This window comes from Indicator indicator, chromosome 9 (assembly GCF_027791375.1).
Source record: "Indicator indicator isolate 239-I01 chromosome 9, UM_Iind_1.1, whole genome shotgun sequence".
Taxonomy (NCBI): domain Eukaryota; kingdom Metazoa; phylum Chordata; class Aves; order Piciformes; family Indicatoridae; genus Indicator; species Indicator indicator.
The window spans coordinates 29,143,105-29,285,556 of NC_072018.1; the positions used below are offsets into that span (position 1 = coordinate 29,143,105).

Sequence of the window (142,452 nt, forward strand, 5' to 3'; positions counted from 1 at the left end):
TACCTTCTGGGTGAGCTTAGTACCTACAGTTCGTAGTCTGAGAGCTGTTTTGATCTCAGTCGGCTCAGTTCTGGCCAGGCTTGAACTCCTCTCCTCTGAGGGCATCTTCTGCTAGGCCTGGAAGGGCTCATGTGGTTGTAAACTTGACTTGTCCTCCTCCTGCCTACCTATTTCACCTTGCTGTGCTGTGCTGAAGCAGTGGCTGAGGTGATGTGGAGGCTGCTTTAGGTAGGTGACGATGGGTGCTATGCTGCCTGCTTCTGGAGGTCATTGATGTTTGTAGAAGACCCTTTGGACCATCCAGGTGTGGTCAGGCCTGGTTTAAGAGGTCTCTAGGCTGGTCTCAGGGAGCTGCTTCTCCAGGAGTGGAGGTTCTTGGTGAAACTTAATACTCCAAAGGTGGCAGTCATCTCAGCCAGTGGCATCTGTGGTGGCCTTTTGGTGGGAGCTGGTGCTGTGCTTCAAGATTCATTGATCAACATCTTCCACTCTGCTGCCCTCAGTGGTGTCTCAGGCTGACACTCAAGCTTTCAGCTGAAGCAGGTGCTGGGTTTGGTGGTGGCCCATGTTGTATTTGATGCCAGCCCCTCTGGAAGAGGAGGGTGGTGACTCCCAGGCTGGTTTAGACCCTGGACTTCTGTGTGAGTGCTGAAACTCTTCTCCAGCTGTAACCTGCACCTGAAGGCAAAGCAAGGCAGAGCATCAAGCCCAACCGCAGAGGTAGGGTGAATTGGGGCATTTGAGACTCAACTTTGAGAGCTGAGTGGTTTTACAGAGTCCCTGCTCTTAGGGCTCCTCCCAGTGGGAGCACAGGGAACTTCTCTATAACTCTTCAGAACCTCTTTGTGTCTATGTGGCTGTTTAGTTCTTCTGGGCAGGTGGGGAAGGAGTTGGTGATGCTGCCTCATCCTTCTGGAAACAAGCTTGGAGGCACTAACTGGAATCTGCAGCCCAGTCATCTGCCACTGACCTCCTGAGCAGTGGGGCTGCAGAGCCAGTGCTCTCTGCTGGGCCTAGGGCTGTGGGGACTATGAAATGATGCAAGGAAAGACACATTTGGTGCTCATGGAGAGGGGGGAGTAAGCCTTTTTGAGGAGCCTGGCTCTCCTGGGGTTCAGGGTGCTCTGCTGGGCTCCCTACTGGAGCTGAGTGAGCTCAGACTCTCTGCACAAAGTTGCCTCTAACAAGGATCAGATGAAGCAGCTTGGCTGTGAGCAGCTGTCCCAGCACTGCCACGATCCCAGGGGTGGTCACTTCCCCAGAGCCCTGTGGCTGCGAGTTTCAGTACTGCAGGGGGTTTGAGTTCCAGGCTGAGAAATGCTATTGCTGAAAGGGGGTGTTTGGGTGTGGGTTTTGGTGGTTTTGTGTGTGTGTGTGTGTTAAAGTTCAGTGAAGAATAAATTTTTCCAAGACTTTTAATGGTGTTTGTCTTGGTTTTTTGCCTTCCTGCAGAGCTGAGAGCCCAGGGTAAGGATCCAGGTTGGGGCAGTGGTGGCACACGTGGTGGTGAAGAAGCAGCTCCCCTGCTGCTACTCCTGTGTGGGCTTGAAGGGAGTGTGCAGTGAGATGGCTTCCTCCTTGCTGGCTGTTCCTTGGCAGTGAGGTGGGTGGGAGGGGGTCAGCAGCAGTACTGGGAGGCTGTGGGTTACAGCTGTGGGGTGGGTAAGTGGCAGCAACTGTGTGGCCAGCAGGACTAGGGCAGGGGTCAGCCCCTTGTACTCAGCACTGGTGAGGCTGCACCTTGAACCCTGGGTTGAGTTTTGGGCCCCTCACTCCATCAAGGACATAGAGGTGCTGGAGCATGGCCAGAGAAGGGCAGCAAAGCTGGTGAAGGGTCTAGAGCACAAGTCTTGTGAGGAGCAGCTGAGAGACCTGGGGTTGTTGAGCCTGGGGAAAAGGAAGCTTAGGAGAGACCTTCTTGCTCCCTACAACTCACTGAAGGGAGGTGGGTGTCAGTCTGTTCTCCCAGACAAGAGACAATAGGACAAGAGGAAATGGCTGCAAATTGTGCCAGGTGAGGTTTAAGCTGGATGTGAGGAACAATTTCTTCCCCAAAAGGTTTGTCTTAAGACCTGGAAAAGGCTGCCAAGGGTAGTGCTGGAGTCCCCATCCCTGTGTAGATGTGGTGTTGAAGGACATGGCTTAGTGGTGACCTGGCAGTGCTGGGTTAAGGCTTGAACCATTCCATGATTGTAAATAAAGGTGTGGGGTGGATGGTGCTGCTGGAGCAGGAGCCTTGCTCTCCTCACTGTGAAACAGCCCCAGGAGCCAGTTCCCTCCCCAGGGGAAGGGGTTGCTTTGCCTCCTGCAGCGCCCTGGGGCACCGCCAGCCTCCCTGCCGTGGGACATCCCAGCAGACGTGGGCTCTGCCCTACTGCAGACCTACCTGAGCTGCTGCAGGGTGTCTGGAACCCTTGGGCTGTGCCACTGACCCAGCCCTCTCCAAATCTGTGGCAGCTTGGCTTTGGCCAGGCCACCTTTAGCCTACCACTGCAGGATGTGGGTGAGCAGCCAGCGTGGCAATGGGCAGGAGAACCTCAGGACAGTGTGTGGGACATGAAGGTAAGGTAGAGATGGAGCTTCCATGGCTGAAGCTGACATGGGAGCAGTGGAGAAGGCTGAAGGCTGGTAGCAAGGCCTTGAGGAGAGCCCCGAGAGCCCTGCAGCCTCTTCCCATGTCTCAGGGCAGACGCTTCCTCTGGGCTAAAGCCAAGGTGCATTTAAACGCTGCCTCGCCCTGCAGCAGCTGTCTGGATGGCATCTAAGAGGATTGTTGTGGTAGGTGTAATGGACTTAAGGGATTGTCATAACAATGGGGCCTGGGCAGCACACCGTGTGCCTGCCGAGGTCACTGCATCATCACTTAGCCGAGGGCAAGAGGGGCAAGAGCTGTACCTGCTGTGGGCACCACAGCTCCTTGCCACTCAGATCTGTCCAGCCATGGTCCCAGCTGCTCTCCCTGCAGTGGTGCCCTGATGCTGTGGGGAAGGCATAGTCCCACTCAGAAGCTCCTCACACATCCATGAGAGGGCATCATAGTTCAAAACCAGGGGAGGTCCCAGGCACCCTCCCAGGGTCTCTGCCAACACTATCCTCTGCCAGGGCATCCAAAAATCTGGGTGCTGCAATCTGGAGGTGCAGGAACCAGCCACATGGCACGTTGGCCCACCTTTGGACTTGCTGTACAGGACAGTGAGGCCAAGTGCTGATAAGACCTGGGGCTGCAAGAACTCTGAGTCCATCCTGCTGTGGGTGAGTGACCTACATGGACAGGGAAGGTAGATCTTGATGGTCCTGTCTCATGTCCAGATAGCTGCAGCTCTGGAGGAGACAGAAAGCAACCTTCTCAGGCTCTACAACTTCCTAAGAGGAGATTGGGTCAGGTGGGGATTGGTCTCTTTTCCCAAGGAACAAGCAACAGGACAACAGGAAGTGGCTTCAAGGAGTACCAGAGGAGGCTTAAGTTGGACATAAGGCTCAGTTTCTTCCCCAAAAGAGTTGACAAACCCTGCAACAAGCTGACCAGGGCAGTGGTGGAGTCCCCATCCCTGGAGGGATTTAAAAGCCCTGTTAGCTGTGGTGCTGAGGGAAGTGTTCAGTGGTGATCTATCAGGGCTGGGTTAATGGTTGGACTTGAATTTGAAGGTCTCTTCCAACCTCAATGACTCTGTGATTCTGATTCTATGATAGTGAGAGATGTGGTGACCTTCTGTTTTTTGTTTTGGCACAGAGGTGCTGGAATGCCCACATGCACCTGAGGGACATGGAAACTGGGAAGAGGCAGCACAAAAAGAGGCTGTGACTGGGAAGCAGCAGGGCAGGAGGAGGGAAGGAGGGAAGGGCTCATCTTGAATATCAGCCAGGGATGAGCAGACTCCTCACACTGGTGAGACCTTGGTGAAGAACCCAGAAGCGAAACCAATTTTTATTGATCGATGCAAACAGTAGCATCCTAAAAATGTCCCCCAGGAGCTCATTGGTCTGATGAGGATCTTGCACACTTGAAGCTGAGAAAGGTGTCCTCTTCACCAGCTGAGTGTTGCAGGGAGCTGAGAAAGACTTCAGCCACAAGTCATAGCAACCCAAACACAGTAAACCGAGAATGGAGAAGCCCCAGGGAGTTCACATTGTGCTGGTGAACCTGGCTCCCTGTCAGCCCCCAGCTATGAACAGCCACCACCACCTCTGGGTCAGTAACAGTAGGAAGGTGTTTGAGCTGATGGACATTACCCTGCCTCTGCCAGAGCCAGGGGGAGGGGAAGGGGAAGGGCAGGACCTGCCCATTGTGGCTGCTGGGGCACTTGGTGTCCTCGGTGGTGGGATGGGCCCCTGCACCAAGGGACAGTGGCCTCCAGAGCTGGGAGTGGAGCAAGGACAGTGCTGATAGTTGGGACAGATACTGGGTGCCAGTCCCACACTGGTGGGGCTGGTGTGTCCCCAGCTGACCCAGATCCCTGCTTTATCCTTGTTTCTGAATGTTCCTCCCGGGAGCCTGCTGTGGCTTCAGCGCTGCAGCCCCAGGTCTCCCTCCCCTTCCCCTGGGGCTGAGCTCCCTGGGAGAACATTGGCCACAGCCCCAGTGGGAAAAGGGCTCTGAGACCCCCAGCGTGGGTGGGATTGACACCATCCTCCAGACCCATTTCTCTGGGACTAAAAGCCATGAATTGGACCCACAGAGAAAGAATGCAGAAGAGGAGGTCCAGCAGCAGATGTCCCCTGAAACTTCTGAGAAGAGAGGAGAAGGGCATGGGGCTGGGGACAGAGAGGGAAGCTCCCATGGTTCATGCTCCCAGCAGCTTCTTGACCATGTAGCCTGGCATGCTGTAGAGGAAGAGGGCCACCATGATGAGGAGCAACAGGGCCAGCACGATTTTGATGATGAGCCACTTGTAGCGCGTGCAGATGAGGTACTTGATGGACTTGAGAGGGTTCAGGAACCAGATGAAGGACGTGTCCGGGCGGCTGCAGGGGAGGCAAATACCTGTTGTCAGTGCCATGGAGAAGAGCATGGCAGGCACTGAGCAGAAGGAGAGGCAGGATCTCCTTCCCTACAGCAATGCCTCATCATTCTCGAGAGCAGACAAGCACCTGACCCAGGGCTGAGATGCCAACTAAAGCCACAGAGAAAGGGCTTTCCACGAGGCACAGCCTGGGCTGGAGAGTCCTTTAGCTGCTGTGGGAAGTGGAGGGCAAAACAGCCAAAGGATGGTTTATGTCCTAATTTCCTTTGATTCAAACCTGTCAAGCCCTGGTCCCACACCCCACCTCCGTCCCCCTTCTGCAGGGGGATGCCTGCACAGAGTGAAAGGAGGACCACAGAGGAAGTGTGGACAAGAGGAGTCAGCATGATGTGTGCCAGACAGTACTGAGCAGGTTTAAGAGGGAGCATGAGGATTACAGCCAAAGCTGCAATTTCCCTCACAGGGAAGAAGCTTTTCCTCCTGTTCAGTTGGAAGCTCCTGTGCTCCAGCTTGTGCCAGTTGCCCCTTGTTTGTCATTTGGCACTGCTGAAAAGGGTCTGGCCCCACCCTCTTGCCCTCCACCCTTCAGCTGTTGGTCAGCATTTGGAAGATTCCTTCTCAGTCTGTTCCATGCTAAACAGACTCTGATCTCTCAGTCTTTCCCCCTCACAGAGATGTTCCAGTCCCCTCAGCATCTTTGTAGCCTCTGCTGGACTCTCTCCAGCAGCTCCCTGTCTCTCTTGAGCTGGGGAGCCCAGACCTGCACCTAGTATCCCAGATGTGTGCTCCCTAGGGCAGAGTAGAGAGGGAGAAGAACCTCCCTCAGCTTGCTGGCCACACACTTCTGAATGCACCCCAGGAGACTGTTGGCCTTCTTGGCCACAAGGCCACATTGCTGGCTTGTTGTGAACCTGTCCACCAGCACTCCCAGGCAGTTCCTTGGTCTCTCCCAGGGACAACCCCACAGCATCTCCTCGAAGCCCCAGTGCCTGCTGCAGTGTGAGGCTTTCTACTCACTTAGGTTTCTCCAGTGGGTCAGGCTCATTGCGAGCCAGCCCAGCAGGGGACTTCTCGGCCTCCTCTGCCGTCAGAAGGTGCAGTTCAGCCTCCACTTTCCCCTGCAGAGAGCAGAGTTGTGCTGAGATCAAGGCACTGCTCCCCACCTCAGCCCCCCAGGACATGGGGCAGAGGGGAGACCTGAGGGAACAGAGACAAGTGCAGGGGCTTGCAGTTCCCCTCACTTTCCCCCATGCTTACAGTGACCTCCAGCTCATCATTCTCATCTCTGGCCACAAATGGCCACCAGCCCTTGACTCGCTTCTGCTTGAAGATGGAGACCATGGGCAGCTCTGCTTCGTTGGTCACCATCTCCAGGGTGCACTGCTTCGACGTCTTGGCTCCCCGCGGGAAGCGGTTCAGGTCCAGCTCTATGGCTCCTGGCGGGAAAAAAGGCAGCATAGAATCATGGAATCAACCAGGTTGGAAGAGACCTCCAAGATCATCCACTCCAACCTATCACCCAGCCCTAAGCAATCAACCAGACCATGGCACCAAGTGCCTCATCCAGGCTTCCCTTGAACATCTCCAGGGACAGTGACTCCACCACCTCCCGGGCAGCCCATTCCAATGGGCAATCTCTCTCTCTGTGAAGAACTTCCTCCTAATATCCAGCCTATACCTCCCCTGGCACAACTTGAGACTGTGTCCTCTTGTTCTGCTGCTGGTTGCCTGGGAGAAGAGACCAACCCCCACCAGGGTTCAACCTCCCTTCAGGTAGTTGTAGACAGCAATGAGGTCACCCCTGAGCCTTCTCTTCTCCAGGCTAAACACCCCCAGCTCCCTCAGCTGCTCCTCATAGGGTTTGTGTTCCAGGTCCCTCACCAGCTTCGTTGCCCTTCTCTGGACACGTTCCAGTACCTCAACATCTCTCTTGAATTGAGGAGCCCAGAACTGGACACAGGACTCAAGGTGTGGCCTGACCAGTGCTGAGTGCAGGGGAAGAATAACCTCCCTTGTCCTGCTGGCTACACTATTCCTGACACAGGCCAGGATGCCATTGGCTCTCCTGGCCACCTGGGCACACTGCTGGCTCATGTTCAGCCTACTATCAACCATCACTCCCAGGTCCCTTTCTGCCTGGCTGCTCTCCAGCCACTCTGGATGTTGCCACCCTCTAGCTGCTGAGTCTTTGGCTGGAGGTGGGCTGGGCCAGCATCTCCTGCCCTGGAGAGCAGCTTTGAGCCAGTTCTAGGAACCAAAAAGCTGAGACCTTTGGTACAGGAGCAGCCTTTGAACAGCAGCAGTGGAGATAAGGGCTCTCCTCCTACCTGCTCTTACCAGCAGTATCTACAGGGAGTGTGTAGGATGTTATTGACTGGAGGAGCAGTGCTGCACTTTCAGGTTCTGGTCCTGTATAGGCTTTGTCTGATCCCACACTGCTCCTCCCTTCTCATCCAGCCATGGGCTCCCTCCCTGCTCACTGCCCCTCAGCTCTGTGGACCCTCCACTCACCGAGGAAATCATCAGCTGAGAAGTGGTCAGCATCCCACACCTGCAGCGTGAGACGAGCTGGGATCTTGTACTCTGTCTCATCCCAGGAGAACATGGACTCCTTCTTGGAGATGACAATCTTCTCCTCAGCCATCAGGTAGTCAAAGGGGAAGATGTAGCGCCAGTTGAAGTTGCCCTCACCAGTGAGTGAGTGGTAGTGGACATCTGTGTCTTGCTTGTCCTCCTGCTGACCCTTCAGCCACCTGCAGAGCCCAGAGAAGAGGGGTGGCACATGTCACAGGAGGGAGGAGGGGGCACAGGACAATCCTATCCCTGCAGCCAGTATCTCCAGGAGAGTCTGGAAAGACCTAAAAGGTGTGAGCATTGGGCTGGGGCTGCAGCAGCATCTTCAAGGGGAAGAAATGGCACAGAAGTAAGAAAGCCCTAGAAGGAACAGGGAGGTTTGAGAACAAGAAGTGCAAGAGGGTCTCCAGGGGTCTCTATCTGAGCAGGGAGGTGTTAAAGAGGTGGACAGGAGAAAGGAGCATTGCTAGGGAGGCTGAAGCAGAGCATGCTGGAAGGATGTCCCCATCCCACACTGGTGGTCCAGAGGAGGCTGTAGAGACCTTCTCACTCCACCATGGGGTAGTTAGGCCTGCTCTGATGGTAGCTGGCCTTGTGGAGTCTCCAGTGAAGGGACCTGAAGTGCCCAACTTAGCCAGGCACTGTAGGCACCATGTCACTGCAGGCAGTGGGATCCCAGTCCTGCCACCCTGGGAAATGCTAATCTAGACAGGAAAAGAGACATGGAGAGTTGTCTGCACCACCAAGGCCTGGGATTTGAGCTTGATTTTAAAGAGCATAAGCTTGGTGTTAAAGACCATGAGTGGCTTCCAGACCCTTTCTCTGATGAGCCAAGGCATCTCCAGTCCCCACTGTGCTCTCAGGTTTTTGTGAATCAGTCTTGAGGGGCTGCAACCAATAGAGATACAACTCCATGGATGGACACCCAATGCAAGGTTGTTCTTTTGGACTCTGAGCCTGCTGCTGCCCTGCTCAGCTCCTCAAAACACAGAGGTCTAGTGATCTCCCACCACACTGATGAGGAAGGGCTGGAACATCTTAAACTCAGAGTCATTTCAGGAAAGTCACTGGGCTGATGGGACCTGAGACACCAAAACTGACCCAGTTTTCTGGGGGCAGCACGAGGTATGAGCAGGGGAGACCTGGCCTGAGCTGGTGAGGCTGCAGAAGAAAGACTGAGGAGTTTGCCTGGTGGGCACTCATTGCACAGCCTGAAATGCTGCTGGGTTGATTTGAAGTTGTCTGAAGAATTGAGCTATGGGGGTGTGAGTCACATCACCTCTACACAGGGGAGTTTTGGAAGGAACTTTCCCCTGCTGCTGAGTGACAGCAAAGTGGATGTGGGAACTAACAGCAATTGGGCTCCAGATGTTGGTTGCAGGGCTGAAATGCCAAGTGGGGCATCAAGGCAAGGTCACAAAGGGGAAGGGGGCAGATGGGACCAAGTGGTGAGGCCTCAGCCATTAGCCCCTGACATAGATGTCAGACACCTTCTCTCCCAAACCCACCTCCTTGGTATTCCAGGTAATCACCTGCAGCTCAAAGCTGGGTGGCCAGGTTGTTGAGCAGCCAAGGAGAGAGAAATGGAGAGGCAAGAAATGCAGCGCAGAAGACAACGTCAGCGTTGGTGCTATCCAGCCTACACCACAGTCCATAACCTTCACTCCCTGCTCAAGAAACCACCCTGGGGACCCCAACAAGCACTAGCACACCCCACCCAGGGAGGAGAAGAGGAGGTGGCACTGGCATGCAGTGCTGTACCTACCCCCTGACAAAGATGTCACTGGATTTCTCGCCAGTGAAGTAGTCATCGTCCTCCAGGATGACCTCGTCTGTGTTCCACACTATCACTCTAAGCTCATACCTGGCAGGAGCAAGGGAGACAAGGAGGTGAGGACCAGGAAAAGGGGAAGAAGCAGGAGGAAACTGGGTTACACTGCCAGGAACCAGGGAGCAGCGCTGACATGACAAGGAACTGCTCACAGGGATCTTTTCCGAGGGAGCAGGAGGGCAAGAACAGGAAGGGGACCTCCACATGAGCTCAGATCATAAAATCACAGAATCACAGAATGATTTGGGTGGGAAGAGAGCTTTCAAGGTCATCTAGTCCAATCCTTCTGGGGGCAGCAGGGACATCTGCAACTAAATCAGGTTGCCCAGAGCCCTGTTCAACTTCACCTGGAATGGTTCAAGGGATGGCAACCTAACACCTCTCTGGGCAACCTGGGCCAGGGTCTCACCAGCCTCAGTGTGAACAATTCCTTCCTTCTCTCTAGTCTGAATCTCTCCTCTTTTAGTTTAAAACCATCACCCCTTGTTCTGTCACAACAGGCCCTGCTATAGAAGTCTGTCCCCACCTCTCTTGCAGGCCCCTTTAAGTACTGAAAGGCTCCAATAAGGTCTCCCTGGAGAGTTCTCTCTCCAGGCTGAACAACCCCAACTCTCTCAGCCTGTCCTCACAGCAGAGGGGTTCCAGCCCCCGGATTATTATTGTGGGCTGCAGGGTAAGGAACAGGGGGGACACCACCCTTCAGAAGCATCTCTGAAAAGGGAAGACATCTCTTGATGCCTCCAGGCTTGGGGTCTCTGTAAATGCCAGCATGGCTGAGGGTGGGCTGGGTCATGGAGCAGCAGCAAGAGAGGGGAGGTGCTGGGCTCTATCCCCAGCCTGGAGTTTTCCTGGGAGGTTTCTTACTTCTTTGGTTTCCTGGGAGAAATATCAATGGCAGGGCCAGGTGCTGGCATGTCCATGGGGAACATGTCCACCCACATCTCCAGGCGACCCTGCAAGGTTGGAGAGGTTCAAGTCAACTCCCCTGGTCCCTCCTTACTTCCCACCACCCAAGCAGTGTCCCCTCCCCAGTTACTCTTGCCCTTCAACATCAGTCCTGGTCATGTCAGATGTGGGGCAAGACCTGGAGGACTAAACCCTGCCAGGTGTGGAGCAGGGCATGATTCCCCCACACCATGAGTCCTTTCCCACCCCCTGCAGAAGTGCTTCATGGCATGGTGTGGTGCCAAGGTGCACAGCCCATGTCAGAGGACTTGGGGGTATGACAAGGATGGAGGCTGGAGCAGGGAAGGCAAGGAAGATTTAGTCTATTAGGGGTAACAGGTGACTGTGAAGTGTTGTGGATTCCCATTCTTTGCAGGAAGCCCCCACCCCATGTCCACTGCCCATGACAAGGTGGGTTACAGCTGGCCTGCCCAGCTGGGATCTCTACTCCATGCTCCTAGGCTGTGCAGACCCTGCCTCCACTGCTGCTCTGGGACTTTGAGGACCTGCTCAATGCCTGGCTTGTCAGGGTTCAGCAGTGGCCTCGTCTCCACGTGCTCAGGGACCAGCCTGCAGCCTGCTCGTGGGATGTCCTCCCAGTGGCGCAACACAGTCAGGGCCAGGTGCTCATCTGTCTGCTTCTTCTGACCTGCATGGGCAAAAGAAGGGCTGAGCTTGGAGAGCTGGGCAGGGATTCACCAGGGACAGCAAACAACCCTGCACCTCTCCCTCTACTCCAAGGGAGCAAACCTGCCTACTCTCTCCATTTCCTTGTGTCCTTCAGCCAACACTTCCTAACTTCTCTCTTTCTCCTCTGGTGATGTACAGAAGGTGCATACCACCCACCAGTGTGCATTTCCCCAGGCTGAACAAGCTCCACCTCCACTGGCCATGTTCTCCTCCTCTTCTGCACCCCTTCTGGCCTGCCTTCCTCTTTCTTGAGGACAGGAGTGCATTGGGACACCACCATTGTTTGGGGATACAGTTCCATGGAGAAGGGTTTCTTGAACCCTGGGAAGCCCAGACTAGGCTGTCTCCATTGCTCCTTGGGTATACTCTTCCAGAAGGAAGTTCTCAAAGGCAGCTTGGCCATGGGGGCCTATGAATGATTCTGAGAGCGACCCATGGGCTTGAGTAGCCTTTAAGACTCTGACTGATCACATACTGGAAAGTCCATTTGAGGTGGTAGATGGAGAGTGCTGCTTTAGGGTGGTGGGGCCACTACATCTATCTCCAGTCCTGGATGATGAGGGGACACCCCAGACCCCTGCTCCCCTCCACAACCTTCATCCCATGGTGGAGGTACCATTTTCATCCTCAATCTCTGTGGGGCCTGTAAAAATCCTGTTGGCTACTTTCACTCTTCCTCCTGGCCCAAAGTGTGGTCCATCCACCTTGCCCTCTTTGCACAGCTTGGAGAGGATTTGTGAAGGCTTCATGGGGTCACGCCAGGTGTTATAACCATGACTGTGAAGAGGAGGAGGGCAAGGTCAGTGAAGCAGCAGCAAGATTAATGGAGGAATAAAGTAGCTTTAGAATCATAGCATCATTCTGGTTGGAAGAGACCCTTAGGATCATCAAGTCCAACCATTAACCCAGCACTGCCAAGTCACCACTAAACCATGTCCCTCAGCTACACAGTTTTGCACATCCTGCCAGGGATGGGGAATCCACCATTACCCTGGGCAGCCTGTTCCCTGGCTTGACAACCCTTTCAGGGGAAGAAATTGTTCCTGATGCCCAACCTAAATCTTCCCTGGCACAACTTGAGGTCATTTCCTTTTGTCCTGCTTGTTCCTTGGAAGAAGAGATCAATGACCACCTTAGTTCAACCTCCTGTCAGGGCACTGCAGAGATTGCAAAGGCCTCCCTCTGCCAATGAAACAAATGCTGCTGCTATGAAGGACCCAGAATTCACAGGGGAAGAATCTGAGGCAGCAGATGTGAACCTTCAGAGAAGATTAGTTCCCTCTGTGTCCTCTTCTCCACACTTTCCACCTTTTACTCCACCCTTTACTCTGTGCTGACTCAGACCTGAAGTTCCCAGCACATCCCACTTGACTCCTGAAGCTCAGCATTGCTCCTTTGGCCTTGCTGCTATTTCATCATTGGCCTCATCACTCTCCTCAGCGTCACTCTGCCCTTTCCTTCACGCCATGGGCTCCTTCCAACCCACTCCACTGCTGCCCTGCTATGCTGGTCATAACACCTGTCCTAGGAGTGAGAATCACAGAATCAACCAGGTTGGAAGAGACCTCCAAGCTCATCAAGTCCAACTGATCCCCCAACCCTAACTAACTAATCAACCAGACCATGGCACTAAGTGCCTCATCCAGTGTCTTCTTAAACACTTCCAGGGATGTCAACCCCACCACCTCCCTGGGCAGCCCATTCCAATGGGCAATCTCTCTTTCTGGGAAGAACTTCTTTCTAAGATCAAGCCTAAACTTCCCCTTGCACGGCTTGAGACTGTGTCCTCTTGTTCTGTTGCTGGTTGCCTGGGAGAAAAGACCAACCCCCACCTGGCTACAACCTCCCTTCAGGTAGTTGTAGACAGCAGTAAGGTCTCCCCTGAGGGACTCCTCCATCAGCAGGCAATAAAGAAGGGAAATGCTCCCAAGAGATCTAGGCTTGGTGTGGAAGACGAGACAGGCATGGGTCAGGCAGAGGGCTGGGCAGAGAAGTTTTGTTCTTACATGGAGTAAGTCTGTGAGACGCCACAAGTGGCTCGGTGCTTGCTGTAGTAGCGATTCTCCAGGTCTATCTTGGTCTCTCCAATGAGGTCATCAGTCCCCACCAAGTCCCAGTCATACACTGCCACTGTCAGCATGGACTCCACGGGGAAGGTGGCCTCGATGTCAAAGGACCTAGGTCAGGGGAAAGAGAAGAGATGTTGAAGGGTCTGGCTGTTACGCAAGACAGAACTATGGGTCCAGTTGCTGGGCACCACTGGAAAGAGTCTGGCCCCATCCTCTTGGCTCCCCCCCTTTAAATACTGATGAGCATTAAGAAGATCCCCTCTCAGTCTGCTCTTCTCCAGGCTAAACAGTCCCAGGTGTCTCAGCTTCTCCTCTTCAGAAAGATGCTCCAGTCACCCCAGTATCTTTGTAGCCTCCCCTGAGCTCTCCAGTAGTTTGCTGTCTCTCTTGAGCTGGGGAGACCAAAACTGGTCCCAGGACTCCAGAGGTGGCCTCCCTAGGGCAGAGCAGGGGGCTAAGAGAACCTACCTTGACCTGCTTGCCACACTTTTCAGAATGCACCCCAGAAAACCACTGGCTGCCTTGGCCACGAGGTCACATTGCTGGCTCAAGAGGACATTTGAGGTAGGGGCTTAACTAAATCTCTTCATGGGGTCGTTCAGATCCAGCAGCCTTAGACAGGAGGTGGTACAGGGTGATTGTTTGACCTGGATGCCTTCATAGCCTTGAAAGTTTGTGTGTCCCTGAAGGACCAGGCCATATTCTCACTGTGGTTCAGGCCAAATGATTCCTACCTTAAAGGTAGGTACTTCTTAATCTTGATCACATATGGATGTCTCTTGAACACCCTTCACTATATCGACCATACAGCTGGTACAGAAGGACAGATGGCTGAAATGAGGATCACAGAATCATTTTGGATAAAAAGAGACCTTCAAGATCATCAAGTTCAATGGTTAACCTAGCACTAACAGGTCTCCACTAAACCATGTCCATCAGCACCACATCTCCATATCTTTTCAACCCCTCCAGAAATGATGACTCCACCACTTCCTTGGTCAGGCTGTTTCAGGCTTGGAAAACTCTTTCAGGAAAGAAATTCTTCTTCATATCCAACCTAAACCTCCTCTGGTGCAACCTGAGGCAATTTCCTCTTGTCCTATCACTTGCTCCTTGGGAGAAGAGACTGATCCCCTGTAGGATGCCCTACACTGTCTGCAAGAAATATTCTGTGTGATGAGCCCAAGCAGCAGCTGTGGGACAGCCAGGGTGCAGGTCCAAGGGCCTGGCAAGCTTGCCTCAGGCTTAGCTCACCACTTCCGAGTGCAGACAAGTGACAGGGCTGAGGCAACTCACTTTCCAAAGACAGGGTTCAGCTGCTTGGAGATGTAGTTCTCCTTGTCTTTGATGTCTGTCTTCCCCAGCTTGATAGCAATATAAGGGTCAGCTTTCCCATTGATGTCAGCTGGGTGAAGGTCTGTGGCCTGTAGAGAACCAGTGAGACACAGTGATGTCCACAGCAGGAAAGAATGGTGGTGCCATTCTCCATCCCTGCGACCATCTGGTCCTGCCTGGCCAAACTCTTTGGTCTTGCTAAATAGAGTGGCTTGGGTTAAACTGGGGTTAAGTCCTGCCTTGTGTTAATCCCTGTCTCAGTCTGGGGGGTGGTTGGGGCTGGTCATGTTCCTTCAGAGAGATGTAACCAGAGGCTCCTTTGGCATCTCTTTCATCAGTGGAAAGAAACAGGATCCTCTAAACAAAGACCTGGAGGAACAGACTGTCCAAGATGTCAAGAAGAATTCCCCCTTCCCCTCTTGTTCTCCTTACTCACTACATTAGATCCAAGAGCTTCTGGCTTCTCCTCATAAAGAGGATGAGTACCCCCAAACTCTCAAGTCCCAACCTCCATCATGGCATACAACAGCAGATGACCACACCAGGACACATCCAGCCACTCCTGGAAGGTGGTGGTGCTGGCCAGGCTAGGTGTCTACCATTGCAGCCTTCATCTATTGATGATGGAATGAGGACTCATTACCCCACTGGGGGCAATGAGATGCAGCTCTGGATGAAGAATTAGGCCAGTGGGAAAAGTAGCTAAAAGGAGGTTGCATTTGTAAAACACTGGGACAAGGTAGTGACAAAGAGCAGCCCAGGTGCTTCTAGCGGGACTGAGGTCCCTTTCAAGTGCCTGGCTGCAGTACCTCGCTCACATTCTTGGAGACACCAAGTTTAGGAGTCAGGAAAAGACTCTTTTTCCCAGAGTGCACACTTTATATAAAGAAGAGACTTTCATTAGCTGGATCAGAACAAAAATCACTCAGAGCATGTTCAAGGCGGTGTCCATGGCCTTTGCAACCAGGTCTGCCAGACCCTGCCATCTCCCTTTTGGCCCTCCATGTGCTACACTGAGTTGTCATGGCTCTGTAAAGAACCAGAGCCTCATATCCCAGGCTGATCCAGATGACTCATTTGAGTCAAGTACTGGGACAGACACACTGGTCCAGGCTACACACCAGAAGAAAGGTCTCAGGCTCTGACAGAAGCTTGGTTCTGGCTTGCCCTCAGTGATGGGAGCACAGAGCTATGGAGACACTATAGGAGTCCTCATCAATGAGCTGCTTCAATCACAGAATGCCAGAATCTCAGCAGAGTGGGACCTCTGGAGATGATGTGCCTGCTCAACGCTTGGATGTCTGTCCTTCAGCCAGTTCTCAACCCCCTTCACTGCCCAATCATCTAACCCACGCTTCCCAAGGAGAATGCTCTGGGACAGAATCACAGAAACATTCCGGTTGGAAAAGATCCTCAGGATCACCAAGCCCAACCAACAGTGTCCAAAGCCTCGCTGAAGCCTTGTCCACATGCTGCATCCTCGACGCTCTGAGAGCTTGAACCCAGCGTCCTTAGCGCTTTGGGAGCGGCTCCCGGCTGCGCGCCGCGGCAGGCAGAGCAGGATGAGCGCCCGGCGGGACTCACCCGCACGACGTAGACGCGCACCAGCACGTTGATGGGGTCGTTGCTGGGGATCCCCTGGAACATGCCGAGGTTGGGCTCGTATCCTGCCTCCTTGGCGATGTCATCGGGGAGCGGCACTTTGTAGACGCAAATGGAGCCCTAGAGCGAGGGAGTGCACAGCCTGGTGAGAGTCCTGCTGCCCATGGGCTCTGGGTGAGCCGACCCACCCCAAGCCATCCTTCCTGAGGATCCAGACAATATCCACGTTTCCAGCCACGTGATGGAGCAAGCTTCCCTATCTGGGAAGTCCCTCCACCGCACAAGCACCTCCTCAGGGGTTACAGACACGAGAAGAGAAACTGGACAAAAGCAAGGAGGTCTGGGGAGGAATCAGGCTGCCAAGTTCCTCACATGGAAAGGAGTTTCCAAGAGTAGAACTGGCAGAAGGAAAAGCAATGGAAATCACAGAATCATTTTGGTTGTATAAGCCCTTTAAGGTCATTGAATCTAACCATTAACCCAGCACTGCCAGGTCACCACTAGACCACGTCCCTCAGCACCACATCTGCATAGCTTTAAATCCATCCAGGGGTGGGGACTCCACTACTGCCCTGGGCAGCCTGTTCCAGGGCTTGACAACCCTTTTGGGGAAGAAATTGTTCCTCATGTCCACCCTAAACTTCCCCTGGTGCAAATTGAGGCTATTTCCTCTTGTCCTATCACTTAATCCTTGGGACAAGAGACCAACTCCCACCTCACTCTAGCCTCCCTTTCAGGAAGGATGGGCCAGAAAATCTGGGAACTATCACATGAAATACAGCTGATTTCTATGCTCCCTAAGCATCTGATCCCACCCAAGGTCAGCATCTGGCTGTTTATCTCCTTCGCTAAGAAAAAAAAGGGCAATAGTGGCATCAACAGGCTTCATCTGGCCAGGATCACATCCTCAAAGAGATTCTTGCCCAAGACTTTCATAGCTGATAGAGGTTGCCTGTGGCCTGACAATGATGCAGCATGGCCATGATCCCAGGTGGCTGGCCTGGGTGAAAAATGGTTCACAGAGAAAAGCCAGGGCACAACTTATTCCTGCAGAGGGCAAGAAAGAGGAGCTGGCTTTCCCTTGATCCATGCTTTCCCAAGGTGCTGCAGCTGAGTCAACACAAATTGATTTCCATTGCATCCAAGCCCTTCCTGCTGAACCAGCTTTAGCAGAGAAACTTCCCAAGCTGCCCCTTGCCTTGTCCTGGCTCAGTGACCAAACTCACTTTGAACCTCCCCACTATCCGCTCCTCTTCTGTGGCGTTGTCATCGTTGTCCCCAATCTTCCCACGGAGCAGGTTGAAGGTGTGCAGCCAGTCCTCAAAGTTATCAAACTCTGTTTCCAGCTCTTTATTGAAGACCTGAGATGGCAGAAGGTTAAAGGAAGAAGATCAGGTAAATAAAAAGAGTGAGGAAAAGATATGGAGACTACTTGAATCAACTCAGAGGGAGTCTGGACACTTCATCTCTCAGTGTCCAGTTCTCTAGCAAGGGAAAAGATCTCCAGGTCATTGGGTTGGACCTTGATGCCAGAAGAACCTCCCCAAACTGTGAATGTACAAGAGAGAAGCTCAGCTGAATGGGTGAGGTGGTTGTCCCCACTTTCTGCAACAGGATCAATTCCCTTCTACATCCCAGGCTACATGAAGCCCCATGGGCCAGCACATTGAACCAGAGCCCATCCCTTCCCCAGGTTCTGGCTCTTCTCTCTCAAGCTGCCCCAAGGATGATTCTATCCCAGGACAACCACTTTTCTCTAAAAGATGTTACCTCTGAGTCCTTCAAACTATGGAGAGAACCTGCTAGACCCCAGGCACATCTCATCTAGGGTTAGATACCCCTTAGACAGGCAAGGTGCCTCAGGCAGGGTTGATCCATCCTGCTCTGATCTCCACATGGCTGAAGACTGCCATCCTGACAGAGTTCCAGCCTGCCACTCAGCAGGCAGGGTCTGCTCCTCCCCTGCCAACACACTCACCTTCAGTTCATCAATCTTCTGCTTCTTGTTCTTCTCAGGAAGCTCAGGGGCTGGCTGTTGCTTCTTTTTCTTATCGTCTTTGGGTGCCTTGGACTTCTCTTTGTTCTTCACCTGACCCTTGGAGCCTTTCATGGGAGAGTCATCACGTTTGATTTGAGTCCAAGGGGAAGCAGTGGAGAGCATGGAGATGGAAATGAGGGTGAAGAGGGGTGGAGGAGATAGAGAAGGGTAGAAGGGGGTGTTGATAAAAGTTCTTCAAGCAGGAGAAGCATGAAAGCTGGCATCTGCTACTGCCTGCAACTCTCATCCCAGCCCTCTCCTGTCTTTCCTTGACTCTGGCTACTGTTGCAGGGCATCTTCCAGAGCTGACCTGAGCAGAAGTCAATTGGAGAAACATAAAACATGGACTGGGAGTTCATGGCTTGCTTCAAGAGCGGTGCGAAGACCTGATCCTGCCCATGACACCTCCTTGTCTTCCATCTACTGAAGTCTTTCCATAGAATCATAGAATTGTTAGGGCTGGAAGAGCCCTCAAGGATCATCCAGTTCCAACTCCCGTGCCATGGGCAGGGACACCTCACACTAGATCAGGTTGCTCACAGCCACATCCAGCCTGGCCTTAAAAGCCACCAGGGATGAGGCTTCTACCACATCCCTGGGCAACCTATTCCAGTGTCTCACCACCCTCACGGGGAAGAATTTTTTGATACTCAGCACCAGAGCACAGGCTGCTGCCCTTAAGGAGGTTGCCCATGACCAGCTGCAATGACATGTCATTAAGGTCTCTGTTCAGAAAAACCAGCAGTCAGGGACATCAACTACACTGGGAACAGGCTGCCTATAAAGGCACATTCAAAGACATCTCCCACCCCACCCCACAATCCCTGCCTCTCACTGTCTTGGCCAGCTTTCATCACTGCTGGGCAATGCAGGTGGGCTCAGAGAGCTCATAAAGACTTAGCGTGGAAGAGGAAAGAAGGAATGGATGGGTGGGAGTGCCAAGGGAAAATGGATCCTTCTCAGAAGACAGAAAGAAAACCATGAGGGACACAAGACCCTTCCCCCAGCAGCCCTGCCATGTGACCATGCCCCAGAAGCAGCTGCTGAGAGCTGTCTCCAAGCTCTGCAGGACCCAGCCTCACCTCTTGTCTCATATGAAGACTAATCTTCCACGGGAAACCAGGCTCTGGATTTTTCCCTGTCAATGGATTTTGCATTGCCAAAGCATGACAAGCAACTGGTTGTCATTTGGACATGGGACATGCAGAGAGCATGGGTGAGAGTCCTCAGGAAACCCATCCAAGTCCCCAGCCCCAACTCTCTCAGCCTGTCCTCACAGCAGAGAGGTTCCAACCCTCAGATAATTTTTATGGCCTCCTCTCACCTGCTCCTACAGATTCATGTCCTTCTTGTGCTGAGGATTGCAGAGATGGACACAGCACTTCAGGTGAGGTATCCTTGGATACTAACATGGATTCTGGTCACTAATCTGCATTACTTGCTCATGACCTTCCTCCTAGCAATCTAGATGGGTTGGAGGCTGCCACACCATGCTCTGATTTGGATTCACTTGACATGAGCATGTTAACCTGACACAGCTCACACCAGATCTGTGCAAAGGTCCCAGACAGGAGCATGCAGCACACCCTGAGCTTCTAGTTTAGCTGAGAAGCAGTGATGGACACCAAAAGGAGTCCTGGTCTAACCTTTCCTGGCCGTGCTCCCTCTGCCATTTGTGGCCTGCTTACCCTCTGCAATCTCCATGTCTTCTTTTTCCTCTGCTTCTGCTGCAGCTGCTTCCTGCTGCCGGAGTTGCTGGGGGAGAGATGAAGGGAACAGGGAATGGGCACTGCTGTTGAGGCCTCTGGAAATGCCTAACTCAAGGTCACAGCTCGCCCCTCCCATCAGGGCTGTGAGTGAAGCTCTGGCAGTGCTGGAGAAATCATAGAAGCATGGAATGGTTTGGACTGGAAGGGACATGTGGGGGTCATTCAGTCCAACCCCTGTGCAGTGAGCAGGAGTCTCACTTGAGCACTGATGCTGTTCACTGCCTATGCCTGGGTACAAACCAGTCACACAGTCCACCCAGAGTGGACCTCAAGGAAGAGGAATCCTGCTCAGCTCTGCCAGGCAAGGTTAGCACATCTCCAAGCCTTTGGAAGTAGCTGGAAACAGGTGAGACCACAGGGAGGAGATCTTTTCCTCTTCCTCCCCTGCATACAGCCCTCATCTGCTCTGCACCCACCTCCTTCATTGTCTCAATTGAAGCAAAATACTTGGACCACCAGTCCAGCATGCTCTCATCTGGCTCCTCTTCTTCTGCTTCCTCTCCTCCTCCTCCTTTTTTCTTCTTTTTCTTTTTCTCTTTCTCTTCCTCAGTCTGCAGCAACAAGGGGAGCAAAGACAGACAAGAGGGGTCAGATGAAAGCCAGATGTCTCCTAAAGTGCAAAGATGAAGCACCTGAGAAGGTAGAACCCTCCAGGCTGGTGGCCTCATTAGCACTTTCCCACATTCACAGCTGCAAACACTGAGGCACAAAGCACAAAGGAAGAGGCCTCTGGCAGTTCCAGGGACACATCCTCTCCTTTCCATCATGCCTTTCATCCATGAGTTTCCCAGGCTTCAGCACTTGGATCTGACATGGCAGCAGACCTCCCACTGCCCAGCAAAGTACCCTGAATCCACTCAGTGGGGCAATAGATAGCATTTGGAGATGGTTTCTATCTGTGGTGAAAATAACCAACACCTCTCCCACAGGGACTGGTTTGCCCTGCTTCTCCTGGGACAGCTGGGCTGAGAGGTGCTGGCCCAGAACAGCTTCCCCATCTGCAGTGAGCAGGACCCTGCCATGTCTAATGATGAGATAACACTGCTCTATCTCTGCCTTGAGATGAAGGGGTGACAGTCCCCACCTATCTTGGGTTTGGTAAGGATGCATGGTCCATTGAAAGTCCCACAGAAGGGCTGGATAAGGAGTGGAGGGTTGGGAGCAGGATTACAGAGTAGATCCATCACTTACCACATCCACCTTCACCACTGCATCAGAGTTCTGCCATCAGATTTGGAAGGGAAAAAGGAGAGGGAGAGCAGGTTAGCAAAGCAGCCTCAGCTGAATACAAATAAACACCAACAGCTCTCCACCCATGAAAGAACTGAAGCCTTGAATGAAGAACCAAGGCTAGGAAGGGGCTGGGGAGATGTCTGCTGGGACACACCAAACCCCTCTCCAGGGAGATGTGTCTCTTTCATCCTGCTAAGGGAGAAACACAGTCTGTGACTGGTTGGAAGGACACTTTGGCCTTCATCTGTTGCACCTCTCTGCTCTCTTGGAGCTTTTCTTGTCCATCTAGGAAGGTCTACAACCTACTGTGGAAGAACCTACTTCAAGAGGCATGTGGGATGCACACACATCCCGGAGGTTCTCTTGCATGAAGCTGTGTGAGTGGACATGCATGACACAGCTGCTTCTGCATGTACAAGGAACTCTGTGTATAGCTGAGCATGTGAACACCCCAGGAGCCCTATGGGGGGTGTGGATGTAGCTGCACATGTGTGCTTGTGTGGCTTTGTATGTGCCACATGTGATGGACCACATGGATTTGATAGGACAAGAGGAGATGGCCTCAGGCTGTGCCAGGGGAGGTTTTGGCTGGATAGACTTCCTTCCTGTGAGGGTGCCCAGAGCACTGGACCAGGCTGCCCAAAAAGGTTGTGAAGTCTCCTTCTCTGTAGGGATTCCAAACCCTTCTGGACATGATCCTGGGCAATCTGCTGTGGGTGACCCTGCTTTAGTAGGGAAAGTTGGGCTAGGTGATCTCCAAAGGTCCATTCCAATCCCCACCACAATGTGATTCTGTGAAAGATGATGCTGACTTGTGAATACTCACAGCTTCCAGCTTCACCATTGTCTCCATTTTCTTGATAGGAATCTCAGGTTCCATATTGACAACGATCTCCCCTGCAGGGAGAGAGCAATGGGCCCTGTTGGCCATTGCCAGATAGCCATCGAGGTGCTTAGCTGAACAGAGGACAGAGAAGGAGGGAAAAACAAGAGAGAAGTATGAAGGAGAAACCAAGAGCTCAGGTGAGATCATACAGGACTAATGCAGGAGTGATGTATGCCAGCCTTGTTACAGATTCACAGATTGCATGGGGTTGGAAGGGACCTTCAAATGTCATCTTGTCCAAACCCCCTGCAGTGAGCATTAAGAGGAGTGGAGGAAACAAACACAGAACCATGGAGTATGACTAAAAACCCCTTCCACTACCAAAGAAAGCAGATGATGAGAAAGGAATGGTTTTGTCTCCTGAATGAGTATCCAGAGAAGAGGCAGAGAAGAAGCTTGCTGGGAAGTATTATCTGGCATGGACACAACCACAGTTCCAGGAACCGGGGATGGTCCTTGGTAATTTCCCCCAAGACCTTTTTCTCTGCCTAGCCAAGAATGTCTCCACTTCCACTCAGGACAGGGAGGAGATGAGCAACTCTTGTGGCTCACCAAGCCCTCAGCTGATATGCTGGGCTGTAGGGAAAGTGAGTTTGTTATGGTTGTTGCTGTGGGTGCTGATAGCTAGGGTGGTGGTGGGGATTGAGATGGTGGCCTCAGTCGGTAGCTTTCTAGTCTCTACTCAGATATCTAACAGCAAGAGCAGGCCTGGAGCACGGCACAGTCACCTCCTGGTTTTGAAGAACATTTAGAGCCATAAGAGGTGTTAGAGGTGAAACTGACTTTCTTGCCTTGAACCCACAGATCAAAAATTCCAAGCGGAGTCATGGCCTCATACTTTGTGGCTTCTCATCCTCTCGACCCACCCACTGAAGAACTGCTTGCTTAATCAACAAGCAGACAACGTCCTATGGTTCTTACAACCCATCTTCCTCTTTTCATGCCCCTCACTTGAGCCATACCAGCCAGGTCCCCTTGGCCCAAGCCTTGTACCTGTCATATTCCAGTGCTGGGCTTTCTTATCTGGTGGGCGGTAGATGAACTTCCGGAGGGAGCTGACTGCGTGGGACCCCACCAAGGTGTAACGTCCAAAAGCCCTGCAGTCCACCACCCTGATGTTGAGAGGTGGATGGAGCAGCTCATTCTCTGGGAGGTCCTGGGAAGGAAAGGTGTGCTGGTTATCAAGGGCTGGGTGTGGGTTGTGGGATGTCTGCTTTGGTTGTTGGAAAGGCCAGCAGGCAGTAAACCAGGGATCAGGCTGGAGGAAGATAGGAATATAGGAAGGACATGGACCTGATGGAGAGGGCCCAGAGGAGGGCCACAAAAATGATCAGGGGGTTGGAACACCTCTGCTATGAGGACAGGCTGAGGGAGCTGGGGGTGTTCAGCCTGGAGAAGAGGAGGCTCCAGGGAGACCTAATAGCAGCCTGCCAGTACCTGAAGGGGGCTACAGGAAGGATGGAGACTGTTTACAAAGCCTGCAGTGACAGGACAAGGGGCAATGACTTCAGACTAGAGAGGAGCAAATTTAGATTGGGTATCAGGAAGAAGTTCTTCACTATGAGGGTGGTGGATCACTGGAACAGGTTGCCCAGGGAGGTGGTTGAGGTTCCTTCCCTGGAGATATTCAAGGTGAGGCTCAACGAGGCCCTGGGCAGCCTGATCTAGTTGGGGATGTCCCTGCTGCCTGCAGGGAGGTTGGGCTGGATGACCTTTGGAAGTCCCTTAAGGCCTGGACCATTCTGTGGTTCTAAGAGGTGTAGAGTAGTTCCACCAAAGCATAGTTTGAGAGCCCTCAGAGAGGGACCATCACTAATTGATGAAGCTCATGTTCTCAATAGCTCTGGGGAAACTGAAGCAAGGGACTGGGAGCCATGGTTTGGGTTTCAGCTGAGGGCTCAAGGGGAAGAGGAAACACTCACCACTTCAAACCACTTGACCAAAGTGCTGAAGTTGGGGTTTTTCTTGTAGTTCTGGATGAGTGCTGACTGGACTCCCCTCCCAGCACATTCTATGTCCACACGGGGCCGGTCTACCTGAGCCAGGTTCACTCTCTTCAGATCCCTCAGCCCCCAAAACAAGATCTAGGAGAGGAAGAGAAGGAAGAATATGAAAATGAGAGGTGTTGCCCCTGGCTGGAGCCAGGCTGGAGTCAAAGGTGCTGATTGTGTGTATCCCCCAGGAGAAGGGAACCTACTGCAAGTCTCACTGTCTGGGCAGTGGTGGATCCCTGAGGTATCTTCTCCTTTTCTATGTGGCTCAGGATTGCAGCAGAGTTTCTCTCTGAAACCTCACATAATCCACTCCATGCCTGATCTGCAGCAGCCTAAGATCTCCAGCCTGCTGCCCTTGGCAATCCCTTTCCTACCTTTCTCCCTTTCTAGCCTTTTTCTACCATGGGGCTCCACAGAGCAAGACCAGACCGACTTTGTTCATCCACAGTGGCTCTTGATTCACAGCTGGCATAATTTTGTCCAAGTGATGTCCCCAGCATTACTAGGGAGACTTGCCCCTCCTTTCTCAGAGTAACAGACCACCACCATGACCAGATACCCCCTAAACTGAGACTTCTCCACCTCTTGGTTCCCCATGGTTGTATTCACCTTGAACATCAGAGAAATACCCTTCATGTAGCCAGCTGGAAACGTCTGGAAGATCAGCAGCTAGGATCCCTGTAGAGATCTGGAGATATGGTCAGCAGCATCTCACCTGGGCAGATACCTACAGCCATGGGTGACTGATGCACTGAATGCCACTGGCTGTATTCCCTGGATCCCCACCAAGACAACCAGGGGAGAGGGACCCTGTTTGGATGCATCACCCTTTAGGTACAGAACCATGAGAGGCATGGTGGCTGAGACTGGTGGGATGTAGCTCCCCTGACTTTTGGATGGAGATGCATGGCATTGGAGGTGTATCTCCACTGTGCCCTGCAGTGCATCTCGACCCAAGGGCCATTTACTTGCTGTGGTGCCCATATTTAGGGCAACAAGGAATGATCCAGTTCTTTGTCCTTTTAGGGCTGCTGCAGCCTTGCTCCCTGACCATCCATCTAGTTTTGGTGCCTACCTGTCATCGGAGCTTCAAAGATCCCTCCAGGCCTTCAAACACCCATGGACAGGCTCTCCTGTCTGCACACAAGGCTGAACACTGACATTTGGAGCTCCAAGGCACTTACCTCCACTCTGTATTTACTCAGCACTGGCCGAATTCCCAGTGGCACTGGCAGGATGGGGCCCCGGTCCATGTCTGTGGGTCCGTCAATTGGGGGCAGGTCTGACTTGCCCCCAGGACCAATCTGGAAGAGGTGAAGTATGGATTAAGACCTGCTCCTCTGAGCTGGAGATCAGCTGTTGTGAAGCAGATTTTTGTCAGTCTCAGATGTAACTGTCACACCCTGGTCTTGTGTTGGGTCTGTGTTGTCTTAGAGGGTGCAGGAGCAAGGAAGGTTGTGGAGCATCCTGCTGAACATACATGACCAGAAGGTGCTGAAAAGAAGATGCTTCAACACAGCACAGCCAATTTCTCAGCCCACCAATGTTCTTCAACCCCAAGGATGTTCCTTTGCCTCCTACAAGTTGCATGAAGAATAGTGTGGCCAGCAGGTCAAGGGAGGTTTTCCTTTTCCTGCACTCTGCCCTAGTGAGGACACATCTGAAGTCCTGGGGCTGGTTCTAGGCTTCCCATTTCAAGAGAGATGTGGAGATAATCCAGCAGAAGCTGCAAAGATGCTGAGGAGACTGGAGCATCTTTGATGAGGAAAGATGAGAGACTTGGGGGTGTTAGGCCTGGAGAAGAGCAGGCTGAGAGGGGATCTTCTCGATGCTGATCAATATCTAAAGGGTGGGGGGCAAGAGGATGGGGCCAGACTCTTTTCAGCAATGCCCAGTGACAGGACAAGGATTAACAGGCCCTGGAATGCAGGATGTTCCAGCTGAACATGAGAAACACTTTGCTGTGAGGATGACAGAGTCCTGGACCAGGCTTCCCAGAGAGGTTATGGAGCGTCCTTCCCTGGAGAGATTCCAAACGTGACTGGATGTGATCCTGAGCAACCTGCTCTAGGTGACCCTGCTTTAGCAGCAGGAGTGGACTAGGTGATCCCCAGAGGATCCTGGCAGATAAAGGACATGGGAAAATCACCTTGGGTAGTGTGAAAGCAGGTTCAGCAGCAGCCATGGTCATAGAGCATATGAGGACATTACAGACAGAGGGGCCTGTAAAGAAAAGCCTCCTTTGAAATACAAGGGAGACCCAAAGGTGGAGGAATCACACAGTGCCCAAAGATCCACCCTCCAGGCACTGCCTGCTCCTCTCATGCACAGATTATGAGGCCACCCTTGGGACATCTGCCAGTGCTCAGCTGCATTGGAGGTGTCTGTGGCAGATTGGTCCTTATACATCTGAATCTACCAGCACTTTGCTGACTTTCCTGGGGCCTTTCTCCTGACTTCTCATGCTCCCTGCACACCATGAAGCTGCTGAGATGTGTCCATACAAATACAACAGGCTCAATGTATGGGAAAGAAGGCACAAAGTCAGGAGAGTTTAACTCTACTACCTCCACAGGCTATGAGGCTAAAATCATATAATCATGGCTTGCTTTGGATTGGAGGAGACCTTTGACATCAACTAGTCCAACCGTTAACCCAGCACTGCCAGGTTACCACTGAGCCATGTCCTTCAGGACCGCATCTACACAGCTTTTCAATCCCTCCAGAAACAGTGACTCCACCACTGCCCTGGACGTCCTGGGCAACCTTTTCAGGGAAGCCATTTTTCCTCATGTTCAACCTAAACCTCTACTGTCACAACTGAAAGCTGTTTCCTCTTCTCCTATCACTTGTTCCTCGGGAGAAGAGACCAACCTCCACTTTGCTTTGACCTCCCTTAAGGGAGTTGTAGACAGTGAGAAGCTCTCCCCTCAGATTCTTTTCTTCCAGGCTAAACAACCCCAGTTCCCTCAGCCATTTCTCACAAGACTTGTGCTCCAGACCCTTCACCAGCTTTGTTGCCCTTCTCTGAACATGCTCCAGCATCTCAATGTCCTTCTTAGAGCGAGGGACCCAAAACTGAACTCATTATTTGAGGTGTGGCCTCACTAATGTGCAGTGTAGGGGAACAATCTGTGCCCTAGTCCTGCTGGCCACACTATTGCTGCTGCTTCTGTTGGCCTTCTCGGCCACCTGGGCACATATTGGCTCATCTTCAGACAGATGTCTATTAACACCCTCAAGTCTTTTTCCACCAGGCAGTTTCCAGCCACCCTTCCCCAACATTGCAGGGGGTTGTTGTGACCCAAGCGCAGGTCTCAGCATTTGACCTTGTTGAATCTCATCCCATTTGCCTTGGCCCATCAATCCAGCCTGGCCATATCCCTCTGCAGAGCCTTCCTACCCTCTGGTAGATCAGCACTCCCACCCAGCCTGGTGCCATCTGTAAACTTGCTGAGGGTGCCCTTGATGTCATTGATAAAGATATTGAAGAGAACATTCCCCAGTACTGAGCCCTGGGGAACACCCATATGTCACTGAGTGGATGACATGAACTCACAGCCATTTTTCCTGAGTCTCTCAAACTGACATCTCCAAGAACAACAGGACTTTCATTGGCATCTCCTGTATCCCAGTGATGTTGCAGAGTTTGGGCTGCCAAGTCCAATACCAGTTTAGTTGGGTGTTCTGTCCAGCAGGGTGCCTGGGACTCACTGCACAGCACTTTCACCAGCATGACAGGGCAGGAGTTGTCCTCTCCTAGCTTTTCTAGGATGTGTGAACTCCCTGCTCTTTGTAGCACCTAAGGTTGCATGAGTTAAGCCCCGCTCCCTTGGAACCTTCCATTGCCTCCTTCCCCTCCCTTGGTGTGGGGTGGCTTTGGCCAGCTGGTACCTGGAGCAGCTCGAAGGCAGCCAGCAGGTCACCTGCCGTGGAGTTGCCGCGGTAGATCTGGTAGTACTCCAGCGGCGGGGGGAAGCGTGGGGGGCTGTAGTGCTCGTCTGACATCTTCACCACTGGCTTGGCAAAAGTGCGGCCCATGAAGTCAGCTTTGCCCTGCAGAGATGAAGAGAGCACCTGGGCTTGTTGACCAAACACTGGGGCTCCCACGTCAGCCCCACAGCTCTCCCTATCATGGTTAGGACAGAACCAGCCTGGGACACCAAAGCTCAGTGACAGCTTTCACTCCTGGCTTTTTCAAGTAAGGTGAAGGAGGTGGCCTAGGGCTGAGCCATCAAGGAGATCAGGACTGGGAAAAACTACAGGGAAAAACTCAGATGACATCTCCTAGCCTCCAGCCTCACAAAAGCTCTTGCTTCACTCTCCAAAAATGAGATATCATTAATCTGAATGTGAGGTCTAATGAGCAGCAGAGGCTGCTCATGCCATGGGAGATACAGAAGGGACCACCTTCCAGGCTCTTCAGGAGAAAAGCTTCTTCTCACATCCTCTGCACCATGTGCGTAGCCTCCAACTCAGGAGTGGTTGCAGCATCTCAGTAGTGAACATTTCCTTTTGCTGGGATTCATCTTACCACTGTGTCCTGGTCATAGATCTCAATGACAATTATGGGAGGGTCATCTCGCATCTCGTGGACTTCTCCATACAGCTCCACGTTGTCAAAGACCAGCAGCTGGTCCCAGGTCGGGCAAAGGGTCTCGTTGAGAACCTGGAAGAATGAGAGAGAGACTTACTGCTCCAGATGGAGGCTAAGGCCTTGTGCAAGGGCAGCAGAGGGGGGCATTGGATTCATCTGCCTGGCAGCACTAGAAGGCTCCTGCACATGTTTTTGGACCAGTTAGGAATGGAGTATCTCCCAAGGACTCTTCTGAGATAAACCCCTGACCCAACAACAGGCAAGCAGACACAAATTATGTCATAGGATGGTTTGGCTTGGAAGGAACCTTAAAGATCATCCAGTTCCAAATCCCTGCCATGGGCAGCCCAGGAAGACATAAGAATGACTTCATCATGCTCCACTTTCTCCTAACCAGTCATAGCCACAGGGTCATGGGATAGCTCTGTAGTGATGGACATGTCATGAAGGTGCTGCTGGAGAAGGAATTCCTGGAAGCAGTCAAGCCCAGGTGATGCGGCTGCTTTCCCCCCCAGGACCCTGTGATCAAGCCAATCCTTGGTTCAGTTGGTTCATGATACCTGTCACAGTGGAGCAGGATGGAGAGGTAATGGGACATGTAATACCAAAGCCCAGCCTTCCAGGTCAGGAGATGGTGTTTACCTCAGTGCATTGGCTCTGGGAGATGAAGAAGACTCGTGCAAAGGGGTCCGAGAGGCCACTACTGTCAGCTGCAAATAAACTCCTGGCCTGGTACATGTGGGCTCGTAGCTGGAAAACTTGTTTTTCTGTCAGAGAAGGAGTGAGATGGTTTGATAGACAACCCAAAGCCCAGCCACGGTCTCAGGAAAATGTTTTTGCCCATGGCCAGCACTGGTGAAGGATACGGGCTGAAGCATGAGTCCCAAACACATATGGATGTCCCTCAAACTGGGACAGCTGGCATCATTTCCCCATTACCTTCTGGAAGCCCTTGGTCCAAATGACAGAGCCAAGCTCCCTTCAGCCCTCCCTGTCTCCTGTCCCCAGACCCACCACAAGCAGGAAGCTCTTACTGGTGTAAAGGAGGCTGATGGGTGGGAAGGAAGGCAGGTTTTGGCCTCTGGCAGTCTTCTTCTCCTCAAAGCCACAGGGCAGGCCACTCAAGAAGTCTTTGCGCTGTTTATTGAGGCCCAGCCACAAGTACATCTCCATCTTGGCCTGAACTGTCCAGCCAGCAGGTCCAAAGCCCCTCTTCCCAGGTAGCTGGGCACAAAGAACAAAAGAGTTTGCATGGATATAGGGAAGGCCCCAGAGGTGGACAGACTACCTCGTGTAGCATTTAGCTCCTTCTGGTGCATCTCTTGTACCACTGCTCCTTTAAAACCAGGGACCCATTCCTCATCTTTTTGGATCATGACACTACTCTAGCTCATGCAGTATCTTCTTCCCACCACCTTGGCTTCCTCTGTCTAAGCCAGCATCCTCATTTATGGCCACCTGGATCAAACACTGGATTTCTCACTTACTGGGCAAAATCAATGTTCACACTTCTTAACAGCAGACTTCCACCCTGACCTGTAGAGTTTGGTCTCTTGCTCAGTATCCAAACCTCAACAAAACTGGATTCACATCTCTCCCATCTCCATCTCCCATCCTCCCAGCCTGTCTTTCCTCCATCTCCCTCCTCTTGGCTGCAATTCCCTCACAAAAGGCAGACTGGCACCTTGAGGAAGATGGTCTTCACTTTGGCACAGTCCTTGCCCATCTCCTCATCCACAATGGAGTAGAGGATGTCCTTGGAAGGGACGCGGGCATAGGCAATGCGCTTGTTGTTGCTCATCATCCAGATGAAGATGTCAGGAATGGTGTGCTGGGGCTGTGAACACCAGCAAAGACACCTCTCAGTGTCTCAGCACTCAGGCACCAGCAGGACTGGAGACCTTCTGAAGACAAATTCAACAGATGCCACAGGAAATGGATGTAGCTATTTGCCCATTAGGGTCATTGAAGTGGTTTTGAGGCAGTCAGTGCAGAAGCTTCTCTGCTTAAGAGAAGCTGCTTAGAGTTAAGTTCAGCAAGCTGAAGCCCACCAGGAAAGAAATTGGGATTTAATTTGTTGTAGGGTATTTTTTAATGTGATTTTGTATTAGAATAGTAGGCTTCTTTTGGTTAGAAAAGACATTTAAGATCATCAAGCCCAACCATTAACCCAGCACTGCCAGGTCACTACTAAACTATGTCCCTCAGCACCACGGGAATGTCCCCTCACGGCCAAGAAGGCCAATGGTCTCCTGGGGTGCATAAGGAAGATTGTGAACAGCAGGGAGATTCTCCTCCCCTTCTTCTGCACTAGAGAGGCCACGTCTACAGATGGAGCAACTCACCTCATCTGCCAAGAACCGGAGTTTCTGCAGGAAGTTCTGCACCAGCTTCAGCTTGTCCTTCATGGTGTTCTTCTTCACCTGTGACCTCAGAGTTGTGGCTTGCTGCCCCATGTTCTCCTGTGGTTAAATAGAGAGCACACAACATGATATGAGGAGGAGAATGAAGCATAGAGGAGGGAGCAGCACCAGACAGGTTCTTGATGTTTGGGAAGGGCTGGTGAATCGGCAGATGCCTCAATCCCACCACGTGCATCCTGGTCATGGTACTTCTGACACTTGTCCACCTTACTTTGCAGGATGCAAGGAAAGGTTTCTGACAGTGCAGAGACATCTGTCCAACTGTCCCAGTGGAAGGACTGCAAGACACAGAGGTGGCAGCTGTGCTTAGGGCATTTTGGGATAACTTCTAGCCTGGTGGGAGGCACTTTTGAATCTGCTGTAACTCAGCACCTGACCATTCAGAAAAGGGGATGGAGAGGCTTTCATTTGTTAAATTCATCCCTACTGAAGTTGATGTCTTTGTCCAGCTGGATAAGCCACCTGCTCTTTGTACACCAAACTCCTTTGCAAGGAAGCTGGGCTACCAGCCCCAAACACCCAGGCCATATCTGGAGCAATGATGCTTTGCAGAGTCCCCCTAAATTACTCCCTCCCAGTCTCCTCAGCTGTTTGTAGGTCCTTCTCTGTGCTCCAAGCCAAAGCAGTGTGGTGGAAGGGAGGCAACAGCATGGACCCAAGTGCCACCTTCATCCTCTGTAATGAAATAAACCCCAAGCTCTCAACCCACACAGACTGGAAATCATCTATGGACCAAAGATCTCCACTGCATTGAGAAGGTCCAATTCATGGTAATGAATCCTCCTCCCTGCTTGGCCGAATCCCACTTACCAGCTCCCGCATGCAGGATTTGAGCCTCTCCCTGTCCAGCCTTGTGCGGGAGGAGTGGTGCTGGTCCTTGTCCGCCAACGTCACGAAGTGCCTGGTGGGAAAGGTCAGCAGCATGAATCCTTTGGCTTCTTCTCAAAAAGCCATGGCCAGCTGGATCTCTGCCAGCAGGAGAGCACCTTAGTGGAGGAAAATTTCCTCATTCTCCCAAGCGGCCTGTTTGCACCCAGTGTTGAGTGTCATGCAGGGGAGAAGGTGCTGATCAGGTTCCAGCCTCTGGAGGCCACAAGTCTGAGGCTTTCGCCATTGCTTGGGATCTGAGGGTTATAGATGTGAACACCACCTCATCATGCTCCAAGCCAAAAGGCAGCTGACAGGGCATTGTGCCAATGTGTGCTGAAATTCTTGCCCATTATACAGGGGACAAGGGGTCTCTGGGGCATCAGAGGGGTCTACAATGTGCCACCATTGCCCATCCTTTACTTACAAGCACCCACTGCTCAGCTCCTCCAAGACCCCTCGGAGCCGCCGCTCTGGGTGTGGCTTCTCTGTCTTGATCATTTCCTGCACATCATTGAGACCTTCCTCCTGCAGCATCAAAAGGGAGAACTGGTGAGGTGGTGGTGGGGCAGAACCCTGTGGTGGGACAGGGTGCCCCCTGAGGCTCAAACCTGCATAAAACAGCCAGTGGGGAACATCTGCTGCTTCTCCAGACCTGCTGGCCTCAGGGCTCAGGTCTGGCACAAATTTAGCTGTGGGGAATGGCTTCACCACCCTCCATGAGAATACTTGCTCAATGTCCACACCATCATGGCTGGACCTGCCAGGCCCTCCCTTTGCAGATCCTGCAACAGGGAGTTGTCACAAAAGATCCTTGGGAGTTAACTGAGACTATCAAAGAGGTTCTGACACACAAGGAGTTTATCCATGTAGTTCAGGAGTACAAAACCTTCCTACCCCTGCTCCCTTTGGTGGGGACACCTGGGTTTGACCCACAGAAACATGGATGGGCTCCTAAGGTGTGGACATTTGAACTGTGGAGTGTTTAGCACCAGGAAACTTCTCCTCTCTGGCACAGGTCTGCTAGTGGGTCCTTGCATGGTTTGTCCCTGATTCAAGACAAGCTGTGCAGATGCAGAGGGAGCCTGGATGTGATTCATGCCAGCCTCAAGTTGCCTCCTTCTCTCCCTCCCCAGGACATGCTTACCAGCTTGTCTGCAATCTTGTCCATGATGTTGGCATTATACAATCTGCGGCGCTGGTCTTGCCACCAGCTCTTGATATAGATGCAGGGCTTCTTCTCAAAGTATGGCAGATGGAAGTAGTTCCTGCAGGAGAAGGCAAAAGAGATGCTCCATGGTGGTAATACTCAGGGCCAGGAGCAGCTCCTGTCCCACACCTCTGCCAGAGAGGCAATGCTATGGTGAGATAAGCATGGTATATAGGAGGTCAGGTGTGGGAGAGAGGTGGCTTGAGGTGAATTGCACCTTGAAGAACAGGCTCTAATAGAACCCTTCCCCACACCAGACCTGGAGTGGATGGGTGCAGTGCCCAAGGATTGCAAATTTACTGTCTCAGACCTGTTGGCCCATAGAGAAACCAGAGAAGTTCCTCCCACCTCACTCACAGCCCAGTAGAGAGCAAACATCTCCAGAATGGCAGCAGTGTGAGCAGGGGAACAAGGGCAACCAAAGCATTAACACCATTTTCTGAATGCTGGTGAGCATCTCCTCTAGCCCCCTGGCCTTCACAGCAGGAGCTCTGCCTTTTGCAGACCTGACAGGTTTCCATGTGCTGGTGAGACGGACTGGTAGATATAATTATGAAATTATTAATTATGAGGCAGAAAAAAGAAGATGCCCCATCCCTCTGAGAGCAGTCCAGGTCAGATTAGATGGGGCTCTGAGCAGCCTGAAGATGTCCCTGCTGATCCCTTCCAACCCAAACCACTCTGTGGTTCTGTGATAGCCTTGGTACAGTTAAAGGAAGGATGAAGCTGAAGAATGGGTTTGTGCTTCCTAGCTGCCTGAGCACTGGCCACTAGCTGGGATCCACCTGGTATGAAGGGCACTGCAGAGCCTGCTGCACCTGGGATCACTCTTAGTTCAAAATCAGCTTTGGCTGGTCCTTCTGAGGTCATCTGAGTATATCCAGCTAGAAGGTGTCATCAGAGCCTTATGGTTGAGTGTGAGGCTCCCAGTTCAAGAGACAGGAAATTACTGGAGGGAGTTCAGCAGAGGCTGAAGGGACTGGAGCCTCTCTGTAAGGACCTGGGGCTGTTTAGCCTGGAGAAGAGCAGACTAAGAGGGGATCTTCTCAATGCTGATCAGTAGCTAAAGGATGGGCCACAGGAGCATGGGGCCAGGCTCTTCAGTGGTGCCCAGTGACAGAACAAGAGGCAATGGGCACAACCTGGAAGCTAGGAGGTTCCATCTGAACATGAGGAGAAAAATCATTCTTGTGAGCATGCCAGATCCCAGGAAGAGGTTTCCCAGAGACATTGTAGAGTCTCCTTCTCTGGAGAGATTCCAAACCTACTTGTACATTGTGATCTTGGGCAAGCTGCTGTGGGTGACCCTGCTTTAGCAGAAGGTTTGACTGGATGATCCCCAGAGGTCTCTTCCAACCCCTCCCATTCTGTGATCTCTGGCCAGTGGCACCTGAGTGGCCAGGCAGACACTTACCTATCTGTGACCAGGGGCTTCATGGGCTGAGTTGAAGAAACAGAAACCAGCTCCCCACTCTCATCACCTTCATCCTCACTTGAGTTCTGGAGCAGCTCAGATTCCTCCTCATCCCCATCCCCTCCTTCTTTCTTCCTTCGTAGGATGGGTTTGGTCATACCATCAATCTGGTTCCCATAGTTACCTCAAAAAAACAAAAAAAAGAAGTGAAATCAGCTCACAGAGCTATCAGTCCAACCAGGCTCCTTCTCTTGGCTTTAGTTCAGGTCAGAGAGAAGTTTCCTCTGCAGGACCTATGGTTGGCAGTGGAGTTAAACTCTGCAACTATGCCCAGGAACCATAAATCAGTGACGAGTGTTCATCCCCTGCTCACATCCCCTCTCAAGCCAGTAGGAATACAAATCTTCCCTTTGTTGGTCAGTCTCAAGAGGCACAAAGCCAAGGTGAAAGAGTGAGTAGTTCCACTGGCTGTGGCACAGCTTGCACACAATAGATGGTTTGGGACTACTTGTGCTTGACAAGTAGTCATCACCTTCTTGCTGGAATGAGAGCCACGCATGCACTAGCATGGGCTGGTATGGAAAATGGGGAAGAACCCCTGCTCTCTGCCTTGGATTCCCACCAGGAATGCTTCAGAACCACCCTCCTTCCAAACCAGCCAACCTATTGTGACTTCAAAGTTGATGGGTTTGTCACCAATCTTCCTGTCGATCATGGTGGCTTCCAGGAAGGCTCCAAAGAGAAAGAACTCCTCCATCTTCCCTGTGCAGTTCTGCAGGAGAAATCATGGGGATCAGGGTTGAGACCAGGCAGAGGAACACCTAGGAGGGAGACACCTAGGAGGGAGACACCAGGCTGAACACCTTCATGGGCTTTTTGAAGATGAAATGTTACTACTCACACTTTCAAGAGGACCACAAGGGTTTTTTCTCCCCTAGGGTGAGCCATCTTTAGGCTCACCGCAGAGAGTTCAATTAGATGTTAATTTAAGATCAACATTATATGCTAACACTGAAATGTGTTGGGGTCAGTGACTCCTTGCAGGTGAGGGAACTGCCTGAGGGATGTTCAGGAATCACAAATGGGATGAACCAAACCACACTGAACCATCTTGTGTCAGGAAACAGCTGTTTAGTTTCTCTGCCCAGTTCCATCCTGCCAGAGTTTGTTGGGAAAGAAGCCACATTTGGGGCAAGACCAAACAAAATCCTCAGTCTGTGAGACCAAAGATGGTTAACTCAGAGGCCTGAGACCCAAGACTCACCATTGGCACCTGTAGGGTTAGGGGTGACTTACATCAGCAATTGATGTGGCCTGCTCAACTTGCACCTCGGTGGAGCTGTTGATCTCTGGGTTGGTGGTGTCCAAGATCTCCACAGCAAGACCCATCAAAAGCCTGGCCCGGAAGGAGACACCTTCACCCAGCCCCTCGTTCAGCTCTTGGTGCTCATCCATCAGGGTGTAGTTCCTAGTGGAGCCATACATGTTCACCCATGAGGGGCCAAAGGTGGGCAGGAAGCCTACAGCAGATCAGACATGCAGGTAAGGAAAGGGGATGAGCAAGGAGGAGGGGACATCTTTGCCTCTGGACACAAACCCTTATGGACTGACATCACTTTTCTGATCTGTGGGCAGTGATGCAGGCCTGGATATGTGTGTGTGTGGGCATGGAGATGATTGGTTGCCACCACACACTGGACAAGTTACTCAATGTGAGAGTCAAGAAGAAAGGACTCCACTATTAGTCCCCTTTCCAGAGGCATCTTTGGTTTCACACTGGTCTTAACAGAAGTTACTCAATGCAAGAGTCAAGAAGAAAGGACTCCCCTATTAGTCCCCTTTCCAGAGGCATCTTTGGTTTCACACTGGTCTTAACAGAAGTTACTCAATGTGAGAGTCAAGAAGAAAGGACTCCCCTATTAGTCCCCTTTCCAGAACCACCTTTGGTTTCACACTGGTCTTAACAGAAGTTACTCAATGTGAGAGTCAAGAAGAAAGGACTCCCCTATTAGTCCCCTTTCCAGAACCACCTTTGGCTTCACACTGGTCCTACCCTGTGTGTTCATGGGGGAGCCTGTTAGATATTCATCTTTTCATGCAAGGGTTTTTTTGTTCTGTGGTGTCTTTACTTTCAAGTGGTAGAATGGAGGCTTGTGACAGGGCTTGGTTTTCAAAGAGTGCATGTCCAATGACCTCAGAAGACCACTGCAGTGAATCGAAGTCTCTCCAGCTGCACACCAAGACGCAGCTATCTCCAGGTGTGGAGAAGAAGCCCAGGCTGTTGTGCTGTCTCTACTGTGAGGAAGGCAGCTCAGTCTGCCCCTCCCTCAGCTTTACCTTTGTCTCCTTCGTTAGAGATCTTCCGCAGGTCAATGAAATGAGTACCAATGGCCACATCGTTGACCTTGTCCGAGTCCCGGATCTGGATCTTTATCCGCTTGCACAGAGGGGGGAACATTTCTGTGAAGACTATTTGCTCATTCCAGAGAGGCTCATAGCTGCTCTTCTGCACAGAGGTCTTCCCCTGCCCAGTGGGAGGAGATAGATGTTAGACAAGGATTTGAGGTCCCAAGCCATCCCTCACGAGCTGGACTGCTCCCTTGCTAATGGCCACTGAACCACACATGCTGCTGTGGTAGTTTGAGGTCTTTAAGGGAAAAAAAAAGCAACATAGAGTTGAGTCCTACAGGAGGTCCAGTTCTAGGCCCCTCAATTCAAGAAAGATGTTGAGTTGCTCAAATGTGTCCAGAGACGGGCAACAAAGCTGGGGAGGGGTCTGGAGCACAGCCCTGTGAAGAGAGGCTGAGGGAGCTGGGGATGTTTAGCCTGGAGAAGAGGAGGTTCAGGGGAGACCTTATTGCTGTCTACAACTACCTGATGGAGGTTGTAGCCAGGTGGGGGTTGGTCTCTTCTCCCAGGCAACCACCGACAGAACAAGTGGACACAGTCTCAAGCTGTGCCAGGGGAAGTTTAGGCTTGAGCTTAGAAAGAAGTTCTTCCCAGAAAGAGAGATTGCCCATTGGAATGGGCTGCCCTGGGAGGTGGTGGGGTCGATGTCCCTGGAGGTGTTTAAAAAGAGACTGGATGAGGCACTTAGTGCCATGGTCTGGTTGATTAGTTAGGGTTGGGTGATCAGTTGGACTTGATGATCTTGGAGGTCTCTTCCAACCTAGCTGATTCTGTGACCAGAAAGGTCCAGGGATAGACTGGAAAACTGTAATTTTGTTATTCAATACCATAATCCTACTAGCTCTTTGTAAGCTGGCAGCAAGACCAACTTCTCTTTTCTCCCTCCTTTGGGCTTTCCAGAGGGAGTCCCTTATCTGATGGGAGCAGGGCCTAACTAATTCTCCCTGTGCAATCTTGGCCTGTTTACACCTATTGGAAGAGAGGCAACAGGAGCGGGGAGAAAATGAGCACTGGGATTTGTGGTTTAACCCAGCTGGGGGAAGATTTTTTGGGGTTTTCATGTATCCTGTATATGTATTAGGTGTTAAGGATTCATGTATTCTGTATTTTCCTGTATATTTTTGAATATGATTCTGTATTTCTCTCCAATTCAATGACAGCATCTTTATTGCACTTCTTTTGGGAGTAAAATTGTTTCTGTCCGCTCTTTAAGCTAAGGCAGCTGCCTTGTGACTCTCCTCTCCCAAGTAACAACCTCCTTCCTTCAGCTGGAGAGTCTGCACAATAAAGGGGGAGCACAGCAAACAAGGTGGCTTTGCTATGCAGCTCACCATCTACATACCAGCACAACTTAGATCATCCTCTGGTCCTCTGTGGAACAGCTGGTCCTGCTCACATTACCTCCCAGGGTCCCCCTGTTACTGCAAGCAGCTTGCTCACCTTCTGGCCTGCAAAGACCACCTGCACATAGGGGTCTACCAAGTCCTTGTTCTCCCCAATGAGAGCCTTCTTCACGTTGGCCATGATGCTGGTGTTCATGCGGGGCAGTCCCTCTGCCCGATAGATCTTGATGTAGAAGCGAGCCCATTGCCTCTCTGCAGGGACCCCATCCGGGAGCAGGAGGTTCCTGCAGGGTCAACAGATAGGTTTCAGGTCAGCCACTGGAGTCTGCAGGTTCATCAAGAGGAGCTTAGCAAGAAGGGAGAAGCTGCCCCACCTTCTGAGAACGAGCTCTGTGGCAGAGGAAAGATGACCATTTCTGCAGCCGTACAGTTTGCTGCTGCTCTGTTCCTGCCTGTCCTTTTCTGGGGTGTGAGGTGGTGGTTTGTAAGCGAAATCACAGAATCACAGAAACATTCAGGTTGGAAAAGACCCTCAGGATCACCAAGTCCAACTGATAACCCTACACAGTTTACCCCCTAAACCATATCCCCAAGCACCACATCCAAACCACCTTCAAACACATCCGAGCTTGGTGATTCAGCCACCTCCCTGGGCAGCCCATTCCAACGCCTGACCAATGTTACAGGAGATCCTTAAGGTGCCTCATGGTCAATGTGCATTCCACTAAAGGGATATAAAAAAAATTCTTCCCAAAATATTTGTCAAGGTCCGGAATAGGCTGCCCAGAGCTGGGGCTGAGTCACCATTCATGGAGGGATTTAAAAGCTATGTAGATGTGGTGCTGAGGGACATGATTTAGTGGTGACCTGGGGCTGGACTCAGTCACCTCAAAGGTATCTTTCAAACAAAACTATTCTCTGATTCTATAGTCACTGTTGTCAGGGGAGTCTACAGGATGATTAAATTCAGCCTAATTTAAACATTTAAAGCAGGCCAGATGAATGGGATGGTAAAAGAGCCTTTTCTCTTTATCAGGATGCAAGGACAGCTCCACCAAATCTGTTGTCTTGGCATATTTGGCTTTCCTCTTCTGAAGGAAGAAAAGAGAAGTGTGGGGGATGCTGTAAATAAACCAATTTCTAGAGGAATTGTTGGAACTGTCCTTGAAAAGGTGGGATAATATCACCAGTACAGCATGGACCCAGACCAGATCAGGTGGAGCCTCAAGCCCACTGGCATCCAGCAAGCCAAAAAAGCTGCTCTGGTATTTTACTGCTACTCTGGGTTTCTGACTATGTGTTGAGAGGTAGACTTGAAGGCCTGTGGTTGCACCTGGGAATATTTAATCATCCTGAAACCTTCTGAGGTTGAGACTACATTTTAAACTCATGACTTTTCTCCCACAACCTTTTAGGTATTTTGGGGAGTCACAGAGCCCTGCCCACCCACTCGGCCTTCGAAACCTCATGCAGACCTCCCTGCTCTGCCCTTGCAGTGAGTGATGATACCCCATCCCATCCAAGGGCCAACAGGAGCAGTAAGTGATGAGCAGGGACACCAGGTTGGTTAACAGGTGCTCTTGTGGCCAAGAAGGCCAGTATTGTCCCAGAGTGCATTAAGAAGAGAGCGTCCAGGAGGTTGAGGGAAGTTCTTCTCCCCCTCTACTCCACCCTAGGGAGGCCACATCTGGAGTCCTGGGGCCAATTGTGGGCTCCCCTCTTCAAGAGGGACAATAAAATACTGGAGAGAATCCAACAGAAGGTTACAAGGATGATTAAGGGACTGAAACATCTGGCTTATGAGGGAAGGCTGAGAGACCTGTGACTGGTTAGCCTGAAGAAGACTGAGAGGGGATCTTATTAATGTCCACAAATATCTGAAGGGTGGGTGTCAAGAAGAAGGGGGCAGTCTTTTTTTAGTGATGCCCTGTGTTAGGATGAGGGGCAATGGACACAAACTGGAACACATGAAGTTCCATCACAACATGAGGAAAAACTTCTTTACTGTGAGGGTGACAGCACTGGAAAAGGCTGCCCAGAGAGGTTGTGGACTCTCCTTCTCTAGATACTTTCAAAACTCACCTAGATGTGTTCCTGTGTAGCCTGCCCTAGTTGATCCTGCTTTGGCAGGAGGGTTGGACTCACTCTCCAGAGGTCCCTTCCAATCCCCTGCCATTTTATGATTCTGTGACATTAGGCTAGCATTATAGAGACCTCAACAACCAGCAGATGGTCTGAACTTATTATGACCTGGACTTACACATTCTGCATGTCTGCCACATTCTCTTTTTTTCAGCAGCTTTGGACCAGATGACCTCCAGAGGTCCATCCAACCCCTACCATTCTGTGAACTTTAGTCACTCTGATTTCACTGCACGTGGTAAGTATGGGTACTAGAAGGTCCATCAGCCTCATCCAGAAGGGATGCTGTGCCCATTGCACAATCCAAGGTGAAGAGGCATGAAAAGTAATTCACAAGCATGGCTATGTGAAGCTGGCTCTGGAGATCCTTACCCTTCAATATCCTCCTCCTCTGTCTCATTGGCCTTGTGTGGTGTCTTGATGTTGTCCCCTTTCCCTACCACGGCGATGTCACACTTCAGGTAACCTTTCAGCCCGGCGGTGAGATCCTCTGGGTCAGAAAGGATGGCCCACTTGTGGTAGAACTGGTGCTCTGGAAACCAGGGTACAGGACAGGCATTTATCAGAATGAGGCACAGCAATTACCTTGAGGGCTAGGAACATCTTTCCACTTGGCTGGGGTGACCTGCAGATACATGTACCAGACATCTCCATCATTAGGAAGATGTGTCTCGTGTTGAAGATAGAGAAGCAACACAATAAACTGCCTGAAGGAGTGTGGAAACTCCATCACTGGAAGTCACTATTCCTAGAAGTACTTAAAGGATGTGGCACTTGAGGGACTGCTAAAGTGGTGACCTGGCATTGATGGGTTAATAGTTGGACTTGATCTTTGAGGTCTCTTAAAAGCAAAATTATTCTGTGATTCTATGACAGTGAGAGTTCCCTCAGCCACTCCTCACAGAACTTGTGCTCTAGATCTTTCACCAGCTTTGTTCCCCTTCTGTGGACTCATTCTAGCCCCTCAATGTCCTTCTTGGAGTGAGGGCCCCAAAACTGAAGCCAGTATTAGAGGTGTGACCTTGGTGGTGCCCAAAACAGAGGTACATATCTTCCCTAAACATCACCTTGGGTTTTTTTTCCTCAACATGTCAGTAGGTAAAGCCCAGCATATCCAGAAGGTATTTCAGCCTCTGGCTGTAACCCTGTATTTCAGAATGGGATACACAACCTTCTCTGGAGGTACTGAGTGCTCTTTCTTGACCACAGAAGGTAGCCCAGGTGACTTGCTTATTATCTCAGATACTAAAACTAAGACAGAAAAGCATCACCTCTGAAAAGCTGCTTTCCAACAGGTTAACCTCTAACCTGTCCTCATGCAGGACATGCCCTCATGTCCCTCCACCCAACTATGGTCTAAACCATCACTGGACAGGCTGCAAACAACATTTCCATACCAGGTTGGGTATAGACTGTTCCAACGTCCATCTTGAAGGAGCCGACCAAAGTCCCACTGCGCAAGAGATTTTTTGAGTGGATCACCTGGAAAATGAGAGATGAAAAGAACTCAGAACTTTATTGGTGCCTGGAGCCATAAGGCTCTTCCTAGAGATGTTCAGTGTCAGAGGGGATAGGAGCTGATGCACTTTCCTTGGCCTGTGCAGTCTGAATCTCCCCTTGTCCTGTCCCAACAGTCCCTGATAAGAAGTCTGTCTCCATCTTTCTTCTTGGGGAGTAAAGACTCCCCAGAACCTTCTCTTCTCCAGCTGAATAGCCCTAACTCTCTCAGTCCTCACAGCAGAGGTGTTTCAGCCCTCAGATCATTTCTGGTCCTGCTTCATCAGGGCCATGTCTCTCCTGTGCTGAGGACTCTGAGCTGGACCTAGCACTGCAGCTGTGTTCTCACCAGACTGGAGGAGAGGAGCCGAATCCCCTCCCTGAACCTGCTGACCATATTGCTTTGGATGCAGCCCAGGATACAGTTTGATTCTGTGTTGTGATTGCACATTGCCATCTCCTGTCCAGCTTTTCATCCACCAGCAGCACCTCCCAGCCCTCCTCCACAGGGCTACTCTCCATCCCTTCATCCCCCAGCCTGGATTGATAGTGAGAATTGTCCCAAACCTGGAGCAGGGTCTTGCACTTGGCCTTGTTGAACCTTATAAAGTTCTCATAGTTCTACTTCTCCAACTTGTCCAGGTCCATCTGGATGGATCCCACCCCTCAGGTGTGTCAACCACACCACTCAGCTTGGTGTCACCTGCAAACTCACTGAGGGTGCACCCAATCCTACTGTCATTGATGAAGATATTAAACAACACTGGCATGCTTGGGAAGTCTTTCTTCTCCCCAAGCCTAAACATATCCCAAGACATGTTTAGTTCTACCTGGTTCTGAAATACCAGAGATTAACCACTGAAGGAGATAACGAGTGCAAGAGGGGAGCTCTGTGGCCTCAGCAATGAAGGTCAATGACAGAAAGAGAGACTGAGGGTCTGCAAAAGAGATGAGGCTCATAGGACCAAGCACCTTGGTTCGTTTTAGGGGGTCTCACATCAAGGATCTGACATCCATCCCCAGTGCATATGCAAAAGGGCCTGTTTCACTGAAAGCCCAGCAGAAAAGGCCAAGGCAGCCACCTTCACTTACGGACAGCTTGATGATCTTGTCGAACATGACATCTGGGGGGACGTGGAAGTCAAAGACGAAGTACTGAAAGGGAAAGAGCAGTCATGAAGGCAGGAGAGCTGGAGTGAGGTCATTCATTGAAATGCAGCATCAGGGTTCAAGCTCCAGCTGGAGAAGCTGTGACTGCCAGGAGGAGCAACCTGGAGTATCCATCATGGCAAGGACAGATCCGTGTGAGATGCAGTACTGAGGTACCTGAGGTACCACTCTGCAGTCTGGGCAACTAGAATCAAGCCCTAACTTCTCAGCAGGACTGAGAATAATTGAGCACAGATGAAGTGAGGGCACTTTTTACCATTTTGCAAAATACCAGAGGGCAAAGGCATGGTTTGAGATGCCATCTTCTTCCAACAAGCAGTGACAGAAGAAAAAGCCTCAAATGACAAGAAATTACATTTAATGGACTAAAAGCAATTTAGATCCTGAGCAAGCAACACTGGAGGGCAGACTCACCTCATTGTAATAAGGACAGTTGGTTGATTCCTTCATGGATGTGTACTTCTTCTCCTCTCCAACCTCCACGCAGACCACAGGGTCCATGTTGAGCCCAACCAGCTGCCGAGCCTCGATGATGGTGATGCTGACCTGTGGGGAAGGGATTCGTGCACCTTCACTTCCTGAAAACAGCATCAGATGCTGATGGCTGCCTTAACTCCTGCCTGCCCACCTCTCGTTTTGTGAGGCACCTTCAGTGCCACGCTGGCAGCTCTGGGGTGTCCTGGTCAGACAGAATCCCAGAATCCCAGCATGCTCGGGGCTGGAAGGGACCTCTGGAGATTACCTAGTCCTAACCCTTTGCTAAAGCAGGGTCACCTACAGCAGGTCGCCCAGGATTGCATCATGGAATTGTTTTGGTTGGAAAAGACCTCTAAGATCATCGAGTCCAACTGTTGACCTAATACCACCATGGCCATTAAACCATGTCCCTGAGTGCCACATCTACACTTTTTTTTTTTTTAACACCTCCAGTGACAGTGACTCCACCACCTCCCTAGGCAGCCTGTTCTAATGCCTGACCACTCTTTCAGGAAAGAAATTTTTCCAAATATCCAATCCAAACGTGCTCTGACACAGCCTGAGGCCGTTTCCACCTGTCCTATCACTTAATACTATGGAGAAAAGACCAACACCCACCTCTCTCCAAACTCCTTTCACGGAGTTGTAGAGAGCAACAAGGTCTCCCCTGAGCCTCTTCATTTCCAGGCTAAACAACTGTAGTTCCCTCAGCTGCTCCTCACAAGACTTGTGCTCTAGACCCTTCACCAGCTTCATTGCCCTTCTCTGAACATGCTCCATGTCCTTAATATCCTTCTCAGAGTGAGGGCCCCAAAACTGAACTCAAAATTTGAGGTGTGGCCTCAATAGTACCCAGGGCAGGGGGATGACCATTGCCCTAGTGAAAGCTCTTTGGGGAATAAGAGAAATGTGTTAGAGACAGCTTGTTTCAATCAAAGGTTAATCTGGGCTTCCTGAGCTTCACATGATGGAGAACAAAACCAACTAATTGCTTAATCTTGAACTTACTGCTTTATCATTTCAATGCTAGCTCTTGGGAAGTCATGCTTTGTGCCTGAAATGTATGGACATGGCAGTTTGGAATGTGGTTTAATGGCCAAGATGGTTGGACTCTATCATCATAGAAGACTTTTCCAACCAAAACAATTCTATGGTTCTATGAACTTGTTCCCTACAAAAAGGCCCTTCCATGCTCCAGTTTGTGACCCTTGTGAGCTGAGACTGGGGGCACAACTTTATCACCTACCTGGTAATCCATTGGCCTCCCAGCACTTGGCTCCATTTTGATGTCAGGCTTGGACCTTTGTCGGGGCAGAAGAAACCTTCAGTCAAACCACAGATGGACTTAGGAATCCTTGAATCATTGACTTTCAATCATTGAATCACAGACTGGTTTTGGTTGGAAGGACCCTTTCGAGGTCATCTAGTCCAACCTCCCTGTAGCCAGTGGGGACATCTTCAACTGGAGAAGGTTGCTCAGAGTCTTGTCCAACATGATCTAGGCAACCTGGGCCAGTGTCTCACCACCCTCAGTGTAAAAAAAAGTCTTCCTTCTATCTAATCTGAATCTCCTCTCTTTTAGTTTAAGATCATCACCCCTTGTCCTGTCACAGCAGGCCCTGTCCACATTTTTCTGATGGTTCACATGGTCCAACTTCCCCAGCTTGTCTGGGTCTCCCTCTGTATGGATCCTATCAACTACACTGCTCATCTTGGTGTCATCTTGCTGAGAGTGGACTTGAACCCACTGTCTGTGTCACTGATGATATTAAACAGCGCTGTTCCCAGTGTGGACCCTTGAAGGGCACTGCTACTGCTTGTCACTGATCTTCATCTGAACATTGAACTGCTGACCACTACCCTCTGGATGTGACCATCCAACCAGTTCCTCATCTACCAAAGATCACAGAACCACAGGATGTCAGGGGTTGGAAGGGACCTCCTGAGATCATCCAGTCCAACCTCCCTGCCAGAGCAGGACCATAGAATCCAGCACAGGTTGCACAGGAATGCATCCAGATGGGGCTTGAAAGCCTCCAGAGAAGGAGACTCCACAACCTCTCTGGGGAGCCTGTTCCAATGCTCTGTGACCCCCACAGTGAAGAAGTTCCTCCTCCTTGAGGTGGAACCTCCTGCACTGTAGTTTATATCCATTGCCCCTTGTCCTATCACAGGGTGCAAGTGAGCAGAGCCTGTCCCCTCCCTCTTGTCTCCCAGCCCTCAGATATTTATAAACATTTGTTAAATCCCCTCTCAGTCTTCTCTTCTCCAGACTGAACAGCCCCAGGGCTCTCAGCCTCTCCTCACAGGGCCGTGCTCCAGTCCTTTAATCATTCTGGTAGCCCTCTGTTGGACTCTGTCAAGTAGATCCCTGTCCCTCTTGAACTGAGGAGCCCACAACTGGACACAATATTCCAGGTGTGGCCTCACCAGGGCAGAGAAGATTCGACCCATCCAATCCATACCTTTCTGCAACCTTTATGAGCCGTGACACAGAATTTGCAGGGTCACCCCTCGAAGCTCCTGCCCTCTAGGAACCTGATGAATGTGAACCCTGAGGGTGTGTGAAACACTCATGATATTCTTTCATTCTTTCATTCATTGATATTCTTTGCAGGAGGTCAGGTGTTTCCAAAATCCCACCAGGTCCAGGGGGCAAAGTCATTTCCAACACACCCCATCTTGGGGAAACTGGTTGTGGGGTAGCTGCCAGTACACCTTCACCTCTTGGCTTGCACAAGCTCAAATCTGATCCTCACCTCTTATTTGAGACATTGGTGGTGACAGCAGTGACAGAGGCCAAGGAGATGGTGTCTGGCTCCAGTCCACCTCCATATCTCATGGCTTTTCTGTCCAGATCTTCTGTCTCCAAAACAGCAGGTTCATCTGCATAGAGGAGACAAAAGAATGTCTCTTTTTTTTTTCCACTCAGTGAATAATTAAAGGCAAAGAGAGAAAGGTAACCAATATGTCCTCTCCACCTCAGCTGATAGTAAAGAACAATGGTCACCAAGTCACAGACAACATGGTCTAACAAAGAACCAGAAGAAGAGGTCTCTGTTATGTGACACATTATCCCACCTGGGCAGGATGCCTGCATATGAGTTTGCAAATGCAAGAAGAGAGCAGAAATTGGCAAATACCCCAGAATTCAAGAGCTGAAAGAACATTTGAGCAAGTGTGGCAGCTCTGAGTTCCAAAGAGCAGTTGCAAAGACAATCAACCATCTGGCTTTGGGATAGAGAGATCTGGAAAATCACAGAATCACAGAATGTTAGTGGCTGGAAGGGACCTCAAAAGATCATCCAATCCAACCTCCCTGCCAGAGCAGGATCACCTATACCAGATCACACAGGAACACATCCAGGGAGGTTCTGAATATCTCCAGAGAGAGAGACTCCACAACCCCCCTGGGCAGCCTGTTCCTGTGTTCCATCACCCTCAGATTGAAAAATTTTTCCCTCATGTTTCCATGGAACTTCACCCATTGCCTCTTGTCCTGTCATTGGGCATCACTGAGCAGAGCCTGGCTCCATCCTCTTGGCACTCACCCTTCACATATTTATAAACATGAATGAGGTCACTCCTCAGTCTCCTCTTCTTCACGCTAAAAAGCCCCAGCTCCCTCAGTCTCTCCTTGCAAGGAGAAAACCAGAAAAAAAGGGGCATTTCCCAAGAAGAAAAGTTGCTGCAGGGAGAGTCAAGACCCCAGATCTCAGCACAGAATCCCAGCATAGGGGGGGTTGGAAGGGACCTTTGGAGTTCATCTATTCCAAACCCTCACTAAAGCAAAGTCACCCAGAGCAGGTTGCCCAGGATCATGTCCAGACAGGTCTGGAATCCCTGCAGAGAAGGAGACTCTACAGCCTCTCTGGGCAGCCTGCTCCAGTGCTCTGTCAGCCTGCTCCAGTGCTTTGTCACCTTCATAAGAAAGATGTTTGTCATCTTCAGATGGAACCTCCTGGGTTCCAGTTTGTGGCCACTGCTTCTTGTCCTGTCACTGGGCACCACTGAAAAGAGTCTGGCCCCAGCTTGACCCCTGTCCCTTAGATATTGATGTCTCCAAAGCAAGGGACATCCAAGCTGGGTGTTAAGCTGCCATAAAGGTGGGGAAAGACACATTGCTGCAGGTTGGGTGGAAAAAGGGCATCCTCAGCTCAACTGAGAGTATTTGGGATTGAGTCAGAGCCACTCCAGATGGGAAGGACCTAATCAGGTTTTATCCTGACACATGCAGGTGGGTGGACAGACTCACATCCTCCCACCTTGAATTTCAGGGATTCAGTGAGTCTGAGTGAGCTGAGGAGGACCAGCAGGACCAATCTATATGGGAGGAAAGCAGACCATGGCACAGGAGAGATGCTGGCTTGGCCAAAGGCCAGGGGGTGCAACATAAGCACCTTGTCCCATCACCAGCTGTCCAGACTAAGGGTAAGAATCACAACCAAGAAGCTGAGAGAGAAGGATGGTGTAAAGAGAGCAAAACCCTGGTGAGATGTGTGAAAGGCAGAGGTACCTGGGGAATTAATGCTGTTTAACACCTTCAGCAATGACGTAGTCAGTGGGGTCAAGTAACCTCAGTGACTTTGCAGATGCCACCAAGCTGAGTGGTGTGGTAGACATGCCTGAGGGATGGGATCCATCCAGATGGACTTGGACAAGCTGGAGTAGGGGATCATGTAAACCTTCCGAGGTTCAGCAAAGCCAAGTGGAAGGGCTCGCACCTGGGTTGGGGCAAGCCCTAGTATCAATCCAGGCTGGGGGATGAAGAGATGGAGAAGAGCCCTGTGGAGAAGGAGCTGGGGGTGCTAGTAGGTGAAAAGTGGGACATGACCCAGTAATGTGTGCTTGCAACCCAGAAGGCAACTCTCTCCTGGGCTGCATCCAAATCAGTGTGGCCAGCAGCTCAAGGGAGGGGATTCTGTCCCTCTCCTCCGGTCTGGTGAGACCCCACCTGCAATGCTGTGTCCAACTCTGGGGTCCTCAGCACAGGAGAGACATGGACCTCTTAGAGCAGGGCCAGAGGAGGCCACAGAAAGGATCAGAGGGCTGGAACCCCTCTGCTGTGAGGCCAGGCTGAGAGAGTTGGGGTTGCTCAGCCGTTACCCCATGGAGGCTCTTTCTCTGGTTCTTCTGAGCACCCAGTGCTCCTTGTCCAATGCTGTAGTTAATGAATGGCTGTGTTGTGACAAAGCAAGGGGTGATGGCTTTAAACTAAATGAGGGAAATTTATACTGGGTAGAAAGAAGAAATTGATAATGCTGAGAGTGGTCAGCCCAGGTTGCCTAGAGAGATGGTAGAAGTCTCATCCCTGGAAACGTGCCAGGTGAGGCTGGATGTGGCTCTGAGAAACCTGTTGTAGTTGATGTCCCTTGCTGACTGCAGGGGGATTGGACTAGATGAGTTTGAAAGGTCCCTCCCCACCAAAACCATTTGGTGATTTGACAGGGTCTCTCAGATGCTTTTCTGGGATGTGGAGGACAGCCAAAAAAGCATCACTGGAGCAGGGAACAACCTCCTCCAACGAGCAATGTACCTTGTTTCCTATGGTCATCCTTAGATGAGCGAGCCTTGCCGAGCTTCATGGCTGAAAAAACTCCTTTTCCAACTCTGGAAGAAGAGAAAAAGGGGTGGGGTGGGGTGGAAATCAGTTATTGTGTTTCCAGTGCCTAGGACTTGGGGCTGGGAACAGGAGAAGACTTCACAGCTCCAAAGTGAGAGAGGAAAGAACAGCTGAAAAACAAAGTAAGGGCTGCTGCAAACACAGCAGAGTCAAAATTGCAGCTAAATGTTTTTGAGTCTTGGGTCTTGTTTTTTCCTCAGGGAATACCTCTGAGGAATCTGGAGCCCTACACTCTGCAGTCTTCTCACCTCTCCTGACCCAGTTGTGCAATTGCTCCCCAGTTACCTAAAACTCTTTGCTGAAAATTAAAACATCCAACCACTTCCCTCAGCACTTGGTGGTGAAAAACTCACAAGCTAGATCCACAGCAAAGGTTTCCTAAGGTTTCACAGCATCCCACTGCAGCAAAGCAATTTTTGCACTTCCACTGTGGTAAACAATATAGAATCATAGAACAGTTTTGGTTGGAAAATACCTTTAAGATCATCATGTCCAACTATTAACCATTACATAGTATCTACACAGCTTTTCAATCCTTCCAGGGATGGCCACTCCACCCTGGGCAGTCTGTTCCAGGCCTTGACAACCCTTTCCATGAAAAAATGATTCCTCGTGTCTTACCAAAACCTCTCCTGAGGCCATTTCCTCCTGTTCTATTGTCTGTTCCTCAGGAGAAGAGACTACCTCCCACTTCTCTTCAACCTTCTTTCAGGCACGTGTAGAGAGTGAGAAGGTGTCCCTTGAACCTTTTCTCCAGGCTGAATAACCCAATTTCCCTCAGCTGTTCCTCATAGGAATACCAGTACCAGGTCTGTCGTAACTCTCTGTCTGCAGCCAAGGCTGGGGTCACATTCAGTCAGGGCACTTCGGGCTGGACTGACTGATTGGTGGTAGAACAAGGGAAAATAGCCTCAAGCTGTGACATTAGGTTGGACATTATGAACAATTTCTTTCTTGAAAGGATTGCCAAGCCCTGGAAAAGGCTGCCCAGAGCAGTGGTGGAGCCACTATCCCTGAAGGGGTTGAAAAGCTATTGCAGAAATGATGCTGAGGGTTTAGTGGTGACCTGGCAGTGCAGGGTTAATGATTGGCCTTGATGAACTTGAAGGTATTTTCCAATCAAAATGATTACATGATGTTATGAAATATTTTGATTTGATTTCAGTTGATTGATTGATTTCAGTTTTGATTGATTGTCAGTTGCTTTCTAACTTCTAGCTCCAAACGTGGAGCAAAGGACACTGCTCCAGCTCAGAAATCAGCCCACACTGCCCCAGGTGCAATGACAGTCTGGAATCTGGCCTCACTTGATGTGGGTTACATACAGGTACAGCAGATCTATGGGATCCAGTACAGGGCAGGATTCACAGGATCACAATGTTAGGGGTTGGCAGGGACCTCCAGAGATCATCCAGTCCAACCCCCCTGCCAGAGCAGGATCATAGAATCCAGCACAGGTTTCACAGGAACACATCCAGATGGGTCCTGAAAGCCTCCAGAGAAGGAGACTCCACAACCTTTCTGGGGAGCCTGTTCCAGTGCTCTGTGACCCTCACAGTGAAGAAGTTCCTCCTCACATTGAGGTGGAACCTCCTGTGCTGTAGTTTATATCCATTGCCCCTTGTCCTATCTCAGGGTGTAAGTGAGCAGAGCCTGTCCCCTGCCTCTTGACCCCCAGCCCTCAGATATTTATAAACATTGACTAAATCCCCTCTCAGTCTTCTCCTCTCCAGACTGAACAGCCCCAGGGCTCAGCCTCTCCTCATAGGGCAGTGCTCCAGTCCTTTAATCATCCTGGTAGCCCTCTGTTGGACTCACTCCAGTAGATCCCTGTCCCTCCTGAACTGAGGATTTGTGCACTGCAAACTGTAGGTCTAGCAACGGGGCAGAGGTTGTTAAAGAAGACAAAAGTATTGTAAATGTTTTCAGGAGATGGTTTTCTGTTCTTTGGAGGTAAGTCCATGGTGCTGTTGCAAAACGGTGGGAGGTTCTGAGTCATCCTGGTGGAAGCTATGGAGTCTGAGTGTAACACAGAGTTTTAGCCTGGAGGTTCAGCTGAAAACCTCAGGAAGAAAAAGCCTTCATAGTATTAAACCAGAAACAAGCAAGAAGCAGAACTCCTATCATGTAACAACTCTGTTCTAATCATAGAATTGCAGAATCATTTTGGTTGGAAGAGACCTTTGAGATCAAGTCCAACTATTAACCCAGCACTGCCAGCTCAGCACTAAACCATGTCCCTCAGCACCACATCTGTAATATTAAAGACCAAAGAGGTGCAGAGGAAGTCCTGAAGTTTGCAACTGTACCAAAAGGGGGAGAAGAGAAATCTGAAGGGGAACTTTTTGATTGGAAAATTCTCATTAGCTGAACTTGTCTCTCTTTGTAGAAACCTCCTATGCTTGATCATTTTCTTGGGCTAGCTTGAAAAGCAAGAGGGAACCTCACCTTCTGGCTGCACTTCCCCTGGGACCTCACCTCCAAGCCAGCTGCCAGGCTAGAGGAGCCAGTGCCCAGCACCAGCCCTGACACTGCAGCCTGCTTGACGGGTTTATTGTCTTAAATAAAACTCAAAGTCTACAGGCTGCTGAGAGAGCCAACAAGGAGGAAACAGAATCACAGAAACATTCAGGTTGGAAAAGACCCTCAGGATCACCAAGTCCAACCCAGAGCCCTCCTCTACAAAGTTCAGCCCTGAACCATAGCCCCAAGCACCAAATTCAAACCACCTTTAAACACATCCAGAGCTGGTGACTCAACCACATCCCTGGGCAGCACATTCCAAGGCCTGACTACTCTTTCCATGAAAAAATGTTTCCTAATGTCCAGTCTAAACCTACCCAGTCGCAGCTTGAGGCCATTCCCTCTTGTTCTGTCACTAATTACCTGTGAGGAGAGACCAGCACCAGCCTCTCTACAGTGTCCTTTCAGGTAGTTGTAAACAGCAATGAGGTCTCCCCTCAGCCTCCTCATTTCCAAGCTAAGCAGCCCCAGCTCCCTCAGTTGCTCCCCATAAGATTTATGCTCCATATAGAGAACAGGATGATGATGTATTCAACAAGGGGGGAAGACCTCGACTGGGGCAGAGGTCAGTGTGTAAGATACAGAGCTGAGATTTAACCTGGACTAAAGCAACAGACAAGCCCCAAAGCAGCCTCTGGTAGCTGAGCCTAGTTCACAGCATCCTTAGTGCAAGGGCAGTTTCTCAGTGGCTAGAAGGAGGAAAGTTAAGGGCTAGGTTTCCAGATCTGAAATCCTGCCAGGGAACACCTGCCCTGAGGTGCTACAGGGAAAGTGGCACTTTTAATCATCTTGCAAACTCATTTTCAACAGAAAATGCTGTAGTAACAGCTCATGCTGTGAAACTTGGCTCTGAGACCACTCTCCACTGCTGAGCTTTCTGCCAAGAGCTGTAGGAAACCCAGCAGACAACGGTGCCCAAATGGTGCCCAGCCTAAAACTACCACACACACACAGCCCCTCCCTAAGACATCACACCCCCAGGGTGGTGACATTCCATAAACTCACACTATCTGTCCTGGCTATTTTCTTTGGGAAGCAGAATCATCATGTTATAGAATGGTTTGGGTGAGAAGGGACCTTTAAAGGTCACCTAGTTCCAACCCATCAGCAGTCAGCAGGGGCATCTGCAACTAAAGCTGGTTGGTCAGAAACCCATCCAGCCTGAGCTGGAATGTTTCCAGGGATGTGGCATCTACCATCTCTCTGGGTAATCCAGGCCAATGTCTCACCACCCTCAGCATAAACAATTACTTCCTTAAATATTTATTTCCTTAAAAACTGAAGAAAAGCAGAAGAGCAACTGATGATGGAGCCAGGGAAGACACTGGCAGTACTGGTTCTCTACCAGGGCCCAGAATAACAAAGCCTTTTCAGGGGCATTGATCCCCATCCCCTCCCAGAGTGATGACCACTTGCTATCAGCTGAGCCTGGGGACATTGGCTGCAGGAGCCTCTTGTGTGTCCCCAAAGGCAGTTTTAGAGCCCCCAGGTATGAGAAATAGCCTTTAGCACATTCCAGAACCCTAACATGCTGGGAGTTGGAAGGGATCTGTGCAGATCATCTAGTCCAACCCCCATGATAAAGCAGGGTCACTCAGAGCAGGTTGCTAAGGATCACATCCAGGCAGGTTTGGAATCTCTCCAGAGAAGCAGACTCCCCAGCTTCTCTGGGCAGTCTCTTCCAGGGCTCTGTCATCCTTACAGGATAGAATTTTTCATTCATGTTTAGATGAAACCTCCTGGGTTTCAGTTGGTGCCCATTGCTCCTTGTCCTGTCGTTGGGCACCACTGAAAAGAATCTGAGCCCACCCACGAGTTGAGCTTCAGCTGTAGCTGGTTCAGAGACCAGCTACACCTGCCCCCCAACCACATCTCCTTGCTGCACTTCACAGCCTGTTACCATCTGGCACTGCCCTTGCTGGGAGACAAGTATCTAGGAGACAATAGATTGGTGGTGCTCAAGAAAAGAAATATAAATTTAAAAGTAGATTTTGGCATCATACTTGGTATGTGCTGAGAAGAATGGAAGAATCACAGAATTAACCAGGTTGGAAAAGACCTTTGAGATCAAGTCCAACCTATCACCCAATATCAGCTAATCAACTAAACCATGGCACTAAGTGCCTCATTCAGTCTTGTTTTAAAGCAAATGAAGGATAAGGAAGGAACCATCCCCGATGCTTTGGAGATGCTCAGTGTTCCCCAGCCCCTAATCAAGTCCCATGTGCCATCTTTTCCAAGCCAAGTGAGCACTGACACACACCACCCCCTCCCCTTTCCATCCCTCAGTGGTACTACCTTCACCTGTCGGCTGCCCAGGACCTGGCTTCCCCCAGGAGGAGATGCTGGAAGAGCTCAGCTGAGACAGGAGAGCAGCCAGTGGCACATCTAGGGTGGAGCATCCATCCTGGGGCCAAGGGCAGAGCTGTGCCCCACGCGCAGGTGGGGACTGAGCAGGGATGGAGCTCCCAGCCAAGCCTCCTCTCCAGGCAGAGCAGGGTCTTTGCAGCATTAAACAAGGCTTGTGTCAATCCCTGGGCTGCTCCTGCAGGGCATCAGAAGGGTGCAGATGGACAGCCAGGGCTGGTGGAGAGCTGACACCATCCACACATGAATATTGCATCAGGATCTGAGAACCTGAGATGCCAGCACAGGCATCATGGTGGCACCCAGAGCCCCCCCTTGGCCAAAGCCTGGGCTTAGCCTGGTTTCCTAAAGAACAGAGTGCAGGAGAGATCACAGTCCCCTGCCACCTGCTTCACTGCTCCCTTCCAAACCAGCAAGCTGCTGGCCTATTGCAACCCACTTTGACAGCAAGGTCAAGGCCTATTGGAACCCAGTTTGGCAGCAAGGTCAAGACTGGGGCACTGCAAGTCTGAGAGTGGAGGACTCTGCTTGACTCTGCTCCCAAACTGGGACAAGCCTCCATGCAACCTGTATGAGACACCAGACTCCACTCAGCTGCCTGCTGCACTCTCTCCTTGGATGTTCTGGTGTCTAATATGGGATTGAGCAGATGAATTACCATGGTGAAGCACACATCCTCCATGCCTCCAACGAGGAGGTGGCTTCATCCCTTAAGGTTTCACTACAAGAGAGTAACAAGGAAAGGACAGATTTTGAGGCACGATCAGAGAGCTGGAAGCTGTCTCTCTCCTGGCCAGCTTCTAGTTAAAGGCACAGTTGCAAGTTAGTGGTTCATTATTCATGGCTAGAGATGGTATTTTAATCACTGCTTTTTACTGGGGAGTTGGGAGCAGGTTTTGATGGTTTATTGCTTTGCAGGCATTGTCTGTCAGATGGGTGCTGCCTGTGGTAACAAGACTTCCAGTTCTGTGGCCAAGAAGGCAAATGGTCTCCTGGGGTCCATTAAGAGGAGTGTGGCCAGCAGGTCAAGCAAGTCACTTCTCCCTCTACTCAGCCTTAGGGAGGCCATCTGGAGTCCTGAGGCCAGTTCTGATCTCCCTGGTTCAAAAGAGGCAGGGAACTACAGGAGAGAGTCCAGAAGAGGCTACAAAGATGCCAAGGGGCCTGGAGCATCTCTCTGAGGAGGAGGAAAGGCTGAGAGACCTGGGGCTGTTTAGCCTGGAGAAGAGCAGATTGAGAGGGGAATCTTCTCAGTGTTGATCAAGGACAAGGGCCAAGAGGATGGGGCCAGAATCTTTTCAGTGGTGCTCAGTGACAGGCTGAGAGGCAATGGGCACAAATGGAACCCAGGAGGTTCCACTTAAATAGGAGGAAAAAAATCTTGCATCTGAGGGTGCCAGAGCACTGGACCAGGCTGCCCAGAGAGGTTGTGGAGCTTCCTTCTCTGGAGAGATTTCAAACCTACCTGGACATTGTGATCCTGGGCATCCTGCTGCGGGTGTCCCTGCTTTATCAGAGGCCTTAGAGTAGGTGATCTCCAGAAGTCCCTTCTAAACCCTACCATACTGTGATTCATTTTGATTCTGTGACTCTCCCACCACTATCAGGGACAGACTCCAACAGGGTCATCTTGATCCAGAGTTCAGTAAGAACCCACTCTGACCCAGTCTGCCTCTCCCCTGTCCCCTGCACAGCCAAACTGGGGAGGGGAGCCAGCAAGGACAGGGCTGCTCAATGAAGGGAGATCTCTTCCCATCTTTTCATGAGTCTACTCTCCCCTTACTGACTGTTTAGAGGTGTTTCTCTCCTTTCCCCACCTCATCTCTGCCTCCTCACTTCACACCATTCATTAGAAGCATTTGTCAAGGACGTGCTGACATAAACTGGTCCTTAAGCTGCAGGCAACAGATAATGAGCCAGAAAGACCTCACTGATTGGGATTTAGATTCATAAAATTGTTTAGGTTGGAAAAGACCTTTAAGATGAGTCTAATTATGAAACTAACACCACCAAGCCCAGTACTACACCATGGCCCTCAGCACCACATGGCTTTTAAATCATCCAGGGGGATAGGGACTTCCTTGCTGCCCTGGGCAGTCTGTTCCAGAGCTTGACAACCCTTTTGGGGGAGAAACTGTTCCTCATGTCCAACCTAAATCTCCTCTGGTGCAACTTGAGACTGTTTCCCCTTGTCCTATTGTATGTTCCTTGGGAGAGGAGGCCAACTCCTTCTCACTCCAACCTCTTTTCAGGGAGTTGTAGAATGAGAAGGTCTCCCCTCAGCCTCCTTCCAGGCTAAACATCACCAGCTGCCTCAGCTGCTCCTCACAAGACTTGTGCTCTGGACTCTTCACCAGCTTCCTTGCCCTTCTATGCACATACTCCAGCTCCTCAATGCCTTTTTTTGGGGTGAGTGGGCCAAAATTGAAACCAGGCTTTGAGGTGGGGACTCACCAGTGCCCAGTAAAGGGGGACAATCCCTTCCCTAGTGCTGCTGGTCATACTATTGCTGATCCAAGGCAGGATGCTTTTGGCCTTCTTGGCCACCTGGACACATGCTGGCTTACCTTCAGCCAGCTGTTGACAAATACCTTTCAATGAGCACTTTCCAATTACTCTTCCCCCAGCCAGTAACATTCATGGTGTTGTGAGCCAAGTGCAGCAGCTGATTCTTGGCCTTGTTTAACCTCATCCCATTAGTCATGATCCAATTTGCCCAGATCCCTCTCTAAAGTCTCCCTACTCTGCTCTAAGTCCAATCTCCACCACTGTGTTTCCTTCCAGCACCTGCAGGAAATCCAGCAGACACACAGTTCCTCCAGGGATCATCCCCTGGTCAGCAGGAGATCAGACTGTGCTCACAGGAGACTCAAGATTAAATTTCAGCAGATCTACTAAGCTGGAGAGCTGGAAGATGCTGCTTCTGGGAGAGAGCTCAGATAGAGAGTGGTATGGTATCAATGAATCACAGAATGATGAGTTGGAAGGGACCTCTGGAGATCATCTAGTCCAACCCTTCTGCCAGAGCAGGCTCAGCTAAAGCAGGTTGCACAGGATGATGCCCAGGTGGGTTTGGAACGACTCCAGAGAAGAAGACTCTACCACCAATTTGGGCAGCCTGGTCCAGTGCTCTACTACCCTCAAAGTAAGTAAGTAAGTTCCTCCTCATGTTTAGATGGAACGTCCTATGCTCAAGATTGTGCCCATCACCTCAATGCAAGCAGCTGAGGATCAATGAAAATCAGGAGCTGAAGAAACTTGTCTACATGGATGATGCAGCAGCCAGACCTGTGGGCCAGGAGCTGTAAAGCTGCTGCTAAGTCCCATTTGCCCTGTCCCACGCTGATGGCCTGCACCTAGACTTTCACCCTCACTCAGCCCTGGCCAGGCTGTCCATGGCCAAGCTGCAAAACTGTCCCCCCAGCCTGGCTGATGGGAGCCAGGCTTATCAGGACCTCACAGTTCCCTTCCAGAGCTGCCCAGGATCACTGCAAGCCTTTTACAGTCGGGTTTTGCTGTAGATAAATATTCCCTGCAGGATCTGAGGCCTCAGGCCACACATCCAAGAGACCCAAGCTTCTCCAGGGCTGACAGGCACAACTTTAGAGAAAGAAAGAGCACATCCTGTATGAGGTCAAACATACCATGAATTAAGAAAGGTGGAAGCAAGAAGGAAAAGGGGCAGGGAGAGCAAACCTACTTGTGCTCCTTCGTCTTCTCTTTGCCTTTGCTGGAGCCAGTGGCCATGCATCAAGGGAACAAAAAGCAAACAAGTTTCAGTGCACTTCAAGTGCTTCAGGTCAAACCATGACATCACAAGAGGCAGCTCTTCCCTTGTAGCTGCCCTGCTCCTTACAAGATCTCCAAGCTCTCCTTCCCTGGGCTTTGGTCATGGGCAACCTTCACTCAGAAGGGCTGACCCCAAGTGCCCCTATCCTGTCCACCTCTGTGGTTTACATTAGTGGATGACATCTTTGCATACCCCCCTTGTAGGCTGGAAGGGCTTAGGAGAAGCACAACTCCCTGCTCAAGGAGATGGAGGTGATATATAGGATGAGTAAAGCAGGTGGAGCTCTCCTCCTGCCCTGACACCTCACAGGAAACACCAACTCCTCATTTCCCTGTTTCATTTTGCAGACCTCTGCTCCCTGGCTTTTCAAACCTCATTTCCTTCTCTCATGTTTCTCACTCTCCTTTATTTGGGTCCTACCTCCCTGTTTTCCTCACCTGGTCACTCTTTCTTCCCTGGCTAATCTCCCCCATTTATGGATAAGTGTGATGGCTTTGAGGCTATGCCTTTAACTTCTTTTCACAGAGCTCAAGCAGAAAAGTAAAAGAATGTAAATAAATCACAACTGGATGTAAGAAAGCAAAATAATGATTATTCTAAACACTTCCATTGGGGAGATTGAAATGTTTAAGAGTCAGTACTCAAACCAAAGTGGAGAGGAACAGGCAATTAACCAGTTCTAGAAAGTGATCAGGAGGGCTGGGTTTTAATTAGAGCTCATTACTCCATTTCACCCCATGGCCATGGCTCTGCTGGGGGCTTGGAGCAGGAGGGTGGCTTCAGAGCATGGCCTTCTAGGTCCTTGGGCTGCTGGAAAAACACTCAGAAAAAAAAACATTCTCATCAAATCATCAAATTACAGACTGGTTCAGGTTGGAAGGGACCTTTCTAGGTCATCCAGTCCAACCACCCTGCAGTCAGCAGGGACATCTTCAACTAGAGCAGGTTGCTCAGACCCCTGTTCAACCTGATCTGGAATGATTCCAGGGGTGGCAATTCTACCACCCCTCCGGGAAACCTGGGCAAGTGTCTCACTACCCTCACTGTAAAATATTTCTTCTTTCTGTCTAGTCAGAATCTCCACTTTTTTAGTTTAAATCCATCACCCTTTGTCCTGTCACAACAAGCCCTCTTAAAATGCCTGTTCCCAGCTCTCTTTTTGGCTGCTGTTAAGTCCACTTTTGTTTGATGTGTTGCTGGATGGGTTTTAGAGAGATGAAGCCCAACTCCAGCACAAGACAGAGGGCAGGGTGAGAGTTTGGGAAGAGCAGGGTCCTCTCATTCAGCCCAGCATGGACAGGGATGACAGTCTGGGCTGGAAAATAGCCAAGGAAACTCAACCAGAAGCTGCTTCTGAAACAAGCAGCTTGCTCTCTCCCTGCACCAATGCTTCCTTTGACAGCAAACCAGCAGAAATTTTTCCCTTGCCAGCTGAGCTGGTCACAGGAGCAAGCAATCACCAATTCCAGCAGCTAAGCTGGGCCATCTGCATTGTAAAAGCTGCCCTGGTGTTCCTGCTCAGTGCAGGGAGAGGATTTAAATCACTCCATGCTTTTTCCTGCAGCCCATGGATGTGGTCTGAGCTCCCTGCAAAGCCCTAGCCTGTTGCCATCTGATCCTGAGCGTGGCTGGTTTGGCTGGTCTGAACACAGAAGACCTTTGCATTGCTGTAGGGATGAGCATCCACATCTGAGTTACTCACTGGTCCCAGCAAGACAGCTGGGGAAACAGGATGGGGAGCAACATCCTTGGGTGAGTTGGGCCAGGGCAGTGCTGAGCCTGCATCATAGAAATGTTTTGGTTGGAAGAGACCTTTAAGATCATTGAGTCCAACCATTACCCCAGCACTGCCAGGTCACCACTAAACCATGTCCCTCAGCACCACATCTACACAGCTTTTCAATCCTTCCAAGGATGGTGACAATGATACTGCCCCAGGCAGCATCTTCCAGGCCTTGACAACCCTTTCAGGGAAGAAATTGTTCCTCATGTCCAACCTAAACTTGCTTGGGACCATTTGAGGTCATTTTCTCTTGTCCCATTTCTTGTTCCTTGGGAGAAGAGACCCAGTCTTCAACTGACTCCAATCTCCTTTCAGAGAGTTGTAGAGAGGTGGAAGGTCTTCACTCAGCCTCCTTTTCTCCAGGCACTCCTAGGCTCGTGCTCTAGACCCTTTACCAACCTTGCTGTTCTTCTAGGGACACACACCAGCACTTCAATGTCCTTTTTGGAGAGAGGGGCCCAAAACTGAACCCAGGATTTGAGGTGGGGCCTCACCAGTGCTCAGTACAGTAGGACAATCCCTGCCTTAGTCCTGCTGGACAGACTATTGCTGATCCAAGCCAGGATACTGTTGGCCTTCATGGCCACCTGGGCTCACTGCTGGCTCATCTTCAGCTGGCTGTCAAACAACACCCCAGGTCCTTTCCTTCCCCTGTTCATCTCACTAGGGTGCTGTGAGCCCTTGCTCTGAGTGTTTCCCTCCTCCTGCATCTCTCTGTTCTCCAAAGCATGGTGCTGCTGGTCCTAGGCACTCAGAGCCTGGGTGAATGAGCAGACAACACTAAGTGAGAGGCTTAGAGATCTTTCTCCAAGGGCCTGGTGGAGCACCTAACACCAGATTACTCATTCTCCCTCACTTCCTTTACCTGTTGCCCCTTCCACACCAACCCTTACTGCATCAGTTGCCTCTCTGACTGCAGACATGGTTTGGGCTCTGGGTGCCTAACAAGGGTACAGATGTCCCATTAGCAGCAACACACAATCACAGAATACTTTGGGTTGGAATAGACCTTGAAGATCATCTAGTTCAAACCACTCCAACCTCTACTAGAGGATTCTCATTTTATGCCTTCAAACCTTTTGATCTTAGCACTCTGACTAGCACAGATGAGCTTGTGGTCAGGCTCTTCAGCTCTTCTGGGGGGTTGTGAAGGGCTAGAGGCTGGAGGGGGAATGTGAGCCTGGGCAGAAGCAGGGTTGGGGAGAATTGGGTACCTGAATGGCAACATGAGGTGTCTTTTCTCTTTCCCCTTAGCTCTGTAATCACAAAGACCAGATCATTCAGAGGTGATTCATCCTGCCACAGTGACAATGACCTTCTGCCCACCTTTTCCCCTCACAACATGCACCAAACAATAACCCAAAGCCAACTCACAAGCATGCCAGAGGGAGATCTTGCTGCAAGACTTCCAAACCCACTGGCTTCCAATGAATGAGGTACAGAGACAGTGACAATAGTGGTGGTGCTGGAATGAGGAGGGAGGAGACAGTGCATGGACAAGATGGGGCAGCTGACAGAGAAACAGATGGATCATATGGCACTGGGCTGGCTGCTGTTGTCTATGGATGGATGGAAGGATGGATGGATGGATGGATGGATGGATGGATGGATGGATGGATGGATGGATGGGTGGGTGGGTGGATGGATGGATGGGTGGGTGGATGGATGAGTGGATGAGTGGATGGATGAGTGGATGAGTGGATGATTGGCTGGTTGGTTGGTTGGATGGATGGATGGATGGATGGAGAGAATTTCAGTGAGGGGCAGGAAGGAATGCAATGAGATGGATGGATACGTAGCATTGTACTGAGATGGACTGATGGAAAGATAGACAGATTGGTAGATGATGATAACTGCACTGGGATGAATGGATAGGTGGAGGGGATGGATGGGTGGATTGCTAGGAAGACACACAAATATTGTCCTTAAAGTTCCTTTGGAAGGCCCCTGAGTAGAAGAAATGAGTAGAATGTCCCAGCTGGACATAGACTGAATATGAAGAAACCTGCTCTCTGGGAATGAAGGGATGGGGGAGATACAAGAAAGCTCTGCCCCACACTGAGAAGAGGGCAGGAAGAAGTTAGGGCCTTTCCCTGAGTCCAAATGCCATGCAGAGATTGGTAGGCTGACACACATGTCACATCCATGCACACAGCATGCCCAAAGGGCCTGAGGGAAGCAGGGGTACCATGCCCAGTACCTGTCATCTTCAGGGTCTTCACTGTTTGGAAGAGATACAGCCAGGAGGATGAGTGTGTGGAAGAAGCACCCCCACCCAAGCAAGCATACCCTCCCACATCCCATGGGAGCCAGCCAGGACAGAGGAAGGGGCTAAGGGCTACCACCCCAGACTGGGAGGATCCTCTTGGGCTGATGTTGAGAAGGTTCATTCAGGGTAATTCATGACAGAGGGGAAGGTCTCCCCCATCCTTGACCAACACTGTGTGGTGAGGTATTGAGGAAACATTGCTCCACAGGGCTTTGCAACCACCCAGGTCCTGCCTGCCAGGGACAGGCAAGCACCTTCCTGCAGGCAGCTTCTGCATCTTCTCCACCTCCCCTCAAATACTGAGCAGCAGCAATGAAGAACAGACTTAAAGGGATGGGTTGGGGCTGGGATCTTCGTCCTGGGTTAAACCCATGCCTGATAAATTTAAATCTGCAGATGTTGTCTTATTGATGGCACCTTTGGGAGTCCTACAGATGGGGTGATCATCATCATACTGCCACAGAATCATGGAATTGTTTGGGTTGGAAGGAACCTTAAATATCATTAAGTTCTAACCCTTTGTCATGGGCAGAGACACCTTCCTCCAGATCAGATGTGGTATCACTGCAGAGGGACCAGAAGACCTGCTTCTCCTTTACAATGTGACATGAAGGAGGTTTGCAGGTGCAGATGGGTCAAAAAGCTCCTGGGGTGGTGTGCTACCATACATCTCTTCCTCCCTTGCAGGCTTCAGCTCCAGTGCTGCCCTGCACCTGCAGAGAAGTGTTGTGATGCTGATGCATGAAGCACTGGCTTCACCCAGGGCTGGACCACAAAACCTACTCTTCACACCCTATTCATCAGATGTGGGGTGACTGTGATGAGCTGGGATGAGAGCAACCCACCCCCAAAACCCAAGATCCCACCAGTCATGACATTTTGATACCTTGCTACTGACTTGTATCCATCATTAAACTTAATCCTGAGCGAGGCACCAAAGAGAAAGAGAGAGAGAAAAAACAAACCAGTGTCAGGCTTCTTGTACCATCCCTCCAGCAGCAAGGGAAGCATTGACCTTGATGAGTGCAGGGACACCCAAGGAGGGGTAGCGGTGTGTCACACCACTCCAGAGTGCTCCAATTCAGCTCATGGGTGGTAATTTCCACTCTGTGCATCCAAGTTTGGGTGCTCTGCCCTCACTGACCCCAGGGAAAACCTGGTTGGTGACACTTCTGGCACAGGGCACGAGAGCTGTCAGCATTCGTTGCTCCTGCTACATCTGGAAGATCTACACTGGGACAGTTTGGGGTCAGTCTTGGTGACAAGTGATAACAGCTTCCAGGACACACCTCAGGCTGCTGAAGGGTCTGCTTTGGGACTCACAACACCCCCCAACCTGTCACTTTGAACATCTTTTCCATATCCTTTTCCTGCTTTTTAGGATTTTCAGGATTCTTTAATGTTGCCTTGGAGGGGTTGTGGAAAGGATGTGGAGAAACTTGAGAGGGGCTGATAGTCTTGGGAAGATCATTTCACTTTTTTTGGCTCAGGAGGAAGGATCCCAGAATTCCCTGGTTATGCTGATGGAGGCACTGATTTGCTGTGTGACATCCCTAAGATATGTCCCCAAATGCCACACTTGAGTTAGCAATTTCAGACCCTCCTCACTGCTTGGACATGAAGGTTATGCACTGCCTGCATCAATCTTCCACTACAGTCAAGGATGGGGACCCATATCCAAAGTCTGAGTCAGAGCTCCCTTGAGAGATTTCTCTTTCCTTTGACTGTAGGAACAACCTAGGAAGACTAAGATCATAGCAAGAACCTTGCTTAGCTTCCTAGGGCCATGAAGGGCGGTTCTGCTACACACCTCATAACACCTCCTCCACTAATTCCTACCTCTCTATAAACACAGCAGCTCTGGAAATCACCCATGAGCAGCAATGAGCCAAGGCAACATGTCTGCACCACTGACCCACACACGTCATGGCCTTGCAGAAGCAGAGGTTCTTGCCTCTCCCAGACTCCTGCCATGAGCGTTTTCACCACCTAATTCAACCCCAGCACTGGCAATGACCTCAGCTTTGGAGCAGGTGACCCCTGGGGATAATCAGTGGCAAAGGGAGAGTTGAGCTCAATCAGACTTGTCCTGGGCCCACTGGGCACACACGAGAAAAGGCACCATCAATAATTCACCACGACCAGATTGCTTTCGGCTGCAGAGCTCCGTCCTGCCCATCAATATTTCAAGGTCAACAGCTATCAGGTGATGCTCTCTGGGATCTCAGTTTCAAGGTGGTCAGGAGCCATGATGTGCACAGCCTCATCCCACCCAAACTTTGACAGTCCAGGGAGGGTCCTCGCTCTCATGAACCACCTCTGGAAGGGCCAATCTCTCTTCACTGGCGACAGAAGGGGTCTAAGGATACCTCTATATTGGTGAGCAAATGGACCAACCAAGGCTCATTCTCTGGCCATGACCCAGCTTGTGCCCCACAAGTGAAGTCCCCTCTCTCCACACACTGCATTCAGGCTACCAGGACCACCCTGGTTTGTCATAAACCATCCCAGACATATCCTGAGCCAAAGCCATGCCAGGGGAAGATGGAAAGATGCTACCCTCTGTGTCCTGGCTTGCTTCTTCAGATGGATGCTGTGTAGAACGAGCAGGTTCCCCCTCACATAAGTCTGGGCTTCACAGATCTGGGCCTCCAAGTTTTAACAGTCAGACCTCAATTAAAGGAAGAACTTTTTGGAGAGCAAGTGTCTCAGCACTGAGCAGGTGTGGGTATTTACCTAGTGTGCTGATCTTCTTCTGGATTGTCTCCAAGGCTAAGGCATTTGCAGAGAGAGAGAGGCAAAAAACCCATTGTGAGATGAAGATAAAGACCTCTCCCAGCATTTAAAACACCAGAATGATTTGCTTCAGCACGGGAAGAACTTCAGCACAGCAAACCACTCCATGCATGTCTGAAGACCTGCAACGACCCTGCACTGGGCTGCTTCTCCCTCTGTCACCCACGTCATTCCCAGCTGCACAGGTAGGGTCCATGCATGACCCAGACTAGTTTTCTGGGACTGTGTGGCTGGCTGAGTGCTACACCAGGGCAGAAGACAACTGTTCTCCTTCACCTTGACCTGCTTCCTCCCCTTCTCCATTTTGCTTGGGATTAATTTGCTTAAAGAGCAAAGATGCTGAGGCTGGAATAAGCTGTGTTGGGTTGGTGCTGCGTCCTCTGCCAGACTGCCTGGAAGGAGTTAAGATGAATTACCAGCTGCTTTTCCCTTGGCAAGTCCTGCCTTCACCCCATTCTGGCTGATTGCTGGTCTCTCCAGCCACTCAAGGAAAGTGATTTTTCCCCTCTACTCCATTCTGGTGAGACCCCATCTGCAGTGACCAGCTCTGTGGTCCTTAGCACAGGAGAGACAGGGACCTGTTAGAGCAGGGCCTGAGGAAGCCACAAAATTGATGTGAGGTCTGGAACTCCTGTGATGTGAAGACAGGCTGAGAGAGTTGGGGTTGTTCATCTGGGAGAAGAGAAGGTTCTGGGGAGACCTTATTGCAGCCTTTCAGCATTTAAAGAGGCTTATAACAAATATGGTGACAGACTTTTCAGTAGGGTCTGTTGTGACAGGACTAGGGGTGATGGTTTTCAACAAAAAAGGGGAGATTCAGAGTAGAGAGAAGAAAGAAATTGTTTCCACTGACAGAGGTGAGACCCTGGTCCAGGTTGCCCAGAGAGGTGTTAGATGCCCCATCCTTGGAATCATTCCAGGTGAGGTTGGATAGGGCTCTGAGCAACCTGCTCTAATTGAAGATGCCCCTGCTGACTGTAGGTGGTTGGACTAGATGGCATTTAAAGGCTCCTTCCCACCCAAAACATTCAATGATTCAAGGACTCTGTGTCTCCAGGTCTATAGACTGGCTTGGTCCATGATCCTTTAGGCTGTGACATTCAGGGGACAGAAAGGGCCATGCCTTGCCAAAGCTCCTTCTGCTGCCATAGCATCATCAAATCATAGAATATTTTGGGTGGAAAGCGACCACTAAAGGTCACTTATTCCTACCCCCCTGCAGGGACATCTTCAACTGGAGCATGTTGCTCAGAGCCATGTCCAACCTGACCGGGAATGTTTCCAGGAATGGGGCATCTACCACCTCTCTGGGCATCCTGTATCAGTGTCTCACCACCTTCACTGTGACAACAAATGTCCCCTCCCTCCCCACTCCTCTGTCTTCTCCTGAGCCCAGTCTAGCTATCTGCACTCTGGTCCTGCTGCCCTGGTGCAAACCATCCATCTTCTGTGCAAGATGGAGGAGCTATGGTGTTCTTCAGGCTGGAGCAAGGACACCCTGGGGTGTGCTTGCATTTGTGATGCTCTTGGCACAGGCACAGGGAAGGGCTGATGAGGATGGCCAGGAGAAGGTGTGGTGTGAGTTCTCCCCAGCCATGATGAAACCTTTTGAAATGCTGACCTGGCAACCCCAAAACTTTCTCTTGTTCTTCTTCTTTTTGTCTTGGGCTGGGATCCCTAACTGATGGAAACAAAAACCTTTTCCAAAGGAGCCAGAAGATTCTCGTTCATATGATCAAAATAAAGTTAAACAAAATTAGTCTTTTTCTTGGCTTCAGTCACAGCATGATAGTAGTTAGAAGGTACCTCTGGAGATCATCTACTCCAATCCCACTGCTAAAGCAGGGTGATCAACAGCAAGTTGCCCAGGATCACAATGTCCAGGCAGGTTTGGAATCTCTCCAGAAAAGGAGACTCCAGAAGCAGGTTTGGAATATGTCCAGACAAGGAGGCTCCAGAAACTCTCTGAGCAGCCATTTCCAGGGCTCTGGCACCCTCACAGAAAAGAATTTTGTCCTCCTGCTGAGGTGGAACTGAGGTGGGTTCACTTTTGGGCTGCCCAGTTCAAGTGAGACAAAGAACTACTGGAGAGAGTCCAGCAGAGACTACAAAGGTGCTGAGGGGACTGGAGCATCTCTGTGATGAGGAAAGGCTGAGAGACCTGGGGCTGTTTAGCCTGGAGGAGAGCAGCCCCAGAGGGGATCTTCTCAGTGCTCAGCAATATCTAAATAGCAGGAGTCAAAGAGGATGGTGCCAGACTCTTTCCATTGGTGCCCAGCAACAGAACAAGGGACAATGGGCACAAACTGGACCCCAGGAGGTTCCATTTCATCATGAGGAAAATCTTCTTTCCTGTGAATGTGCCAGAGCCCTGGGAGAGGTTATCTGGAGAGGCTTTAGAATCTCCTTCTCTGGAGAGATTCCAAACCCATCTACATGTGATCCTGGGTGACCTGCTGTGAATGACCCTTCTTCCTCTGGAGGGTTGGACTGGATGATCTCCAGAGACCCCTTCCAACCTTGAGCATTCTGGCATTCTGTGAAAAAGTCAATTGTGACTGCACTTTTTTATCATTTCCCTGTCTTCTACTGTCTCAAAACCAAACCCTCAAATGTGCTTCCATTTGGAGCTCTTATTTACCCTGTATAAACTTATGTCTTCCCCATTTTATTCCCTCACCTCATACTTTGACCTGAAAGCAAGAAGGATTCACCCTGTGCAAAGGTCTTTGAACTAAAATAGTTGCTCTGGGTACTGAGAAGTTACAAGAGCAAATATGGTATTTCCCCCAAGGTCTGTGTCTTCTCCTGATGGCACAGTGACTGAGTCCATCTCCAGATAACTTGGATATCATCCCTGCTGCCAGCACAGGTTTCCAGCATGCACCTCACCAGCATCACTGGCACCTCTAGTAGGCTGCAAGCAAACAACTGGAGAGTGCTATGTAAGCCCAGTGCTGTTTATCTATTCCTTGCTCTTGCTGCTGCCTTTCCCATTTCAAGCTCTGTTTATTTCCCCTCTTCTGCATCCCCTCAGGGAAGAGAATCAGAGGAATAACAAATTAATGCTCCTGATGAGCCAAGGGAGGAGGTGAAGATCAATGTGACGGAGCCAGCACTGACAGAAAGCCTGTAGAAACCCAGGGAGATCTCTCCACTGCCTTCATTTAGATTCAGAATTCCCCCCAGGGGGATGCAGGCGATGGAAGCAGTGTGTGAAGAGACAGCACTACAGGAAAAGGGAATGCCAAGAAGATTTCAAGTCTAATGCCTTTCCCAAAGGGGATCCGTTCAGCCCAAGGTGTTTCTCAGATGTGCATCCAGCTTGTACTTAGCATCTTCCTCTCCTTCTACTCACTTCTCCCTCTACTCTGCCCTGGAGAAGCCACATTTGGAGTTCTGGATCCAGTTCTGGGCTCCCCAGCTCAAGAGAGACAAGGAACTACTGGAGAGAGTCCAGTGGAGGCTGCAAAGATAGGAGGGGATGGAGCATCTCTCTTTTGAGGAAAGGCTGAGAGACCTGGAGCTGTTTAGCCTGGAGAAGAGAAGACTGAGCAAGAATTTTCTCAGTGCTCATCAATATCTAAGCAGGAGTCAGCAGGCCAGGGCCATACTCTTTTCTGTGTTGCCCAGCAATAGGACAAGAGGCAGTGGGAACAAATTGGAACCTAGGAAGTTCCACTTCAAAATGAGGAGAAAATTCTTTCCTGTGAGATGGCTAGAGGACTCTAAGAGGATTCCCAGAGAGGTTGTGGAGTCTACTTCTCTTCCAAACCTTCCTGGACACTGTGATCCAGAGCAACCTGCTGCAGATGACCCTGTTTCATCAGGGGGCTTGTACTACATTATCTCCAGAGGTCACTTCCAATCCCCACCACACTGGGATTCTGTGATTCTGTGACTGGCCCATGGCTGTTGTGCCTCCTGACCATGCCTTGAGATTATTTAGGTTAGTGCTAGGTAGCCAAAAGCTTCTCAGAGACTGTCCTAATAATCTGCTTTGGTTATGGGCACTTCAAGTGCTTTGCCTGGCACTAGATGATGAGACTTAACAGAGGTGTTTACCACTACTGATGTGGAAATGAATTTCTACAAGAGTCACTATCTTCATGCTGGAGAAGCTTGAGGCACTCAGCAACAGGCTACATGGGGAGCTGCTGTGAGGAATGAGGCTCCCAACGATCTTCATGCTAGTGAAGCTAGAGGCACTCAGCCACAGGCCATATGGGGAGCTGCTGTGAGAAATGAGGTCCCCAGAATATCTGTGTGCAGGAGCAACCACCCTCATGTGCTTTCTGCCACCCTCATGTGCTTTCTGCCATCACTGGAACCACCTGAGCTGAGGAGTCCCCTTGCAAATGCTTCTTTCTTTGGCTGAGCTGCTCTAAGAGGCATCAGGTGGGGCCCTGGGTTTTACCTGAACTCTTCCTTGCTGCAGCTCCTCCTCAGACTGTCACATGGTAGGGAACAACTCACAGCACCACACTGCAAGAAAGGCCACTGCAAGCAGAAATCAGATCTTCATGCACAACACAAGGAGCTCTTCCCTATGCACCAATCATGACTGATCTCTGGTTGTGGGGGCAGCTGTGCCTGATGTGTGGTGAGACCTGAAGAGGAAAGGGGGCCTTAAGGTGGTACCCAAGTTGTAGCCTCACCATGAGGTCCTTTCTCCATTCTGCATCCCAGACCCCTCCTGAACTCCTGAGCATCCTTTCCATGGATGTTTTCCCAGCTGCTCCATCATTTAGGCTTGAGGTGAGGAGAAAGTTCTTCACAGAAAGAGTGATTTGCCATTGGAATGTGCTGCCCAGGGAGGTGGTGGAGTCACCATCCCTGGAGGTGTTCAAAAAAGGATTGGACATGGCACTTGAAGCCATGGTTTAGTTAGTCATGAGGTGCTGGGTGATAGGTTGGACTTGATGATCTCTGGGGTCTTTTCCAACCTTGTTGATTCTATGATTTTATGATCATTTCTCCCCACCAGCTCTCCTACAGCCAAGAAGTCAGAATCCAGGGGCAATGCTTGTGGGATACCCATAGGGAGAAGTCAGGAGGAACACAGCACTGCAAACTCCACTGCCAGCAGCACGAGTGGATGCTGACTGGCTCCCTACCTTGTGTTGAGGGATCCCTGGCTAAGGGTATCCCCCTCTCCCAGCAGTTCATCTTCACTGTGGTAATACATCTCGTCCTCTTCCATCCTGTGAGTGCGGTGACAGGGCAAATGTCAGGCTTCTCCTTCCTTGGTGTTCATCACATGAATGACCTAGGAATGATCCTACTCTATGAATGTGGCTGTCCTCATCCTTCAGCTGAGCTGGGCATCTTAGATTTCACATTCCCCTGAGACCCTGTCCAGAACTCATCCAACTGCTGGCTGCAGATGGTGAATCAGCCACACAGTGTTCATCACACCTCTGGTGAGATTAAAGCCACGGTCCCACCATGCTGCCTGCACCTTGTGTTCCCACCACAGAAGCACAAAAGCATAGAATCACAGAATCATAAACCCATAGGATCACAGAATGATAAAACCATAGGATCACAGAATCATAAACCCATAGGATCACAGAATGATAAAACCATAGGATCACAGAATCATAAACCCATAGGATCACAGAATCATAAAGCCATAGGATCACAGAATCATAAACCCATAGGATCACAGAATCATAAACCCATAGGATCACAGAATCATAAACCCATAGGATCACAGAATCATAAACCCATAGGATCACAGAAGGATAAACCCATAGGATCACAGAAGGATAAACCCATAGGATCACAGAATGATAAACCCATAGGATCACAGAAGGATAAACCCATAGGATCACAGAAGGATAAACCCATAGGATCACAGAAGGATAAACCCATAGGATCACAGAATCATAAACCCATAGGATCACAGAATGATAAACCCATAGGATCACAGAAGGATAAACCCATAGGATCACAGAATGATAAACCCATAGGATCACAGAATCATAAACCCATAGGATCACAGAATCATAAAACCATAGGATCACAGAATCATAAAAACATAGAATCACAGAATCATTTAGGTTGGAAGAGACCTTTAAGATCATTGAGTCCAACCATTAACCCAGCACTGCCAGGGCACCACTAAACCACATCCCTCAGCACCACATCTCTACACCTTTTCAATCCCTCCAAGATTGGGGACTCCACTACTGCCCTGTTCCAGACCTTGACAACCCTTTTAGGGAAGCAATTGTTCCTCACGTCCAATCTAAACCTTCTCTGTTGCAACTGGAGGCTGTTTTCTCTTGTCCTGTTGCTTGTTCCTTGGGAGAGACCAAACCCCACCTCACTCCAACCTCCTTTCAGAGATTTGTAGAGAGTGAGAAGGTCTCCCTTCAGCCTCCTTTTCTCCAAGTTATACAATCCCAGCTCCCTCAGCTGTTCCTCACAAGACTTATGTTCTAGACATTTCAAAAGCTTTGTTGCCCTTCTTTGAACATGCTCCAGCAACTCAGTATCCTTCTTGGGGACCCTGAACTGAACAGAATGTTGCCTTACATCTCTGAAGCCCATGTGGTGAAGCAGGAGACTGATTTCCCAGCACACACAGTGCTGACAAACAGACTGAGATCCACTCTGCACGGTAGGGTGGGTCTGCTACCCTGCCCTGCCATTGTTCCTCTAAATCACAGAATGGTTTGAGTTGGAAGGGACCTTTCAGGGTCATCTAGTCCGTCCCTGCTGCAGTCAGCAGGGACATCTTCGACTAAAGCATGTTGCTCAGAGCCCTGTCTAACCTGATCTGGAATGGTTCCATAACTGGGGCATCTGCTCCTTCTCTGGGCAGTCTGGTCCAATGTTTCACCACCCTCTTTATATTTAGTCTAAATCTCCCCTCTTTTAGTTTAAAACCATCACCCCATGTCCTGTCCTATCCCTGTTAAAGTCTGTCCCCATCTTCCTTCCAAGCCCCTTCAAGTACTGAAAGGCTGCAGTAAGGTGTCTCTGGAGCTTTCTCTTCTCCAGGCTGAAGCCACTTCAGCATCTTCCCTGTGCAGCCACATCACATTCCCCTGAGCCAGGAAAGGAAGCTGCACTTCCAATTTGCTTGAAAACTCACCGGTTTCAACCCAATTCACACAGTTAATTAAGTGTCTAGGAGTGATGTGAGCAATTGGAGATATCTTCCCTTAATCTTGCACCATAGGGAGAAAGAATTTTTGCCCTTATATGGCCAGACAACAGTGCTAAAGCAAGACAGAAAGCAAACACTGCTGAAGGACCCAATTGCCTGAGCCCAGCATGGGGCACGTGTGGCTGCAACAGCGCCTGAGATGTTGATGCTGTTCCAAAAGCAGCTGAGTCTGAGGGGTTTAGAATCCCAGGTGGATTTGGAAGCCCAAGGGCTTCTGCCTTTGATCTACCAACATTCTGCAGCCCTCAGACAAGGGCTGTGCTCATGCCAGGAGATCAGTGGGTGGCCCAAGGACCCAGTTCTGCACTCTCTGCCTGTCCTGCTCACAAAGTCTCTCTCCTGTGCCAGCTGATTGCTTTCCATGAGTCTTTTAGCAAGTTTAGGACCTTGTTGCCTCCACTCTTCCAACTGGAAGAGGCCAATGGGTTCAAGAGCTACTAGAGTGGAGACTGATAGACAAAATCACTACTATGGACAACACAACCACATGAACTGTGTAAAACTGCCTGAAAAAAAGCTTCTATGAACCCAGTATCTGTTTCTGAATCAAATATTTCAGCATGGGGTTCAGAACACCTATGCTGAGGTGAGCTGAATCTGATTCAGCATCACATGAGCATTTGTATCCATCCACACCTTGGCCTCATGGCTGCACATGAGGTGGTAAAGGGGCTGTTGTTCTCAACCAGACCTGAGCATCCATAAGCCACAGCTCATGGCAGAGCTGGTTCCAGCATGCACTTCATCCCAAAAGACAGCTGACATTAGTTCCCAGTCCTGAGACTTCCCCAGCCAGCCCAGACACCAGGCTGGATTTGCAACTGGTTACAGCAGCATTTTTTCAAGAAATGGAAGGATACAGTCCTTGGCCTTGTTTTCATCCAGATTCAGGTCCCATGACTTGAGAATCATGTCATGGTTTTGGTTGGAAGAGGCTTTCCAGATCATCAAGTCCAACTATTACCCCAGCACTGACAGTTCACTGCTAAACCATGTCCCTCAGCACCACATCTGCACAGCTTTTAAACCCCTCCAGGCATGAGGACTCCACCAGGCCTTGACAACCCTTTGCATGAGGAAATTGTTCCTTATGTCCAACCTAAACCTCCCCTGGCACAACCTAAGGCCTCTTGTGTTATTTCTTGGTCACCACCTTGCTCAGCCTCCTTACAGGGAGTGTAGAGAGTCTCCCCTGAGCCTCCTTTTCTGCAGGCTAAACAATTCCAGTTCCCTCAGACTTGCCTCACAGCACTTGTGCTCTAGACTCTTCACCACCTTTGTGCCCCTCTTTGGATACTCTCCAGCACCTCAGAAGACACAAGGGTGATACTAATGGCCCTTAACTGAATAGAAAACTGGTAACATATTCCCTTAGAAGAACTGGAGGTGTCTGAACCTGCCATCAGAAGGTGAAGGGTCCCTCAGACAACCCAGACAGGGTTCATCTGCCCAGGCACTGGCTTCAGCATGGATTTTGTGAGCACCCAGCAGACCACCATAGAGGAAGCTTTGACAATGTGCTTTGAAGGTGCTTCATTGAGGGTTAATGCTGCAGGGCAGGTGCCAAGTTTCATTCCCTCCTCTGTGTCACATTGTTCCTTACTCCTTTAGTCCCTGCTGTGCTAACAGCCTTGCCATGGGATGTGCACACTCATGGTGCCTCCCTGCACATGGGCTAGGTCAGTGGCATATCACTGACACCTTCCACTTCAGAAGCATTCATTCTTGTGAGATTTTGTGGCCAACATATTCTCTTCCCCTACCCCTAGCTGCAGCCCAGTTCTGGGGGATCCACAAGCCCCATCAATATGCATGACTCTATCCATGGCTCTACACCCCACACATGGCTCTAATCCCATCCAATATGAGGCCTGACCAACAGCCAGACCTTTCATCCTCTCTGAATCTCTCCTCAATTACATTTGTTCTCCAGCAGCTGCTGTGTGCTACAAACCTCAGTGTTTGCTGGAAAACTCAGCTCTGTGCTGGGCAGGTGTGGTGGAGAACCAGGGGTGGCTGGCACTGGTGGGTGGGCACTTACAGCCTGTCCTCACTTTGAGCTGTGACAATGGGTCTTCTGATGACTAGGAGATAGTCCAGTCACATCCTTGATGACAAGCCAAGCTCTCCCCCTCCCTGCTGCCATCACACCTCTCCAAGTGCAGAGCATCACATTACCTTCTGAAGCTCCTCTCTGCAGACTGGAGGTTGGATTTGCCTGGAGAGATGTCGGAGCCCTGCCGGTGGCCAGAGAGGAGGCTGTCTGTCTCTAGGGGGTACCTGCCATCCCCTTCTGAGTGGACACTGGGGGTCTCCAGGAACTCCTTGTCATTCCACGTGCCCACTGTTCCATCCAGAGCATGGTACCTTATCTCTATGGAGATGCTGGTCTGCAACACACAAAGAAGACACAATCAGTCCCTCAGGGCAGCATTTTGAGAAAGGAAGGCCCTGCAAAATCTGGAAGGCAGGAAGAGTTGTTGCATCAGCTGGCTTGACCTCTGAGCCTTACTGACCCCACAGTCTCTTCTTGAGACAGTAGAAGGACAGGTCTTTGGCTTCAGGAGGTGGTCTGACCCAGTTAAGTCATGGTGCTGTAGCCCCCCTCCTGCTTGTGGTCACGATTTGCTTTGAGTTGCTGCTGCACCTCAGGCTGGCCAGATTGGATATGAGAGAGACCAAAAGCCCTGAGCAACAAAGAAACCTTTTGAGCAGCTGAAGGCACCACAAGCAGACAAAGCAGTGTCATGTTGTTGGGGTTTTGTCTGTGGTGTATCACCTTGCTAAGAATTTGTGCCCTGATGTTAAGTGCTGGGCTGCCAAACCCCATGGATGCCTTCCTCCTGCCTAGCCCCATCCAATACCCAGGCAGGGCAGGGATGGCAAGGGATGGAGGTCTCTGGGGAGGTTTGGATAGATCCTGGATTAGGGAAGGGGTGTCCCAGCATGGCTATGACCAGCCTGACTGGGGCTTGGAGATGGGAAGTGAATGGCAGTGTGTCTGCCCAAGCTTAAGTTTCTTCTGGATGAATCAAATAAGATTAAGATCCTCTCTGTTTCATGTGTCATGAGGGCACTACTTACCCTCCCCACTTACACACCCAATGTTGCACCAGGATGATGCAGCAAATTCAGTGTTGGACCTCCCAGACATTTTCCCCCAGAAGTATTTCTCTGTATTTAAGTCAATTATGGAAGAGTTCATCTTGCCACTACCTGCTGCTGGCACTACCTGAAAGGAGATTGGAGTGAGCTGGGGCTCTGTTTCCTCTGATAAGGATTGAGTGAAAGGACAGATGAAATGGCCTCAGGTTGCATCAGGGGAGGTTTAGGTTGGGCTTTAGGAACAATTTCTTCATTGAAAGCATTGTCAAGGCCTGGAACAGGCTGTCCAGGGCAGTGGTGGGGATCACCATCCCTGGAGGGGTTTAAGAGATACGTAGATGTGGTGCTGAGAAGCATGGTTTAGTGGTGGACTTGGATGTGCTGGGTTAAGGTTTGGACTTAATGACCTTAAAGGTCTCTTCCAACCTAAATGATTCTGTGATTCTATGAGTTTAGAGACAGGGACAAAAAACCCCAACCAACAAACCAGGAGAAGAAAACTTTATGACAAAATTTTCCTTATTTTTTTTTTCCTTCTCTTTATCTACAGCTTTATGAAATAGTTAGCAGCTCCTGACTTGCTTGTCAAAAGGATAATGGAAGGCTGGAAAACAAGATATGGCCTGGCAGGATTTTGTGCATTTAGCAAATGACAGCAAAATGGTGACTCAGACTCAGCTGGAAGCTGCACCCTGTGGAGGGCTTTGACTGATTTTCTTCTTCGTTTGGCAATATACAAATTTGAGTCTAACAAATTGATTTGCACCAAGGGTTTTAAAAGGCAAACGCAGAAAGAGATCAATGTTGGAACATAATTTTTTCCACATTTTCCAAACCACTTCAGTGCTACTGTGCAACATTTGATTGTGAAACCAAAAGGAAGCCCTGTGAGGAAAGGCTGAGAGAGTTGGGTTTATTCAGCCTTGAGAAGAGAAGGCTTAGGGGAAACCTTATTACCATGTATCAGAACATAAAGGGTGGCTACCAGGAGGATGGAGACTTCCTTTCTAGAAGGAGTCCCGTGGAAAAGACAAGGGGTAATGGGTGCAAGTTGCTCCTGAGGAGATTCCAATTGGACTCCAGAAGAACATTTTTCACCATGAGTAACAGTTAGACATTGGAATCATCTCTCAGGAGAAGTAATGGATTCCCCTACACTGGTCAGTCTTAAGTCTCAGCTTGGCAGAGTGCTGGGCCACATCATTTAAAAGGATGATCCTGAGCCAGCAATGTGCCCTCATGGCCAAGAAGCCCAGTGGTATCCTGGGGTGTATTAGAAGGGGTATGGTGAATAGGTCAAGAGAGGTTCCTCTCCTCTTCTCTGCCCTGGTGAGGCTGTATCTGGAATATTGTGTCCAGTTCTGGGCCCCTCAGTTCAAGAAGAGCCTCAGGGAACTGCTTGAAGCTGAGAAGTGGCACCATGTGAACATGCAGAGGTTCAACAAGGCCAAGTGCAAGATCTTACATCTGGGTCAGGGCAAGCCTTAGCATCAACAGAGGCTGGGGGATGATGGGATGGGGAGCAGCTCTGTGGAGAAGGACTTAGGATGCTGATGGATGAAAATCTGCACAGACTGGGGGATGAAAGGATGGGGAGCAGCCCTGTGGAGAAAGGCTTAGGATGCTGATGGGTGAAAATCTGGACATGAGCCAGAAAAGTGCATTCACAGCACAGAAGCCAACGTGATGCTAGAGTCTTAAAATTTTGAGATGTTCTTCTTTTGGTGGGTTCCTTGGACTTTAATCAGGCAGCTCCTCCATCTGATAAATCAAGAGAGCAGCAGGAGATGTTTTCCCCAATTCTGACATTAACTTGGGTCTCCACCTCCTCCATTTTTCCTCCCTCCTCTGGACCACCTCCCTTGTAATTTTATTGATTTCATTCCCTTTATGCCCCAGGAGAGTCTGGAAGGGACCTTCCAGAGGTCACTTAGTCCAACTGCCCCATCTAAAGCAGGTTCAGCTACATCAGGTTGCACAGAAGCATATCCAGGCTGCTTTTGGAAGTCTCCAGAGAAGGAGACTCCACAACCTCTCTGGGAAGCCTGATCTATAGAAGTCACCTCCTCTCTACTCCTAATGAAGCCCCTCGTCTCTTCATCACTAATTGCTTGTCATTAGCTCAGAGGGTTCCATGAAACTGCTCTTTTATGCTGAGTGTAGGAAGCAGCTTGTAAAAGAACAAGGGAAAAGAGGAGGCTGAAGTTTTGTTTTTTAATTAAAACACCACGGTTTTGCTATCAGAGAAGATCAGAAGTAGCTGTTTCCAAGTTTGCTCTAAAACTCAGTCTCCATGGGAAACAGCTCTCATGAAATGCATCAGCCAGATGGAAGTGCACAGAGCTACACAGCAGCTGCTCTGCTGAGAGGGAGCTTTTCCTTGGTATCTGGCACTCTGGATGAGGGGTGCAGACCCAGGCTGAGGGAGACTTATTCTGATTTCCCTAGAAGGGTATAAAGAATCATTGACTCATAAAATGAGAGGAGAGGGAACTTTAAAGGTCATCAAGTCCAACCCTTGTGCAGTCAGCAGGAACATCTTCAACTAGAGCAGGTTGCTCAGAGCCTCATCCAACCTCAACTGAAATGGTTCCAGGGATGTGGCATCTAGCACCTCTCTGGGCAACCTAGACCAGGGTCTCACCACCACCAATGTAAACAATTTCCTCCTTCTCTCTAGTTTAAATCTCCCCTCTTTTAGTTTAAAACCATCACCTCTTGTCCTGTCACAACAGACCCTGCTAAAAAGCCTGTCCCCAAGCTTTATCAGCCCCTTTAAGTACTGAAATGCTGCAACAAGGTCTCCCTACAGGCTTCTTTTCTCCAAGCTGAACAACCTCAACTCTCTCAGCCTGTCCTCACAGCAGAGGGGTTCCAAAATAGGACTTTAGGTGAGGTGCTGTACAAGGTATTTCTTAGGTGCTCAAGGGGCAGATAAAAGCAGTATTGAGGTCAGAGACAAACACTGTAGGTGGTGAGCATTTCAAACAATTAGCATCACCTGGAAGAGTTCAAAGAAGTATAGATGTAGTGCTGAGGGACATGGGTTAGTGGTGACCTGGCAGTGCTGGGTTAATGGTTGGACTTGATGATCTTGGAAGGTCTCTTCCAACCTGGCTGATTTTGTGATTCTGTGATCTTGGAGGTCTCTTCCAGACAGAATGATTCTATGATTCTAAAATTGTTTTTCACTCCAAATCTTGCTGCTCCTTCCCTGATCTTGCTCTCCTGATTCTAATACTGACCTGGATTAGAGCTGACACAGGAGTGACTAAGGCAGAGCCAGAATGTGATTGCTCAGGTGCTGGAGAGTGCTAGGAGCAGAGCTCAGCCTGAGACCATGGTCAAAGCATCTGCTGAGCATCTCCATGGGGATCTGAGGACCACCTCACTTTGTCTATGTGTAGATTAAACCTGATCCATCCCTGCTTTATCCCCATCCTAAACTTCTCAGAGCATGCAGAACAATCAGCCTTTGCCATGCACTCTCAGGACATTTCCAGCTGCCTTAGTCCTTCCAACCAAGTGTAAAGGATGAAGGAAAGGTTGAGGAGTCAGGGATTCAAGTGCACGACACAGGCTTCTCTGTTCCCACAGAGTCAGTAAAATACAGACAGATGGACTGACCACTGAAGGGCATCAGCACCTGCTGATTCTTCATGACCTACCTGAATGGCTGAATTATTGTCATCTATGAGGGTGTCCGTCACCTCTACCTGCCCTTCCTCCACCACCTGTTGTAGCACCATCCGGAAAGTGCCAATGAGCCTGCAGAACAAAAAAACAGAAAAGTCAGGCAAGCTGTGGTCAGCACCCTCCAGCAGCCAATGAGGAAAGGCTCTGCTGGCCAAGTTGCCCAAGCATCCATGGTCAGATTTGCTTTTCATGTTCCTTGAGAGGATGTAGACATGAGATGTAGGGTCAGGACATGAGCAAGGACTCTGGCAGCTGCAGCCAGTGACCCCAGCTCAGGGGAGATGGTGGGAAAAGGAGAAGCCAGGAGATAAGCCATTTATCTGTTGGGGATAAGAATAGAAAGAGATTTTGGGAACCATCAATTGTGTATTACTGGGATGCAACTAAAGGCACTCAAACTGGCATTTTCCATCCTGAATGTCTGCACTTAGGTCTGCACCAGTAAACTGACCAAGGAAAGAACCAGGACACTGTCCCTCACCCATCTCCAGCAGGGCATTGCCAACACAGGCCAAAGCATGAGGAGGTCACAGGTCAACATGCCTGACCCCAACCCTCCCCTCCGGAGCAGCTTATCCTGGGGCAGAGCATCCCTGGAGTGGCTTGCATGTGCCTGGTTGAATCAGGGATGAGTGGAACCAGGGCTGGAGAACAGGGCTCATGTTGGTTTGCTTGGACAGACACAGCCTGAAGGTGTTGTATGTGAGTCTGAAAGCTGCTCAGAGAAGATTGGAAGATAACTCTTTTCTGCCAAGGAAGGTCTACACATAACTGATGCCTGAAGTCTCATCTCCCTGTCCCAGCCCACTCCCAGCCTCCCACATATGTTCAAGAAACACAGCAGAGATCCAGGACAGTTTGTCTCTCTACATCCTGGAGGCTTTCATAGAATCATAGAACTATTCAGGTTGAAAGGGACCATTAAGATCATTAAGTCTAACTGTTAAATTCAAGACACAATGGGAAAAAGCTGAGAGCCAGCTGGTATGAGGTCAAGCTGACCCAGCTTTGAGCATGAGGATGGATTAGAGAACTCCCAAAATGCCTTCCAGTTTCAATTATCCTGTGATCCTTTGATATGATCCCATGATCCTATGCTTATTGCTGTCTGCCATGTGCATGCATGTGTCTGCATGCCAAAGTTCAGCCCCTGTGTATTTGTTCAGCCCTGATGGAGTTGGTGACCTGATCCAGGAGCTTATGTCCCAGATCTTCTCAAGGTTCACCAATATCTAAAGGCTAAGAGGATGGGGCTAGACTCGTTTCAGTGGTGTCCAGGGACAGGACAAGAAGCAGTAGGCACAGTCTGGAATCCAGGAGGTTCCATCTGAAGATGAGAAACTTCTTTCCTCAGAAGGTGTTGGAGCACTGGACTAGGCTGCCCAGAGAGGTTGTGGAGTCTCCTTCTTTGGAAAGATTGCAAATCTTCCTGGACATGATCCTAGGCAACCTGCTGTGGGTGACCCTGCTGTAGCAGAGGGGTTGGAGTAGATGATGTCCAGAGATCACTCTCATGTTGTGATTCTGTAATTCTGTGATCTCATTGCTCTTAGTGGCTCTCGCCCAGGCTCTCTGCAGCCTGCTGTTCTCACAGCCATGGAGTGCAGCACCACAGGCACTAAAAGCAGCCATGTTTGTTAAATTACAGGTCCAAACAGCTACCACAGAGTGGAGAAACCCAGCACTCTCTAACAGAAGTCATTATTTATTTGCCAGCTCATGGCTTGTCAAGGAGTTTTATGTTCTTCATGTTCTGCTGTTGCACCTGAGAGACTTTCCCATCCAGACATGGAAAAAGCTCTGAAACAGCAAATGTGGAGCTGCTTTACCCCACCTGCCTCAGCACTGAAATCCCTGCTGACAGTCGAGGTATTACACTGCACACCAGGAGTGTGGCTGCTGAGCTCTGCTGGCTGAGGCCAGTGAGAAAGCTGCTGCTGATTACCTGACTTCCTCACGAGCCTTCAGGCATCACACACTGTGAGGCTGATTTGTCGAGATGTGATTTCAGGGAGGGAGGCAAGAACCTCCCTCTGCTGCTTGGTGCAACACTGAGCACTCCTCTCCTGTCCCTGTGCAGCCCAAGCACCCAATGCTGCACCTGCATAGGAAACCTGGAGACCCAGGGTAAAGGCAGGGAGAGCAGATCTGCCCTTAGTCAGCTTGTGACATAGCTGAGGAGGGGATTTGTCCTTGCAAGATCTCAAGTCATTCCCTAATGCTTTGAAGCACCCTCTGAAAAGCAGCAAAAATCTGGACGGAAGAGCAGGGTCTGCTCAGATCTGTTCAGCAATCTGAGGTCTTCCCCAGCTTTCCTGACTCTGCCAATGTTCTTTCTTGAGGAAATGTAGGGCTACAAAGATGCTGAGGGGACTGGAACATCTCTCTGATGAGGAGAGGCTGAGAGACCTGAGGCTATTCAGACTGGACAAGAGAAGGCTGAGAGGGGATCTATTCAGTGCTCATCAATAGCTAAAGGGAGGGGTGCAAGAAGATGGGGCCAGACTCCTTTGGCTGGTGCACAGCAACAGGACAGAGTCAGTGGGCACAAACTGGAACCCAGGAGGTTACACTTAAACAGGAGGAGAAAATTCTTTCCTCTGAAGGTACTGGAGTCCTGGACCAGGCTGCCCAGAGAGCTGGTGGAGTCTCCTTCACTGAAGAGTTTGCAAACCTGCCTGGACACAATTCTGGGCAACCTGCTGTGGGTGATCCTGCTTTATCAGGGCAGGTGCATTGGATGAGCTCCAGAGGTCCAGTCCAACCTTGACCATACTGGGATTCAGGGATTCTGTGAGATTAATAAACTACCTGAGAAAAATAACCTTACTGTTGCTCATCCACTTATCTAGCTCTGTGTAGCTTGCAGCAGCAGCAGGGATGTCCTGCAATCCATCAAACCTCTGAGGGGTCCTATTATAGCTTGCAGATGATGCTTGGTGCTATGGGACCAAAGAGTAGCTGTGGCAGATCTGCCCTGGAACGCTGTGATGGATGAGGCCCTGCCCTGCAGGACTTTCACCTCCCCTCCTCGGGTCCCACATGCTGTGCACAGGTGGATCCCAGCACGGAGCTCTTTTATCTCCATCTCCAAGGTGCCATGCAAGACAGTTTGCATGAACACCTTTTCTTTGTGTGCTTCATATTGCTTCATACTCAATGAACAAGGCACTCTCCCCTCCCATGGAGACCTGCTTCTTCTCAGCCTGGGCTTCAGGGGCTGTTATTTGCTGTTTCCATAAGCAGCAGCTCTGTGGTTTTGGGAGAGGCTTCCTTGAGAGAAGCCTGTGCTTTGTTTCTCAGGATTTGAACACAGACTGTGTTGCAGGGCTCTGGAGGGATGTCCTCTGCTCACGGCTGGGCTTGATGTCAGCAGGTCAGTTTGGAGGAGCTCTAAAATCAAGTTATTTTAGTGCTGCTGCTGCTTAGAAGTTGCTTTTACCTGTGAAAGATGCTGGGTATCTAGTATTTAACTTCTTTGTTGATGGCACGTCATAAAAACTCAGCCCCTTGGACATGCCATCCACTCTAAGGTGTGGTGGTGGCTTCTCTCCTCCTTGTGTATCAAGGTGGATGCAGATACCTTTGGCTCACAGATGCTTATTGTTCCAGAGGGTCTTTGTGGAGGAATGGGAAGCTTCTTGCATGGAGACAATGATGGCAGATGTGTCTGTAAGTGGGAACATCCTCAGCCACGAGGAAAGACCTTACTAGTCTGATGGGGAATACAAAATGACCTGGAGCCAGCCTAATGTCACCCTTCCAGGAGCTTTGGTTTACACAGTTATCCTCATAACTCATAGTGGTTTCAAAACAAGTTGTGCTCTGAGGGCCATGATGACCTGGACTGGCTGGAGAGCTGGGCAGAGGGAAAATTCATGAAGTTCAGCAAAAGTAAGTGTAGGGTCCTGCACCTGGGGAGGAATAATCCCCTGCACCAGGCCAGGTTAGGGGTTGACTGTCTGGAAAGAAGCTCTGCAGCTGGGAATGCTGGTGGACAAGTTCCCCATGAACCAGCAATGTGCCCTTGTGGCCAGAATGCCCAATGGTCTGCTCAGGTGCATTCAGGACAGTGTGGCCAGCAGGTCAAGGGAGGTTCTCTTCCCTCTCTACTCTGCCCTTGGGAGGCCACATCTGGAGTACTGCATCCAGTTATGAGCTCTCCAGTTCAAGAGAGACAGAACTACTGAAGAGAGTCCAGTGGAGGGTACAAAGAGGATGAGGTCATGGAACATCTCTCTGAAGAGGAAAGGCTGAGAGACCTGGGGCTGTTACCCTGGAGAAGAGCAGCCTGAGATGGAATCTTCTTAATGCTGATCAATAGCTAAATGGTGGAGCCCAAGAGGATGGAGCCAGACTCTTTTCAGTGTTGCTCAACAACAGGGCAAGAGTCAACAGGTACAAAGTGGAACCCAGCAGGTTCCATCTGTCCATGAGGAAAAACTTCTTTCCTGTGAAGGTGCCAGTGCCCTGCACCAGGCTGCCCACAGAGGTTGTGGAGTCTCCTTCTCTGGAAAAATTCAAAATCCCATCTGGACCAAATCCTGGGAAACTCACTCTGATTAACCCTGCTTTAGCAGGGGGGTTGGACTGGATGATCTCCAAAGGTCCTTTCCAATCCCCAGCATTCTGGGATTCTGTGTGATGTCTATGTGACTGAGGAAGAGGCAGGTTTTTGCTTGTCTTTGCAGTGGTTGTAAGTATACAGAGGGTCTTCAAAGGTGTGGTAGCTTGCTTAGCTGCCAGAAACCAAGCCTCTCTCTGACACCAGAAGTGTGTTCACTGGGCTGAGACAGATAAATCTTTCTGATCAATTTAATTCTCCAGAAAATCTGACTTACATGAGACTGCAGTCAACCTTCCACTTCATATCCTAAGGCTGGTAGAGGATGAACACTAGTGAGACTGCAGTACCACAGCTTTTCTTTCTAGCTGAGCTGCAGAAGCTGCCCTGAAGTGATTTCAAGCTGCCTTTGTCATATTTTGCAGTTGCAGGGTGTTGAAGTGTGCCTGTACCCACTTCTCTCTACCTGAAATTCTGTTTCCTACCTGCAGTCTCCTGTGCTCACAGCTGCTGCTTCCCCAAGCATGGGGCTGAAGCTTCTCCCAAGGGGTCTCACAGCAGAGTGCAGAGCTTTTTTTGTTCCAGGTCAGAATCTGTGTTGTAGGGAACTCCTACACTGAGCAAGACCATCCCCAACTCTGGATGAGTTTGGCCATGGGTTTATCTCAAAATCCTCCACGGGTGGGTATTTCCCACCTCTTTGCTTACCTCGAGACTACACCACTCTTCCAGGGAAGAATATTGTGCTGATATCCATCCTAAGCTTCCCAAGCCACACTCTGTGCCTGTTGCTCTTTTTTATTTCACTTGTCATAGATTCATCAAATCATAGAGTGTTTTTGGGTGGGAAGGGACCTTAAAGATCATCTGGTCCAACCCCCCTGCAGGGAGCAGGGATATCAACTAGAGCAGATTGCTCAGAGCCCCATCCAACCTGATCTTGAACACTTCCAAGCCTAGGGCATCTATCAGCTCTTGAGGGAACCTGTTCCAGTGTCTCACCACCCTCACAGTCAAGTCTTTCTTCTTTAAATCCAGTCTAAAACTACTCTGTTCCTGTCTAAAACCATCACTCCTTGTCCTATCACTGGATGCCCTTGTTGAAAGTCCCTCCCCATCTTTCTTATGGGCCCCCTTTAAGTACTGAAACACCACAATAAGGTCTCCCCAGAGCCTTCTTTTCTCCAGGACAAACAACCCCAACTCTCTCATCCTGTCCTCACAGCAGAGGTGCTCCAGGCTGGAGGGAGGATCTGGGGAACCACAGACTTGTCAGTCTGACCTCAGTGCTGGGGAAGATCATGGAGCAGATCATCTCAAGTGCCATTATCCAGCACATGCAGAGCAAGCAGGTGCTAAGGACCAGTCATCATGGGTTCATGAAGGGCAGGCCCTGCTTGACAAACCTGACCTCCTTCTACGACACGGTGCCCAGCTTTGGCGATGAGGGGAAGTTCATGGATGTGTCTACCTGGAATTTAGTAATGAATTTGAAATTCTGTCCCACAGCATCCTCCTGGAGAATCTGTCTGCTCCTGGCTTGGATGGGTGGATGCTTCACTGGGTGAAAAACTGGCTGGATGGCTGAGCCCAAAGAGTGGTGGTGAATGGAGTTAAATCCAGATGGTGGCCTGTCACGAGTGGTGTTCCACAGGGCTCAGTGCTGTGGCCAGTTCCCTATCATTATCAGTGATCTGGACAAGGGGACTGAATGATAATGGTAGAGTCCAGAGGAGGGCCATGAAAATGATCATAGAACCATAGAATTGTTTTAGCTGGAAGAGACTTTTAAGATCATCAAATTCATTACCTAACTCTACCAAGTCTGGTGCTAAACTATGTCCCTTAGGACCACACCTCTGTGTCTTTTAGACACCTCCAGGGCTGAGGATTCAGCCACTTTCCTGGGGAACCTGTTTCAGCACTTGATAGCCCTTTCAGTGATGAAGTTTCTTCTAATATCAGATTAGAAGAACTATGTCTAAACCTCCCCTGGTGCAACCTGTGGCTGTTTCCTCTTGTCCTCTCGCTTCTTCCTTGGAAGAGAAGACCAACCCTCACCTCACTCCAACCTGGCCTCAGGGAGTTGTAGGGAGTGAGAAGATCTCCTCTGAACTGCATTTTCTTCAGGATAAACAACCCCAGATCCCTCAGCTGCTCCTCACAAGACTCCACTTGCAGGTCTCAGGCCAGCTCACCTGCAAGCGTGTGCAGTGTTGGGAAGATGCATCAGCTTTAGGCTGGGGCATGGTGCTCCTTCCTCAGCCCTCTCCCAAGCCACCTCCCCTCTCAGGCAAGAGCCAAGTTAGAGGGAATGAAATATTCAGCACTTGTCTACACAGCCTTTCATTTCCAAGCTTTTCATAATTCATCAAGTGCCCTGCTCCTTTCCCTGGCGTTCCTGCTGATGGAAAGAGAGGGAGTTTTTCTGGGTCACTCGTAATTGTATCAGACTGCAGGTACATCTCTGGTTTCAAACCCAGCCTGGGCTGCTGCACACCCCTTGACACACTTTACTCTTTGCCTGTGTGGCACATGACATCTTCCAGGGAAGCCCTTTGTGTGCGTGGTGCCACTCAGGAGAGGCAGTGGCCAGGGAGACATTGAACTCCAGCAGGCACTCTCAGAACTGAGGGGCCTGATTCCTCAACCAAGGGCTCTGAGGCCAAGGGCAAGAATCACAGAACCATGCAATGGTTTGGGTTGGAAGGGACATTTAAAGGTCACCTAGTTCAACCCCCCTGCAATGAGCAGGGACACCTTCAACTAGATCAGCTGCTGGTGACTTCAGGGTAGGCAGGTCTGCTAAGGTTTTCATGACTTTGGCTGTTTCTCTCTAATCAATCCCACTTTCCCAGCATCTTTCTGAAGGTGTGGGCTCTGAAACCAGACACTTTCCCTCCCCCCTTTATTTTTGGACAACGTGGAAGCCCATGAAGATAAGCCAGCAGTGTGCACAGCACCATCCTAGCCTGTGTCAGCAATAGTGTGCCCAGCAGGACTAGGGCAGGGACTGTCCCCCTCTACTGGGCACTGCTGAGGCCACACCTCACTGAACATTGAGCTCAGTGCTGGGCTTCTCAGTCCAAGGGAGAAAACTGAGGTGCTGGAGCTTGTCCAGAGACAGGCAGCAAAGCTGGTGGTCTAGAGTACAAACCTGAGGGACCTGGAGTTGCTTATACTGGAGAAAAAGAGGTTCGGAGGAGACCTTCTCACTCTCTTCACCTCCCTGAAAGGAGGTTGGAGTGAGGTAGGGGTTGGTCTCTTCTCCCAAGTAATAAACAGGATAAGAAGAAATGACCCTAAGCTGTGTAGGGGAAGTTTAGGTTGGACATGAGGAACAATTTCTTCATGCAAAGGGTTGTCAAGCCCTGGAAGAGGCTGCCCAGGGCAGTGGTGAAGTCCCCAGCCTTGGAGGGATTGAAAAGCTGTGTAGATGTGGTGCTGAGGGACATGGCTTAGTGGTGACCTGGCAGTGCTGGGTTAATAGTTGTTGGACTTGATCTTAAAAGTCTCTTCCAGCCAAAGCCAATCTATGATCCCATGATTCTACACAACACTCTTATGCCTGGGCTGCCAGGTGATTGCAGCAGATCTCTACCACCTTCCCCAGCCACCACTTCCCCACACTTGACATCCTCACCCATGCTGTGAGCCATCACTGCTCCCTGCACCTGTGGAAAGGCAAACTGCCACACAAAAAGGTCTGGTCCCTGTGGGGCTCTGCCAGCTTTCAACATCCTCAGTGACAAATCCCTGCCTGCTGTCACTGCTGAGCCCTGCTCGTGTGTGTGACACCACCAGGAGCCTGAAGCCATGTCAAATCCCTGCAGAACTTTTAATTTCTGAATCAAAATATTGTGTGACACCAAGTCAAACACCATGCAAAAGTCTAAGTGCACCCAAATTGCCACCTCAGCAACCAGATCTGCAATCACAGCCCAAATTAGCTACCTGACAGGATGTGTTTCAGTATGACAGGGCTGACTGGCACTCCTTCTGTTATTCCATTTGTCTTCCAGGGTGAAAAGAAAATCCATTTATATTTAATTTTGCAAGAGTAGGCTGAATCAAAGAGTCTCAGCATGGTTGGGGTTGGAAGGGACATTTGGTGATCATCTAATCCACATCCCCTGCTAAAGAAGGGTCACCCACATAAGGTTACCAGGAGGGTCTGAAATCTCTTAAGAGAAGAAAACTCCACAACCTCTCTGAGCAGCCTATTCCAGTGCCCTGGAACCCTTACAGGAGGCTTTTTCTCATGGTCAGATTGAACATTCTGGGTTCCAGTTTATGCCCATTGTCCCTTGTCCTGTTGCTGGGCACCACTGAAAAGAGTTTGGGTCCATCCTCTTGACCACTCCCTTTAGATACTGATGAGCATTGAAAAGATCCCCTCTCACGCTGCTCATCTCCAGGTTAAAGAGCCCCAGGTCTCTCAGCCTTTCCTCATCAGAGAGATGCTTCAGTTCCCTCTTCCTCTTCGTAGCTTCTGCTGGACTCTCCAGAAGTTTCCTGTCTCTTTTGAACTGAAGAGCCCAGAACTGGAGCCAGAACTCCAGATGTGGTCTCACTAGGGGACAGTAGAGAGGGAGAAGAACCTCTCTCAACCTGCTGGCCACACTCTTCGTGATGATCATTGCCCATCTTGGCCATGATGGCACAGTGCTGGCTCATTGTCAGCTTGTCCACCAACACTCTTAGCTCCCTTTCCTCAGAGCTGCTTTCCAGCAGGTCAACCCCTAACCTGTCCTGGTACAGGGGGGGTTTCCTTCCCAGGGGCAGGACCCTACAGTTGTTCTTGTTGAACTTCATGAGGTTCCCCTCTGCCCAGCTCTCCAGCCTGTCCAGGTCTTACTGAATGACAGCACAGCCTGATGGGGTGTCAGCCACTCCTCCCAGCTGGAAGGCTTCAGCAAACTGATTGAATGTCCACTCTGGTCCTCCATCCAGGGAACTGATTCAGATTTTGAGCAAGACTGGACCCAGTCCTGACCCCTTGGGAACACAGTGAGACACACATCTCTAACTAGACTCTGCACTGTTGATCACAACCCTCCGAACTCTGTCGTTCAGCCAATGCTCAATCCACCTCATTGTCCACTTCCTAAGCTTCCCTGGGAGGGTGTTATGGAAGATGGTGCCCAAAGCCTTGCTTTTGGAAAAAAAAGGTTAGCTCACTGAAGCAGCTTTTAATACCTGGAGGCTGTTGAGCTGGAAGAGCTCACCCAGGGCACAACACTGTGTCCTACATTTCACCAGGTTATCCAAATCACTACAATTGCCTGTGCTTGCAAGTGCCAGCTCTGACTCGCTGCAACGGAGGTAATTAGGAGAGAAGTGATTTAGGAAGCTGTAACTAGAGTGTCAGATGATTATGGATGAAGCTGCAATTTGGCCAGACAGGGGAAAAGGCTCTTCATTTTGGTTCAAGCTCCAGGGCACTCATCATGTAAACCACCAGAGGAAATGGTTTGCATTTATCAATATTGCCCAGTCACTGGTTCATACATAAATGCAAGAGCTGCAGCTTCCAAACCTATCTTCAGACCTCCCAGGGTCCAACAGCAACTCCCTTCCAGCTCATTTACCTTCTGCCTTTCCAGCCTGAGCTCCTAGAAGGCCATTTTCTCTTCTTCCAGGTACCCCAGTAAGCTTCACAGACCAAACAGATCCACCCAGCTGCTCATCAGAGCAGCTCCCAGGTTTCTCATCATCCATTTTTTTTCCTCATCACTCATTTTAGAGTGAGGGTGGTGAGACACTGGCCCAGATTGCCCAGAGAGGTGGTAGGTGCCCCATCCTTGGAACCATTCCAGGTCAGGATGATTTGGGCTCTGAGCAACTTGCCTTAATTGCAGATCTCCCTGCTGATTGCAGGAGGATTGGACCAGATAACCTTTAAAGGTCCTTTCCCATCCAAATCATTCCATGGTTCTATGATTTTTGGACCCCTTGTACCTCTTCGATCTCCCAACAAGCCCTGCCTGGTTGTAAAGCATCATAAAACCAAAATACAGCCATGGCTGTGGGTTGTTGATAAGATATAAGATGATCCCACAGCAAAGAAACCTTTCCTGGAGGCTGGCTGCCCACAGCTTAGGCCCTAGTGCATGTCCCAGGCCATGCATCCTCACATGCTGGGAGACAGAGAAATTATAACTCTAGAAGATGCTGTGATGGCTAGAAAAAGGGGAAAAAATCATCACTGTTTTCAACTTTTCACCTTTTGGCAAAGGAGGGCTTGGGTTTTCAGTTTCATGGCTCATCAAAAAGCCCTGATGCAGCTCAAAATCATCAGGGGTTAAACATCCTGGTGGCTGCTAATTTTCCTGTCTCCCTGAGGAAAGGACCATCCCACCTACTTATAGCTCTCCTGCAGTTCACCATTGATTCCCTGAGCCCTCTGGGCTCAAATGGAGGGACTTGAGAGAAAACCATCCCAGATCTCTTAGGTGTATCTGAGTTGGAGAAAAAAATGTTTGTGAGGGGTTCTGGTCTATGCAGACTTTTGGACTTAAACAAGGTGAGGTTACAGGAAGGCAAAGCTGGGTGGCAGGAATGGTCTTGCTGCTGTAGGAGATCTCCATGAAGTGTGTTTTCCTGCTGGAAATCAATTCAGACAAGAAAGGTCTCCTCTCGAAAACGACAAACACCTCCAGACCTCCAGGCAGAGGATCTGCATTCCTGATGTTAAAAAAAAGATCGAAGTATCCTTTCCTGTAGGAGCCAAAGGTCCAACCTAGCTCAAAAGGTTATCAAATACTGAAAGGAAAGGGGCTCAAACCTCTTTCTTTGCCCAGTCTGCACTACAAAAACCACCTCATCACTTGCTGCCCATGTCCAACATGCTGTCCCAGTTTTCTTCTCCTTTATTCTCTTTACTCTGGCTCTTGGTGAGCCAAGAAGATTTGCAGTTCCTCCTAAGAAGGCTGCACTCTGCTCATCTCTGTCTCTGTGCCTTCCCTCCTCCACAGGGCTCAGATCATTTTTCACATGCCAGCCTTGCTTGCAAACCTGGACAAGTTGTAAGACATGGTATCACTCACAGAAAGGCTGAGCTGACACCTGGTGACATCTTGACGGATTAGCTTGCACCTCTGACATGCTATGGAAACTTCTGCCATTCCAGATTCCTGCCTCTGGTGACATCACTCCTCTCAGGTCCTAACCAAGCACACCCTGTTCCTCTATCTTTTATCTTCCATGGAAGCTGTGAAGTCCTTAATGAGAGTCCAGAACGAGGCTTCTATTAATGAAAGTTGCTGCAGACAACCCAGGGGCTTCATGCAGGAGGAAGGTTTCAAGCAGGTGACACTTCTGCCTTTGGTCTGGGCAGCTGTAGGTGTGCCACAGACACCAGTTCCAAGAGCTGGAAAGTTAGCTGGGCTGTTTGAACATCTGGTTCTGGAGCACTTATCACCCTTCCTATCCTGGGGAGGGGTATATGAGAGGACTGGGCCCCACCATACCCATTTTGCATCAGCCAGAAAAGAATTTGCACTAGGACCTTCTTCTGAGTTGAATAACCTCACAGCTCAGGAAGTGCAATGGAGAATGGAGGAGAAAAAAAAAGTGTGGATTGAAGAAAAGCCATGAAAGGAAAGAGTGCAGCCCATGCATCAGGAGGATAAGAGAACCTAGGCTCTCAGGAGAACAAATCCATCTGTAATGATAAGTCAGATACATCAGGAAGAACCACAGTTCATCAGACCTTGTCATCCACAGTGCAAGTCTTGTGGACTACATCAGATGTCAATCTTAGGACTCCTGGGGCCACAGAATCATAGAATGTTAGGGGTTGGAAGGACCTCCAAAGATCACTGAGTCCCAGTCCCCCTGTCAAAGCAGGACCATCTAGGGCAGGCCACACAGGAATGCATCCAGGCAGGTTCTGAAAGTCTCCAAAGAAGGAGACTCCACAGCCTCTCTGGGCAGCCTGTTCCAGGGCTCTGTCATGCTCACCATAAAGAAGTGTCTCCTTGTGTTGAGGTGGAACCTCCTGTGTTCTAGCTTGTACCTGTTGTTCCTTGTCCTATCACTGGGCACCACCAAAAAGAGCCTGGCACCCACCCCTCAGATATTTGTAGAGGTTGATAAGACCCCCTCTCAACCTCTTCTCCAGACTATAACTATGGGGGATAGTTTTGTGTTCACTAAGCTCATGTAGATGTCAGATTCAGCTTCGAACCTCTTATCTTACAATATCCACCAGATCTCATAGTGAGGCTCTGCACAGCCCACCCAGCAGCATCTGAATCACAGAATCACAGAAACATTCAGGTTGGAAAAGACCCTCAGGACCACCAAGTCCAACCGATAACCCTGCTCTATAAGGTTCACCCCTAAACCATAGCCCCAAGCACCACATCCAAACCACCTTTAAACACATCCAGGGTTGGTGACTCAACCACCTCCCTGGGCAGCACATTTCAAGGCCTCACCACTCTTGCTGGGAAAATTTTTTTCCTTCTGTCCAGTGTAAACCTACCCAGTCACAGCTTGAGGCCATTCCCTCTTGTTCTGTCACTAATTACCTGTGAGAAGAGACCAGCACCAGCCTCTCCACAATGTCCTTGCAGGTAGTTGTAGACAGCAATGAGGTCTCCCCTCAGCCTCCTCTTTTTCAAACTAACCATCCCCAGCTCCTTCAGATTTATTCTCCAGGCCCTTCCCCAGCTTTGCTGCCCCCCTCTTCACTCACTGCAGCACCTCCATATCTCTCTGGTATTGAGATGCCCAAAAATGAACACAATACTCGAGGTGCAGCCTCACCAGAGCTGGAGACCTGTTTCCTCCTGAACCTGTTCCTGTTATCCTCATGGTCATATCTTCTAAGCTTTTCTACTGAAACAGAAGATGAATAATTGCTCCCTCCCCAGTTTAACCTCATGGCTATTCATCGTGTTCTCTTTGGAGCTGGACTCATTTCATTGATAGTTCCTCATATTAAAGCAGTTTCAGAGCTTTTGCCTGTCCTGTTGAATCTTTTTTTTTTTTTTTTTTTTTTTTTTTTGCCCCTGCACAGCCAATAACACAAACCCAAAGGACTCTTGGAACCAAAAACTTGTTGCAAAGATAACACAACGTGACTGGAGAGCAACTTTCTGTGTTTCCAGTGGTGAAAGGAATAGTGGGGAAAGCTGTTTTAATGATCTTTGGATCATCAGAGTTACTGGATTCATCCCAACCAGTAAGACAGGCATAAGATTCCCTACAAGAGATCTACCCAGTCTGGACTTCGCTTAATGAAGTTTGAGGATCTAAATCCCATAGGAAAATTACAAACACAAATCCCAAGTTGTGCAGTTGGCCCCCAGATCCTGTAAGATGTTCCCATATGACACTTTTTATCTTACTGGTGAAATGAGGAAGGGATTCTAAAAAGGTTTTTTGGACTAAGGCAAAGGCAAACCAAGCTGGAATTGTCCCTCTGTACTTGGCAGTGATGAGGCCACACCTCACTGAATCCTGGGCTCAGTTTTGGGCCCCTGACACTGAGGGGCATTGAAGTGCTGGAGCAAGTCCAGAGAAGGGCAGCAAAGCTGGTGAAGGGCCTGGAGAATAAGTCTTGTCAGGAGATCTGAGGGACTTGGGTTGCTTAGCCTGGAGTAAAGGAGGCTGAGAGGAGACTTTCTCCCTCTTTACAACTACTTGAAAGGAGATTGGAGTGAGATGGAGGTCAGGTCTCCTCTCACAACGAAAAAGTGATAGGATGAGAGGAAACAGCCTCAAACTATGCCAGTGAGGTTTAGGCTGGACATGAGGAACCATTTCTTCATGCAAAGGGTTGTCAAGCCCTGGAAGAGGCTGTCCAGGGCAGTGGTGAAGTCCCCATCCCTGAAGGGATTGAAAAGCTGTGTAGATGTGGTGCTGAGGAACATGGTTTAGTGGAGACCTGGTAGTCCTGGGTTAATGGCTGGACTTGATGATCTCAAAGGTCTCTTCCAACCAAAATAAATCCATGATTCTGAGGTCTGTGTCTTAGCACTCTGCAAGTTTCAGCAAGGTGGGCAGCAGAAAGACTTGACCAATTGTGATCTAAGCACTCTAGTGAACTGTGGCAGCTTCTGGTTTGCAAAATGCAATATCCCACCTGCCCAGAGTCTGCTCTCCCAGCACTGCTCTGTAAGGGACTGCACCCAGATTGCCATGGAAGAACTACCACACCAGAGTTCTTCACTTTTTCTGTTAGAGCCTTTCTACAGTGATCCTGCAGTGGATTATTTTCTGCAGATGAAATGGTGAGCACCTTGGTTTTCTGCAGGCTGGAGGCAATTTCATACTGAAAACTTGGCTGCTGGAGCACAAAGGACAAACAAAGCTGGGTTTTCATCCCAGGAAGCACAGTGCCACGTTAAAAGCCTTTGGTATTAGTCTCTTTGTCTTTCTGTCAGGTAAGGAGAGCCAGCTCCCACCTCATCCCTGTGGAGATCAGTTTTCTGCAGGGGGATGTTATCTGTGCCCCCAACCCAGCATCACCCATCAGACTGGTGGATTGGTAACATGGCTTTTGGCCTTTGGCCAGATCCAGTTACTGCTGCTTGCCCTGGAGAGGAAAACATTGACACAGAAGGAAACAAACCACCCTGAAGTAAAAGCTCTTAGCTTTTGTGCAGTGTTCCTCATCCTTAAGGGATGTAGTCAATGGCTGCTGGTGTCCTTGGTTTATAGAATCTTACAGAAAAGTTTTGGTTGTAGGAGGCCTTTAAGATCATCAAGCCTCAGCTCACAAACCAGCACTGCCACAGGCCACCAATAAATCATGTTCCTCAGCACCACATCTACACAGCTTTTCAATGCCTCCAGAGATGAGGACTCCACCATTGCCCTGGGCAGCCTGTTGCAGGGCTTGACAACCCTTTGCATGAAGAAATTGATCCTCACACCCAGTGAGACTGGGTCTTGGCTGGAGGGGAGATCTGGACCAGCCTGGGGATGCTCTGCCTGGTTAGGGGCTAGAGAGAACTTTCTGGGCTTGTGGCACTACTAGTCTGTCCCACTTGAGCTGCCCTTCTGAACTACGTCCTCTCTTTCATGCTCTGTGCCTTTCTTTGAGCACCCAGACATGAAGCACCCTGAGGAACAGGTGCTTGGTGGGTGGCCCATGGGTGGCCACAATCCCAGAGGTGAGTCCCAGCAGAGCCTGCAGCACACAATCAGCTGCCATGAGGAGGCTGGGGCCAGGGGAGGATTATCTTACCAGTTAATTAGCTGCATGCTGATGGCCACGGGGACAGGAAACAAAAGCAACTCAGTGAGCCACAAAGTCACCTCTGAGCATCAGCCCCCTCCATTATTCAGGGTAGACCTGCATCAGGTGTCCTGCCTTTATCTGGGGCTTTGATAAAGCACTAATCAGCTGCATGTAAATTATTCACAGAGACTACAGCTCAGCTTTCCAAACTCAGTGCCAGGACCCTGCTTCTCCCCACTCCTCTCCCTCCTCTCCACAGCTTGTGTCTGCCTGTCATAGAATCGTAGGATTGCTTGGGTGGGACGGAACATTTAAAGGTCATCCAGGCCACCCACCCTGCAGTCAGCAGAGACATCTTCAACTAGATCAGGTTGCTCAGAGTCCTGTCAAACCTCATCTGGAATGTTTCCAGGGATGGGGCACCTACCACCCCTCTGGCCAACCTGGACCGGGGTCTCACCACCCTCAGTCTGAAAAATTCCATCCTTCTATTTAGTTTAAATCACCTCTTGCCCTGTCACAACAGGGCCTGCTAAAAAGTCTGTCCCCATGCAAGCTCAAGCAGGGGCTCCCTTTCGCCACAAGAATGGATCTGAGAAGCCAGTGGGAGGGAAGGACAGCCCACACTCTTACCTGTTGGTGAAGACTTTGCTGTAGTTGAAGACCTGGATCTCCAAGATCTCATTCCCATCGATATTGCTTGCCACTGGCCAGCGGAAAGTCTGTGAAAAACAGGAGGAAACTGTCAGACTTGTTTCATGCAGCTGCTGCAGACCTGACGAAGATGAAGTTCAGATGATCATAGCAAAAGGCTAACTACCCAGATGGTGAGACACTGGAACAGGTAGCCCAGAGAAGCTGGGGATGTCCCATCCCTGCAAGTATTCAAGACCAGGTTGGATGGAGCTTTGAGCTCCATGGGCTAGTGGAAGGTGTCCCATCCCATGGCCAGAGAGTTGGAACTAGATGATAGTTAAGATCCCATCAAACCCATTCTACTCTGTGACCATGGGAAAAGTCTAATTAGCCTCACTTGGCTTGAATCACCAATAGTGTGGCCAGCAGGACTAGGGCAGGCATCGTCCCCTTTTACTTGGCAGTAGTGAGGCCACATCTCAAACAATTGGTTCAGTTTTGGGTCCCTCACTCCAAGAAGGACATTGAGGTGCTGGAGCACGTCCTGAGAAAGGCAATGAAATTGGTGAGGGGTCTAGAACACAAGTCTTGAGGACCAGCTGAGGGACCTGGGGTTGTTTAGCCTGGAGAAAAGGAAGCTCAGGGGAGACCTTCTTGTTCTCCACAACTCCTTGAAAGTAGGTTGGAGCAAGGTGGGGACCAGCCTCTTTCCCCAACAAACAAGTGACAGGATGAGAGGAAACAGCCTCAAGTTGTGCCAGGGGAGGTTCACATTGGACATGAGGAAGAATTTCTTTGTGAAAGGGTTGTCAAGGCCTGGGACAGGCTGCCCAGGGCAGTGATGGAGTCCCCACCCCTGGAGAGATTTAAAAGCCAAGAAGATGTGGTGTTGAGGGACACGGTTTAGTGGTGGCCTGGCAGTGCTGAGTTAACAGCTGGACTCTAGTCTTGAAGGTCTCTTCCAACCAAAATGATTCTGTGATTCTAACTTCTTCCCAGCAAGAAGGCAGACAGGATTGTTTCACAGGTGTCTCATGGAAAATGTCTTGGTGGAAAATATTTTCTGTATAGGGGAATGTGAATATTAATGCACATTTGTGTTTGACATTTATATATCTAATATACATCTAAAAATATATGTGTATATATATTTTTAAAAAAATAATTTTTATATGTGAGGTTTTTGAATTCTTGCCTCAGGGAGCAATCTGAGAGGCTGAGCCACCTGAGCTTCCTTCCAAGTCATGGGTCTCTTGTGGCCTCCCAAAGGCAAGCACACCCCTTTGTCAAGCTGCTTTAGCATATTGTGGGGTGAGTGTGTGATGTGTGATTCTCCAGATGTGGAGGCAGCAGGGTTGAGCCCTGCATCACTTCCAAGAAAGGCAGGGTCACATTCAATAGCTTGAAAGGAAAGTGCTTATCAAGCAACTTCACAGGAAGAAATTAGTGACTCTTCAGAAATATTTTTAAGCTGATTCATCCCCCCTCTTATGTTTTCTGCACTAAGACATGGAAACAAATGAAAAAAAAAAAATCCTGAAATAGAAAACCAGAAATTGCCTCACAAGAGTGATATCATGGAGTAGAATCATGGATGGAAGAGATCTTTAAGATCATTGAGTCCAGCTGTTAACCCAGCACTGCCAGGTCACCACTAAACCATGTCCCTCAGCACATCTACATGGCTTTCAATCCCCTCCAGGGATGGTGACTCCATCACTTCCCTGGGCAGCCTGTTCCACCTGGTGGGTTTGTATTGTCACCACCTCAACAGAGCCTGAGTTTGGATTCTTCTGTCCCAAGCCTTGGCCAGTAAAAAACAAAGCCAATTCCCTCCACTGTCTTCACAGGAGATTTAAACCATGGTCCTCACAACACGTCTGAGTAGCAGTTTAAGATGTTGGAAGTGTTTCCTGAGCCCCAAGAGAGCTCTGTTCCTGGACTCAGCCAGGGTGTGGGGGTTTATTTTTCTTTCCTCAGAAATCTCAGAGGCACAGCATGGTGGGGGTTGGAAGATCATCTAGTTCAACCCTCCTGCTAAAGTAGCATCACCCAGAGCAGGTTTCCCAGCATTGTCTCCAGGTGAGTTTGGAATCTCTCCAGAGAAGACTCCACAACCTCTCTGGGCATCCCAGTCTAGTGCTCAGTATTCTTGACCATTCTCTGCCCACACTCTGTTTTGAGGAGGAAATTGAATGAGCAGGCATCCCTGCCCCTTTCACCAACACATTTGGGTGAGTCTCTGTTCTCTGTCTTCGGGTTATATTGTGGAGGACAGAGGCTGTCTCTTGCTTTCTGGGTACACACAGCACCAAGCACAGGGCAGTCATGCTGTATAATTATGTCCTCCCCAGTTAACAGATCCCAGAGCTACCAAGACAAGGCATAGAGATAATGGAGTGGAAGTACCTCTGCCTTGGTTAGAGGTTTGTCAGGAAACAAAACAACAAATAAGATCATTTGGAAAGCACAGTGGCCTAGAAAGACTTCCAAGATCCCCACTGAACAGCCTGAGAACCTTCCATACCAAGGAGTTTGTCCAGGGATGTTCCTGCTGCAGCACTTCCACTGCTGTTGCAGCAAACCCTGGAGGGTCTGGCAAGAGATGAATGCCATAGAGGAGCACAGAGCCATCTGCTGTGCTCTGTGATGGGCAGTAGCCCAGGAATTTGCCTTGCATACATGGCTGCACACCTCCAGTTCCAGAGGGACCCACCTGTCCAGGGCCACTAACGCAATTTGCTTGAAGCTCTTGGAGTTTCCATCGTCAGAAATCCTCCCTTTGAGGTGTAGACTGGTTCCATGGTGCTGGGCTTTGGAAAGGGGCTCAGCTTCCGTGTCACTGGGCATGAGTGAAACGAGCCTGGCAGGTTGAGGGGAGTTCTCCTCCCTCTCTACTCTGCCCTAGTAAGGTCACCTCTGTAGTGTGGGGTCCTGTTCTGGACTCCCCAGTTCAAGAGAGACTGCAGAGAGTCTAATGAAGGCTATAAAGATCCTGAGGGGACTGAAGCAACTCTCTGAGAAGGAAAGGCTGAGAGACCTGGGACTGTTTAGCCTGGAGAAGAGCAGCCTGAGAGGGGATCTTCTCAATACTGCTCAGTAGCTAGAGGGCAGGGGTCAAGAGGACGGGGGTCAAAGTCTTTTCAGTGATGCCCAGTGACAGGACAAGGGACAACAGGCACAAGCCAGAACCCAGGAGGTTCCACCTGAATGTGAGGAGAAAATTCTTTCCTGTGAGGGTGCTGGAGCACTGGAAGAGGCTGCCCGAAGAGGTTGTGGAGCCTCCTTCTCTGGAGAGATTCCAAACCTGCCTGGACATGATCCTGAGCAACCTGCTGTGAGTGTCCTTGATTTATCAGGGGGGTTGGACCAGATGATCTCCAGAGGTCCCTTCCAATGCCTGCCATGCTGGAGCTCTGTGATTTTTTTTTGTAGGCAGGTTTTCTTTCCCTTGACACCCTCTCAGGGAGCTGACCTTCATATAAGAGATGAAAAAGGGACAAATGTTTTAGAGCTGAAGTTTTCATGGTTAATATATAACAGGATCTGAGGAAACTCCTGACTCTCATCAATTCAACAGCCTGGGCTGAAGGAAGGTTATCTGGTGACAGAAAATGTGGGCTGGGAAGTAAACACAAACCATGCTACAGAGTAATTGAGTACCCGTCTGGTACTGCTTGGGTTTGGGGCTGCTCTCAAAGGCTTCCCTGCTTTCATTACCCTTCCTCCTCTCCTTACCCTTCCCTCTTCTCCTGGCTGACTGCCTCTTTATTCTCCTTGCTGTTCTGATTGTTAAAAGGCTTTTTAAAAAGCCCTGTGTGAAGCTATGCAAAGTGGTATCTTGTTATTTGTCAGTTCTAGCTTTTTTATTAGCAAAGGGGAAAAATAAGACTGACAAATGCTTTGGCAGGATGCAGAAGCCAGACTCTTCCAGTGGGATACCCTCATAGGAAGTGGGAAAAGGCATCTTTGCAAGTCCTGTCACCCCACCTTAAGCCACATCCCCCCTTTTGTAGCCATCTCTCTCATTTTAAAGACATTTCACTCACTTTAAATCCACGTTTCCCTCTTTTTTATGCACCTATTCTTATCCTTGGCTGTTCATCCGACCCATTATCTCCAATCTTGATTAGTAGGAGGCATTTCCAGTTACTCAGGTCAAGGCTGCAGCTCTCCTTTTGACTTCCTTGGCAGCAGCAATTAAACCTCTCCTAGTCCCTTTAGGAGAGACTGAATACAGGCAAGAAAAATCACACAAGACCTATCCACAGCTCTCCATGCCCAGCACTGTCACTGCAGTCCCTTTCTCTTCCCTCCTGTGGGGGTGCCTGAGGGAGAGCTGCAGGACAAACCCCTCCAAGAAGATCCTGTTCTGTGGCTGATGATGTAAAACACAGCCATAGTCCCAGAGCTACCCTCTGGAAGAGCCAGCAGCTCATCTTCCCCAGGCTATGGAGAAGCAAAGCTTTTGCATAATTCATTGGGCAATGAATAAAAATAATTGCAAAAGAGATAGAGTGAAACCAAACAAATGGGAACCGCTGGGGCAGCCCAAAATCTGCCTGATAGCAGGTCCTCATGAATGTTAAGTGGTGGCAGGGACAGGTGATGTTCTTTTGAGTACTGTCAAAAATCTTTCAGCTTTACACGAACCTAATGCGAGTTCACAGAATCGCAGAACGTTAGGGGCTGGAAGGGACCTCAAAAGATCATCCAAGTCCAACCCCCCTGCCAGAGCAGGATCACCTAGACCAGATCACACAGCAACACATCCAAGTGGGTTTTGAATACCTCTAGAGAGGGAGATTCCACAACCCCCCTGGGCAGCCTGCTGCAGTGTTCTGTCACGCTCACAGTGAAAAAAAATTCCCTCATGTTTCCATGGAACTTCCTATTCCTCAACTTCCACCCATTGCCTCTTGTCCTGTCATTGGGCATTACCTTAGGAGCCTGGCTCCATCCTCTTGGCACTCACCCTTTACATATCTATAAACATGAACGAGGTCACCCTTAGTCTCCTCCTCTCAAGCTAAAGAGCCCCAGCTCCCTCAGTCTTGTTTCCAGCTCTGAGACGAGGCAAGGAGCAGCCTCCTCATCCTCATCCCGTTTTGGCTCCTCTCACAATGATCAGCAAGCTGAGCTTTAGAGGCATTCCCCACATAGGGTATGAGACACATCCACACCCCCCAAATTACCCTTTACTATTTTACCCTACTGTGGGAGGGAAGCAGGAAGAAACTGTGCCAGGGGAAGTTTAGATTGGATATTAGGAAAAAATTCTTACTGAAAGAGTGGTGAGATGTTGGAGTGGGCTGCCCAGGGAGGTGGTAGAGTCACCATCCCTGGAGGTGTTCAAGAAGCCTGTAGACTCATAGAATGGTTTGAGCTGGAAGGGATCTAGGGGCAATGGATATAAACTACAGCACAGGAGGTTCCATCTCAACATGAGGAGGAACTTCTTCACTGTGAGGGTCGCAGAGCACTGGAACAGGCTGCCCAGAGAGGTTGTGGAGTCTCCTTCTCTGGAGATTTTCAAGCCCCATCTGGATGCATTCCTGTGAAACCTGTGCTGGATTCTATGGCCCTGCTCTGGCAGGGGGGTTGGACTCGATCTTCAGAGGTCCCTTCCAACCCCCAACATCCTGTAATCCCTGCTATGGGAAGGGATACCTTCCACTAGATCAGGATGCTCAAGGTCCCATCCAACCTGGCCTTGAGCACCTCCAGGCTTGAACACAGCCACAACTTCCCTGGGCAAGCTGTTCCAGCATCTCACCAGAAATGTAGATGTGGGTGCCTCAGGATATGGTTTAGTTGTCATGGTAGTGGAATTTTGGGTGGACACAATGACCTTAAAAGACTTTTCCAACCTTAGTGGTTCTATGGTTCTATGAAATGGGGTCATTTCTGAAGCTTCTGGTTCAGTAGATGATCAGTGCATGGAGCCACTATAGAAATTGGAAGGTTCACAGATAAGCAGAGGGTGACATGAAATAAAAACCTCACCTCTCAGCCCTGCTGGTATCAAACTCATTGCAAAATTCAAGGAGAACCAAGATGCTGAAGTGGGAATAAAACCACTTCTCTAGAGGGATGAGTGAAGGGCAGGGAGATCCTCCTCATCTTAGAATCAGAGACTGGTTTGGGTGGGAAGGGACCCTTAAAGCACATCTAGTTCAACCCCCCTGCAGTCAGCAGGGACATCTTCAACTAGATCAGAGACATCTTCAGCTGGGGAGCAGCTGAGTGCTTCAGGGATGCAACAGTAACATTTTATTCAATGAAATTCATCAGCTGGGCTTCTCATCAATGCCACAATGACTCGCCCTGTGTGTGTACTCAAAGGGAAATATCTGCTTTCCTGGACAGCCTCAGCAGCTAATTACCCCAGCAGCCCAAGACATGTGCCATAGCTCATGGCAGGTTCCTTGTCTGTGACCATTGCATCAGGGAGTCATTAAGCAGCTCAAGATAATGAGAATCTTAATAGGGGAAGAAGGAACACGGCTGCATCTCTCTGCCCTCTTCTGCTGTGCCCTACATAAAATAACAGAATTGTTTTGTTTGGAAGAGACCTTTAAGACTATCAGGTCCAACCATTATCCCAGCACTGCCAGGTCACCACTCAACCATGTCCCTCAGCACCACATCTACACAGCTTTTCAGTCTCTCCAGGGCTGGTAACACCACCACTTCCCTGGGCAGCCTCTTCCAGGCCTTGACAACAGTTCTGGGGCAGAAATTGCTCTTCATATGCAAGCCAAACCTCCCCTGGCATAACTTGAGGCAGTTTCTTCTTGTCCTATTGTTTGTTTCTTGGGAGAAGAGAATGACACCACCTCATTCTAGCCTCCTTTCAGGGAACTGTAGAGAGTAAGAAGGTCTCCCCTCAGCCTCCTTTTCTCCAGGCTAAACAACTCCAGGTTCCTGTGGAAGGAAGTGTCCCACAAGAGACTTGTGCTCTAAACCCTTCATCAGCTTCCTTGCCCTTCTTTGGGCACACTCCAGCACGTCAATGTCCTTCTCTGAGTGAAGGGTCCATGCTTAGCCTGAGGCTCACCCTCATGGATGCAGGAAGAGACACTAAAAGAAAAATAGAATGCACACTAATACACACCTGTGGCTCAAGGCTCTCTTATACCTGTGGTCTTTTAAGCTCTTTAGTTTTTGTCCTGATGTGCACCAGTCCCCATCCTCTCCTGCATGGAAGATCAGGGGGCTCAGAGCTTGACTGGGATGCTCCAAGACCATTTCTGTGGAACGAAACACTGGGAGCAGCTGGTGTCTGGCATCCCACCAAGCCTGGGACAGTGCGTGAAGGCTCCAGAGCTTCACAGGTAGTTGCAGGCTTGACTGGGATGTTCAGAGCTCAGCTTGGATGCTGCAAGATTGTTGTGTGGCACCAAGCATTTGGAGCAGCCAGTGTCTCACTTCCCACCAAGCTTGAGACAGTGAGTGGAGCAGTCAGAGCCCGACTGGGAGGGATGGTCAGAGCCCACTCACGTGGGACCAAACACTTGGCATAGCCAGTGTCTGGCATCCTACTGAGCCTAGGACAGCAAGTGGAGCATCCAGAGCTTGTCTGGGAAGCTTTGAGATCTCTGTGCAGCACCAAACACTCAGAGCAACCAGTATCTGACATTCCACCAAGCCTGAGAGCCAGCGAGCAGAAGCTTCAGCCCTGGCAGGGAAGGATCTCCTCGTTCACATCACAGGGTTTGTAGACACAGGTTGCTCCAGCAGCACTCACCTGCATGGCTGTTATTCACATCAGTTATTATACTAACAAATTGCTGTGTGCAGAAATCTGCATCCATTAACATCAGCACCTTCCACTGGCTGCTTTGGCTTGGTTGGAGCATAGTAGGAGCCACATCTCCAGCCACCTTCTTCTTGTGCCTCACTGAACCTGTGGGTGGACTAACCCTGGAGCTGTCAGAGGCAGACCTCCTCCCTCCTGCCCACATTATGGGCTAATGCCTGCCCCTTTTTGCTCCCTGAAGTTTTAAGGGAGATGAGATTAAGCTCTTCACCTAAATCCTGGAGCAAAGTCTAACCTAGGCCAGGGCTGCAGAGGGTCAGGGAGAAGCTGGGTGTGCTTCTGGATGCACCAACTGGGATCACTGTGGGATTTAATCAACCTCCAAAAACATCACATGCCTGGAACCAGGATGGCACCTTGTTTTCTATAGCTTCAGGAGATGATAATCAGTGCAAAGCTCTTAATATTCCTCATGTCTTGTATTCTCCAGCCCCTGGGAGTGGGTTATCATCTAACCAAAAGCACAAAGCAGAGGAAACATCCATTCTGTTCTGCAAGAATAATTCCATCTGAAATGTGACTTTGTAGCAGCACCGCTAACTATTCCCTCCTTGTGTGGGTGACTTCGTTTCAGTCATCTCAGAATGCTTTCTCCATAACTGCTTAAGAGAAGGCTGCATTTTAAAACCACACAGGAGTCGTTCTAGTTGGAAGAGACCTTTAAGGTCATCAACCTTTAAGGTCATCAAGTCCAACCGTTAGCCAAGCACTGCCAAGATCACTGCTGAAACACATCCCTCAGCACCACATCTGCACAGCTTCTCAATCCTTCCAGGGGCAGCGACTCTACCACCCCCCTGGGCAGCCTGTGCTAGAGCCTGACAACTCAGGTTTCAGTTCTGCCTCTTTCCTAGCTGAAGATCAAACAGCACTGGACTAGCATCCAAAGCAGAGGAGCAGCCCTGCTGTGAGCACAGGCTGATAGAGCTGGGGTTGTTCAGCCTGGAGAAAAGAAGGCTCCAAGGAGACCTCACTGTGGCCTTTCAGCACTGAAATGTGGTCTGGAAGAAAGATGAGGAGGGACTCTTTAGTGGGGCCTGTTGTGGCAGGACAAGGGGTGATGGTTTTAAACTACAAGCCAGGGGATTTAGACTAGACAGAGGGATGATGTTGCTCACTCAGTTTGAGCACAAGTTCGTTCGTCTGCTGGCCAGCAAGACCCCAGTTAGCATTCTGTGAGAGTGGTGACACACTGGCCCAGGTCACCCAGAGAGGTGGCCAAAGCCCCACGCCTGGAACCACTGCAGGTCAGGTTGGACTGGGTTCTGAGCACCCTGCTCTAGTTGAAGACGTCCCTGCTGACTGCAAGGGGGATTGAACTAGATCATAGAATGGCTCAGGTTGGAAGGCACCTCAGAGATCATCTCCTCCACAGGCAGGGACAGCTCTCCTCTCACAGGCTTGGCTGCTCAAGACCTCATCCGGCCTGGCCTTGAACAATTCCTTTAAAGATCTCTTCCTACCCAAAGTGTTCTGTGACTCAGTGTTTCTATGACAGTCATCTGGAAATGGAGTCAGGGCAAGGAGAACCAGACGTGCAAGACAGAACAGGAATAAAGCTCCTTCTTCTCTTACCTCATCAAACCTGGCCTCGTCCTCACAGTTTTCAAGCACTCGGGTGTAGAAGGAGAGCCCTGGAGAGGGAGAAGAGATTGGTTGCAATGAGTAATGCCACAGCCCTCAGCTGCTCCTCACAAGGCTTGTGGCCCTAGACCCTTCACCACCTTCTCTGGGCACACTCCTGCACCTCAGTGTTCTCAGTGGGGGTGAGGAGCCCAAACCTGAACCCAGGACTCAAGGTGTGGTCTCATCAGCACCCAGTGCAGGGGGACACTCCCTGACCTATTCCTGCTGGCCATGCTGTTGCTGATCCAAGCCAGGATGCTGTTGGCTTTCTTGGCCACTGGGCACATGCTGGCTCAACTTCAGCTGCATGACAGACACAGCCTGGGGCAGAAAGAAACTGGGGTTGGAGCCTGCATGGGTGGCCTTGGTGGGATACAGTCTGCAGGCATTGCCTGGGATAGAATCAGTCAGGGTTGGAAGGGACCACAAGGATCATCCAGTTCCAAACCCCCTGCCATGGGCAGGGACACCTCACACTACATCAGGCTGGCCAGAGCCTCATCCAGCCTGGCCTTAAACACCTCCAGGGATGGGGCCTCAACCACCTCCCTGGACAACCCATTCCAGGCTCTCACCACCCTCATGGGGAAGAACTTCTTCCTCACGTCCAGCCTGAATCTCCCCACTTCCAGCTTTATTCCATTCCTCCCAGTCCTATCAATACCTGATAGCCTAAAAAGTCCCTCCCCAGCTTTCTTGTAGCCCCCTTCAGACACTGGAAAACTACAATAAGGTCACCTTGGAGCCTTCTCTTCTCCAGACTGAACAGCCCCAACTCTTTCAGTCTGTCCTCATAGGAGAGGTGCTCCAGCCCTCTGATCATCCTGGTGGCCCTTCTCTGGACACATTCCAGCATGTCCATATCCCTCTTGTAATAGGGCTCCAGAACTGGACACAGTACTCCAGGTGGGGTCTCACCAGAGCTGAGCGAGGGGGAGAATCACCTCCCTTGACCTGCTGGCCACACTTCTCTTGATGCAGCCCAGGATCTGGTTGGCTTTCTGGGCTGCAAGTGCACATTGACAGCTCATGCTGAGCTTCTTGTCCACCAGCACCCCCAAGTCCCTCTCCTCAGGGCTGCTTTCTAGAAGTAACTACCGAGCCTGTATTTGTGCTTGGATGGGGAAAAGGCATCCTGGGGACACTTGTGTGGGTGCAGAGGAGATGCAGAGGGGGGACATAGAATCGACAAGGTTGGAAAGACCTCAGAGATCATCAAGTCCAACCTATCACCCAGTACCTCATGACTAACTAAACCATGGCTTCAAGTGCTAAGTCCAATCCTTTTTTGAAAACCTCCAGGGACATCCTACACAAGAGGGTGAATTCAGCTTTCTCTGCTCTGCAGCAGCCTTAAACATCAGGTTAACCTACTTTAAGAGCTAATCAAGAAGGTTTTTTTCCCCAGAGTGTGTTTAATTGGTGTGTTCAAATCTCATCCCCTCTATTGCAGAGCAGATGAAACAGAACAAGGGGATAGGGATGATGGCACTTTCTGAAGTGGCTTTTACACTGACAGAGAGACACAAGGATCTATTGGAGTCTAGCAAAACCTACAAAGATGCTGAGGGAACTGGAGCATCTCTCTGATGAGGAGAGGCTGAGAGAGCTGGGGCTGTTTAGCTGTGGCACAGCCAGCATCTGAGCCTCGGTGTGAGCTCAAGGGTAAGCAGCAGAGCACCCTCACAGAGATAATGAGGAGATATGCACAGGTGAAGGGATGAATCGACTGGTAGGGAATAAACAAGGAAGCAGTATCAGGAAGAAGAGGCTCCAAGGGAGACAATCTGCCACTAAAAATATTTCTCCTAAGGTCATGACTTAAGACAAGCCAACTCCAAGGGATCCTCCTTCCTCATCCCCTGCCAATCCAGCCAGCATCACAGCCATGTTTCATTACTGTGATAACCTTATTCACCGTTGCCCAGTGGTGCTCCAGGAGGTATCAATGAATGATCTCCCTCACTTACACGCTAATTCAGATACAAAGCCTCACCAAGAAGCTCTTTACAACTTCATCTGTGAACAATTAGCAGACAAGAGCTCTAATTGCACCTGGGCACAAGTCTTCTCCTTCACAGCTGCAATTAGGTTGGTCTTAGAGTGAAAACCCTGCTAGGGACTTGTGATCCTACTTTATAAAAGCTCAGACTTCACTGAGGGACAGGACCAGGTACCTCCAAAATGGGCAGGGTGAAGGAAATTCACTGTTTTTCTGCTATGCCTCAGCAATTAGCCTGAGGAGAAAGTATTTGCAGAAAAAACTTGATTTCATCCCTAGCTGAATTTTGGCTAAAGAGAGAGAACTGCAGTGACAATGGATTTGGAGGCCATTTCATAGAATCATAGAATCCTTTACATTGGAAAAGACTTTTGAGATCATCAGATCCATCCATTAACCCAGCACTGCCACATCACCACTAAACCATGTCCCTCAGCACCACAGCTACACAGCTTTTCAATCCCTCTGGGGATGGGGACTCCACCACTTCTCTTGGTAGCCTGTTCCAGGCCTTGACAACCCTTTTGGGAAAAAAAAAAAAAAAAAAAAAAAAGTTCCTCATGTCCAACCTGAACCTCCCCTGGTACAACTTGAAGCCATTTCATCTGTCCTATTGCTTGTTTTGTGGGAGAAGAGGTCCAGCCTGTCCAGACCCTTCTGTAGAGCCTCCCCCCCTACCTTCAGCCAGCCTGGAGCATGCACAGTGGGGTGACAAGTGCCTTACAAGTCACTGAAGTTCAAAACCAGCCCCAAATCTATGAGCAAACTGAGAGGGTCATAAATGCAACAGATCTTGTAGGTTAACACCCCCGAATTCCCAGGGGATGAGCATCCTCTGGGAGTTTAGTGAGCCGAATTCAACACCACAGTGGGAGACAAGCCGCTGATGCTCAGGTGTAGGAGTGGATTTTGGTCCACCTCTCCTCTGTGTTTCCTGGCCAGGAGCTGACACCACTCCATGGCTGCTCCCAAGGGTCCAGAACTGGGAGCTTGTCCTCATGCCTGAGTTTGTCCTCTTTGCAAAGTGCAGATAGTGCACCTCCAGCTCCTAGGGGCTGTTGGGAATGTGAGATCCCTGGGAGACGAGGAGCAGCCTTGTTCCATTGCCAGCCCACACGGCTGTCAGCCCTTTCTCCAGGAAGGCTTTTATCAAGGTTGTGATGTATTCAGCTCCCACCTGAGCTGAAGCTGAGCAGCATCCCAGAGTGCTGCCCACCTGCACATGGCAACCTGTCACACCAGAGTCAGACTCCTTCTTTGGCTTCTTTTCATGCAGGAATAAATTATTTCAGCTGAATGAGCTAACACCCACTCTGGGAGCTCTGCCTCAACCTCCAGGCTGTGCAGCCAGCAGGTGAGGAGAAGGCAGCTGGGTGGTACCTTGACTGGGCAGAGAGCTTCCCTCTCTGCAATGCTGAGCAACTCCAGAAGAGCTGGGCTACTGAGGAGTATCAGCACAACACTCAACCTATGAGCTGCTGTGAGGAGCATGGGAGGATGCCAGGCTGGTGAAGGTCACCTCACTCCATGCTAAAGGGGTCTAAAGCTCCCTCTAGAGTCACTGCAGAAAAGGCAGGAGATTCTTCCCTCTGGAGAGGGGCACCAAACCCCAGTCATCTACACCAGGATGTTGTACTGGGTCTGGCACTGAGGGGCCAGGTCAACATGCCTGGCTCTATCCCATCCCATCTTGTTCTATCTCATCTCATTCAATCCCATCCCAGAGAAGGTGCTAGGTTGAGGCTGGGCTGAGTCCTGGTTGGAGGGAAGAGACAATGTACAGCCTGGCTCATCATTTTAATCCATCAGCAAAGACCCAGCCAGGGATGTAAGGAGTTGGTCAGGGAGGATGAGGCAACCAACAGGACAAATAAAACAGCTTCTCAGCAGCGTTGAGCTTGCTATGCTGTGACTCTGCTGCCCACCATTCCCAAATTCTCAGGGGGCAAGGGGACAGCAAAGCATTGCCTGAGCCACAGAGACACTAAACACCAGAAGAGCTCTGCCTTAACTATGTGCAGTGTGCTGGGATGCTTCAGTGGAGGACTTGGCAGGGAGCAGTCCTTGTTCCCAGATCTGAGACCTGCTAAGCACCAGTTAGTACAACACCACTATGGCCTGGAGGCAGGAAAGCCTTATGGAGTCGTAGAATACTTTTGACTGAAAGAGACCTTTAAGACCATCAGGTCCAACCATTAACCTAACCAGTCCTAATCCACCTGCCTGCTGCCTTCACTGACTCAACCACACATGGGATTGCTTCCTAACCCACTCCTACTACCCTTTTAGCAGTAGGATTTTACTAGCCACAATCTCAGGATCCAGCCCTGCTGGCTCTGGTTACCAGGAGCCTCTCCTCTAAGACCAAGCATACAGAAGACATGGATATCAGCTTCCAGCATGAGCATGGAAGGAGGCATCCCCAGCTGCAGGTGTGGGTGGTATCTGCCACATTCATAGAGTCAATTTAAACCTCTTCTTTGCACAGAGATCAGTTGCATCAAACTGATAGGGGAAAAAAAATAATAACCAAACCCAACTGTCCTCAAATACTACACCGAATTTCTCCCTGGGCAAAGAAACATTTATGAGAAGGTCAGCTCATTATGGCCTAACACCAGAGAAGAAGACACAGCTGTGAAGTTCACTATCATCCTCCCTGGATGGCATGACAGTGATGGCAACCCTGCACCATGCAGGAGCCAGCTCATGGCTGGGAGGATGATGGAGATGGGAGCATGGGGAGCCTGGAGAAGTGTTCTGGTAACCCATAAAGGCTCTAAAAAGGGAATTAGCAGAAGCTCGAGGGGATGGGTGAAGCAGGACCACACAGAGTCACAGAATCATGGATGGTATTGCTTGGAAGGGACCTCTGGAGATCATCTAGTCCAATCTCCCTGACAGAGAAGGGTCACTCACAGCATGTTGCCCGGGATCACCTCCAGGAAGGTTTGGGATCTTTCCAGAGAGGAGATATCACAGCCTCTCTGGATAGCCTGGTCCAGGGCTCTGACACCCTCACAGGAAAGTAGTTTTGCTTCATGTTCCAGTGGAACCTCCTGGGTTACAGTTTGTGCCTGTTGTTCCTTGTCCTGGCTCTAGGCCACATCCTCTTGTCCCCCTGTCCTTTAGCTATTGAGCTAAGCATTGAGAAGATCCCTGTCAGGCTGCTCTTCTCCAGGCTAAACAGCACCAGGTCTCTCAGCCTTCCCTCATGTTCCAGTATCCTCTGGAGACTTTCAAGACCCATCTGGATGCATTCCTGTGCAAACAGATTCTGTGGTCCTGCTCTGGCGGGGCAGTTGGACTCGATCTCCAGAGGTCCCTTCCAACCCCTAACATCCTGTGATTCTGTGACAACTGGAATTGTGGGTCCTCCTGAGATGAAGAAAATTCATGGTGGCCTTTAGTCCTCTTGCTAGGAGAGGCAGTGGGATTTCACCAAGGGTGGCTTAGGGCTGGGATCACTGCAGGCTTCACCATTGGCCAGGGATATGATCTGTTCCACTGCACCGATGCTGGGGGGGCAGGGACAGGGAAATTCGGGGATAATTACACTTTTTAATGGCTCTGCTGTCATTAAGGCTGTGCAGGGAAGGCTGTTTCAAGCTCTGTTGCCTGGCCTAGCTTGCAGGTGATGGACCAACCTGCTCCTTTGCATTCACCAAGAGAAGGGGTTGCTATTCCCCACTTCTCATGCTGCCAAACCACTCCACACCCTCCTCTGCCTGCCTGTGGGCTCCCATGTGCTGGAGGCCAGACCTGGCACCAGGCAGTGAGCTCATGTTGAGCCTTCCCCAAGCTCTTAGATGTTTGGAGAAGGTTTGGCTGCTGCTGAGGGCGTGCATGTCTGGAGAGTTCTTGCTTCTTTTGCATCTTCCCATGGAAGGCTTTAGAGCTGGTGCCGATATGAGCAGAAAACCCAAAGCTGCAGCACTCTTAGAAGAAGTCCAGGACCCAGCCTCCTGCTACTTCCAGTGGCATTTGGTGCCCAGCTATGTGATCAAGCCCTTAACCCTACCACAAGAGCCTGGCTCCACCTCACTGAGGCATGGTCCCACTCCGGGGAGGGTTTGGTTGCCCTGGGACTTCATCCCCTTCCCCCTGGACGAAGCCCCCTCCCCAGGAGGGAGGTAGGGGGTCTGAGGGGAAAGGGGTGCGTGGGGCTGCAGTATCCCAGGCTGGACACAGACGGGGAGGGGTACACCAGGAAAGCAGTTTGGCAGTATGGTGGTCTCATGCCCTGGTCAGAGGAGGGGTGTGCAGCCCTTAAAGCTGCCAGGCTCGCATCCCCCCTCCCCAGCCTCAGCACGGCGTGGGTCAGTGGCGGTAGGGAACGACCCATTTCGGGACACCCCCCACCCCTTCCTGTCCCATACCTCTGAAAGCCGCTTTGGCGATGCGATCTGCTCTGCCGCGGAGGCCGGAGACGGTGCGGAGCTGCAGCATCAGAGCCATGGTGCGGAGCGCGGTGCGGAGCGGTGCCGGCTGCTCTCCGTGCGATGGGCGCTGCGCGGTAAAATGCGCGGTGCGGTGCCCGGCTACCAGCTGCGATCCGAAGCGCGGTGCGGTGCCTCCACCCGTCCCCAGTGCTGAATTATTCAACAGCGGCACTGCCCGCCCTCCCCTGCCTCCCCCTTTCCCCCTCCCTCCTCTCTTTTCCCCTTTCCCCCCCTTTTCCCTTCCCTCCACACCATGTCATAAGTTTTTTTCCAGTCTCAGCCAGTGCTGGAAGTCCCTCCTCCACTAGGACTCCAGAGTAGGGGTCACAGGGGTTCCCCTGCTCCTTCCCTTTCCCACCATGCAAAGAGCTTTTTGCCAGCCTCAGTCAGTGCTGGAAACCTCTCTCCCACCAGGACCCCTCCATAAGCAGAGGGCACAGAGGTTCCATTTCCCTTTCCTCTCTCCTTTTCCCTTCCCTTTCATTGATCTCATTCCCCTACCACCACCTGGGGCCACTAAAGAGATCCCTCACTACTATTAAGATCACCTGGGGTCAGGTGGGTGGGCTGTTAATCATGTGTGTGTCATTTCCCTCCCTCCACCCCAGCCCGTGGTGATGAAAATAGAGCCACGGTATCATGGCCCTTCAGCTGGACCACGGACAAGTTTGGACCAGAAGATGGGGTATACCTATTCCAAGGAATTCTATAATCCCAGCATGGTGGGGGTTGGAAGAGACCTCTGGAGAATCTAACCCGCCTGTTAAAGCAGGGTCACACACAGCAGGTAGCCTAGGATAGTGTCCAGGTGGATTTGGAGTCTTTGGAATCTCTCCAGAGAGGGAGATTCCACAACCACTCTGAGCAGCCTCGTCCAGGACTCTGGCACACTCACAGCAAACAATTTTCTCCTCATGGTCAGATGGCACCTCCTGGGTTCCAATTCGTGCCCATTGCACCTTCTCCTGTCACTGGGCACCACTGAAGAGAGTCTGGCCCCATCCTCTTGACCCCTGCCCTTTAGATATTGATCAGCATTGAGAAGATGCCCTCTCAGTTCCTTCTTCTCCAGGCTAAACAGCAGGCTCCTGGCAATGGGAAATTTCATGATGCTTACTTAAGTGTATGAGGGCGAAGGAACTTGTGTGTGCTGATTCTCATTAGGTTCCTAACTGCCTCCTGTCAGCCTGGCCCTGAAGTGAGGGAGTTGTCACATGGAGGGAGAAAGTGGTGGTGAAGGCAGCAGGGTGCTGGGTGCCCACTGGTGAGAGCTCAGGAAAAGGCAGGTTGGTGATAATACTGAGAGGGGAAGGTGCAGCCCTGCCAAAGCTGATCCTCAGCTTGGGAACAAGAGTTTGTGCCCATGTAAGAGCTCAGAAAATGAGACCATGAATGAGCCAGAGGTGGGTTCAGTATGTCTGACACTGTTAAAACAACATTTTTCAGTCCCTAGGTGGTCTTTCTCAGCTGAGCCATCCAAGCTGATGCTGCTTTTAGTCTCACAGAATTGTTTTGGTTTAGTTGGAAAAGGCCTTTAGGACCATCAGTTCCAACATTGAATCTGGCACTGCCAGGTCACCACTAAACTCTGTCCCTCAACAACACATGCACATGACTCCAGGGATGGGGACTCTCCCACTGCCCTGGGCAGCTTCTTCCAGGCCTTGACAACACTTTTGGGGGAAGAAATTGTTCCTCGTGTCCAAGCTAAATCTCTGGCACAACTTAAGGCCATTTCTTCTTGTCCTGTCATTTATTACTTGGGAAAAGCTTGCTCTAACCTCCTTTCAAGGAGTTGGAGAGAGCAAGAAGGTCTCCTCTCAGCTGCCTTTTCTCCAAGCTAAGCAACCCCAGATCCCTCTACCAGTCCTCATAATACTATAGACTCTTCACCAGCTTTGTTGTCCTTCCTTGGACATGCTCCAGCATGAAGAAGTCAGAATAGATAGAAGGAAGATTTTTTTCCTTTTTTTTTTTTTCCTATGCTGAGAGTGTGAGACAGTGTATCTGGTTACCCAGAGAGGTGGTAGATGCACTATCCCTGGAAACATTCCCCGTGAGGGTGGACAGGATTCTGATGAACCTGCTCTAGCTGAAGATTTCCCTGCTGACTGCTGGAAGGTTGGACTAGATGACCTTTAACAGTCCCTTTCCACCCAGCCTGTTCGGTGATTTGATAATTCTATGAAGGTTTGTCTGCTCTTGGCTGAGGGATCTCCAGAGCTCCACGTTCACCTGGATGGTGGAAGTTCTACACTCGCTCCCTTGGTGATTTCTCCGCTCATTATTCCCATAAAACAGATAAGGAAGATGAGCAGAAGCATCATCGGAACCCAACCACAATCTGTCGAAGACTGTCAAAGTATGAGGAGTTAAAAATGTTCTCTCCAGAGGGAGATCTAGAGAGTCCTGCCTGTCATTAACAGAGCACAAGGAGAAAATGTCCTTCATAAACATGAATTTTAGTTTTTTGCAGCCTCTCTTCAGTTTTCACATTGCTGCATGTGAACACAATTACACCCCCACCTCTGAATCATTGGTAATTGCTCTTATTTACTACAGGTTTACACCAAGGGAGAAGGGGAAAGGACCACTTGCCGTGGAAGAATCAGGCCTTAACTAATCCCTTCATGTGCACCTCCCACAGCACCTGTTAAAGCATCCTGTTAAAATAAACTGAACTGTACACATTGAAGTCATCAGCTTATGATGATGGTACAGAAAAAATCCAAAATTAATAAAATTGCCACTTCTTAACTCTTTTTCCTCTGGTTTTTGGTGGGGGGTTTTGTTTGGGGCTCTTTTTTTTTGGTTGTTTTTTGGTTGGTTGGTTGGTTTTGGTTGGTTTGTTTATTTGTTGTTGGTTTGTGTTGTTTTTTTTTTCCCAGTTTCTCTCTTCCCACATGTGGAAAATTCACATCAACTTCCTTGTTTGTCAACCCCTTAAAATCCTTTTTATTAATTACAGAATGTTGCAGTGGTTTTCTTTTCCCTCTTTGTGTTTTGGTTTGGTTTGGGGGTTTTGGGGGAGGGGGGTTGGTTGGTTGGTTGGTTTGGTTTGGGGTTTTTTTTGGTGTTGCTTGAGACTTGAAGACAGGCACCACATGTTGTGGCTGGTTTTGGCCCCTTCAATCAACAGGAATCTCTGGGTCAAGCTCCAGGTGGTGTTTAAATGCAATTTACTATCTTTGTCGATGATCTGGATGAGAGGATTGAGAGCACCCTGAGTCGGTTTGCAGATGACACAAAGTTGGGCATAAGTGCTGATCTGCTGAAGCACCAGGAGGGTCTGCACAGGGGTCTGGCCAGGCTGGATCGATGGGCTGAGCCCTAAGGGATGAGGTTCAACAAGGCCAAGTGCCAGGTCCTGCACTTGGGTCACAACATCATGAATGTTCCAGTTTTGAGGAAGAGTGATTAGAAACTGCCTGGCAGCCCCGGGGGTCTTGGTTGACAGCTGGCTGAAGATGAGCCAGCGTGTGCCCAGGTTGCCAAGGAGGCCAACAGCATCCTGACTTGGATGAACAATTGTGTGGCCAGCAGGACCAGGGCAGTGATCATCCCCCTGCACACTAATAGGGGGCACTGGTGAGGGCCCACCTCACATCCTGGATTCAGTTTGGGGCGCCCAACTTCAAGAAGAACATTGAGGTTCTGGAGCGTGTCCAGAGAAGAACAATGAAGTTGGTGAAGGGGCTAGAGCACAAGCTATGTGAGGAGGGGCTGAGGGAGCCGGGGTTGTTTAGCCTGGAGAAAAGGAGGCTCTCTACAGCTCTCTGCAAGCAGGTGGGAGAGAAGTGGGAGTCAGTCTCTTCTCCCAGGGAACAAGTAATAGGACAATAGGAAATAGATTCAATTGTGCTAGGGAGGTTTAGATTGGACATGTGAAAAACATCTTCACTGCAAGTGTTATCAAGCCCTGGAACAGGGTGCCCTGGGCAGTGGTGGAGTTCTCATGCCTAGAGGGATTGAAAAGCCACATAGTGGTTTTGAGCGTGCTGAGGGGCTGGGTTTAGTGATGACCTGTCAGTGCTAACAGTAGGACTTGATGATAGTAAAGGTCAACCAAAATGATTCCACAATTCTATCACGTATTTTCTCTCCCCTTCTCTTGGTTTCTTTCATGTCTCCTTTTGTTTCCTGTAAGCAAACATTTCTGTTGCAGCCACAGCTAGCCCAAACTGGATGCCCTTGCCTGGGGCAGCCCTTGCACAAGCTGGGCAATGCCTGTCCCCTTTCCCCTAGTATAAAGAAAATCTGGCTGCCAAGGCTGCTTGTGCTGTGCACCCAGGAGATGCAACCACGACCATGGGGTCCTTGATGGTGAGGTTACATGCATGGTGGGCATTCATCCTTCTTGCTGCTGCTTCTCTCTGAATTGCTGGAGTTCTTTTCTCCCTTGCAGGCAGAGTTGTATCCATAGTTTTATATCATCTATCTCTATCTCTATCCCTATCTCTATCTCTATATCTATCTACATCTATATATCTATATCTGTACCTGTATCTCTCTCTCTCTCTCTCTCTCTATCTCTATCTCTATCTCTATCTCTATCTCTATCTCTCTCTCTATCTCTCTCTATCTCTATCTCTATCTCTCTCTCTCTCTCTCTCTCTCTCTCTCTCTCTCTCTCTCTCTCTCTCTCTCTCTCTCTCTCTATCTCTATCTCTATCTCTATCATCTCTATCTCTACCTCTGTCTCTCTCTCTCTCTCTCTCTCTCTCTCTCTCTCTCTATCTCTATCTCTATCTCTATCTCTATCTCTATCTCTATCTCTATCATCTCTATCTCTACCTCTGTCTCTCTCTCTCTCTCTCTCTAATCTCTATCTCTGTATCTATATATCTATATCTGTATCTATATATCTGTATCTATATCTGTATTTCTATCTGTATCTCTATCTCTATCATCTCTATCTCTACCTAAATCTATATTTACTTCTATATCTATATCTGTATATCTATGTATCTATATCTGTATTTGTATCTCTAGCTCTCTCTATCATCTCTCTATCTCTATATCATCTCTATCTGTATCTGTATCTATATATCTCTATCTCTATCTGTATCTATATATCTGTATCTCTATCTCTACCTAAATCTATATTTTCTTGATTTGGGTGAGAGGGGGTGCCCTTCAGGGGTCTGCACTGAGATCAGTGCTGTTCCATACCTCCATGAATGACACAGACATTGAAACCAAGTGCATCTTCAGCAAGTCTGCAGACAAGGCTCTCTGCGTGCAACATCCCTCAGGTGGGTTGGGGCAACCTCCAGTATCAATCCAGGCTGGTTGGAGAAAGACTTGTGGGTGCTGGTGGGTGACAAGCTGGACAGGAGCTGGTGATGTGTGCTCACAGGCCAGAAACCAACTGCATTCTGGGCTGCATCCAAGGCAGGTCAAGAGAGAGGATTCTGCCACTCTTCTGCCCTCTGATGACACCCCACCTGAAGTGCCATATCCAGCTCTGGGGTCCTCATCAAGGGAGAGACATGGATCTGTTGGAAGGTGTCCAGTGGAGCCCACAACAATGATCTGAGAGGGCTGGAATCCCTCTGCTGTGAGGACAGGCAGAGAGAGTTCAGGTTGTTCAGCCTGGAGAAGAGAGGGCTCCAAGGAAAACTTATTGCAGCCTTTCAGCATTTAGAGGCACTGAAAAGAAGAAAGCTGGGGACAGACTTTTTAAGCAGGGCCCATTGTGACAGGACAAGGGGTGATGGTTTGGAACTAAAAGAAGAGAGTTTCAGACTGGATAGAAGCAAGAAGTATTTTGCTATGAGGGTAGTGAGACTCTGGCCCATGTTGCCCAGAGAGGTGGTCAAAGCCCCATCCCTGGAAACATTTTGGATCAGGTTGGATGGGGCTCTGTGCACCCTGCAAATGTGCCTGGTCACTGCAGGGTGATACTGAGTGGGTCCTTCCCATGGAAACTATTCTGAGACTCAGTGATTCTAGGACAAAGCACACAACCTCCAGCTTTCCCAGGGAAGTCCATTACCCATCTGTCCACTTCCCATGGTGTAACTCCAACTGGGAATGACAATTTGCACACCGCAAACTCTGCTCCTGTTTAAGCCAGATTTGGTACAAGAGCTTTGCTCATTTAAGGACCCAGAGTTTTTTTTACAAGAGGTTGCTAATCTGAATCTCTCTGTTAAATGGATTCTGCTTGCCATGGCCACTGGTGCATCAAGGACATCAGGGCATCAGTGGTCAGATCCAGCACCAACAGGTCACAGTTTGGTTCATGTAGTGCTCAGCACATTTAAATACCCTGAGGACACCCTCCTTTACCACCACAGCCATGCAGGCCTGTTCCCTCTGCTCTGCTCTGATTTAACAGCCACAAAAAAAAAAAAAAAAAAAAAAAGGAGCATTTCTGTTGTCTGAGTCTCTTGAGACACAAAGGGGATGGTGTGCAGCTGGTATGTTGCCCTGCTACACCTTGAGACCTATTGGTGTGAAGAGGCCAAAAATCCAGACACCTCTTTTTAAAATATCTGAAGAATTATTTTTTTCCTCAAGAGAAACCAGAATTTAAAGAGCTTGACTGTTATGTTATTGAACCTTGCTTTAGTTAAATTTTTTCTGACAAAATAAAATTTCTTCAGTTTAGCACTGCAGCAAAAAAAAAAAAAAGGAAAAGACAAAGGTACTCGTTGTGAATAAATATTTTTGAATGTTGTTAATGTTTCCATGGTGAAATTCAGTATTTCCTTTGCTAGTCTGTTGAATGTGTCTTTAAAAAAAAAAAAAGATTGATGAGAAATCATAGCTGAAGATCAAAGGCAAAGATTTTAAGAAGTGAGAAGGGTGATGAATACACAACCTCTCACAGATCATAGTATCACAGGTGGCTTTGGGTGGGAAGGAACCACTCAAGATCATCTAATCTGCCTCTCCTGCATTCTGCAGGAACATCTTCAACTTGACCAGGTTACTCAGAGCCCTGTCCAACCTGAGCTGGAATGGTTCCAGGGATGGAACATCCACCACCTCTCCATGGTGGCAGCATGGGCCAGTGTCTCACCACCCTCCCAGAAGGCTAATTGGGATCTTGCTTGCAAGCAGACAAAAGAACTTGTGCTCAGACCTGGAGTGTCTGCTGGTGGCAAGGACTGAGCCCAGCACAGGAAGGTTGCTGGGGCCACCATGGGGCCAGGACAGAGGTTTTATTCACATGGACTTGAAAGCCAACTGCCGTAGCATCCTGGGAAGTGGGGCACAAGGATAGGACTCAGCAAGCCTCAGGGTCACATTGACCAGGGGCTGTGCTAAGTAGTTTGTCATCGATTTTTGCCCTCACTTGTCTCTTTTCTTCAGCAGCTCATTTTCCCTGCCCTGGCAACAAGCAGAAAGAGCTACATTTCTTTCTTTTTTTTCCCCTTAGATATTCCTTTTCTTCCTCTGGCATTTGGAGAATGCTACAGCTCTGTGCTCAGGGCAGAGGTCTCCCACACCAGCTGAAACACTATTTGATGGGCAAAACATCTCAAACTGCAGCAAAATTAACCCAAATACGACTTGGGTGAATTTGCTGGGTGAAAATAAGCAGTTTCCACCATTTCCTGAGGAACTCATCAGTGTCTCAGCATGCCTGACTTTGCAGGAAAGCTGATTGCTCGTGGCCATTGTGAGAAGCCAGAGGGACGAAAAACATAGAATCATTTTGGTTGGAAGAGACCTTTAAGATCATGGAGTTCAACTGTTAATGCAGCCCTGCCAGATAACCACTAAACCATGCCCCTCAGCAACACGTCTACTGAGCTTTAAAACTTCTTAAGGGATGGGGACTTCACCACTGCCCTGGGCAGCCTCTTCCAAGCTTTTACAATCCTTTTGGGGAAGAAATTGTTCCTTACATCCAAACTAAAATTCACCTGGCACAATTTGAGGCTATTTTCTCTTGCCTTATCACTTGTTCCTAGGGAGAAGAGACCAACCCCCACCTCAGTCCAACCTCCATTCAGGGAGTTGTGGAGAACCAGGTCTCCCATCAGTCTCTTTTTCTCCAGCATGAACAACCCCCGTTCCCTCAGCTGCTGTTCACAAGAATTGTGCTCCAGACCCTTCACCAGCTTTGTTGCCCTTCCCTGGACACTCTCCAGCACCTCAACGTCCTTCTTGGAGTGTGGGGCCTCAAACTGAACCAACATTGGAGGTGTGGCCTCATCAGTGCCATGAACAAGGGAAAAATCCCTACCCTAGTCCTGCTGACTACACTATTGCTGATTCAAACCACAACGCTGTTGGCTGTCTTGGCCACCTGGGCACATGCTGGCTCATCTTCAGCTGGCTGTTGACCATCACCTCCAGGTCCTTTTCTGTCAGGCAGCTTTTCAGCATATGCTGAAGTGCAGATGCTGAAGTGTTGCTTGAAAAATCTGTTTAAGTTGCTTCCTAAACGGCTGCGGCAGCTGAGCCTCCAGCATCATCCTGATGTTCACAGGGGCTGAGAAGAACCAAAGCACCTTGCTGAGAGAGTCATAGAGCAGCTTCTCCTCCTGGGAGCGTCAGGGCAGATTTTCCAGAAGCTGTATCATGTGAGAGTGCTTGCCAGCACCTCAGGAGCCCAGAGGTGGACAGCAGCAGACCTAGCACTGCTGAAACATGGATTAGGTAGCTGGATAATTCTCTCTAGCACCAAAAGCACTACAGGTGTGTTGGAGAGAGAAAGAAAGAGTCATACATCATTTTTAGCAATAATAATGGGAAAGTAAAGTTTGATGGGGCCATGGAGTAGCACAGACCACAGCCCAAATTCAAGGAACAGCAAAGCTCCCCTGCAGACTCCATGCTGCAAATTCAGCTGAGACCATCTAACTCTGTGGGCTGTGCATTCCTGGCTGGCAGATCTTTGGCACAACCCAACATGGTGTCCCACTACCCTTTTGGATGGTCACTCATGGCATTGACAACCCCTACTGCCCTACCTAAGCCTCCAAGGACCAGAGGAGCTGTCAGAGTAGTGCCATTGCTCTTCTTCAACACAGGTTACAGCTGTCACCCACGGTTCCCCCTTCCCTTGAGCTCTGGGCACAACACTGTCCTCCTGAGATCACAGAATCACAGAATGTTAGGGGCTGGAAGGGACCTCAAAGGATCATCCAGTCCAACCCCCCTGCCAGAGCAGGATCACCTAGACCAGATCACACAGAAACACATCCAGGCAGGTCTTGAATATCTCTAGAGAGGGAAACTCCACAACCCCCCCTGGGCAGCCTGTTCCAGTGTTCTGTCACCCTCACAGTGAAAAATTTTTCCTCATGTTTCCATGGAATTTCCTATGATTCAACTTCCAACCATTGCCTCTTGTCCTGTCATTGGGCATCACTGAGCAGAGCCTGGCTCCATCCTCTTGGCACTCACCCTTCACATATTTATAAACATGAATGAGGTCACTCCTCAGTCTCCTCTCCAAGCTAAAGAGCCCCAGCTCCCTCAGTCTCTCCTTGTAAGGAAGATGTTCCACTTTATGCATTTTTGTGGCTCTGCACAGGACTCTTTCAAGCAGTTTCCTGAGATCCTTCTTGAACTGAGGGGCCCAGAACTGGACACATCCTATGGAGATGATCCTATTAGACTCGAAATGGGATGAAAATGCACCTAGAGCATTACCAGCCCAGACTGGGAGCTGAGCTGTAGTGGGAACCAGACGCCAGCAGCAATGCATGGGGGCCCTCTAGTGCTGTGTTCCTGAGGCTCAACATGAGTGTGACACCCAGGAAAAAACCTCCAGTCATCTCCAGAGGGCTTCAGGTGAAAGAGCTTAATCTATTTCCCTTACATCTGTCTGGATCTGCCTATACTGTAACTTGTGGCCATCACTGCTCCTACCACCATGCACCTCAAAATCCACAGTATCACAGTCTCACAGTATATCAGAGGTTGGAAGGGACCTCAAGAGCTCATCAGGTCCAACCCCCCTGCCAGAGCAGGATCATTCAGGGTAGTCTGCACAGGAATGCATCCAGGTGAGTTTTGAAACTCTAGAGAAGGAGACTCCACAACCCCCTGGGCAGCCTGTTCCAGGGCTCTGTCACCCTCACTGGAAAGAAGTTTCTCCTCATGTTGAGGTGAAGTCTTCTGTGTTCAAGTTTGAATCCATTGTTCCTTGTCCTACCACTGTGAACCACCCAAAAGAGCCTGGCCCCCTCCTCCTGACACCCACCCCTCAGATATTTATTGGCATTGATCAGATCCCCTCTCAGTCTTCTCTTCTCCAGACTAAACAGCCCCAGGGCTCTCAGTCTCTCTTCAGAGGGGAGATCTCAACTCCCCTAATCATCCTCATGGCTCTCCATTGGATTCTCTCCAGCAGTTCTCTGTCTCTTGAACTGGGGAGCCCAAAACTGGACACAGTATTGCAGGTGTGGTCTCAGCAGGGCAGAGTAGAGAGGTAGAAGAACTTCCCTAGCTCTGCTGGACACAGCTTTCTTGATGCATCCCAGGATCCCATTGGCTCTCTTGGCCACAAGAGCACATTGTTGTCCCATGGAGAACTTGCTGTCCCCCAGCACTCCAAGGTCTTGCTCTGTGGAGCTGCTTTCCAGCAGGGCAGCCCCTAACCTGTACTGGTGTGTGTTGTTATTCCTCCCCAGATGTAGGATCTTGCACTTGTCCTTATTAAACTGCATGAGGAGGAGGAATATCGAGGAGTATCCTCCAGCCTCCTACATTTCTACATCCTCCAGATCCTCTCTTCCTGCTCTTAGGTACCTCCACTTTGCCTTCTCCTCCTCAGACTGAACAATCCAGATCTCTGCCTCTCCTTGCAAGTAGAATCATGATTTGGGTCAGAAAGGACCTTTAGAGCTCATCTAGTCTATTCCTCCTGCAGTAAACATGAACATTTTCAACTAGAGCAGGTCGCTCAGAGCGCTGTCCAACCTGACCTGGAATGATTCCAGGGACAGGGCATCTACTACCTCTCTGGGCAGCCTGGGCCAGTGTCTCATCAACCTCATAGAGAAGAACTTCCTCACACCTAGCTTCAGTATCCACTCTTTCAGTTGGAAGCCATCATCCTTTGCCCTACCACTCCATGGCCTGGTGGAAAGTTCCTCTGAAGTTGTCCTGTAGGCCTCATTAAATATGGAAAGGATGCAATTAATTCTTCTTGGAGCCTTCTCTTCTCCAGGCTGAACAGCTCCCACTCCCTCAGCCAGTCCTCACAACACACAGGTTCCACACCCCAGGAGTGTGAACTCCTCTGGACCTGTTCCAGCAGGTCCATGTCTCCCCTTTGCTGAGGCTCATAGATCTGGACACAGCACTGCAGGTGGGGTTCACATAGAATCATTGAATCACAGAACGGTTTGGGTTGGAAGGACTCTTAGATATCATCTAGTCCAACGTCCCTGCAGTCAGCAGGGACATCTTCAACTAGGAAAGGTTGCTCAGAGCTCCTGTCAACATGACCTGGAATGTTTCCAGGGATGGGACATCCAGAGTCACTCCGGCCAGCCTGCTCCAGCCTATCCAGTGGCCCTGTGAAGCTGCACAATGTCCTATGTGGACAAGCTGCTTGAATGAGAGGTTAGTTGATGGGGAGTTTCCTTTTGGCTAGGCACTGAGTGTATGCAGGCTGGCTAATCTCCACTATCAACCCTTTGCTGCCCATCCAAAACAAAGAGCATGGGGGAGGCTGTCCTTCATCCAGGTCTCATGGCAGTGCAGGGGAATGCGTGGGATGAGGAGGATTAGATGGAAGTGGACAGAGTGAAACAAATGTTGTTGGGCCTTGGGCACATCCCCTTGCAGGAGCTTAGCTTGCAAAGGCCAAGGTCACCTCCTGCACTGATAAGAGATGTTTTGAACAAAGCTGCAGGTGGTGGCCCATCATGTCCTTTCTCTTGGGAACTGTACCAGGAGCTGACCTGCTGGAAAGCAACTCTGCAGAGAAGGACCTGGGAGTGCTGGTAGATAACAAGTTCATCATGAGGCAGCAATGTGCCCTTCTGACCACCAAGGCCAATGGTCTCCTGGGGTGCATTAAGAGCCACCCCAAATTTATTCCCTTAAAGTCTCTCTCAGGGTTTCTTCAGCTTTCCTGAGCTCATCAGGACTTTGATGACCAAGTCCCTTTGCTCTGCAGTCTGTCTCTCAGGCAGAGTTGAAGCAGAGGTGACACCAAGCTGCTGGGGTGGTGCTGCTGGTGGAAGAAGTCTCCCTCACCAAAGCTGTGCTTTGTTTCCAAAGCAGAAGACATCTGTTGTGCTGCAGGACATCTGTCCTGCTGTGGCTGGGACTTCTTGGAGCTTTTCCCCTTTGCTTCTCCCTTTCACAGAATCACAGAAATGTTCATTTTGGAAAAGACCCTCAGGATCACCAAGTCCAACTGATAACCCTGCTCTACAAGGGTCACCCCTAAACCATAGCCCCAAGCACCACATGCAAACCACCGTCCAGGGTTGGTGACTCAACCACCTCCCTTTAGAGGGCACCAGCAGCTTGCAAACTGTGCTCTGTGACCACTGGCAACTTGCTCAAGCAAAAGACACCAATTCTTTGGGCTGGCTTCCAAGCTGGCTGCTTGCAAGGACACAATTTACCTTGCTAAATCTCCACTTATCTTTCATCCCATGCTGGTGCCCCAGTGATGCGGTGGTCATCACTGCAGGTGCAGTGGACAGGTCCATCTGAAGGAGCATGCAATGGATCACAGATTTGGAGGGGATTGCAAGGGACCTCTTGAGATTATCTAGTCCAGCCCCCTGACAAAGCAGGGTTACCCATGGCAGGTTACTCAGGATCATATCCTTGTGGATTTGGAATCTCTCCAGAGAAGGAGACTCCAGAGCCTTTCTGGGCAGCCTGGTCCAGGGCTCCAGCACCCTCACAGGAAAGAAGTTTCTCCTCACGTTCAGGGGAACTTCCTGGGTTCCAGTTTAAGTCCATTGCCCCTTGTCCTGTCACTGGGCACCACTGACAAGGGTCTGGCCCCATTATCTTGACCCCTTCCCTGTAGCTATTGATGGGCACTGAGAAGATTCCCTCTCAATCTGTCCTTCTCCAGCCTAAATAGCCCCAGGCCTCTCAGCCTTTCTTCACAGGAGAGATGGTTACAAAAGGAAGTTTCCAGTCCCCTAGTCATCCTCATGGCCCTCTGTTGGCCTCTCCTTGTCTCTCTTGAGCTGGGGAGTCCAGAAATAAACCCAGTATTGCAGGTGTGGCTTCCCTAGAAGGGGAGGAGGCCCTCCCTCAACTTGTTAGCTACAGTCTTCTTAATGCATCTGAGGCAAGGAAAGGGACAACTGCTTCTCCTACCTCAGTTTCCCATATCACCTTCCTTACTGGTTGGAACTTTGCAAACATGATGTGTTGGGAGCCTTAGCCTGTGGAGTCTGTTACTGCTTGTATGGGACTGGCACTTGAGCATTGATAGAACCAGAGGAAATGCCTTCAAGTTATGCCAGGAGAGCTTTGGGTAGGACACCTTCAATACTGGGTCCAGTTTTGGGCCCCTCACTCCAAAATCAACATTGAGGTTATGGGGTGCATCCAAAGAAGGGCAATGAAGCTGGCAAAGCATCTAGAACACAAACCTTGTGAGGAGCAGCTGAGGGAGCTGGGGTTGCTTAGCCTGGAGGAAAGGAGGCTGAGGGGAGCCCTCACTCCTGAAGGTAGCCCATTGCTGCCCATCTTACTGCCTTATGCCTTCAATCATAGGTTGCCCAGACAAGTGGTAGAAGCCCCATCCCAAGTCAAGGTGGATGGGGCTCTGAGCAACCTGCTGTAGTTGATGTCCTTGCTGACTGCAGGAGGTTTGGAAGGGTCCCTTCCCACCCAAACCATTCGGGGACTGGATGAGCCATTCCCCCAGAGATGTCAGGAATAAATCACATGCTGGGTTACTCTTCCCCTCCTCCTGCATGTCTCATTAATTAAGTCAGGCATGTGTTTTGCAGATGCAGGTTGATTTTGTCCAGACCCATTTTAGCTCTGAGAAAGCCTTCTCCTGTTCACCTTCTCCCTCTGACCACTTCATCCCCTTTCCTATCTTCTTGGCTCCCAGATCCCATCTTCTGAAGGTGGGATCCCCCTCACCATCAACCTGGACACATGCAGGCAGAGCCACCAGCCTTGTTTAACAAGGTAAAGATCAACACAGCTTGGCATGAGCCCTTCCAGCCTCATCTCCTGTCCTGAAGTGTTTTTTCCAGCTATGGATACAGGCAGGTGGATGTTTATGGGACTGATCTGATGTTCTTTACCATCTTTGACAACTTGTTTAATCTTTCCATGCTCCAGCTCCACAAGCCAGTGACATTAGCTTTTTCCCACCTTGATGTGTTTAGACTGTAGCTGTTTTGGATCAGAGACGTGTTTTATTGCAGATTCATCCCACCAGCAGCACAAAGCACACCTCAGGTTGGTAGGCTTGCAATCCAGAGGGACCTGGACAAGCTGGAGAAGTGGGACCATGTGAACCTCCTGAGGTTCAACAAGGCCAGGTGCAAGATCCTACACCTGGATGAGGGCAACCCCCAGTATAAATCCAGGCTGAGGAATGAAAGGATGGAGAGAAGCCCTGTGGAGAAGCACTTGAGGTTGTTGGTAAGTGAAAGCATGGGCCTGAAATGTGAGCTTGCAGCCCAGAAGCCAACCATCACCTGAATTGCATCCAAAGCAGTACGGCCAGGAAGGAAGGGTTCCTCCTGGATCTGCAGATACCTCTTCCTGCATGCAGGACTTTGGGATGCTGTCCCTGATGTCATGCAGCAATATCTCTCCTTTTGAGCCTAAAACTCCCTGCTGGTAAACAAATCCAAACTTACAAGTGAGAAATGTTGGGTCCTGCACTTGGGTCACAATAACCCCTTGAAAGCTTGAGGCTTGGTGAGAAATGGCTGAAAAGCTCCCCTGAGGAAAAGGACCTGGAGTTGTTGGTCAACAGCAAACTGAAGATGAGCCAGCAGTGTGTCCAGGTGGCTAAGAAGGGTAATAGGATCCTCTATTGGATCAGCAATAGTGTGGCCAGCAGGATGAGGGCAGGGATTCCTTCCCTGTACATCGCACTGGTGAGGCCACATCTTGAGTCCTGGTTTCAGTTTTAGGCCTCTCACTCCAAGAAGGACATTGAGGTGCTGAAGTGTGTCTAGAGAAGGACAATGAAGCTGGTGAAGGGTCTAGAGCACAAATCTTGTGAGGAGCAGCTGAGGGAACTGGGGTTGTTTAGCCTGGAGAAAAGGAGGTTCCAGGGAGACCTTGCTCTCTACAGCTCCTTGCAAGTAGGTTGGAGCAAGGTGGGGGCTGGTCTATTCTCCTAAAGAACAAGTGATAGGATGAAAGGAAACGGCCTCAGGATGTGCCAAGGGAGGTTTATGTTGGACATGAGGAAAAATTTCTTCCCCAAAAGTGTTGTCAAGGCCTGGAAGAGGCTGCCTGGGGCAGTGGTGGAGGCCCTATCCCTGGAGAGGCTGAAGAACTGTGTAGCTGTGGTGCTGAGGGACATGATTTAGTGGTTAATGGTTGGACTTGATGATCCTAAAGATCTTTTCCAGCCTAAATGATCCTATTATTCTATGATTTTAAGACCAGCATTGAGCCTTCCCTGTTCTTATTTATTCCTGCAGCACCCCCGGTGCGGAGCGAGCGGGAGACAGCCAGAGTCTCGCCGCACGTCTGCCATGGATCATTTCAGATGAAGGCTCTGAATTTCAGGAAAGCTGTAAAATGCTCAAGTGAGCCCTTCCCCAGGCTGCCTCTGCAGTCATCAGCTGCCCAACAGACAATAAAGAAGGCACAACCCTGCGTGTTCCCAGAATGGGAGGACAGAGGGTTCCAGCAGGCAGCTCACGCTCGCCTGCTTTGATGGCTTATGCAGATAACCTGGCAGCCAGCACTCCAGCAGCTCTGGTTTGCCTTTGTACAACTGGAGTATGAACAGAGCTGTGGGCATGGAGCAGAGAGGGCTTTTATTCATGTGGAGAGTCAGAAAATAGACACTTTGGGATCATCTGTTTTATGCAAGTATCAGAATCAAAGAAGGGCTTGGATGGGAAGGTGCCTTTAAAGGTCACTTAGTCCAACTCCCCTGCATTCAGCAGGGATATCTTCAACAAGATCAGGTTGCTCAGAGTCCAGTCCTGTCCAACCTGACCTGGAATGACTCCAGGGATGGGGCATCTACCATGTCTCTGGGCAACCTGGGCCTGTGTCTCACCATCTTCATAATGAAGAATTCCTTCCTTCTATGTAGTCTCATTTTAAAGCCATTGCTCTCCATGCCCTTATGAAAAGTCCCTCTCAAGCTTTCCTATAGGCCTCATGTAAGTACTGAAAGGGCACAGGAAGTTTTCCCTGGAGCTTTCTCTTCTCTAGGCTGAACAACCCCGACTCTCTCAGCCTGTCCTCACAGCAGATGGGTTCCAGCCCACCCTCACATCATTTTTATGGACTCCTCTGAACCCACTCCAACAAGACCATGAGCTGGACACAGCACTGCAGATGGGGTCTCACCAGAGTAGATCAGAGGGGCAGAATCACTTCCCTTGACCTGCTGGCCAGTCTGTTTGGGTGCAGCCCAGGATATGATTGAATAGTCCTGCCCTGTCCTATCCTATCCTATCCTATCCTATCCTATCCTATCCTATCCTATCCTATCCTATCCTATCCTATCCTATCCTATCCTATCGTATCCTATCCTATCCTATCCTACCCTATCCTATCCTATCCTATCCTATCCTATCCTATCCTATCCTATCCTATCCTATCCTATCCTATCCCGCCCTGTTCTGTTCTATTCTATTCTATTCTATTCTATTCTATTCTATTCTATTCTATTCTATTCTATTCTATTCTATTCTATTCTATTCTATTCTATTCTATTCTATTCTATTCTATTCTATTCTATTCTATTCTATTCTATTCTATTCTATTCTATATTACACTCCATTCCCTTCCACCCATTGGTTTGGAAGAGGATATGCACCTGGAGGATGTACTCGAAAGAAGTGCCTTGAAATCTACTCTAGGCACTTTGGAAAGAGATTGAGTGAGAAGATGCTGACCCTGTTCAGCTGCTTACTGCATGGGAGGTGGACCTTTAAATGTCCTTTCTGCCCCACCCCATCCCATGGTTTGTTGGTTTCAGACCTTTGCTGAGGATGCAGCAAAGCAGGGAGATTAGTGATCTGGCTAGGAAACCTCATGGTTCTCACCTCAAAGAAACCCATAGCATTGGAGTGCTCCAAGTGAGCCTTTTCTAGAGGAAATCTGCCCTCTGGGGACAAGAATCCCTTGGGACAGCAGGGCTGGGGGCTGCTGATGCTCACCCCCATGGAGGGGGATGCTGGTAGGACCCCTGCAGGGGTAGAAGGGTGACACCACACTCATGATGCTCCTCTCTGACATACCTCTGACCACCCTGGTCACTGAGGTGATGATCTCAGCGGTGCTGGAAAAAAGCACAGGAGCTGTCACGTTTCAGTGTGTTTACACAGCTTCAAATGTCGAGAGGCAGAGGTGCAAACAGCAGAGATGGATATTAAAACACAGGGTAATTAGTGTGGGCCCTCAGGCAGCGCGGGGTGACAGCGGTCACACGCCCTGTGGGGAGGGCTGGCATGGGAGCAGGACAAGGGGAGGTGGTTTTAAACCAGAAGAAGAGAGATTCAGGCTAGATGTAAGGAAGAGATTGTTTACACTGAGGGTGGTGAGACAGGGCCCAGGTTGTCCTGAGAGGTAGTCAATGCCCCATCCCTGGAACCATTCCAAGTCATGCTGGATTGTGCTCTGAGCAACTTGCTGTAGTTGAAGATGTCCCTGCTTATTGCAGAGGGGGTGGACTGGATGATCTTTAACATCCCTTTCCCTTTCCAAATTGTTTTGTGACTTAATCATTTGTTCCTATGAGGCTTTGGAATCACCAAGCTTGATTTTCCCTGCAGCTGGTGGGATATTGGCCAGGCATGTGGCTCTGCCTGGCATGATCATCTTGGCCCTGGATCAACCACTTCACTGAGGCACTGTCTCAGCTCAGCTGAGTTTCAGGAAGACTGAATGGTGATGATATCTGTCATTAGAAACATTGAGTCACAGAACTGTTAAGATTGGAAGAGACCTTTAAGCTCATCAAGTCCAAACATTAAGCCCACACTGCCAGGCCACCACTAAACCACCACATTTACACAGCTTTTCAATCCCACCAGAAATGGTGACTCCACCACTTCCCTAGGCAGCCTTTTCCAGGGCTTGATGACCCTTGCAGGGAAGAAATTGTTCCTGATGTTCAGCCTAAACCTTCCCTGACACAACTTGAGGGCATTTCCTCTTGTTCTATTGCTTGTTGGGAGAAGAAACTAACCCCTACCTTGCTCCAGTCTACTCTCAGGGAGTTGCAGAGACAGGAAGGTCTCTCCTGAGCCTCCTTTTTTCCAGGCTAAACAATCCCAGTTCCCTCAGCTTCTGCTCACAAGACTTGTGCTTTACACCCTTCACCATGCTTTGTTGCTCTTCTTGGGACACACTCCAGAACCTCAATGTCCTTCTTGGAGTGAGGATCTCAAAATTGAACCCATTACTCAAGGTGCAGCCTCACCAACACCAAGTACAGGAAGATGATCCATGCCCTAGTCCTACCATCCCTGCTGCCAGCTCACTGCTGTGCTCTGGGGATTTGGGCATTGTGGTTGGAAAGTGCAGCCTAGTACCAAGTGCAACACCTGAATGGGATGAAGGAATGGGATACCACCCCCAGAGCTCTGCAGAATATTGGGGAGGTCTGCCCTGAGCTCCCATCACAGCATCTCTGCCTGGAGCAGGACTCCACAGACTCACATCTCAATTGACACCCAGAAAACAAAAACCTCCCCACAACACACCTCTGTCTCCCATCCACCCATGCAGATGGAGATGCAGCTCATCCTCCCATTTTGCAGTTATCTTGTAAGTTTTCATACTTCTCAAAGCTCTTCACTCTTCAACCATTTGTTCCCCAAGGCTTGTGAGGTTGAGTGGTGAGATTTGTGGAGCCTGTCATGCAAAGGACTTTAATTAAACATGTGAAAGTCAGACACACTGGGTGTAATTCAGCCTGACAGGGGATCCAAATACATTTAGCTCCTGGCTTTTAATGAAGTCCTTCAAAACAATTGTCTGATTCCTTATGAACAACTCAGAATTTCTCCTTTTCTTTGCATTTCTCTGCTGTTCCTTGTGGCAGAAGAGCACATTTCCTGCATGGATATTTGTATGATTTCCCATATTTAAGTCCCAGACAGATGACAGATCCTCACAACATCAGGAGAAACCTGAATGTGTCCCTACAAGAGACTCTCTGATTATAACAATGATGCTGTTGCTTACTTTTTTGCCTTTCAAGTGAAAAAAAGAATTCTTCTGTTTTGCTTTCCAAAATCATAAATATCAGCCCTGAAAACCCCTGCAGAAACTCTACAAAGTACTTGGATGCTCCCAAGAAAGAGCTCAGAGGGTTGTGATCAGTGGCACAGAGCCTGTTTGAAGGCCTGGAGCCTGTGATGTGCCCCAGGAGTCAGGACAGGGTCCAGTCTTGTTCAACAAGCCTCATCAGTGACCTGGACGAAGGGCTGGAGTGGACCTTCAGCCAATTTGATGATGATGCCAAACTGGGAGGAGAGGCTGACACCTGGTCAGGCTGTGCTGCCATTCAGCAAGACCTGGACAGGCTGGAACATTGGGTGGAGGGGAACTTCATAAGGTTCAACAAGGGCAAGTGTAGGGTGCTGCTCCTGGGAAGGATAAAAACCCTGCACCAGGACAGGCTAGGGGTTGACCTGCTGGAAAGCAGCTCTGCAGAAAGGGAGCAGAGAGTGCTGGGGGACAAGCTGACAATGAGCCAGCACTGTGCCCTCATGGCCAGGATAACCAATGGTCATTAGGAAGAGTGTGGCCAGCAGGTCAAAGGAGGGTCTCTTCCCCCTCTACTCTGCCCTATGGAGGCCACATCTGGAGTCCTGGGTTCAGTTCTCAACTCTCCAGTTCAAGCCAAGGAACTACTGGAGAGAGTCCAGCACAGGCTACAAAGAGGATGAGGGAACTGAAGGACTTCTCTGTGGAGGAAAGGCTGAGAGACCTGGAGCTGTATAGCCTGGAGAGGAGCAGTCTGCGAGGGGTTCTTCTCAATGCTGATCAGTATTTAAAGGGAAGTGGTCAAGGTAGCAGTGCCAGACACTTTTCAGTGGTGCCCACAAGAGGACAAGGGGTAACAGGCACTAACTGCAAGCCAGGAGGTTCCATCTGAAGATAAGGAAAAACTTCATTCCTGTGAGGGTGCCAGAGCCCTGAACCAGGTTGCCCAGAGAGGTTGTGGATTATTCTTCTCTGGAGAGATTCCAAACCCACCTCAACACGATCCTGAGCAACCTGCTGTGAGTGAACCTGCTTCAGTGGCAGGGTTTGACTAGATGATGTCCAGAGGTCCTTTCCAACCCCCTCCAGGTTGGGATTCTAAGATTCTGTCATTACTGGAATGAAGAGGTTGCTCATTTTTTGTCTTTCTAGATGGACATTTCTTTCCTTTTTTTCCTTTTTAATCTCATAAATACCCCAGAAATGAACCCTTAGCCCTGAAAACCCATGCAGGAACTCCACAAAGTACTCAGATTCTTCCAAGACAACCACGAGATTGACATCTCAGTGCAGTCTGCTTTGGTCCATGGATGAGGGAGAGAGAAACCCCAGAGAGGGTCTCGAGCCCCTGAAGGAAGCTGTCCCCAGATGCTCCTCTTTTGCCTCTGAAAGCAAATTTGTGGCATGAAGTGCAACAGCAGCATTACATGGAACATATTTCTTCTGCCCTGCATGTGCCCTGCTTTTCCCTAATCAGTGTAATCCCTGGAATTACGCACTCAGGGCACTAGAAATCAGTGATGGGCAACTGCTGGACCCTTGTCAGGACTTCTTGAGCTCCAGGATGGGCTTGTACCTGGCTGTTCCAGGGCACAGAGCAAAGGCATCCTGTTTTCTAGTACCCTCCCAGTTGCTTCCTGGGGCTGGGGTTTGCTTTAGGATCCACCATGTTTTGCTGTGGGCTCTTGGTGAACATCTGTCTCCTACCCCCCTCCACGGCCATCTGTCCTGTGGAGGTGAAGTAATTAAATGAGGCTGGTCATTAATATGCCCTTGCTGCAGCAGCACCCTGGGAAAGGAAAAATCTCTTCCCTCACAGGGAGTTGTCATTGCAGAGCACCACTGAGAGGAGCACAATGTGGGGGCACAGCCCTGTGAGTCTAGGTGCAGAGAAAGAAACTTTGGGATCACCTTATCACCACCCTGGGGCTGTTCAGTCTGGAGAAGAGAAGACTGAGAGGGGATTTAATCAATGTTTATAAATATCTGAGGGCTGGGGCTCAAGAGGGAGGGGACAGGCTCTGCTCACTTGCACCCTGGGATAGGACAAGGGGCAGTGGGTATAAACTACAGCACAGGAGGTTCCACCTCAACATGAGGAGGAACTTCTTCACTGGGAGGGTCACAGAGCACTGGAACAGGCTGCCCAGAGAGGTTGTGGAGTCTCCTCTGGAGACTTTCAAGACCCATCTGGATGTGTTCCTGTGTGACCTGTGCTAGATTCCATGGTCCTGTCTGGCAGAGGGGTTGGACTCAATGATCTTCAGAGGTCCTTTCCAACCCCTAACATCCTGTGATCCTGTGATGCTGTGATCCTTTTCTACCTCTTCTTACCAGCCTTCAACCTTTTCCCTCTCTTTTTGCATCATTTTCAGGCACCTGCACTTTGTTTGCAGGTGATAAAGGTGCAAACCATGAGGCAACACAGTGATGAGCAATTTGGGGCCCCAAATATACCAAGGGTGATTTGGGCAAGCAAGCTCCAGCACAGCTGTTAGCCTGGGAGTGCCTGGAGGAAGCTCTGCTGTAAAGAACAGAGTTGCCCTGGGGTGGGGAGCGTGAAAGACAAAGCTACTGAAAATGCAAGGTCAAGATCTAACCAGGACAATTGGAGCTGGCAGAGGCAGGGAAAAAAAAGGCAAAATCCAGGAGCAGTTCTCAAACAAGTGAGTAATCTTCCCAGTGTTGTCTTTAAGGAGCAGCTTTGACAGCCCCTTTCACTGCCTCACAGCTTTTTCTTAAAACCCATGTAATTCACATCAGACCCCAGGGGAGTCTGATCCCAGTCTCAGACCAGCTCTGGTGATCTGAGACTGGGATGTCTGTGGAAATGTATCTCAAAGGAAGCACAGACCTCAGGACATCAGTGTGAAGACAGAGGGGCAGGGGCAGAGAGGATGGTCTCACCCCAGGACTTGGTGTTGGGCTTGGTGAGCAAGCAGAGCTGGAGCACACAGAGCAGGTGAAGGCAAGACTGTGAAGGATGCAGCCAAAGATGATACCAGCCCTGTGGCACCATCCCCATGGGGTGAAATGTCCCATTGCACAGAGCCCTCCTGGAGATGGAGGTGTGGGGGGCTCTTCAAAACTGCTCAGGCTCAAGGGTGGCAGCAGTGTGACCTTGCTGCTGCCAACACCTTTCTAACCCTGCTGATCCCAAGCTACAGACAAGGACCAAGAATCACTTTTCCTTCAGCCCCTCAGCACTGGCACCCCTCCAGGGAAGGCTGCAGAGGCATTTTGTGTCCATCTTCATTTGTGTGTCAACTCTTTAAGTGGAGAAATCCTCCTACTGTTCCATTTCCCTTGAGCTGAGATGATCATTTAAAAACAAAGCCACCTGCCTGCTTACTAATCTCCCCCAAATCCAGGAGAAGCCCAGGGATCCCATTTAACTGGTGCTGGCTGATCAGTGGCTCTGGCCCAGTGACAACTGGGACAGCCACTTCCCTTTATCTCCAGGGTCTGCAACTGGCTTGTGTCAAGCATGTGTGATCTGCAGCCCCTGTTCATTAGATACTTCCCACCAGAAGCAAGCACAAGGGGCAAAAATGATTATTTTACTCACATCCACTGCCCTTGGAAACCCACTGATCTCTGGAGCCTGTAGAGGATCCTGCCATCAGTGATGATGAACAGAGCAGGGTAAATAAGGGATAATTTGGTTTAGTAAGTGAGCTGAGGAGTCAAAAACCCCAAGTTATTCTGTTAACTGGGATAGGCACCAAGCCAGAGGGTGTGTGGCATCCCCTGGTTTGGATTGTCTTTTGCCTCCTAAGTGGGTTAAGCTGACTGTCAGAGAGGAAGAATAAAGGAATAAGAAGGTTTCAAGTGTTACCCACGAAGCAGTGCAACAATCATAGAGTCACATAATGATTTGGGTAAGAAGGGACCTATAAAGGTCTTCTAGTCCAACCCCCATGCAGTGAGCAGGGACATGTTCTACCAGAGCAGGTTACTCAGAGCCCTGTCCAACCTGACCTGGAATGTTTCCAGGGGTGGGACATCAGCCACCTCTCTGGTGGCAACTTGGGCCAGGGTCTTACAACTCTCAGCATAAAATATTTCTTCCTTCTATCCAGTCTGAATCTCCTCTCTCTTAGTTTCAAACCATCAGCCCTTGTCCTGTCACAACAAGCCCTGCTAAGAAGTCTGTCCCCAGCTTTCCTATAGGCATCTTTAAGTGCTGAAAGGCTGCAGTAAAGTCTACCCAGAGCTTTCTCTTCTCCAGTTAGAACAACCCCAACTCTCTCAGCCTGTCCTCACATCACAGGCTTTCCAGCCCTCACATTTGTGTCCTCCTCTGGCCCTGCTCCAACAGGTCCATGTCTCTCCTGTGCTGAGGACCCCAGAGCTGGACACAGCCCTGCAGGTGGGGTCTCAGCAGAGTGGAGCAGAGGGAGGTAATTCCCTTCCTGGAGAAGAAAGTGCTCTGGAGAGACCTTATTGCAGCCTTTCAGTACTTGAAGGTGCCTGTCAGAAAGCTGGGGACAGAGTTTATCATGGCCTGTTGTGACTGAACAAGAGGTGATGGTTTTGAGCTAAAAGAGGGGAGATTCAGAGAAGGAAGCCCCCTCCATGCTCAGCTCTCAGCATTTTCCCCCCTCACAGCTGTACTGAGACATCTGCTAGGAACTGACCCATATGTTACATTGAAATCTCTTAACCATGGCTCAGCATCCTTCAGGGCTGGGCAAGGTACAAACCATTTGGACATCCCTGTTTGAGCACCTTCTATAACTTGCAAGGCCAAAGACTACAGAGCACACCCCGTGAGGGGAGTGCAATCCTGCTTGATAGCATCACAGAATCACAGAGTTACTTATATTGGAAAATACCTTTAAGATCACCAAATCCAACTGTCAACTCAGCACTGAGAGGTTATCACCAAACCATGTCCCTCAGCACCACATCTGCACAGCTTTTCAATCCCTCCAGGGGTGGGGACTCCACCACAGCCCTGGGCAGCCTCTTTCAGAGTTTGACACCCCTTTTGGAAGAGAAATTGTCCCTCATATCCATCCTAAACCTCTCCTGGCACATGAGGCAGTCCTTGTCCTATCATTTGTTCCCTGGATGAACAGACCAATACCGACTTCACTCCAAACTTCTTTTGGGGAGTTGTAGAGAGCAAGGAGGTCTCCCTTATATCTTTTATAATTAATATCTTGGGCAGTGGTATCTTCAAACACCACCCCAACGTAGTGACAAAATAAGTGTTCACAGGCTCAATTATTTGGTTGTGGGTTTTACGCTCCACATATAAAGACAGTTAAAAGATTGAAGCACAGATCTGACCCTTCCAACACAGCAATTCAGATTGGGCATGCAGGGGCTGTGAGCAGTGAGTTTCCCACAACTGGGATTATGTGGCAGATTAGCCAGGGACCTACCACTTGCTCCTCTGTCTGGTATCTTCCCAGATGCTGTTGTTATAATTCAAGCAGTCCTTGGCTCAGAGAGGGCTCAGAGCCTCTCTCTTGTTCTGTCCAGTTCAGTCTGGAGCTTGTCCTTGGCTCAGAGAGGGCTCAGAGCCTCTCTCTTGTTCTGTCCAGTTCAGTCTGGAGCTTGCTCTTGGCTCCCAGAGGGCTCAGAGCCTCTCTCTTGTTGTGCCCAGTACAGTCTGGAGCTTGCTCTTGGCTCCCAGAGGGCTCAGAGCCTCTCTCTTGTTGTGCCCAGTTCAGTCTGGAGCTTGCTCTTGGCTCCCAGAGGGCTCAGAGCCTCTCTCTTGTTGTGCCCAGTTCAGTCTGGAGCTTGCTCTTGGCTCCCAGAGGGCTCAGAGCCTCTCTCTTGTTCTGTCCAGTTCAGTCTGGAGCTTGCTCTTGGCTCCCAGAGGGCTCAGAGCCTCTCTCTTGTGTGCCCAGTTCAGTCTGGAGCTTGCCCTTGGCTCCCAGAGGGCTCACAGCCTCTCTCTTGTTGTGCCCAGTACAGTCTGGAGCTTGCTCTTGGCTCCCAGAGGGCTCAGAGCCTCTCTCTTGTTGTGCCCAGTTCAGTCTGGAGCTTGCTCTTGGCTCCCAGAGGGCTCAGAGCCTCTCTCTTGTTGTGCCCAGTTCAGTCTGGAGCTTGCTCTTGGCTCCCAGAGGGCTCAGAGCCTCTCTCTTGTTCTGTCCAGTTCAGTCTGGAGCTTGCCCTTGGCTCCCAGAGGGCTCAGAGCCTCTCTCTTGTGTGCCCAGTTCAGTCTGGAGCTTGCTCTTGGCTCCCAGAGGGCTCACAGCCTCTCTCTTGTTGTGCCCAGTACAGTCTGGAGCTTGCCCTTGGCTCCCAGAGGGCTCACAGCCTCTCTCTTGTTGTGCCCAGTACAGTCTGGAGCTTGCCCTTGGCTCCCAGAGGGCTCAGAGCCTCTCTCTTGTTGTGCCCAGTTCAGTCTGGAGCTTGCTCTTGGCTCCCAGAGGGCTCAGAGCCTCTCTCTTGTGTGCCCAGTTCAGTCTGGAGCTTGCCCTTGGCTCCCAGAGGGCTCAGAGCCTCTCTCTTGTTGTGCCCAGTTCAGTCTGGAGCTTGCTCTTGGCTCCCAGAGGGCTCACAGCCTCTCTCTTGTTGTGCCCAGTTCAGTCTGGAGCTTGCTCTTGGCTCCCAGAGGGCTCACAGCCTCTCTCTTGTTGTGCCCAGTTCAGTCTGGAGCTTGTCCTTGGCTCAGAGAGGGCTCAGAGCCTCTCTCTTGTTGTGTCCAGTTCAGTCTGGAGCTTGCCCTTGGCTCCCAGAGGGCTCAGAGCCTCTCTCTTGTTGTGCCCAGTTCAGTCTGGAGCTTGCTCTTGGCTCCCAGAGGGCTCACAGCCTCTCTCTTGTTGTGTCCAGTACAGTCTGGAGCTTGCCCTTGGCTCCCAGAGGGCTCACAGCCTCTCTCTTGTTGTGCCCAGTACAGTCTGGAGCTTGCCCTTGGCTCCCAGAGGGCTCAGAGCCTCTCTCTTGTTGTGTCCAGTTCAGTCTGGAGCTTGCTCTTGGCTCCCAGAGGGCTCACAGCCTCTCTCTTGTTCTGTCCAGTTCAGTCTGGAGCTTGCCCTTGGCTCCCAGAGGGCTCACAGCCTCTCTCTTGTTGTGTCCAGTTCAGTCTGGAGCTTGCTCTTGGCTCCCAGAGGGCTCAGAGCCTCTCTCTTGTTGTGCCCAGTTCAGTCTGGAGCTTGCCCTTGGCTCCCAGAGGGCTCAGAGCCTCTCTCTTGTTGTGCCCAGTTCAGTCTGGAGCTTGCCCTTGGCTCAGAGAGGGCTCAGAGCCTCTCTCTTGTTGTGTCCAGTTCAGTCTGGAGCTTGCCCTTGGCTCCCAGAGGGCTCACAGCCTCTCTCTTGTGTGCCCAGTTCAGTCTGGAGCTTGCCCTTGGCTCCCAGAGGACACTAAGAGCCTCTCTCGTGTGCTCCCTCGCTGGGCTGCAGCCTCTTCTGGGATTCAGATCCCTTGGAGCTTTTCCCCTTTGTGCCTTGGCCCAGGTGCCAGGCCTGGGTGAAGTTGCTTGCCTGCTAGAGCAGGTTCTCAGCTGCTGCTCAGCAGCACTTGGCTCTTGTTGCTGTCTGGGTGAGCACAAGGCAAGCTCCCTGAGTTCATGGCTGCTTTAAATCCTGTCCCAAGACAACTAATGCCCTTTGGGAACACAGGACCCTGATAACTGGACCTCGGGGATGGGGCATATCCCAACACGGCCAGGGGCAGACACAGTTCACAGCTGTGTGGCAAAGTTAATTACACCTGGCAGATGTTTATCTGGGCCCCAGGAAGTGCCCAGGCCTGCACACTCACAGGTGCTCCCAGTGTTAATCACACTGCTATACATTTACCTTGGCCATCTGGAGCCCAGCTTAGCACATTTGCAGGTGCTCAGCCTATTGTCAGGGCCAGGGCTTGTCTGGGGATTTGACCCTTCAGGACACAGGTGTCCTCCAACCCAAATGGTTTCTGTGGTTCTATGACTGGTGTCTGGGGCAGGAGAGCCCTTCAGATGTAGGTCCCAAACTCCATCCTGGCATCTGCACATGTCCTGGGTGCCTGGCAGCCCATGGAGACCTGACCCAGGGAGCAATGCAGGCTGCCTTGGGCTGGGAATGCTGAATTGGTTTGGGCTCATTCACAACATCCAAAGGCAGAGATCACTCTTAAAACATTCCAGCCCCACACTGATGCCTTTGCTACCCACAGACATCTCTTCTTGTTATGATCCCTGACAACCTATCCTCCAGCAAACAGTGGAGCATCTGCTGAGTGAAACAGCTCCAGTGTGGCTGAGAGGATGGAAAGATGCTCCTGCCAGCTTTGTCTCAAGCACCTTCCTGAAAGGCTGAGTGGAAAGCACCAGCAGTTTGAGTAATACATTATGAGTGATGTCCTTGGAGGAATTAATTACTCTGGGGAACTGGTTAGATAATTATTGCCCTTTTAGTGTGTTACTTGGACACGTTGGTGCTTCCTGGCTTCTCTGGTCCTAGCTCAGCTTGCCTGCATTCTCTCAATCATCAAACACATTTGGGAAGTGAAATTTCCAAGCAAATGTAATAAACGGGTCCTTAAAGACTCCATCTCACATGAAAGCTAAGAGGAGATGGATCACAGGAGAACAACCTGCACTTACAAAGTCTCTCTCCCCTTGGAACATGACTCAGCCTATCCTCAGCAAAGGATGGTGCTAGGCAGAGGTGGGTGATGGGAAGAGCCTCATCACACCATCCCATGCAGATGTGGGGGTCGCACCCCACCCTGGCATAATCACCCTGCAATGTGCTCTAATGGCCAAGAATGGCATCCTGGCAGTGTATTCAGAAGAGTGTGGCCAGCAGGTCAAGGGAGATTCTTCTTCCCCTCTACTCTGCCATGGTGAGGCCACATCTGGAGTCCTGTGTCCAGTTTGGGGCTCCCCATTTTAAGAGAGACAGGGAACTACTAGAGGGAGACCAGCAGAGGCTACAAAGCTGCTGAGGGGACTGGAGCATCTCTCTGAGGAGAAAAGGCTGAGAGACCTGAGGCTGTTTAGCCTGAAGAAGAGCAGCATGAGAGGGAACTTGACAATCTTAAAGGTCTTTTTTAACCTAAAAAATTTCTATGATTCTCTAATTCCCCATTAAAGAAAATGCTCTCTTCCTTTATTCCACCTCAAAACAGACTGGAATGAGATCTTTTCATGCAACTATTGTTCTCTGCTGGTTTGCTGTTCCCCCATGTGTGAAAGGAAGTGAAGACTCTCCTAATTAATCGTTGTTGGGCAGATGTGTGAGCTGCTGAGTAGTGTAGAACAGTATACTAAAACAGATTACAGCTTCCCTGAGATGTTTTGGTTGTTTTTTTTGTTTTTTTCCTGGAGGCTGAAACTGTGCCAAGGATGTTATTTTTCCATCCAGTTTTAGTAAAGAAACAATTAAGCTCCCTGTTGAAGCAGGGCTTCAGAAGGCAGCAGAGTGGAGACATCCCTTCTGCTTGTTGAACACTGAGTGCAGAAACTGTTGCTGCCTCTCATAGACAAGAGACATGGAAAGGGAGGGGAAAGGATGGAAATGAGATGTACTTTCCTTCATCAGAAAAAACCTTTTGCTTTGGATTCAGTTTATACAGCCAGCTTGATCCTGCCAATTGATCCTGGCTAGTGCTTCCTGGGGATGCTTGGGAGAGCTGGGACATCCCATCAGGGCTTGGAACCCTTGTCTTGCTCCAGCTCCCGGGAGATTTTCCTCCCAGCAAGTGGTGCCTTATCATAGAATCATAGAATGGTCTGGGTTGGAAGGGACCTCTGAAGGTCATCTAGTCCAACCCCTCTGCAGTCAGCAGGGCCATCCTCGACTAGATCAGGCTGCCCAGAGCCCTGAGCCTTCTTTGGTGTCTGTAGTTTCCATCTCTTTGGGAGGCTTTTGATGAAGCATTTGGGTTGAATGCTCAGGGACCCTGTGATACCCAACAATATCTCTTCACATCATCTCGTCCCATCTCAACCCAATACCATGTCATGCTGTGCCATACCACCCCAGTCCAGCTCTTCAGAGGGCTAGAACGCCTCTGCTGTGAGGATGGGCTGAGAGAGTTGAAGTTTTTTCAACCTGGAGAAGAGGAGGCTCCAGGAAGACCTTATTGGGGCCTTTCAGCACTTAAAGGGGGCAAGAAGAAAGCTGGGGACAGCATTCTTTAGCAGGGCCTGTTGTGACAAGACAAGGGGTGATGGTTTTTAAACTAAAAGAGGGAAGATTCAGGCTAAATAGAAGGAAGAAGTTCTTAACTATGAGATGGTGAGACACTGGCCCAAGTTGGCCTGAGAAGTGATAGATGTCCCATCCCTGGAACCATTCCGGGTCAGGTTGGACAGAGCTCTGAGCAGCCTGTTGTACCTGCAGATGTCTCTGTTGGCATCAGAGGCGTTGGACTAGATGACCTTTAAAGGTCTATTCTCACCCAAACCATTCTGTGATCCTATGATTCAAGCTTAAGAACACTGTTTCTTGACCCCTTGCTCCAGAGCCACTTGAATGAAGAAGAGTCTGTGTGACCCGATCTGATGGGAGCTGAGAAATAAGCTGGAAGAACTCCTTCACCATCCAGCACCACGGCCTGATGCAGGCCCTTTTTTGCTGAAAAAGTAAATATCACAGAATTATAGGATGGTTTGAGTTGGAAGGCATCTTTAAAGATCATCTAGTCCAACCCCTCTACAGTGAGCAAGGACCAGATGACCTTTGTGGGTAGCCTGTATCATCATCTCACCACCCTTGGTCTGTACAGCTTCTTCCTTCTCCCTAGTCTGAACCTCCCCTCTTTTAGTTTAAAACCAGTGCCCCTTGTCCTCTCACAACAGGCCCTGCTGAAATAAGGCAGAGAGGGAGATGGAGCTGGCACTAGAGAACACCCTGGTCTCACATATTTCACCTGAGCAATCAGAGAAGACACATTTGGTCAAAATGAGCCTCACTGTGCACTGAAAATGACCACTCTGAAGTTAGGAATCTCCCTTAATTCAGAAGCTTTGCTCCCTCCTTTGCAGCATGTCCCTACTGACTCTCATGCTGTAGCCTAGGACAACTTCCTTCCCTCCCCACCCCTGGTGCTCAGCAGCCCACATTTATTGTGGGCACTCCTATCTCAGTCCCTTTATCTCTTGTGGTTGCCTTTCTTGCCCTGAATTCAGGACTTCGTTCCCGATAAACGATCTGACAGATGGGTGTCCTGGTGTTATCCTGAGCGCTTGGACTTTCAGCCTGGGGAGAAGATAACGGGCTTCAAACACAAACAAGGAAGCACTGCACAGCATGCCTGTCATGAAAGGGTGTTGAAGACATCAAAACCACATATGCCTTCAAAACAAAGCCAGACTGATCCACGCAGGACAGGTCCTTTATGGTCGGTCCTTGTGCAAACAATGCCTGGCTCAGGGAGTCCTTTCTCTGGCTGTCAGCTTGTGGGGGTGTCTGAGCAGAGAAATGATCTATCATTTCTACAGGCTCTACAGAGACATTTAGGTTCCACAGAGGGATATGGACAGGCTGGATTGATGGGGCAAAGCCCATGGGGTGAGGTTCAACAAGGCCAAGTGCCAGGTCCTGCGCTTGCTTCACAGCAAGCCCATGAACGCTCCAGGCGTGGGGAAGAGTGGCTGGAAACTCCCTGGCAGAAAATTGCCTGAGGGTGTTGGTTGACAGGCAGCTGAAGATAAGCCACTGTGTGCACAGGTGGCCAAGAAGGCCAAGAGCATCCTGGCTTGGATCAGCAACAATGTGGCCAGCAGGATGAGGGCAGGGATAGTCCCCATCTACTCAACACTAGTGAGGCCACACAGCAAATTTTGGGTTCAGTTTTGGGCCACTCAGTCCCTCAGAAGGCCCTCAGAAGGACATTGAGGGGCTGGAGAGTGTCCAAGAAAGGCAACAAAGCTGATGAGGCATCTAGAGCTTGTCTTGTAAGGAGAGGATAAGGGAACGGGGGTTGCTAGCACGGAGAAAAGGAGACTGATGGAGACTTTGCTGTCTACAGTTGCCTGAAAGAAATTTGGAGTTCAAGTTGGATCAGCCTCCTAAGCCAAGGAACAAGTGTTAGGACAAAAGATAAAGGCCTCAGGGGATGTTTAAGTTGGACATGAGGAAGAATTTCTTCCCTGAAAGTGTTGTTGAGGTCTGGAACAGGCTTCTTAGGGAAGGACTGCAGTCCCCATCCCTGGAGGGATTGAAAAGCCCTGAAGATGTGGCTGGAGTCCCCATCCCTGGAGGGATTGAAAAGCCCTGAAGATGTGGCTGGAGTCCCCATCCCTGGAGGGATTGAAAAGCCCTGAAG

General features: G+C 50.1%; 1 protein-coding gene across 1 annotated transcript; it reads right to left on the reverse strand.

Moving 5' to 3' along the window:
- Positions 1-4,781: 4,781 nt before the first annotated feature.
- On the reverse strand, positions 4,782-110,913 carry OTOF (otoferlin). The gene is made up of 46 exons (XM_054383689.1): positions 110,835-110,913; positions 104,403-104,461; positions 95,003-95,091; positions 78,581-78,680; positions 73,986-74,197; positions 49,013-49,086; positions 46,236-46,362; positions 44,723-44,777; positions 43,414-43,545; positions 42,922-42,984; positions 41,730-41,814; positions 40,705-40,864; positions 38,288-38,474; positions 36,776-36,962; positions 35,735-35,958; positions 35,102-35,210; positions 34,439-34,622; positions 32,962-33,082; positions 32,242-32,342; positions 31,758-31,848; positions 30,870-30,986; positions 30,209-30,361; positions 29,559-29,748; positions 29,167-29,291; positions 28,462-28,596; positions 27,822-27,983; positions 25,112-25,231; positions 23,856-24,017; positions 22,927-23,089; positions 21,874-22,004; positions 21,006-21,035; positions 20,231-20,365; positions 19,734-19,800; positions 17,986-18,110; positions 17,234-17,368; positions 15,990-16,127; positions 14,367-14,494; positions 13,008-13,178; positions 11,618-11,778; positions 10,818-10,960; positions 10,231-10,319; positions 9,301-9,399; positions 7,473-7,714; positions 6,219-6,397; positions 5,979-6,079; positions 4,782-4,962 (listed from the first exon to the last, which is right to left on the reverse strand). Exons 1-46 carry the CDS (start codon positions 110,911-110,913, stop codon positions 4,782-4,784), a joined length of 6,021 nt encoding a protein of 2,006 aa, XP_054239664.1.
- Between the last annotated feature and the right edge of the window lie 31,539 nt (positions 110,914-142,452).

What these genes read in the sequence shown, in the direction of transcription:
- OTOF (XM_054383689.1), bottom strand. Translation starts at nt 110,913, where the DNA reads ATGGCTCTGATGCTGCAGCTCCGCACCGTCTCCGGCCTCCGCGGCAGA. An exon ending in ACTGTCCTTATTACAATGAG is followed by an intron (nt 42,985 to 43,413) that starts GTGAGTCTGCCC and finishes TTTCCCTTTCAG; the next exon opens with TACTTCGTCTTTGACTTCCA. An exon ending in CAGTGGTGAAGGTGGATGTG is followed by an intron (nt 20,366 to 21,005) that starts GTAAGTGATGGA and finishes TTGTTGCTGCAG; the next exon opens with ACTGAGGAAGAGAAAGAGAA.